At 50.0% G+C, this 144179-nt stretch overlaps 1 protein-coding gene across 1 annotated transcript; it reads left to right on the forward strand.

Moving 5' to 3' along the window:
- The first annotated feature begins 20443 nt into the window (after window positions 1-20443).
- LOC148137374 (putative G protein-coupled receptor 139) lies at window positions 20444-93211 on the forward strand. The gene is made up of 2 exons (XM_087982705.1): window positions 20444-20660; window positions 92307-93211. Exons 1-2 carry the CDS (start codon window positions 20444-20446, stop codon window positions 93209-93211), a joined length of 1122 nt encoding a protein of 373 aa, XP_087838831.1.
- Window positions 93212-144179: the final 50968 nt, after the last annotated feature.

Below are 144179 nucleotides of genomic sequence, written 5' to 3' on the forward strand. Positions count from 1 at the left end.
CCATTCAGGCTGCATTAAAATAAACCCAAGGCCTCCATCGCTGTTTACTAAAGTGGTCTTAACTAACCAGCTTGGTAACAATCATTCAATCTCTCTCTGAAAAGAAACCAGCACAAAATAAACTCTTAAAGCTGCAGCATCATCACACTCATCAGCACATTGAGCTGTCAAACAGGAACCAGGGGTAACCAGTCAGGCCCTTGGCCTTGCCCAATCGGACGAGGAAGAAGCCATTCAGTCCTTTGAGTCAATTGCAGAGGATCAGAATGAGGCGATTCAGCCTCTTGAGTCAATTACACAGGAATAAGGGGAGCCACTTATACAGGCACAGTAGGAGGCTATTCAGCCAGTTGAGCCACTTATACAGGAACAGAAGGAGGCCATTCCCACCTCAATGCACTTACACAGGGGCAGAATGAGGTAAGTGATGCTGATCCTGATGAATGGCTTATACCCGAAACGTCTACTCTCCTGCTGTGCTTTTCCAGAAAACCACTGTCTTCTCTGATCTCCAGCATGAACAAGTGGAGCAGAGGCTGCACAGACAGACTGCTCCACGTTGTACCTCCAGGATCCGTTGCTCATGATACTCACGTGGGACGTTAACGTGGTTTTCTCGCAGTGAGGAGGGAAGCCATATGTCTTGTGAGAAATCTCAAGAAGGCATCTTCCATCTCCCAGATTACAGACTGGTGTTCTCTATGTAGGGTGGAAGTGGGTAGGAATGGCTACCTGTTTCAGATGGAAGATATTGTGGCAGCTGTTGGGGATTGTGAACACCATAACATTCAGTACGGGTTCACACGCCGACTGCACACTAATTTTGGGGAGAGTTAATTAAGGCATATAAACTATTAGGAAAGTCACGTTAGACTGATGAATGGACTCTCTAAGTTCAAATAATGCTGATCTTATTCATGTTGATCTTGTCTAGTGCACGTCCTGTTCAGTGTAACCTGTATGCCTTACTCTGTCCAAGCCTATTTCCACCCTATGATCTGCCTGGACATTCTTATTATGATCTGCCTCCAATGCTCATAAATAAAGTGTTTCCCTGTACTGAGGTACACGTGACAATAAATCAAACCAATTAATCCTGGGTAAAGAATGGAATTTCTCTCCCTGTCAATGTCTCTTTTGGAAATAAGTGATCGCTGCCACACCTTGTGTTTCAGCATAGCCATCACTTCGTCTCTCACAGCTCGACCGGTTAAGCACTCAGCTTCTTCACTCTATCCTCATGTTACTATCGTCCGTGTCGTGGTAAGGAGATTATTCCTTACAAAGGAGATCAACTCTGTAGTGAGTGCCCCGAATGCTCTCTCAGCAAGGCTCAACAACAGCTGGACGATGGTTTCACTTATGTACTCGAATTATCTTACAATGAAGGACAGCATACCATTGACTGCACCCATTACTTACACAGTGTTTGATTCGGAGCAGTCAGCATAGACTTGCGAATGGGAGATCATGCTTCCCAAATTTGTTGAAGTTCTTTGATGAAGTGACCAGGAAGGTTGATGAAGACAGAGCGGTAGACGTAGTCTATGGATTTCAGTTAGGTCTTTGATAAGTTTCCACATGGCAGGCTGCCCAGGAAGGTTACATCATGTGGAATGCTGGGGGAACTGGCCAATTGGATACACAGTTGTCTTGACGGTAGGAAGCAGAGGGTTTAGTGGAAGGATGCTTGTCAGACTGGAGGCTGGGTCCATGGCTGTTTGTTATCTATTATTTGGTTGAAAATGTACAAGGTATGATTTGCAAGTTTGCAGATGACACTAAAGTAAGTGGGAGCATGATCAGTGAGGAAGTTTATCAGAAATTAAAACAGGACCTTAATCAGGTGGGGAAGTGGGCCGAGAAATGGCAAATGGAATTAATATAGATATGTGAGGTCTTCCATTTTGGAAACTTAAATCAAGGTAGGAGTTTCATGGTGAATGGAAGGGTCTTAAGGGGTGCAGTGGGCATAGAGGCCTTAGTGTTCAGCTGCACGATTCTCTATGAGTGGAGTCAAAGGTAGACAGGGCAGTGAAAAAAGGCATTTGGCACATTGGTCTTCATCACGCAGGATATTGAGTATAGAATTTGGGAATTTATGTTGCAGTTACACAGGATTTGGTAAGGCCGCACTTGGAGTATTGTATTCAGTTTTGTCACCTTTTTATAGGGAGGATGTTATGAAATTAGAAAGAGTGCAGAAGAAATTTACAAGGACATTGCCAGGACCCAATGGTCAGAGTTATATGGAGAGGTTGGACAACCTAGGACCTTTTCTTTAGAGTGTAGGAGACTGAGGGAGTCCTTATAGAGCTGTATAAGATCACGAGGGGTATGGATAGGGTTAATGGTCTGAGTCTTTTTCCAAGGTTTAGAGAATCGAGGACGAGAGGGGATCAGTTTAACGTTAGAGGGGAAGGAATAAAAGGGAACCTGACGGGCTACTTCTTTACACAGAGGGCTAGTACGTGGATGAGCTGTCAGCAGATGTGGTGAAGGGGGTATATTAACAACATTTCAAAAGCATTTGGATAAATATGTGGATAGGAAAGGACTGGAAGGATATGCGCCAACTTCAGGGAATTGGGGTTAGTGTGAATGGACATTTACAAGGTAGAGTCGAACCCCTTTGTTAATTAAATCCAAACACCCAGAAAAGCTCGCCTCACATCGTAATCTGTTAAAATATGAGCGACACAGATCTCCTATATTCCACTATTTAAACAAAAATTAACAAGTTTATTTCTGAACTTTAATAGTGAACACTAAACAACGACTATTCACAAATAGAAGCCCCTCTTTTCTCAGCTACTTAGTATCTGACTCCATCTCTATTAAATATGCTGTTCCAACAACCCACATATTAAACATTACATGCTCAAGACCACACAGAATCCATCTTCCCCGCTGTCTTCACTCTTCCAGCTGCTGATCTCCCTGGGTCATGTATTTTTTTACTGCAAGTAGCTTTTACATGGACATGTATCTTTGATAGAGAGTGTTTGAGATGACCAGTTAGCACCCCATTTTTTCTTAGTAAGGTTTATCTACAGAAGCAAATTCTTTATAGAGATCAGGCACTGACTCGATACACAGCCCCTGCCAAGGCTATGCACTCTCCTGCAGCTCCTCGGCTCTACTTGGGGTCTCCTTTACTAGGTTCCCTAATGCCAATGGGTTAAACTCTTTTACCACATCTTTTCCCAAAGTGTCTTCCTTCAATGCCCAGCACTTCGTGTCCCAGCTTACTGCAGTGAAAACATCTTTTCCCTGTGCTGTTCTTAAACCATCGGCACTGCATTTTTATGTGTTCCACTACGTTATATTGAGAACACCTGAGGCCTTTCACTTCCTTTCAACCCCTTTGAGCTTTTTTTTCACCTGTGGTAAACTATTGCCTGTGTGCTTTTCTGTATGTTTTGTAGTGTAGAATTTCCCCTTCTCCCAATTTCTGTCCCTCACAGGATGAAAATCCTCCCAGAAGCTACATTTCATCTTTTGAACCAATGCATACTTAACTGCCATTTCTGCTGCATTTCTCACTGCTTGAAATTCCTTTTCATTCACATGAATTCTTACCATCTCTGCAAATGAGTCCTTAAACTCGTCCAGCAGAATAATCTCCCATCGGGACTCACAGGTCTTATCCATTTTTAAGGCCTGCACCCATTTATCAAATTGACTATGGTTAATTCTTTCAAACTCAATATAAGTCTGACCTGGTTCCGTCTCTATATTTCTGAACCGCTGTCTATATTCTTCTCGTATCAATTCATAAGCACTCAAAATAGTCTGTTTGACATCTGCATAATCTCTTGCTCCCTCATGTAACATCACTGCACACATCTCTCAAACTGTGCCAACCATCGTAGTCAGAACTAGTATTACCCACAAGTTCACTGGACACGCCATCTGCTGAGCCAATTTTGCAAATGAAATAAATAGGTTTTGGCATTTTTCTCACCGAAATATGGCAATGTATTAACATAGTTGTATACATCCCTATGTTCTCCCTTCATCTTCATGCTGCTAATATAACTTTCTTATCCAGTTCCAAACTTCCGAATTTCAATTTCTCCCTCCCTTCCTTTTTCCTCTCTTTCTCTTTCTCTATCTTCTCTCTCTCTCTCTCTTTCTGTCTCTCTCTTTATCTTCTAACTCCAGTTGCCCCACTTGCAATTTAAGTTTTTTCTAACTCGACTGCAGTTGCCTGCTTCTCTGATACACCAAAGTGCTTGACCAACTCAATTATGGTGATAGCTTTCTTTTTGTCCCTGGTAATACCCAATTCTAATCTACGTGTTAATTCTAAAAGTATATCCTTCCTTTATCTTTCTACACTTTCTTGGCAAATTTGGGAATCATCTTCAAACCTCAGAAACTCTTTCGGAATGTTGAAAGCCATTTTTAAAAAAATTAACCAACCACACGGAAACAAAATTAAATGAATTTTGTCACCCGTTTTATTTGAAGATCTAGGTCACTAACTGCCAAGTGATGGAATCTGTTGGGACCTTTTGTACCCGAAATCTGTTCAAATCTGTCCAAATCCTGTACGATAAACCCTCAAACCGTTATGATGTCGATGTCGAACCCCTCTGTGAATTAGAACCACACACCCAGAAAATCTCACCTCGCCTCGTACTCTGTTAAAACATGAGTGACAGAGAAGTCCCGAATTCCACTATTAAGATAAAAATAACCATTTATAATTATGTAACGTAGCTCGCTGAGCTTGAAGGTTTGTTTTCAGATGTTTTGTCACCATGACTAGGTCACATCATCAGTGAGAGTCTCTGGTGACGCACTGGTGGTAAGTCTCTTCTTTCTAATTATAGGTCTTGGTTTCTTAATGTGTGTGATGTCATTTCCATATTTTTGTTCAAGGTAAGGTAGATGGGATCTAAATTGATGTGTTTATTGATGTACATCTGGCTAGAATGTCATGTTTCTAAGAACTTTCGTGTGTGGCTTTGTCCTAGGAAGTGTGTGTTGTCACAGTCAACGTGGTCTCCTTCTTTGCCTGTATGTATGGAAATTAGTGAAAGTGGGTCATGTCTTTTGGTGGCCAGTTGGTGTTCATATATCCTGCTAGCACGACAACAGGACAGTTTGAAATGCAGTATAAATGATTTTATATACACTGCTTAATCAGTATGTGTTCAGATAAGGAAGATTGTTCATATGTGTACAACACATTTGGAATGAACAACTGAGACACAGTTAACGAAAAATGATGCACATCGTGTATAAAATTTATAAAAGCATTAAAACATTTAATCCTCATCTGAAGTGATACCTTCCCTTTCTCTCAAATTTCCCCCTTTTCTGGGATTCTCAACTGTCGTCTCTCATTCTTATCAGGATGTGTGTTATAGATTCTTGCTTCTAGTGTTCCTGCTTATTTCAATTAAGCGCCTTTCTACCAGAAATTAAATATGTTGGCCTGCTGGGTTCTTTGCAAAACCCAGTGTCTGTCATATTATTGGAGAGAAACGTTATGACATCAGATCCAGCATTTCAACATATTGCTCTGTTGTACATGCACTGTACAAAGGACCATAGCACACAGGAATTGCCAAAACATTGAGGGAAGTACATCTACTTCTTTCGATAATATAGTTTTCTCATTTTCCACATCTCCATATCTATATCCTTGTTCTTGTTCTCTCTTTGTTACTAGTTAAGAAATCCACCAATTATTATTTGTGTCCCATCTCTCAAAACTCCTTCTTTCGGTTTATATCTATTGCTTTCTTCTCTATATAATGTGATTATAATTGAGCAATGTTAGTACAAAGACATGAGAGAGGAGCTGACCAGGGTTAATTAGAAGGGGAGCTGAGCAGGAAAGACAATAAAGCAGCAATGGGAGGAGTTCCTGGGGATAATTCGGAAGATAATATCAGAAATGCAAACCCAAGAAGATGAAACATACTCATGGGAGGACAAGGCAGCTAAGAGTGATACGGCATTCAAAACAAAAGAGAAAACATACAATGTGGTGAAGATGATTGGGAATCCAGAGAATTCATTGGCTCTGAAACTACATCAGGATAGCATCACTGACACTACAGAGCTCTTAATCACGGTCAGGGAGAGACACAGAGGGGAACACATTCACTTCAAACTCAGATATTGGTATTACTCAAGGAAAAAGATTCAGGTGAATTAAACATTTGAATTAAGATCAGTTAAATGCTTTTGCGGCATGTGTCAGATTGGAAGCAACACCCGGGGAGACAGACCTTCAGCAGAATGAGCGTTTGAAAATTGAAGTATTACCACATTAGAAACCAGGTTAGGTCACTGAGTGCTGGGCTGATGGGTGAATGGGTCTCAGTGAGATTTGGGGAACAGACAGCAGAATTGCATTGCAGATATTGCAGCTCAAAACTGCGTATTCATGTAGTGCTGTAGACCACAGCAGCGGGAGTAGCAGACATGCATTCAACCACAACCTGTAACTTTTTGCCAGGGTGACACCTCAGTCTGTCATTACCATCAACACCATCTATGGCTCGGTGACGAGTGTGGGTGAACATGTCAGAGTCAGAATCACATGAACCTTAACCTGATGCTAACTCATTAAAGCTACCGGACTTGACCAACAGATCTGAACGAAGCCCTGCAGACCTGTCACTTTCAGATATAAATGGTGATGGACGATTCAACAATTAACTGGAGGAGAGGGCTCCACAAACATCCCTTTCCTAAATAATGGAACAGACCTGCACATCCGTGTAAAAGAGAAGGATGTTTTATCTGCACCATCCTCTGCCAGAGGTGTTGAGTCGATGATACACATCAACTTCATCATGATGCCCACAAAATCACAGATGCCAGTTTTCAATTAATTCGATTTGCTGCATGTGAGATGAAGAAACAACTGAACACAGTAGATACGATAAAGGCATTGGACCCTTACCCCATTCTTGCAATACGACTGAAGGCTTGTGCTGCACAACAAGCCGTGTCCCTGGGGAAGCTGTTTCATTCCAGCTCCAACTATAACATCTCCCTGGCAATGTGGAAAATTACTCAGCTATGTCCCGTCCCCTAACAGGGGAATAATTACAATCTGACCAATTACCACCCCCTCAATCCCATCATGGTAGTCAAATTGGTGGGAGTTCTTTTTGACAGAGCTGACAAGGAGCACAGAAATAGCCGACTCAGTGTGGTTTCCGATAGATCCACATGTGGAGATGGTGTTGTGAAAATGTCACTGGATGACTAATCCAGACCAGACTAATGCTCTGGCAGCTGGTGGAAGTTTAAAACAATTAATAAAATATCGAGATTTAAAATTTGGTGTCAGCAACAGTGACCTTGAAGTCAATATCGATTGTAAACAGAACTTCCTTCTCCAATATATTTTTGGGAAGTGAATCTACCGTGAAACAGATATGGAGAAACTTGGAGAATGGAGTCAGCCTCCGCTGATCATGTGTTCAGCCACAGGCAGAAGTTCCCCCTGAATGATTGAAAAGAACCAGGCATCCAAATTGAGGATTTCTGCCTCACATCTGGTCTGAATCAGAATGTTAAAATAGACCCAGAGCAAGGTCGGTGTGGAGACATGAGCAGACATTCAAACAGATATCCCAAACCGCTCAGTAATTATTGTTTCTGTTCAAAAAGATGAACTCGATAAGCAGGTGAACCACCCATGGTTGACAAAAGCTCTCAAGGATACTATTGATGAGCATTAGTGGAGGGCCAGATTTATAATGTTTATTTCAGGGACCATAAGCTAATGTTATGCATGAATTTCAGCTGTGCTTCCTGATTTACCCCTGCCATTGCTGCTCCATCCTCTTCCCTGCTCGTCTCCCCTTCCTGATTCCAGGTTCTTTCTCTCAAATTACAGAGTACATTCTCTCACATTATGGTCCCTATCCACTTCACCTGAAATTCTTTAATCAAGTCCACCTACTCTGCTGTAGCGTCAAGCTGCGTTTTGTAATGCCACTTTGCCTCTGGTCTCAGTATGGTTCGGCCTCTCCATTCATGCAGTTTTACACCTCCCACTCACATCTCATTCTGGAAAGTTTCCTTCTTGGAGTAAACCTTATTGAAAACACCTCTCCCCCTTTGCACTGAATTCACACTGTGATCCAAATTTCAAAACGTATCCTCAGCCTTCACCTCACTCTGCTAAAGGCCAACGCTGACCGTGTGGTACAAGAATTCCCCTTCTTGTATGGTTCAGGCCAGAGATGCGCTTTCACTGTGGAGATCATCTCACGATTTGTACAAAGCAATTCAGGTGTTTGACATCTTATTGGTACTTATTGGTAAGAGTTTCCTGCTGCCTTAGTATTAAAACATGAAGAAAAACAAATCACAGTAGGAAGCTTGGGCTGAGTGTTATTTAACTGTCATTTGAATACTGTTTCAAATTTGCAGTGCTTATCTTTAAATGTTTGTTCGTGAAGTTAGTGTCAGATAGCGTGTAGGAGGTTGAGGGATGACATTGCAGAAGTTTATAAAATCATGATAGGTTTGAATTGAGTGACCAGCTAAGGTCTTTTCCACGGGATGGGGGAGTTCAACCATAGAAGGCATAGGTTTAAGGTGAAAGAGGGAAGATTTGAAATGGACGAAGGGTCAATGTTTTCACACAGGTGATGATGTGTGTATATGGAATGAGCTGTCAGAGGAAGAGTGGGAGGTGCAAGTACAGCTACAACATTTAAAACTCATTAGGACAAACATATGAATGGGAAAAGCTTAGAGGCATATGGACAAAATGCAATCAGATGGGACTAGTTTAGTTTGGAAAACCTGGTCAGCATGGACAAGCTGGACCAAAGGGTCTGTTTGTGCACGATATGACTGTATGAATCTAGAAACCGAGGAAAAGGGGAGAAAATACATGATGCAGTAAATTGGCAAGAAATACAAAAACAAGCAGCATGAGCTTTTCAGCGCATATAAAAAAAAGTTCAAGAAGAGTGTGCAACCTTAGGTGAAATTAATTAGGAAAGTATACTGAGGATAATTGGAGGGTGTGACTGAAGAATTGGCGACAGGGAGCAGACAGATAATTTACACCCATGTTTTACATCTTTCCTCACAGGGGAAGGCACAGTAAGTATTTCAATGATGTAAACAAAATGGTAATAGGAGGGAAGTTCTTGAAACGTCTCGAACAAAAGGAACAAGGAGTTTTCTAACAGATAAGTCTAAGAGTAGACAGGCCAGCAGTAATTCATAGCTGGTTTTAAAAGAAATGGTCACAGTCTTGGGATCATGGCGCCCTCTCTATTAGATGTTAGTTCTGTTGTTTATTAATGTAAGCAGTAAGTGCGGTAGCTTGAATCAGGTTTAGATACACACGGTTCTGACTGTGGCATGTTCATCCACACTCATCACTGAACCGGAGATCGACTTTATGGTAATGGTAGACTGAGAGATTATATGGTGATTGAATATAATTCTGCTGCTCCTACAGCTGCTATGATTTGCAGCATCACATGAATGCCCAGTTTGAGCTGCAATATCTGCAATACAATACTGCTGCATGTCCTCAATTCGCACGGGGACCCGGTCACCCTTCTCCCCTGTACGCAGTGCCCTATCCCAGTTTCTGATGTAGGAACGCTTCCTTTTTATAAAAATTCTCATCCTGTTTGGGTATCTTCATGATGCCATGCCTCCAATTTGTCGCATTCCTCAAAAGCATTTAACGTTTTCACCTGAATCTCTTCCCCTCCGGTAATGCCATCTTCTGTTTAAAGCGAATGTGTTTCCCTGTTTCTCTCCATGACCATGATTAAGAGCTCTGTAGTGTCAGTGATGACAGCCGTACGTAATTTCAGAACAAATGAAATTGTATACATTGCATTACCATTCACTTCCTGGTGTATGACGCTCCATGTTGGACAGGGCGTGTGAGCAGCTTTGACGCACATGTTTGAAACTTACTCAAAAACAGAAATTGCTGAAGACACTGACAAGTCTGACAACATCTGTGGAGTGACAGCAGAGTTAATCTATCGGGTTCTGTGACTGTTCGTCAAAGCACAGATTAAGTCCAACAATTTTTGTTTTTGTTTCAGATTTCCTGTATCCAATGATCTTTGCTATATTGAAAATGTGTTCTGTAACTTTTCATTTTTGAAGGAATTCAGAGGTCTGGCAACATCTGCAGAGACAGAGAAACAATGTTAATGTTTCAAGTCCAGTGTAAATCTTCTTCAGACGTGTAAAGGATTGGAAAGTGAGCGCTTCAGTATCTTGGCAGAGGTGGGAAAGAGTGTTTGGAGGCCCAGTGTGGAAAACAAATGGGCTTGAAATTGTGGTGAAAGAGACACAGATATATAGTGGGTGTAAATTAATGTGTAAATATTAGAAATTGATTTTCTCTGTTGAATGCAACATAAACAAGACACGAACTTAGGGAGCCCAGGAGGGAGAATGCACGGAAAATGAAGAACAGCCATAATGGGGTCAGGTTGTGAATTTATGGAATTGAATATTAACTCCTACAGACTGTAACGCACCAAAATGTAAAGTGAGGTGTTACTCGAACTTGGGTTGTGCTTCATTGGAACATTGCAGCAGCCTGCATTTTCTTAGAATCCCTACAGTGTGAAAACAGGCCCTTCAGCCCAACAGGTTTATACTGACCCTCCAAAGAGTATGCGAACCAATCCCAATCTCTACCCTAATACTATACATAGACCCTTGACTATTGCACCTAGTATCAACATCCCTGAACACAATCGGCAATTCAGCATGGCCACTTCACCTAACCTGCACAACATTGAACTGTGACAGGAAACGAGAGCACCCAGAGGAAATTGAACCCAGTTCCCTGATGCTGTGAGGCAGCAGTGCAAACCACTGAGACACCGTGCCATCCAGGACCGAAATATTATAAGGCCACAACTCTATACGAGCAGCATTTGGACCATCAAGTCTGCTCCGACATTCGATCACGAATGATAAATTTTCAATCCCATTTCCCTGCTTCCAGTCAGTTATCTTTGATCCCCTTGTCAATCAAGAACTTATCTGGGTCTGTTTTAAATATACGAAATAGAACATAAACCAGTACAGAACAGAACACGCCCTTTGGGCCACGATGTTGTCCTGAGATTTAATCCTAATGTAAAATGTAGTAATTTAACCTACGCACTCCTCAACTCACTGCTCTCCATGTGCATGTCCAGCAGTCGCTTAAATGTCCCCAATGACTCTGCTTCCACCATCAGAGCTGGCAATGCATTCCATGCATTCACAACTCTCTGTATAAAGAACCTACCTCTGACATCTCCCTTTTACCTTCCTCCTAATATCTTCAAACTATGACTTCTCATAATAGTTAATCCTACCGTGGGGAAAAGTCTCTGGGTATTGACTCTATCTATTCCTCTCATTATTTTGTACATCTCGATCAGATCTCCCTCTCTCCTCCTTGTCTCCAGAGAGAAAGGTACAAGCTTGTTCAACCTTTCTTCATAAAGCAAGCCGTCCAGTCCAGTCAGCATCCTGGTAAACTTTCTTTGCACCCTCTCCAAAACCTCTGTATCTTTCCGATGGTAGGGTGTCCACAACTGGACACAATATTCCAAGTGTGGTCTCACCAGGGACTTGTAGAGCTGCAGCAAAACTTTGCGGCTCTTAAACTCCATCCCCCTGCTAATGAAAGACAAAACACCATATGCTTTCTTGACACCCTATCCACTTGGGTGGCAACTTTGAGGGATCTAGACACTTGTGCACCCAGATCCCTCTGTTCCTCCATACTGCCAAGAATCCTGCGTTTAATGCTATATTCAGGATTCGAATTTGACCTTCCAAAATACATCACTTCGCATTACCCAGGTTGAACTCCATCTGCCATTTCTCAGCCGAGCTCTGCATCCTGTCTATGTCGCGGTGCAGCTTACACAAGCCCTCCATACTATCGACGACACCTCCAACCTTTGTGTCATCAACAGATTTACTAATCCACCCCATAACCTCCTCATCCAAGTCATTTATAAAAACTACAAAAACCAGAGGCACAAGGACATAGCCCTGTGGGATCCCTCTCAACACTGTCCTCCAAGCAGAATACTTTCCATCTACAACCACTGTCTGCCTTCTGCAAGCCAGCCAATCCTGAATCCAGACAGCCAAATCTCCCTGTATCCCATATTTCCTGACTTTACGAATGAGCCTTCCATGGGGAACCCGATCAAATACCTTGCTGAAGTCCACATGCACCACGTCCACGGATCGACCGTCGTCGACCTGTCTTGACACCTCCTCAAAGAAATCAATAAGATTTGTGAGGCATGACCTACCCCTCACAAAACCATGCTGACTGCTTTAATCACACAATGCTTTGCCAAATAGTCATAAATCCTATCCCTCAGGATTTTTTCCAAACTTTGCTGACCACAGACGGAAGACTGACTGGTCTCTAATTGCCAGGGATTTCTCTATTACCCTTCTTGAAATAAGGAACAACATTTGCCTTCTTCCAATCCTCTGGTACGACTCCTGTGGAGAGTGAGGAGGCAAATATCCTCACCAGCAGCTTAGCAACTGCCTTTCTCGCTTCCCGGAGTAGTTTAGGATAAATGTGGCTCTGGGGACGTATCCATCTTAATGTTTTCCAAAATTTCTAGCACATCAACTTCATCAATCTTGACCTGGTCAAGACTGATCTGGCCCAGCTTCTGTAAGTTTTCTTTTACAACAAGTTCCCATTGCTTGGTGAAAATCGAAGCAAAAAACTCATTTAGGACTTCCCCTATCTGCTCAGACTCCACGCATACGTTCCCTACGTTATCCCTGATCAGCCCTACCTACTCCCTGATTATTCTCTTATTCCTCATGTATGAGAAAAATGCCTTTGGATTCTCCCTAATCCTTCTTGCAAAGCCTTTTTCGTGCCCCATCATGGCTCGCCTCAGTCCATTTCTGAGCTCCTTTCTAGGAAGCCTGTAATCCTCTAAAGCTGTGCTATATCCTTGCGTCCCCCATCTTACGTAAGCTGCCTGATTCCTTTTGACGAGATGTTCCTCTGTTCTCGTCATCCAAGGTTCCTTAATCTTACCCCTTCTTACCTGTCTCAGAGGAACAAATTTGTGTATCACTCGCAACAACTGCTCCTTAAACAGTCTCCACATATCTGCTGTGCCCTTTCTGTGGAACAATTGCTCCCAGTCTGTACTTCCCAACTCCTGTCTGATAGCATCATAATTTATTTTTCCCTAATTAAATACCTTCTCTCAGAAACTGCTCCTTTCACTCTCCCAGACTATGCTTCATGTGAGGTATTTGTGATCACTTTCACCAAAGTGCTCTTCCACCGTGAGTTCTGACACCTGTCCTGGCACGTTGCCGAGAACCAAATCCAAAATAGCCTCTCCCCTTGTCAGTCTGTCGACATACTGAGTATGAAAACCCTCTTGAACACACCTGACAAAAACGACTTCATCCACACCATCTGCACCTTAGGAGGTTCCAGTCGATATTGGAAAAGTTGAAATCACCCCGAACAATAATCCTGCTACTTTTGCATTTTTTCCAGAATCTGCCCGCCGATGAGATCTTCAATCTCTCGACTGCTATTACGTGGTCTATAGGAAACCCACAAATGCTGTGACTGTTCCCTTGCTGTTCCTAACTTCCATCCATACTAACTCAGTAGACAAATTTTCCTCAACAACCTTCATTTCTGTAGCTGTGAGGCACTCTCTGAAAAGCAATGCTACACTGTCTCCTCGTTTTACACCCACCCTGTTGCTTTTTTAAATTAGATTACTTACAGTGTGGAAACACGTCCTTCGACCCAAAAGGCCACAGCAAGCCTCCATAGAGCAACCCGCCCAGAACAATTCCCCTGCCTTTACCCCTTCATCTAACACTACATCTTCACCCAATCTGCACATTTTTGGATTATGGGAGGAAACAGGAGCGCCCAGAGGAAACCCATGGGGAAAATGGCAAACTCCACGCAGACAGTTCCCTGAGATGGGAATTGAACCCGCTTTTCTGGCACTGTGAGGCAGCAGTGCTACCCACTGCGCAACAGAGCCGCCCCTGAAGATCATTAAACGTTCTCAACCCCGGAACATCAAGCAACCATCCCTGTCCCTGTGAAACCTATGTCTCTGTTATGGACACGACAGCATAGCCCCAAGTACTGATCCATGCTCTAAGTTCTTCACTCTTATTTCGGACATTTCTTGCATTAAAGCAGACGCATTTTACCTGATCGCTTTGTTTAATCGCGTGAGAAACTTTCCTGATAGATTCAATATATCCTGTCACTGTCTTGTCTGCAACTAACCCCCTCTCAGACATGTGGTCTGATTTCTACCCCCCTGACAAACTAGTTTAAACCCGCCAGAATCACACGAGCAAACCTCCCAAACAGGACATTTGGGCCCCTCCAGTTTAGGTGCAACCGTCCTTCATGTACAGGTCCCACCTTACCCAGAAGATATCCCGATGGTCTAGGTATCTGAAGCCCTCCCTCCTGCACCAGCCTCCCAGCCACGTGTAAAGCTACATTCGCTGACTGTTCCTCATCTCACTAGCTCGTGGCGCTGGTAGCAAACCTGAGATCACTACTCTACTCGTCCTGCTCTTCAGCTTCCAAACTAACTCTCTGTAGTCACTTTTCAGATCCTCAGTCCCTTTCCTGGCTATATCGTTGGTGCCAAATGATCTGGTTTCCACAGCCTTCTGTGGTAAGGAATTCCACAATTTCACCACTCTCTGGCTAAAGACGTTTCATCTTATCTCCGTTCTAATGAGTTTTCCCTTTGCTCTAAGCCTGTGCCCTCCTACCAGTGTAAACATTCTCCGAATTTTGTCAGTATCCAGGTCATTCCGTATTCTGTAAGTTTCAATTGAATTCCCCCTCATCCTTCTAATCTCCATCGAGTATAAACCCAGAGTCTTCAAACGTTCCTCATGTGTTAAGATTTTCATTTCTGCTGAACCGTCTCTTGACACACACCAAGGCTAATACATCCTTCCTGAGGTATGAGGCACAAAATACTGGAAATTGGTCTGACCAGAGCCTTAGAAAGCCTCAGAATCCCCAGCATTATATCCTACTCCTCTCGAGACGAATGACAACATTGTATCTGCCTTCTTAACTACTGACTCAACCTGCAAGTTACCTTAGAAAGCCTCAGAATCCCCAGCATTATATCCTACTCCTCTCGAGACGAATGACAACATTGTATCTGCCTTCTTAACTACTGACTCAACCTGCAAGTTTATCTTAGGCGAATCCTGTGCTTGGAATCCAAGTCCCTTTGTTACTCAGATTTCTGATTTTTTTTCCCATTTAGTAAATAGTCCATGCCTGTATTCTTCATACCAAAGCGCATTACCTCACACTCTCCCACATTGTATTCCATCTGCTACTCCTTTTCCCATTCTCCTAAACTGTCGAAATCTTTCTGCAGGCTCCCTGCCTCCTCAATACTACATGCCCCTCCACCAATCTTTGCATCATCTGCAAACGTAGCCAGAATGCCTTCTGCCCCGCCACTCAGGTCATTAACCTATAAAGTGAAATGCTGTGGTCCCAACATTGGCTCTTGTGGAACACTGGTAGTCACCGGCTGCTGTCCTGAGAGGGACAATTTTATCCTCACTCTGCACCCTGCCAGAGAACCAACTTTTTATCCATCCTAGTACCTGGCCTCTGACGCCATGGGTCCTTATCTTACTCTGCAGCCTCCTGTGTGGTTCCATATCAGAGGCCTTCTGGAAGTTCAGATAGGTAACACTCTCTGGTCCAACCCGTCATTAACTCCTCAAAGAATTCTCATAATCGTGAGAGCAATGTTGGTTATTGAAATGGGGAGCAATCAGACTGCCAGGGTCATTTCTACAGACAGAGTGGAGATATTCCTGAAAACAGTTTCTCTTTGGCTCACTAGTGTAAAGGAGACTGCATTGTGAGTAGCAATGACAGGAGATTGGTTGGAAGTGTACAAGTGAAATGCTGCTTTACCTGGAAGGTGTGTTTAGGACCTTGGACAGTGAGGAGGGAAGAGGGGAATGGGCAAATGTTGCAGCTTTTGCATTTCCATGGGAAGGTGCCATGGGGGTGTGGGGAAGTGTTCGGGATGATGGAGGGTGCCACAGAAGGAGTGGTCCCTGTGAAATACTGACAGAGGACGGGAGGGGAAGATGTGTTTGATGGTACTGTCCTGCTGGAGGTGGTAGAAGTGGGGAAGGATGATTCAGTGAATGTAGATTCTAGTGCAGTAGGAAGTGAGGACAACAGGAGGTCTATCATTGTTCTGGGAAGGAGGGGACTAAGTGAGGACAGAAGTGAGGGAGACGGAACAGATACAGCTGAAAGCTCAGTCCATCAGAGTGAAGGGATTTCTCGTTTGAGTGAAAAGGATGACATGTAGGAAGTTTCCCAAAGGAATGTGGCATCATCTTACAGAAATGACAGAGGCAGGGAAACTGGGAGAATGGAGGCATCCTCAGCTGATCATGTGTTCAGCCACATACGTAGGATCCCCCTCAATGATTGAAAAGAGCCAGGCATTTCAAATGCAGATTTATGTCATATATCTGGGCAAATACGGAGTGTGAAAAAAGACACAGGTGAAGGTCAGCAGATGTTAGTGTGTGGGGGTGGGGTTGGGGAACATTTAAGCAGGTACTGCTTAATAACGCTCAGTAATGATTGACTCTGGTCAAAAGGAAGATTAAATGAAGATGTGAAGATGAACCACCCATGATGCACAAAGGCTGTGAATGATACTAATCAATCACAAACTAAAGAATTCAGATTGGGACGCTCTGGTATCGGCCACTTTCGGGAAGTTTACTTTTGGAACCAGAAACAGATTGTATAAAACAAAATACAAAGAAAAATATTCCAAACTGGAAAGAAAAATGAAAAGAAACTAGCCGCAAGAGTTTTCCCATATCAAATAAAAAACGTTCATGATGTATGTGTGACCCTTGGAAGAAAGGCAGGAAAGAATATGTGGGACACCTGGAGGATGTGACTGGGGAACTGGTTTCAGGGAACAGGCAGAGGATTTAAAACAGTATTTTACATCGTTCCTCACAGGGGAAGACACAAAGTGTCCCAATGTTATAAACAAAATTGTAGTCAGATGAAAGTTTTGCACTGTCTCGAACAAAACGAACAAGGCCTTTCTCAAACAGAAAAGACCAAGGGTAAACAGCTCATCAGCAACTTATAGCTTGCATTAATAGAAGTGGTTACAGAGTGACTGGTGGCACTGTGTGAAATGTTCCATAACTCTCGGGATTACAGGCGTGTTCCAGTGAAACTGGCGAAACTCCAATGTGGCGCCTGTCTTCAAGAAGAGAGCGAGTCTTCAAGTGTTTAGGTTCTCCCTTTGTCTGAATAGCGGAGCATATTTGAGAGGCTTAATGGCCTCATGATGCACTTTCATCCTGAGTGATTTTTTAAAAAATAAAACTCTGCTCCTTCCTCTGATGCGTTACATACAGGAGGATGAACATTTTGCTGAAGTTGAATTATTTTGAAAATTATCTGGAACATTGTACAAACGACATCAGCCCGAGAATTCTAGAAATAGCAGTCATAAGAACATTTTATAACCATGTGGGGGTATTGCGTAGGTGAGAGAGAGAGAGAGAGAAGGTGCTGCATTGCAGTGGTGAGACTGCTGGAGTCTTATTCTGGGGAAGGCGCTAACAGATATAAAGTGAGTGTGAGACAGTAGAGAGAATATGGTGACCCTTATCCTGACAGAGCGGGGAAGGTTATTGGTGCTTTTCCTGTATTGCTGGACTTTTCTTCGGACCGCAGATACTGCACTGAGCTGAGTGGTGTGCTCAGATCATGCTCGATGAGTCTGGTGGTGCGGCTCCCTCTGGGTAGAGAATGGTCCCACTCTATACTGTGGGCGGCACGGTGGCACAGTGGTTAGCACTGCTGCCTCACAGCGCCGGAGACCCGGGTTCAATTCCCGCCTCAGGCGACTGACTGTGTGGAGTTTGCACGTTCTCCCCGTGTCTGCGTGGGTTTCCTCCGGGTGCTCCGGTTTCCTCCCACAGTCCAAAGATGTGCAGGTCAGGTGAATTGGCCATGCTAAATTGCCTGTAGTGTTAGGTAAAGGGTATATGTAGGGGTATGGGTAGTTGCGCTTCGGCGGGTCGGTGTGGATTTGTTGGGCCGAAGGGCCTGTTTCCACACTGTAATGTAATCTATACTAGACCATTCACCAGGACCTCCGTGCCCCTGCCGACAAGCTGTGGTGTAATTTCCCGAATTTGCCAAACTGAGCAAGCTCAACCGTGTACCCATTGGCCTTTTAACGATGGCAGCAGTGCCAGGGATCACTGAATATCCAGGGGTACCCGGGCGATGGTGTATACCTCCAGCCATGATGGGTGGGAGAGTCGGGATGGTATTGAATGAGAGGGACACCATGGAGTGGGGTGGATAGTTAATGAAGTGAGTTCGATAAGATAACACCAAGAAATTAGCTCTGCCTCGTGCAGACATTCCTTCTGTCACACTCAATGAAAATGACACTGAGACAAATTATTGTTCGATTTCGGCGAATGAGTCGAAAAATCTGCTGATTCTACTTCCAGTTAAAAAGCTGCAGAACAAGTGCTTTTCCAAAACTCTCCATCATCTTAACTTACACCAATATCCTGCTCACCCATCATTCCTGGAAACAGTGACCTATATTGCAAGATGCTATCGAAATGCTTTCATTTCACAATTTTTAAACCTACCGTCAGATCCTTCTGTGAAAGTCTCTCTCAATCTCCCTCTCGCTTTTAACCAAGCTCCTCCTATTTGTTGGTATTTAAACTGATTCCCCCGCCATCTGTCTCTGGAAGTGAGTTTCACATCCACAGCACCCCCGTGTCATGCCACAATGTAGATATGGAGCTGTAAATGGAGGGAGCTGCACGTCCTGTCATTTGCAGCATGAGCTGCAAGTTTCCCCACGCTGGCCAGTGATCTAACACAGTGTTGCTCAGCAATGCAGTGATTGGTGTACATAGCTGTGTATACTGGGAAGGTAACTGCTACACATTAATAGATAAATTCACTGCTATTAACTGCACAGCTCCCCATGCTGCACAGATATCCAGTCCGTGTGCATAGAACATTGCCTTTGTGTGTTCTGCACAGCGCCCTGTGCTGAAAAGATTATCTAGTCCAAGTTTATAGATCAGTGCACTGTTGGACAGGTAAGTAGTGAACTGGTGAATTCTAAACAGCGTTCGATCCTGGGAGGATTGCTGAGCAGTACACCAGCCTGGTCCACGCAGTGCTTCATGTTGAGCAGGTATCTCATCAGGGCTAATACGTCTCCGGGCTGGATCTGAGAGGTGGATTCAGCATCCGATATAATTCCTGACATGATTATCACTCCTCCAGCTTGGCCCATTCCGCCGTTAAATGTGAAGTGACTTGTTTCAGATCGAATTGACTTGGTCAAAATATTCGACATTAAGCAAAACACAATTTACTCGAATACTGTTGAAAAAAGACAACAAAAGGAAGACGAACTTGCAATAACTTAATTCTGTTGGAAAACCTAGCAGAATAATAGTTTACTTAACAGCTATATAGTAACTGATCCGATATGGCATCGTCAAATTAGCACACAAATGTCAAAAAAAAAATGCAGGAAACAGATTGTCTCACATGCAATTCTCCAATCCAGGAGGAAAGGACATCAAACGACAGTTCCGAAAGAAATCACAGAGAGAGTGTGTAGCACCCTGGAGAGATTTCCTGCCTTCCAACTCTGCTGAGACCCCAGCAATAACTACCGAAAGGTAAAACTAAGAATCCTGGTTCTGTGAGAGTTTGACCATCACTTCACAGGACCAGGCCGCGGTTGCAAGAACACAAGGAATGGACTGTATCTACATCGTCTATGGCTCTGTAGGTGTCTCTCAAAAATGCCTAAACCCACCTAAGCCATTAAATGCTGGACAGACAAAAGTCAAAGTTAAACATAAATAAATAAAACAAAAAGATACAGCAGGCCTGGTGATCAGACACAGACGGCCTCGGGAGCCCAGCAATTGCTACGCTGCCAAAACACAGCACAATCATCGAGCTTGTGAAGAGAAAGAATTATCTCGCTCCCTCGCCTCTATGTTCACAACTGGAGATATGCCATTAGACCAATAATCAGTGATATCAAAATCCCACCCACACCAAGTATTATTGTGATATATTAGAGTTGCCATGAAATGGGTTAACTGGAGCTGTTTGTTCAGTGACTGTGATTAATAGCAGTCTCCCTGGACCTAACTGGGTCACTGCAGGCTTTCCCTCTTCCATAATTAGGGACTTCTTTCAACTTGTTATGCCGTAGTATTCGGCGCAGAGACAACCTCAACAAGATTGGGATCAGCAGCTACAGAAAAAGAGAGAGAAATCAGAATCTGAGAACATTAGAATGTTCCAACAATGGATTTGAATTTGAGAATATTAGGCTGGAATGTTCTAACAATGGATCAGAATCTGAGAACATTAGACTGGAATGTTCCAACAATGGACAGGAGTTTATCCTGGGGTCTTTACTTGCTTTCTCAGAATTGCCCACCGTTAGAGTTGCGGATACGATCTCTACTGATGATTATTCAAGCTGGGTACTATCCCACCCTCGCTATTATTGGTGTTCCGGGTAAGCCTATCTCTGTCGATTCTATAAATGATGCTGCATGTTACTGATATTCTGGTTGATTATATTTAACAAATACATAAACTTTCAGTCACAAACGCCACTTCCTTCTCATGCATTTCCAAACTACTTACTCATAAACACCTGAGAAGGAACAAGTCTGTTCGGAACGTTGAGTCCCTTTTTACCGTGAACTGTTTTATGTCTCCATATTCTCTCTGTCATCAGACCTGCTGACACCCCCTTCATAATATCCACAATTTCCAGCTCTGCCTGAGTTCTGTTGCTGACTTCGCCATCACCTACACCTTCGTTAACGACAGATTTTATGGCTCCAGTTCTTTTCTGACCTCTCTTCCAGTTACTAATAGTTTGACCATTGTTCTTGTCTCTACAGTTACTTCACAACAGGGACTCTTAAACAGAGTAATAATGTCACTGGCTCTGTAATTCAGAGGTACGGATTATGACTCTAAAAGCATTGTCTGAAATCCTCCCACATTCGATGACTAAATTTAAATTCCAATGACAAAAATTGGAATGAAACCTAATTTCACTCTTGGCAACCATAAACCATCAGGATTTCTTTTCTTATTTTATTAATAACCTTTGGTAAAGAAACCTAACATTTTTGCCCTGCCTGAACTAAGTGTCATCTCAGACCCATAACACTATGTCTTTAATGCTATATTCAGGATTCGAGTTTGACCTTCCAAAATGCATCACTTTGCATTTATCCAGGATAAACTCCATCTGCCATTTATTAGCCCAGCTCTGCATCCTGTCTATGTCGCGCTGCAGCCTACAGTAGCCCTCTGTACTATCGACGTCACCTCCAACCTTTGTGTCATCAGCAAAGTTACGAACCCACACCATAGCCTCCTCATCCAAGTCATTTATAAAAACTCCAAAGAGCAGAGGCCCAAGAACACAGCCCTGTGTGATCTCTCTCAATACTGTCCTGCAAGCAGAATACTTTCCATCTACAACCACTGTCTGCCTTCTGCCAACCAGCCAATTCTAAATCCAGATAACCAAATCTCCCTGTATCCCATACTTCCTGACTTTATGAATGAGCCTTCCATGGGGAAGCCTATCAAATACCTTGCTGAAGTCCACATGCATCACATCCACTGCTCGACTGTCGTTGACTTGTCTTGACACCTCCTCAACGAAATCAATAAGATTTGTGAGGCATTACCTGCCTTCATGAAGCCATGCTGACTGCCTTTAATCACCCAATGCTTTGCCAAATAGTCATAAATCCTATCCCTCAGAATTTGTTCCAAACTTTGCTGACCGCAGACGTAAGACTGACAGGTCTCTAATTGCCAGGGAATTCCTTATTACCCTTCTTGAAATAAGGAACAACATTTGCCTCCTTCCAATCCTCTGGTACGACTCCTGTGAAGAGTGAGAAGGCAAATATCCTCACCAGCGGCTTAGCAACCTCCTTTCTTGCTTCCTGGAGCAGTCTCGGATAAATCTGGTCTGGCCCTGGGGACGTATCCTGCTTAATATTTTCCAAAATTGCGAGCACATCAACTTCATCAATCTTGGTCAAGATTGAGCTGGGCCAGCTCCTCTAAGTTTCATTTACAACAAGTTCACTTTTCTTGGTGAAAATCGAAGCAAAAACACTCATTGAGGGCTTTCCCTATCTGCTCTGACTCCACGCATAAGTTCCCTACGCTAATCCTGGTCGGCCCTACCTTCTCTCTGATTATTCTCTTATTCCTCACGTATGAGAAAAATGCCTTTGGATTCTCCCTAATCCTTCCTGCCAAGCCTTTTTCGTTCCTCATCATGGCTCGCCTCAGTCCTTTTCTGAACTCCTTTCTAGCAAGCCTGTAATCCTCTAAAGCTGTGCTAGATCCTTGCTTCCTTCATCTTACGTAAGCTACCTGCTTCTTTTTTCGAGACGTTCCTCTGTTCTCGTCATCCAAGGTTCCTTAATCTTACCCCTTCTTACCTGTCTCAGAGGAGCAAATTTGTGTATCACTCGCAACAACTGCTCCTTAAACAGTCCCCACATGTCTGCTATGCCCTTTCTGTGGAACAATTGCTCCCAGTCTGTACTTCCCAACTCCTGACTGATATCATTATAATTTCTTTTTCCACAATTAAATATCTTCCCTCAGAAACTGCTCCTTTCACTCTCCTAGACCATGCTGCATGTGAGGCAGTTGCGATCACTTTCACAAAAGTGGTCTCCCACCGTGAGTTCTGACACCTGTCCCGGCTCGTTGCTGAGCACCAAATCCAAAATAGCCTCTCCCCTCGACGGTCCGTCCACATACTGAGCAAGGAATCCCTCTTGAACACACCTGACAAAACCGGCTTCATCCACACCATCTACACTTAGGAGGTTCCAGTCGATATTGGAAAAGTAGAAATCACCCATAACTATAATCCTGCTACTTTTGCATTTTTCCAGAATCTGCCCGCCTATGAGATCTTCAGTCTCTCTACTGCTATTAGGTGGTCTGTATAAAATCCCCAAATGCGGTGACTGTTCCCTTGCTGTTCCTAACTTCCACCCATACTGACTCAATAGACTAACCTTCCTCAACAATCTTCATTGCTGTAGCTGTGACACACTCTTTGATTAGCAATGCTACACCCCCTCCTCATTTTCCACCCACCCTATTCTTTTCTGGAGTATATTAGATTACTTACAGTGTGGAAACAGGCCCTTCGGCCCAACAAGTCCACACCAACACTCCACAGAGCAACCCAACGAAAACTATTCCCCTACATTTACCCCTTCATCTAACACTACGGGCAATTTAGCATGGCTAATTCGCCTAATCTGCACATCTTTAGATTTTTGGAGGAAACCGGAGCACCCGGAGGAAATCCACTGGGAAAGTTTGCAAAATCCACTGACAGTTCCCTGACGTGCGAATTGAACCCGGGTCTCTGGCGCTGTGAGGTAGCAGTGCTAGCCGTTGTGCCACCGTGCTACCCCAAAGCATTTTTAAACGTTCTAAACCCTGGAACATCAAGCAGCCATCCCTGCCCCTGTGAAACCTACGTCTCCATTATGGCCACGACATCGTTACCCCAAGTACTGATCCATGCTCTAGCTTCATCACTCTTATTTCGGACAGTCCTTGCATTAAAGCAGACACACTTTAACCGATCCCTTTGTTTCATCGCGTGAGAAACCTTCCTGATATGTTCAATATGCCCTGTCATTGTCCCGTCTGCAACTAACCCCCTCTCAGTCATGTGGTCTGATTCCTACCCCTCCCTGCCAAACTAGTTTAAACCCGCCAGAATCACACAAGCAAACCTCCCAAACAGGCCATTAGTGCCCCACCAGTTCAGGTGCAATCCGTCCTTCGTGTACAGGTCCCACCTTACCCAGAAGGTATTCCGATGATCTAGTATCTGAAGTCCTCCCTCCTGCACCAGCCTCGCAGCCACGTGTAAAGCTGCATTCGCTGACTGTTCCTCATCGAACGAGCCCATGCCACTGGTAGCAAACCTGAGATCACTACTCTACTCGTCCTACTCGTCAGCTTCCAAATTAACTCTCTGTAGTCAATTTTCAGATCCTCAGTTCCTTTCCAGGCCATATCGTTGGTGCCAAATGATTTGGTTTCCACAGCCTTCTGTGATAAGGAATTCCACAATTTCACCGTTCTCTGACTAAAGACGTTTCATCTTATCTCCGTTCTCATGGGTTTTCCCTTTGCTCTCAGTCTGTGTCCTACCAGTGCAAACGTCCTTCCAGTTTTGTCTGTCTCCAGGTCATTCAGTATTCTGTATGTTTCAATTGGATCCGAACCTCATCCTTCTAATCTCCATCGAGTATAAACCCAGAGTCCTCAAACATTCCTCATGTGTTAAGTTTTTCATTTCTGCTGAACCTTCTCTTGACACACACCAAGGATAATGCATACTTTCTGAGGTATGAGGCACAAAGTACTGGAAATGTGGTCTGACCAGAGCCTTAGAAAGCCTCAGAATCCCCACCATTATATTCTACTCCTCTCGAGATGAATGACAACATTGTATCTGCCTTCTTAACTAGAGACTCAACCTGCATGTTTATCTAAGGTGAATCCGGCGCTTGGAATCCCAAGTCACTTTGTTACTCAGATTTCTGAATTTTTTCCCCATTTAGTAAATAGTCCATGCCTGTATTCTTCATACCAAAGTGCATGACCTCACACTCTCCCATATTGGATTCCATCTGCTACTCCTTTTCTCACTCTGTTAATCTGTCAAAATCTTTCTGCAGGCTCCCTGACTGCTCAATACTACATGCCCCTCCAACTATCTTTGTATCGTCTGCAAACGTAGTCATAACGTCTTCTGTCCCACCACTCAGATCATTAACCTAGAAAGTGAAATGTTGTGGTCACAACACAGACTCTTGTGGAACACTGCTAATCACCGGCTGCTATCCTGAGAGGGACAATTTTATCCTCACTATGCCTCCTGCCAGAGAGCCAACCTTTTATCCATCCTAGTACCTGGCCTCTGACACCATGGGTCCTTATCTTACTCTGCAGCCTCCTGTGCGGTACCATATCAGAGGCATTCTGGAAGTTCAGATAGGTAACGCTCTCTGGTTCAACGCGTCGTTAACTCCTCAAAGAATTCTCATTATTCTGAGAGCAATGTAGGTTATTGAAATGGGGAGCAATCGGAAGGAAAAGGTCATTCCTACAGACAAAGTGTAGATGTTCCTCAAAGCAGTTTCTGTTTGGCTCACTAATGTAAAGGAGACTGCATTGTGAGCAACAATGACAGGATACTGGATTGAAAGAGTACAACTAAAATGCTGATTCACCTTAACGGTGTGTTTAGGGCTTGGAAAGTGAGGAGGGAAGAGGTCAAATGTTGCAGCTTCTGCATTTACATGGGAAGGTGCCATGGGGTTGTGAGGAAATGTTCGGGGTGATGGAGCGTGCCACAAAAACATCAGTCTCTGTGAAATACTGAAAGTGGACGGGAGTGGAAAATATGTTTGATAGTGCTGTCCTGCTGGAGGTGGTGGAAGTGGCGGGGGATGATACAGTGAATGTGGATTCTAGTGCAGTAGGAAGGAGAGGGTAAGGGGAGATCTATCGTTGTTCTACGAAAAAAAAGGATGGAGTGGGGGCAGAAGTGAGGGAGACGGGACAGTCACAGCTGAAGGCTCAGTCCATCAGAGTGAGGGGATTTCTCGTTTGAGAGAAAAGGATGTCAAGTCGGAAGCTTCCCACTGGAATGTGACATCATTGAACAGAAATCAGAGAGCCAGAAAAAACTGAGAGAATGGAGTTACTCTCCATGTGTTCAGCCACATACGTAGATTCCCCCTGAATGACTGAAAAGAGCCAGGCATTTCAAATGCAGATTTATGTAATATATCTGATCAAATACGGAGTGTGAAAATAGACACAGGTGAAGGTCAGCAGATGTTAGTGTGTGGGGGTGGGGTTGGGGAACATTTAAGCAGGTACTGCTTAATAAAGCTCAGCTATTATTGACGCTGGTCAAAAAGAATATGATATAAAGATGTGAAGATGAACCACCCATGATGCACAAAGGCTGTGATAGATACTAATCAATCACAAACTAAAGAATTCAAATTGGTGAATTCTAGCGTCGGCCACATTTGGGAAGTTTGCTTTTGGAACCAGAAGTAGATTGTACAAAACAAAATACAAAGAAAAATATTCCAAGACTGGCAAGAAATATAAAAAAAAACTAACCACAAGAGTTTTCCCATATCGAATAAAAAAATGTTCATGATGTGTGTGTGAGACCCTTGGAAGAAAGGCAGGAAAGAATATGTGGGACACCTGGAGGATGTGATTGGGGAACTGGTTTCAGGGAACACGCAGAGAATTTAAAACAGTATTTTACATCGTTCCTCACAGGGGAAGGCACAAAGTGTTTCAATATTATAAACAAAATTGTAGTCAGATGAAAGTTTTGCACTGTCTCTATCAAAACGAACAAGACTTTTCTCAAACAGAAAAGACCAAGGGTAAACGGCTCATCAGCAATTCATAGCTTGTTTTAATAGTTATGGTTACAGACTGACTGGTGGCACTGTGTGAAATATTCCACAACTCTTGGGATTACAGGCGTGTTCCAGTGAAAATGGCGAAACTCCAAAGTGGCGCCTGTCTTCAAGAAGAGAGTGAGTCTTCAAGTGTTTAGGTTCTCCATTTGTCTGAATAGCGGAGCATATTTGAGCGGCTTAATGGCCTCATGATGCACTTTCACCCTGAGTGATTGTAAAAAAAAGTAAAACTCTGTTGCTTCCTCTGATGTGTCACATACTGGGGAATTTTTTTTTAAATGATATGGAACATTGTACAAATGATATCATCCAGAGAATTCTAGAAACTGTACTCATAAGAACATTTTATAATCATGTGGGGGTATTGCGTAGGATTGAGAGAGAGAGAGAGAGAGAAGGTGCTGCATTGCAGTGGTGAGAGTCATGGAGCCTGATTCTGGTGAAGGCGCTAACAGATATACAGTGTGTGTGAAAGAGTAGAGAGAATACGGTGACCCGTATCCTGACAGAGCGGGGAAGGTCCTTTTCCAGTATTACTGGACTTTTCTTCGGACCGCAGATACTGCACTGAGCTGGTTGGTGTGCTCAGACCATACTCGGTGGGTCTGGTGGTGCGGCTCTCTCTGGGAAGAGAATTGTCCCCCTCTGTACTAGACTATTCACCAGGACCTCCGTGCCCCTGTCGATAAGCTGTGCTGTAATTTCCCCTTATCTGCCTGGCTCGGTAAACTATGCAGGGTAACTCCAAACTGAGAAACCTCAACCGTGTGCCCATTGGCCTTTTAATGATGGCAGCAGTACCAGGGATCACTGAATATCCAGGAGCATCCGGGAGATGGTGTGTACCTCCAGCCATGATGCGAGGGAGAATCGGGCTGGCATTGAATGAGAGGGACACCATGGAGTGGGGTGGATAGTTAATGAGGTGAGTTCGATAAGATAACACGAGGAAACTAGCTCGGCCTCGTGCAGACAACCCCTCTGTCACACTCAATGAAAATGGCACTGAGACAAATTATTGTCAGATTCAGAACAATGAGTCGAAGACTCTTCTGACCCTACTCCTAATTACAAAGCTGCAGGACAATTGATATCCAAAACTCTCCATCATCTTAACGTACACCAATATCCTGCTCACCCACCATTCCTGTAAACAGTGGCCTATATTGCAAGCTGCTATCGAAATGTTTTCCTTTCACAATTTTTAAACCTACCATTAGATGCTTCTCTGAAATTCTCTCTCAATCTCCCCCTCTCTTTTAGCCAAGCTCCTCTAACTGATTCCCCCGCCATCTCTCTCTGGCAGTGAGTTTCACATCCACAGCACCCCCGTGTGATGCCACAATGTAGATATGGAGCTGTAAATGGAGGGAGCTGCACATCCTGTCATTTCCAGCATGAGCTGCAAGTTTCCCCACACTGGGCAGTGATCTACCACAATGTTACTCAGCAATGCAGTAATTGGTGTACACAGCTGTGTATGGTGGGAAGGTAACTGCTCCAGATTAATAGATAAATTCACTGCTATTCACTGCACAGCTCTCCATACTGCACAGATATCCAGTACGGTTGTCTAGAACAATGCCTTTGTGTGTTCTGCACAGCGCCCTGTGCTGAACAGATCATCTAGTACAAGTTTATAGATCAGTGCACTGTTAGAACGATAAGTCGTGAACTGGTGAGCTCTAAATAGTGTTCGATCCTCGACGGATTGCTGAGCAGTACACTAGCCTGGTCTACGCAGTGCTTCCTGCCGAGCAGGTATCTCATCTGGGCTTATATGTGTCCGGGCTGGATCTGAGAGGTGGATTGAGTATCCGATATAATTCCTGACATGATTATCACTCCTCCAGCTCGGCCTATTCCGCTGGTAGATGTGAGGTGCTGTGTTTGAAATAGAATTTACTTGGTCAAAATATTCGACATTAAGCAAAACAAATTACGCGAAAACTGTTGATAAAAGACAACAACAAAAGGAAAAAGGAAGTTGCAATAACATAATTCTGTTGGAAAACGTAGCAGAATAATAGTATATTTAACAGCTATACAGTAACTGCTCCAATATGGTATCATCCAATAAGCACACAAATGTCAAAAAACAAATGCAGGAAACAGTTGTCCAATCCAGGAGGAAAGAAGATCAAAAGACAGTTCCGAGAGAAATCACAGAGACAGTGAGTAGCACCCGGGAGAGATTTCCTGCCTTCCAATAACTGGCAAAAGGTAATACTAAGAATCCTGGTTCTGTGAGAGTTTGAGGATCACTCCACAGGATCAGGCCGCGGCTGCAAGAGCACAAGGAATGGACTGTATCTGCATCGTCTAGGCCCTGTACGTGTCTCTCTAAAATGCCTAAACCCACCTAATCCGTTTCATGCTGGACAGACAAAAGTCAAAGTTAAACATAAATAAATAAAACGATATATCAGAGTTGCCGTGAAATGGGTTAACTGGAGCTGTTTGTTCAGTGACTGTGATTAATGTCAGTCTTCCTGGATCTAACTGGGTCACTGGAGGATTTCCCTCTTCCATAATTAGGGACTTACTTCACCTTGTTATGTCATAATATTTGGCGCAGAGTCAACCCCAACAAGATTGGGATCAGCAGCTACAGAGAAAGATAGAGAGATCAGAATCTGAGAACATTAGAATGGTCCAACAATGGATCAGAATCTGAGAATATTAGACTGGAACGTTTCAACAATGGACAGAAGTTTATCCTTGGGTCTTTACTATCTTTCTCAGGATTGGGCATGATTAGAGTTGCGGATACAAGCCGTACTGATTATTATTCAAGCTGGGTACTATCCCATCCTCGCTATTATTGGTGTTCCGGGTAAGTCTATCTCTGTCAATTCTATAAATGATGCTGAATGTTACTGCTATTCTGTGTGATTATATTTAACAAATACATAAACATTCAGCCACAAACGCTACTTCCTTCTCATGCATTTCCAAACTACTTACTCATAAACATCTGAGAAGGAATAAGACTGTTCGGAACTTTGAGTCTCCTTTTTACTGTGAACTGTTTTATACCTCCATATTCTCTCTGTGATCAAACCTGTCGACACCCACCTTCATAATATCCCCAATCTCCAGCTCTGCTGTCTTCGCCATCATCTACCCCTTCGTTAATGACAGATTTTATGGCTCCAGTTCTCTACTGACCTCTCTTCCAGTTACAAATAGTTTGACCACAAACTTATTCTTGTCTCTACAGTTACTTCACAACAGGGACTCTTAAACTGATTAATAATGTCACTGACTGTGTAACTCAGAGGCACAGGTTATAACTCCAAAAGCATTGTCTGAAATCCTACCATAGTCGATGACTAAATTTAAATTCCAATGGCAAAAATTGGAATGAAACCTAATTTCACTCATGGTAACCATAAAACATCAGGACTGCTTTTCTTATTTTATTGATAACCTTTGATAAAGAAACCTAACATTTTTGCCCTGTCTGAACTAAGTGTCACCTCAGATCCACAACAAAGAGGTTGCCTCCATATTGCCTTGACAAATAGCCCCGTGGTCAAGGGCAATTAGGATGGACAACAAATGCTGCCCTTGCTAGTGATGCTGGCATCCCTCGAAACAATAGCATTAAAGGTGAAATAACCAAGGAAATGCGGATGCTGGCGATCTGAAATAAAATTCTCCACCGTCTGAAAGAATGTTGGATAATCTCAGCAGGTATGCCAGTCTGTCGCAAGAAACACAAATAGCGTTTCGAGTTCAGTGAACATATCAAAACTGAATGCAACTGAGAAATAATATTATTATATCCGGGATGGTTGGAAGGGTGAGCGGGAGGTTTGTGTTGATTGGATCATGTCCAGCAAGAGAGAAAGAATGAGAGAGAGACAGACATAGAGAGAAGGGAAAAGCAAGCAAAAGGATTGCTGATGATGGACTGGAAGGAAGACAAAATGGGAAGTTATTCTAACAATTCCCCTTTTCACATATTCCTGAATATCATATTTATTATGGGACACCCCTGCTTACCGTGAGTTATGTTCTCGTCTCTGAGTGTGGTGATCAACTCCATCAGCAATATGTATAGTCGCTGAGATAGAGAGAAACGTAATGTTCCATTGTCAACTGCTTCTCTGGAGAGAGGAACTTTTACTGTGCGACTGTGTGGAGATGTAACGGATTTCTCAGCCAGGAAGAGAAACTGAGGAGACCGAGGCATTTTCAACACTGAATGGATGCACTATGGGTGTGGGGAATTGACTTGCTGCTGTCATCTAGAAAGTCAGTGGAGGCTCTGTGGATGGTGTTCTCAGGATTTAAACAGGATGGAGAGGGAAAACAGAAAACTAAATAGCTTGATGTCAGCTGTGATAAAAAATATTGGAACGTTTTATAAGGGACGTGACAGCAAGATAGTTGGAGAATAATGATATGATTTGGTATATTCGGCCTAGATTCAGGAAAGGGAAATGATCTTTCATAAACCTGTGTGTGGAGATTATCCGTTGTGACATCGACAGTTGAGAACCAATGGGAGTGGAGTGTTTGTAATTTTAGAAGACGCTTGACATGTTTGAATACAGGTGAATGGGGAATGTTAGAGTCCATGGGTAGGTAGGGGTGGAATAAGTACCACATGGATTAAATTTTGGGTCATGGAGAAACGAGAAGAATACTGTTTTTCTCGGGGATAATGATTGATGGGTGGCAGCAGGATCAGTGTTTGGACAATAGCTGTTCAATGGGTATAAAAGTGATTTAGATGTAAACAAGAAATATCATCATGTACATTTATATTTATTAAATGGTAGAGAGGTTGGCGAATGCTTTTGTTGAAAAATACCTGGATGTCCTTGGTCATAAGTCACTGACACAATTCATACGGGGGTAGGAAGTAAATGATATGTGGTTCTTCATGCAAAATGATTGAAGTACAAAATTTAGAATATCTTTCCCACTGATCGTGTTTTTTTTTCAGAGAGTATTTGGTGCATTGTGTAAAGATTTGGTCAGCTTTATACACAATGATCCAGTTGTCACTGAGAAAGTGCAAAGTAGTTTGACCAGACTAAACACTGGCATGATGTTACCATGAGGAGAGAGTGCACTAACTATGTTTAATCTGTAGCGCTGTGAGAGAATAAGAAGTTGAAGTTTGATGGGTATGGACAGAAACACATTATGTCCCAAACAGCTGAATAGGGTGAAAAGTTCATGCTTTCCATTGGATGTTTGATTCACGACAGTTTATGTGCATCTGCAGAGCCCCCATGTCGAGTGACAGAAAGGCTCTGAATGAACTCTGAACACTTTAATGCACAGTTACTGAGTGACACTGCATTGAATGTCACTTTGTACACAACACTGTCAGCAGCCAAAGTGCCTTCATTCTGAAACAGTTAGTTATTCCCCACCGGTTTCTGACTTCCACGGAGACCTTGGGTATGCCTTCTTGGAGATGGAAGATAACTTGGAAAATGGCTAAAAAACGTTGGCTTCATTCCGACTGCCAGAAAACCATGTTAAAGTAACACATACGGACCATGAGTAATTAAGGCATTTGGATCAACGTGGAGCACTCTGTCTGTGTAGCCCCTGATCCATTTGTTTGTGATGTTGGAGCATCTCTGACACTTCCCTGTTCCTGCGTTAGTGGCTTGACAAGCTGAATAACCTCTTCCTGTTCCTTTGTAAGTGACTCCGGGTGTGAAATGGTTCTTTCTGTTCCCATGTACGTTACATGTGGGAGAGAGCAGACTCCCTGACTTCCTGTGCAACAGGCAGGAGGGACTGAATGGTCTATCCTAATTTTGCCCAGTAGATTTGATGGGATGAATGGCTTCACCACATTCTTGGGAAACCAGATTGAGGTGCTGAATGAGCTCCTCCTTTTACTGTGGAAATGTACTGCGCTGTCACATAAATGTTACCCAAACTTTAACAGCACGATCTTGAATGTTGTCCAAGTCTTCCTGTACATGGTCACAGGCTGTTTCAAGAGCTGAAGAGGGACAACTTATCATGAAAATTTTGTAAACTTCAGTGAATGCCCCCTCTTCTGCTGGCTCGGAGGCTCAGTAGCTAGCACTGCTGCCTCACAGCACCAGGGTCCCAGGTTCGATTCGAACCTTTGGGCAACTGTCTATGTGGAGTTTGCACATTCCCCACTTGTCTGCATGAGTTTCCTCCGGGTGCTCCGGTTTCCTCCCACAGTCCGAAGATGTGCACGACTGGTGAATTGGCCATACTAAATTGTCCATTATGTTAGGTGCATTAGTCAGACGGAAATGTGTCTGGGTGGGTTACTCTTCAGAGGATCGGTGTGAACTGGTAGGGCCGAAGGGCCTGTTTCCACATTGTCGGGAATCTAATCTGCTCAGTGTAGATACAATGGGCTGAATAGCCTCCTTCCACATTGTAGGGATTCTATGATGGCAAACTGGAGATGCCTGGGCTGAGGAAGCTACGCTGAGGATCTCCTGCAGATGTGTCCCACGGCTGAGATGATTGATGTCCACCAATGATAATCATCTTCCCTTGTGCCATGAATGACTCCAAGTAGTGTAGAGGTCATAATTAATTCTCATTAAGTGTGATTTTGTTCAGGCTCCTTGATGTCATCCTCAGTCAAATACTGTATTGAGTTCAGGGTCAGTCTCTCTTACTTGAGTCATTGCGTTACCTCTTTTGTTCATATCAATAGGTCATGGTGCAGAATCAGAGAATGTTTTCTTCAAACACTTCAAAAGGTAGTGAATGTCAGAAATTCTCTTACACAGAGTGTTAGGGGAGCTGAATCACTGAAAGGGACCAGTGGTGTCCCGCTAGGATCAGTTCAGTAACGTCTGCTCTCTGTTTTTTTCAAAAATGACTTGGATATGGGTGTTGAAGAGTGAGCTAATAAGTTTGACGATGACACAAATGTGGTTGATGTGGTACGGAATGTGGAGGGCTATTGTAGGTTGCAATGGGACATCGACAGGATACAGAGCTGGGCTGAGAAGTGGCACATGGAGTTCAAACTGAAGTGATTCACCTTGCAAGTTCGAATGTGAATGCAGAATACATGGTTAAAGGCAGGATTCTTGGCGGTGTGGAGGAACAGAGGGATCCTGGTGTCCATGTCCACAGATCCCTCAATGTTGCCACCCAAGTTGATCGGGTTGTTAAGAAGGCGTATGGTGTGTTGGCTTTCAGTTGCAGGGGGATTGAGTTTACGAGCCGCGAGGTTATGCTGCAGCTCGATAGAGCCCTGCTCAGACTGCACAGGGAATATTGTGTTCAGTTCTGGTCTCTTCATTATAGGAAGGATAATGAAGCTTTAAAGAAGAGATTTACCAGGATGCTGCCTGGACTGGAGGGCAGGGCTTAAGAAGAAACCGTGAGGGAGCGAGGGCTTTTCTCATTGGAGGAAAAATAGATGAGAGGTGACTTGATAGAGGTGTACAAGGTGATGAGAGGCATAGACAGAATGAATAGCCAGAGACATTTTCCCATGGCAGAAGTGTCTATCACTAGATGGCATAATTTTAAGGTAATTGGAGAAAGTTTTAGGGGAGATATCAGAGGTAGATTCTTTACACAGAGAGTGGTGGGTGTGTAGAATGCACTACCATCAGTGCAAGTAGAGTAAAATACGTGAGGGAAACTTAAGAGACTCTTAGATAGGCAAATGGAACAAAGTGAACCGAAGCATGTAGGTTAGAGTAGGACAAACGGCACAATGTCAAGTGCTGAAGGCCCTAACTGCATGCATTCATGTAGAACTTTGAGCTCAAAATCTGCATGAATTCATGAAAACCTCCGTTATTTCACTTTTTATATTAGAATCAATCTAAACATTATGGCATAGTCAGAGAACAGAGGGGGCCAACAGCTTCAACATTTTGTCTAGCTATCATCATTGTTCACAGCTCACATGAGAATGCAACTTTTTTTAAAAGAAGGTTTTGTGATTTACACATGAAAGAAGTGAAACTATCACTGTACTCTAACAGATGAAAAGCTTAACAGACAATCATTTTTTCCATGTATAATTTCAGTTACATCACACTGTAAATTTTTGCTGTTAATTCTGTGTTACGATCGAGCCCTCCACGATCACCTGATGAAGGAGCGACGCTCCGAAAGCTACTGGGCTTCCATTTAAACGTGTGGGACTATAACCTGGTGTTATGTGATTTCAAACTTTATACACCCCAGTCGAACACCGACATCTCTGATCTTTGTTCTGTGTTCTATGGAAGTGCTCAAGAAGACTTGGACATTGAGGAAGATTTGAGACTTGGAGCAGGTCAGCTTTGATCTTAGTGAAGGGTAAGGCAGGCTTTGGATGTGAATGACCTGCCCCTGTTTCTGATGTTCTCCCATTCTGTTATTGGAAAGTTAGTAAGTGCTATTTTCCTGGAAGGTCTTTTATGGAATGTTGCAATCAGGGACACCCGCGGATTTTGTGAGCCATCGCTGGGTGAGATTTGGGGGCTGTATTCACAGTGAATTCTGGGTCTACAACATGATCAACAAATGAAGCATAAGATACAGAAAGCAGAAGCTCTGTAAAGAGAAATGAGCAACCTCTTCCATATCCAGCCTGGATCTTCCAATTACATTTTCCAAATCTCCTAAACCGTGTGGGACAGTCTTGACGGTCCGAATTGTTTCCTCTATTTCTGTGCACCACGATGCTATAACAATAAGTGGACGACAACTGCTCCTGTTTAGCAGGTTAGAGGTGTTGAATGGAACACAGAAACATGGGACTGAGGAGCAGCAGTGTGTCATTAGAGAATTTGAGCCTTGTCCACCAGGCATTAAGATTGTGGCTGATCAGGTTGTGGTCTCAGCCTCATCGTCCTGTCTGTCCCATTATCCGTGACTCACTTCTCTGTCAAATCTTTAACTAACTCAGCTGTGAATATTTGTAATCAGTGAGGCAACCCAACTTCCGGGGAAGAGAATTCCCATTCGTATGGCCCTTTTAAAATTCTTCCTCATCCCACTGTGAGAATAAGAGAATCATACAGCGTGGAAACAAGTCCTTTTGTCCACTTTGTCCATGCCAATCAGGCATCTTAATCAGACCTCGTACCACTTGCCAGCATTTGGCCCACATCACATGATCCATTCCTATTCATGTACCAATTTTAAACGTGTAATTGTACCCGCTTTCACCACTTCCTCTGACAATACACCCACCAGACTCTGTATGAAAATGTTTCCCCTCAGGTCCCTTCTAAGTCTTTGCCCTGTCACCTTCACCGTATGCCGTCTCGATCTGGACGCCCCGAAACTGGGAAAAAGATCTTGCCCATTCAGAATATCCATGCCCCTCAGGACTTTTTAAAACCTCTGTCATGTCACCATTCAGCCTCTGACAGTCCAAGGGAAAAAGCCTCAACCAGTTCTTCATCTCCCTTCAGCTCAAACTCTCAGGTTCCAGAAAATCCTTGTAAATCTTTTCTGCACACTTTCAAGCTTAACAACATCCATCCTTTAACAGAGTCAACTGATATATACGCAGTTTTCTTAAAGTGGCATCACCTACGTCCTGTACAAGCGAAACAGGCGACTGCAACTCCGATACTCAATGTTCTGACCGATTAAGGCAAGCATGTCAACCACGTTCCTCACCACTTTCCCGACCTAAACTCCACTTACAAGGAACTATGAATTTTCACCCGTAGTTCTCTTTGTTAAGCAACATTCCCCAGGACACTACCCCACTTTAACTTACCAAAATGCAAAACCTCACAAATATCTAAACTAAACTCCATCTGCCAGTCCTTGGCTCATTGATGGTCAAGGATCACGTTATATTCTGAGATAATCTTCTTCACTGTCCACTGCACCAATTTGGTGATGTTATCTGTAAACTTACTAACCATGCCTCCGATAATCACATCAAAGTTGCTTATATCCGTGATGAAAAGCAGTGAGCTCAGCACTGATTCTTTCAGCACATCGCTGGCCACAGGTCTTCAGTCTCGAAAACAATCCATTCCCTTCAGTCCAATTTTGTACCCAATTGGTTAGCTTTTCCTCGATTACATATAACCTAATTTTAGTAATTTGTCTACAATGGGGAATCTTATTAAATGCCTTGTTGAAGTCTCTGTAAAAATTGTAAACCACAGTGTCTTCTTCATTCTTCTTTTTCACCTCTTCATAATACTCAATCACATTAATTGGACATGATTTCCATCATACAAATCCACATAGTTTATCCCTAATCATTTCTTGTCTTTCTAAATAAACGTAAATTCTATCCCTCAGTCACTGACGTTGGCTGATTGAGTCGATAATTCCCCTGTTTTGGCTTACTGTTCCCTTTTCTAGCCCCACTCCTCCACTGGTCACAAAAGATAATTATAACTAGGTTGGTGATATGGCCAATGATATAGTTCTCAGAGTGTGTCAGGGTCAGTGTTACGAACAAGTTAGGCAGATTTCTTTAATCTGCTCAAACAATACGTCTATGACCAAAACAAACTATGATAGAAAGAGGAATGACGAGAGGATATTGCAAATATGTACAGTGATATTTCCCTTTGAAAAATACTGAGAAACACACACACAAACAGAGACACACACACACGCCCACACATACGTATTGTCGATAACAAATTGAAAAGCAAAATATCTGCAAAGTTAACTTGAAAGAACATTGTCCAAATATGATTCGAACTTATGACCTAAGGAAAAATGAGGGTTTGACCCAAATGCTGTTCTATTTGTAGAGTCATCAAGTCCTACAGCATGGAGAGAGGCAGAGAGGCCCTTTGGCCCAAACACGTCCATGCTGACCCAAATATCCAATCACACTAAACCCATTTCCCAACACTTGGCCCAAAACATTCTCGTCCTTTCCTGTCCATGTACTTGTCCAAATGCCGTTCAAATATCGTTAATACAAATGCTTCAACCACTTCCATTGGCAGCTCATTCCCTTTGTGTACCACTGTGTGTGTAAAACAGTTTCCCTTTTATTCTTACCTCTCTGACCTTAAACTGATGCCCTCTCATCCTACTCTAGGAAAAAAAGGTTGGGTCCATTCATCCTATCCATGTAAACTTCTATAAGACCCCTCTCCTATGCTCTAAAGAAAAATGTCCTCATTTGTCCAACCTCTCCCTATAATTAATACTGTTGGGTCCTGGCAACATTTTTGTAAATACTGTCTACACACATTCCAAATTAAAAACATCGTTCAGATCGCAAAGTGATTAAAGCTGAACCCATCACTACAAGTGCAGCCTCACCAACATCCTGTATAACTGCATCATAACTTTCCAACTGCTCTCCTCCATGTCCTGACCGATGCTTGCTAGTGTGGAAAAAGCCTTCTTCACTGCCGTGTCTAACTATGACCCCACTTTCAGAGAACGGTGGACCTAAACTCCATGGTCCCTCTGCTCAACTACACTCCTTAAGGTCCTACCAATCACCATGAAACCCCTATCTTGATCTAACTTTGCCAAAATATTCCTCGGTCCACTTCTCCAGTTTGATCAAGGTCCTGCTGCAATTTCTGACATACTTCCTCACTGTCCACGATACCACCTATTTTAGTGTTATCTTCAAGTTTCCTAACTATGCTTTGTACATTGGCAAGAATATCATTGAAACAGATAACAAACAGCAACGGGCCCAGCAGCGACCCCTGAGGCACCTCATGTGTCACAGGCCTCCAGTCCGTGAGCATCCTTCCACTATTCCCCTCTGCTTACTACCATCAAGCCAATTGTGTGTCCAAATTTCCAGCTCCCTCTGGATTCCATGTGATTCTAACCTTCCAGAACAGCCTATCAATGGTAACCTTGTCAAAGGCCTTACTGAAAACCATACAGACTCCATCTCCTGCCCTGCCTTCATCAACATTCCTGGTCCATTCATCAATTAACTCAAACAAATTTGAGAGGCATGATCTCCCACTCACAAACCCACGCATTATTTCCAGTCGAAATACAACTATTAATAATAATTACTAAAATTAATAATAACAAACTAATAAATAATAATATGACACTTTCAGTGGAGAATAAATTATCCATGGTATGTGATATTGGAACGTGCATCATTGGTGAGGGGCAGAATAGATTTTGTACCTGTGTCATTGAACCGTGTTGAAAATAAGCAAGGGTGGCATGGTGGTTCAGTGGCTAGTACTGCTGCCTCATTGAGCCATGGAACCGGGTTTGGTTCCAACTTCGGGTGACTCTCTGTGTGGAGTTTTCACATTCTCACTGTGTTTGTGTGTGTTTCCTCTGGGTGCTCCATTTTCATTCCACAATCCAAAGATGTATAGGTCAGGTGAATTGGCCAGGCTAAGTTACCCATAGTGTTATGTGCATTCGTCAGGGGTCAATATAGGGTAGGGGAATCGGACTGGGTGGGTTACTGTTTGGGGGGGTCGGTGTGGTCTTGTTGGGGCAAACGGCCTGTTTCCATACTGTAGAGAATCTGTCATAAAAAACTATTTTTAATCAAAACTTATCTTTCCAAATGCATGCATATCTCATCCCTCAGAGTCTTCTCAAGTAACCAACGTACCACAGATGTTAGACTTCCTTGTCTATCGATCCCAGATTATTCTTTGCTTTCCTTGTTGAATGGCACAACATTTGCTAATCTCCAGTATTCTGGAACCTAAACTGTAGCTAACGATGATGCAAAAATATCAACCAGGGTCCCCGTAGTTGTTTCTGTCGCCTCTTGCAGTGTTCTTGGATGCATTTGTTTAGGACCAGGAGATTTATACACCTTCATACATTCTAATGCATCCAACAGGTCCTCTCCTGTGATATTGACTCACCCCAAGATAACACTACGACTTTTGTTAACCTCCCAAGTTTCATCTATTTCTCTACGGTAGAGACAGAGGAGAAATATTTATTGAGAATCTCGCAAATCTCCTACTCTTCGAGACATGCATGTCCATTTTGGACTTTGAGGGGTCTTATTCTCATTTAGCTATTCTTTTTAATTTAATATACTGAAAGATCCTCTTTGGATTCACCCTAATCTTCTCAGCCAAAGCTATCTTGTGCCCCCTTTTCGCCCTCCTGATTTCCTTCTTCAGTAAACTACTGTATCCCCTGTACACCTCCAAGGATTCCCTCGATCCCAGCTGCCTGGACCTGAGCCAGCCTCCTTTTTGCTGGTCAAAGCCTCAATATCTCCTGACATCCGAGGTTCCCTCTTCCTACCAACCTTGTCTTTTACCCTCACAGGAACATATAGACCTTGAACTGTAGACATTTCAGTTTTAAAGTCCTCCCACTTGCAGGAGGTCCCTTCACCTGAAAGCAAACTCCTCCAACCAACCCCTACAAGCTCCTGTCTAATTCCATAAAAATTCACCTTGCCGTAAGTTTGAACTTGAACATGTGGAGCAGTTTTGTCCTTCTCCGTAACTATTTAAAAATTATAGAATTATGGTCACTGGTCCCAGAGTGCTCCCCCGCTGTCATCTCAGTCACCTGTCCTGCCCTAGATCTTAGAGTAGGTCAAGTTTCGTCCCTTCCCGAGTTGCACCCTCTACTTACTGCTTGAGGAAACTATTCTGAACACACTTAATAAATACACCCCATCTCAGTCCTTAATTCTCTGTCATTCCCAGTCTATGTTAGGAAAATTAAAATCTCCTACTAATGCAGTCCTATTGGCCCTGCAAGTCTCCCCAGTCTGTCTACATATTTTTGTTCCCCTAATTTCTCCTTTATTATTTGGGGGCCTATATTACAATCCAAATCCTATCACTATTCCCTTCTTATTTATTACCTCCCCAGACAAATCCTCACAGGATGATCCATCTGTTATTTTATCTCTGTTTACTGCTGTGATACTCGCCTTAATCAAAAATGAAACTCCCCGTCCCCTCTTTCCACCATCTCTGTCCCGCACAAAGCACCTGTACCCTGGTACTTTAAGCTGCTAGTGCTGTCTCTCCCTTAGCCATGTTTCAGTAATGGCTATAATATCCCAGTCCCATGCACCGTTCCATGCCCTGAGTTCATCGGCCTTACCTGTCAGCCATCTGGCATTAAAACAGTTGCAATTTAATCCAACAGTCATTCCTTGCTCCCTGTCATTGTCTAGCCTGACCTGTCTCTTAATTTTACTGTTTCTGATTACTGTATCTCCTTCCAGCCTCGCACTTGCCTCCCTGCTGTTGAGGATCCCACCCCTCCCCAACCCCAGCCAATCTCGTTGAAACCCTCCCTTGCAGCAGTTGCAAACCTGCCTGCCAGGATATTGGTCCCCTTCCAGTTCAGGTACAACTCTACCTTCCTGAACACCTCATCTTTCCCCACAAAATATCCCAGTAATCCAAAAATCTCTGCCCCCTGCACCAACTCTTTAGCCACCACTTCATCTGCCATATCCTCCTGTTCTTACCCTCACTAGCACGGAAAACTGGAAGTAAAGTGGATATTACCTCTGTCATAGTCCTGTGTTTTATCATTTTCCCTAGTACTCTACAATCACTCTGCAGGATGTCATCACTATTTCTAACTGTGTCACTCTGTCCTTTGCACCAATGTGCACAATGACTTCTGGCTGCTTCCCGCCAAACCCCCCCACAACCCCCCCCCACCCCCGGTGTGAACGTTCTGCATCCGCTCTGAGACATCCTGGACCCTGGCATGTGGGAGGCTACACACCATTCCGGATTCCCATTTGCAGCCACAGAATCTCCTGTCTGTTCCCCTCACTATCGAGTCGGATAATTACTTCTGTAATTATTCAGCTTGCACAGCCTTCTGACAATGGGATTTCTTCATAAAATAGTTGAATTTGGCTGAATTGTTTTGCTTCAGGCAATGGGGAGATTCTAATGAATCCTCATCAGGAATCCTCCATTAGTGGGAAAGACGACTGGGCTTTTTTTTTCACTCCCACGCATTGCTGTGATGAGTGAGAGGGAAACAGAACGTGAGCAATAGAATTTCTCCATAGATAGGCTACATTTTCCATCCGTAAGTTAAATCAGTCACGTTATCAGTCCCACACTGGACTCTGTGAGCTCTTCTTGAACATTGTCCGAACTATATGACTCCATCACATTCTCGACCCCAGGTCAGTGCGTTATTGCAGAATCAATTCATTAACAATAAATGGCCCTACTTGTTTTGAAGATGTGTTAATATGTACTTGCATTATGTAAAAATAAGCGTTTCATGTCTTCGCAATATCTGTGTTAAAAGGAATATTCTTAAACATATGCAGTAATTGCTGGAAAAGCTCAGCCTGTCTGTCAGCATGTAGGAAGAGAACTCACAGTTCAATTTTTCTGTCCAATGACCTTTCCTTTGAAATTGACTTATTCACAAAGCATTTCCCCAGTTTTATTCTCCCACACAAGGAGAAATATCCATCCGGTATTCACCAACTACACTCTTCTCAAGATCTTATATGGTCAATAAAACATCCCTCATTCTCAGGCCGAACTGTTAATTCTTCATAACATAATGCCTTCATCACAAGAATGAGTAAAGAGAAACATCTTTGAAATGTTGCGAAAGAAATTTTGTGTTTTTTTTTTCGGATTAGACATTTATAACTACACATAATACAACAGATGTAATCTCAGCAATGCCCTGTACTGATGCAGAAAACATCGCTAAGATCATACCCAACCTCCCTTGCACGAAACAGAATCACTACATTTACATTCCAAATCACTTGCTACATCTTCAGGTTAATTTGATGTGATTCATGTACTAAGACGCACAAATCCCTCTGTAACACTGAGTTCTGCATTCTCCTTGCATTTAAATAAATTTCTGCTGTTTAGTCTTTTCCCCAAAACAGAACATTTCCATCACATATATATTGTACTGGCTTTTTTCTGTTGAAGATTTGCTCACAGCCATCCTCTGTCTGTATGCCATTGCTTGTTGCTGCGCTATTCCCCAGTCTGTGTCCCATTGCAGACGTTCTGCACTCCCATTGTCTGTATTACATAGCAGACGCTCTGTCTTCCGTGTCGGTATCCCATTGCAGAAGCACTGCCCTCCTCTGTCTGCATTCCATTGCCGATGCCCTGCCTCCCCATCTGTATCCAATAGCAAACGCACTGCCCTCACCCATCAGTATCCCATTGCAGACGTTCTGCCCTTCCCCTGTCTGTATCCCATTGTAGACGCACTGCCCCGTCTCTGCCCTCCCCCTTTCTGTATCTCATTGCAGACGCTCTGCCCTCCCCTGTCTGTACCCCATTGCAGACGCTCTGCCCTCCCCCTGTCTGTATCCCACTGCAAACACTCAGCCTCCCCCTGTCTGTATCCCATTACAGACGCTCTGCCTCCCCGTCTGTTTCCCATTGCAGACGCTCTGCCCTCCTCCTGTCCGTATCCCATTGCAGACGCTCTGCACTCTCCCTGTCTGTATCCCATTGCAGACGATCTGCCCTTCCCCGTCTGTGTCCCATTATAGACGCACTGCCCTCAGTCTGCCCTCCTCCATCTGTATCGCACTGCAGACAGTCTTCCCTTCACTGTATATATCTCATTGCAGATGCTCGGCCCTCCTTCATCTGTATCCATTGCAGATGATCTGTCCTCTCCTAGTATGTGTCCCATTGCAGACCCTCTGCCCGCTCCCTGCCTGTCCCCTATTGCAGATGCTCCGTCCTCCCCCTGTCTGTATCCCATTGCAGACGCTCTGTGTCTCCCTGTCTGTATCTCACCGCAGATGTTCTGCCCTCCCCTGTCTGTATCGCATTGCAGATGCTCTCCCCTCCCCCTGTCTGCATCTCATTGCAGACACTCTTCTCTCACCCTGTCCTTATCCCATTGCAGACGCTCTGCCCTCCCACTGTCTGTATCCCATTGAAGACGCACTGCCCTCCTCCTGTCTGTATCACATTGTAGATGCTAGCCCCTTCCCTGTCTGTATCCCATTGCAGAAGCACTGCCCTCCACCGTGTGTATCACATTGCAGATGCTCTGCCTCCTCGTCTGCATCCCATAGCAGATGCTTTGCCCTCACCCATCAGTGTCCCATTGCAGACACTCTGCCCTTCCCCTGTATGGATCCCATTGCAGATGCTCTGCCCTCCCCGTCTGTATCCCACTGCAGACGCTATGCCTCTCCTGCCTGTATTCGATTGAAGATGCACTGCCCTCAGCCGTTTGTATCCCATTGCAGACGCTCTGTCCTCCTCCTGTCTGTATCCCATTGCAGACGCTCTGCCCTAACCCGTCTGTAACCCATTGCAGATGTTACGTCCTCTCCCAGTCTGTGTCCCATTACAGAACCTCTATCCCTCCGGCCTGTCTCCTATTGTAGATAGTCTGCCCTCCCCCTGTCTGTATCCCATTGCAGACGCTCTGCCCTCCCCGGTCTGTAACCCATTGCTCATACTCTGCCGTCTCCCATCTGTATCCCATTGCAGACTCTCTGCCATCCCCTGTCTGCATCCCATTGCAGACTCTCTGCACTGCCACGTCTGTATCCCACCACAAATGCTCTGCGCATCCCCTGTCCGTATCCCATTGCAGAGGCTCTGCCCTCCCCCTGTCCATATCCCATTGCAGACGCTCTGCCCTCCCCCGTCCATAGCCCATTGCAGACGCTCTGACCTCCCCCTGTCTGTATCCCACTGCAGACGCTCAGCCCTCCCCCGTCTGTATCCCAGTGCAGATGATCTGTTCTCTCCTCCTGTCTGTATCCCATTGCAGACGCTCTGCCCTCCCCCTGTCTGTATCCATTGCAGATGATCTGTCCTCTCTCAGTCTGTATCCCATTGCAGACGCTCTGCCTCCATTTGGCATCTTATTGAATGACTATCCTGGTGCATGAGCAAACTGAGTTCCATCTCGTTCATCCGGTTCATTAGTATAGATTGTAATTTGTTGATGACCTCACACAGATCCCTGAAGAATTCCACTCTTTACAGCTTTCCAAACACAAAATGAATAATGATCTCTTCTCTGCATTTCCTGACAGCTACCCAGGGCGCCCCTGCTTCTGCATAACAGCCTGGGATGGTTATATGGCGTCCTCCTGTACTGTGTAATTTACTGAGTACTTCATTCTGTTTGGTGCGGCCTGTTTGGTGCAGCCCATTTTGCCGCAGACCCATTTGGCGCAGAACTATTTCAGTGCAGCTCATATTTATTCCTTTTCAGGCTTCGATAAAAGCATTAATCAAAGCAATAAAAATAAAAATAATGTTTATTCCCTTTAGTAAAAATGTTAAAAAGACACTTGAGTGAGTATAACATTGACTCAGAGTTTTCTTTCAGAGCTAAAATGATAATTGGTCTTGCATTTATTCCGATTGAATACATTCCTGAAGCTATTGATCATTTGTCTGATGTGCTTCCAGATGAACTGCAACCGCTGCTGGACTGGTTCGAGGATAACTATATGGGTTGAAGATTCCGCAGAGGATATGGTCGGCGTTCACCGCTTTTTTCCAGTTGGAATGTGGAATTAATATGAAAGAACTTTAAACAATGAGGACAGAATAAACAATAATGCAGAAGCTGCCCACAGGAGATGACAGTGCCAACTTGATGTGGAACATCCAGTTATTTGGAAATTTATTGACAGTTTACGAAAAGTTCAAAGAGGAAGGGACATTTACTATGAGCATATGATAGCAGGGCACGATATTCCGTTGAAATTAAAGAAGCAGATGCTAGAATACAAACACTCGTAAGAAGACTTAGTGAGAGAAATGATGTCGAGTATTTATGAGGATTGCCCATAATTTTGAATGAACGTAATATTTTAGAGTTTTCGTAATGAACTTATTTCGTTTTCTTTTCTTTTTAACATTTTTACTGAAGAGAATAAACATTATTTTTATTTTTAGTGCTATCATTAATGCTTTTAACTCAGCCCGAAAAGGAATAAATATGAGCTGCGCCAAAATAGTTCTGTATCTAAATGTGTCTGCGGCTTAATGGGCTGCACCAAACAGGCCGCGCCAAATTGGACGCGCCAAAATGGCTGCGCCGAATGGTCCCACTCCAGGAATCCTGCATGAGTGGTAAAGATGACTCAGGGATTTTCTGCTCTTACACCTTGTCTTCAAGCAAAATAAAGTAAGAGAGAGAGACCGATTGGCTGCTGCTTCTGATGCAAGTAATATTTTTCTCCCTCTCTGTGTAGAAAAATACAATAATGTTAACAGAACACCAAACTGGACAATGTGAGTTCTCCATGACCATTCTCTGGAATGGATAATAATGAGCTATATGCAGCTGCATCATTGCTGTTGTTGTGCACAGTGCCTTTCATTAGCAAAACAAAAATGTGCCCGCTTTATAATTTGATAACATCTTTATATGTGTCTGCGTAACTTTTTTAAAAAATAGGTTGATGTCTTCATAATATTTGTGTTAATATCAACACATCTCATTCATAAAAAAATATTCTCTAGTTTTCGTCTCCTTAACAAGATTAAATATGTATCCAGCTGATATACTTTTTCTGAAAATCGTGGTTCAATAAGATTTCTCATCTAAGACCTAAACAGATAATTCCAATAAGAAAACGCCTTCATTTCAGGAAATTAAAATCTTCGAAAGGAGTTATATTTTTTTTTATTAATTTAGAGGATCAAAACTGTATGCAGTGTATCAGATGTGGTCTTAGCAATGTCCGTACAGATAGAGTAAAACATTCCTGATTAAACCCAATACCCGTTTCCACAAACAGCATCATTCCACTTACCTTCCAAATCACTTGCTGCATCTGCAGACAGACATCATATAATTCATGTACCAGGAATATGAAAAACATCTGCATCACAGAGTTCTGTGATCTCTCTCCACTTAAATTGTTTCCTGCTGTTCTATCTTCCCTACCACAATAGACAACTCACATTATATTATTTCTGATTTGGAGATGCCGGTGTTGGACTGGGGTGTACAAAGTTAAAAATCACACAGCACCAGGTTATAGTTCAACTGGTTTAATTGGAAGCAGTTTTCGGAGCGCCGCTCCTTCATCAGGTGATAGTGGAGGGCTCGATCGTAACACGGACTTTAAAGCAATGATTTACAGTGTGATTTAACTGAAATTATACATTGAAACATTGATTGTCTGTTCAGCCTTTCATCTGTTCGAATACAGTAATAGTTTCACTTCTCTCATGTGTAAATCACAAAACCTTGTTTTTAAAGTTGCATTCCCGGGTTTGCTGTTAACAGTGGTGATAGCTAGACAACATGTTGAAGGTGTTGGCACCTTGTGTTCTCTGACTATACCATGACGTTTAGATTGATTCTAATCTAAAAAGTGAGATAGCAGAGTTTTACATAAATTCATGCAGTTTTTGAGCTCAAAGTACTACATGAATGCATGCAGTTTCTGAGCAAAGTACAATGTAACTCTCAGGTATCCTAACAGATCAAAGGCTTAACAGACAATCAATTTTTCAATGTATAATTTCAGTTACATCACACTGTAAATCTTAGCTATAAATTCTGTGTTACGATAGTGCCCTCCACTATCACCTGATCAAGGAGCGTCACTCCGAAAGCTAGTGTGCTTCCAATTAAACCTATTGGACTATAATCTGGTTTTATGTGATTTTTAACTTTATATTATTTCTGTTGAAGGTTTGCTCACTAACCTTCCCAGTCTACATCGCAATACAGATTCACTACCTCCATTTGAAGATATATTGGATGTTCATCTTTGTGTACAAAGCAATTCAGTTTTGATTCATTTAGTACCATCAACCATATATTTGATACAGATTATTGATCATTGATGACCCCACGGTGGTCTCCGAGGCAGAACTAGCTACAATTTTGTAAAAAAAATAATTTATCTCTAGTATATATTTCCTGTTAGCGACAGCATCCCCGTTCCTGTGCAGCAGTTCAGGCAATTTTAAATGGCCTCCTCCTGGGCTGTGTAATGTACTCAACGAGCTGAATTAGTTCATTCTATATTCCTGTGTAACTCCTTGAAGGGCCAGAATGGTCTCCCCCAGTCTCATTGTAACGATCCAGTCTGGCTGAATGGGATGGGCCTATACCCTGTAATCGCATTGAGGGGTGGATTGAGGGAACAAAACATGGGGTAGGGACGGCAGTATATCTTTATAACAGCCTTGAGGGGTGGGCTGAGGCTACAACACATGGGGTCGAGGCAGCAGTTAGCCATTCGGCGGCACCATTCAGAATGCATTCATCCTCTTGTGTCTGACCATCCATTCCCTGTCTGCTCCCAATAAACACTGACCCTTCTGTCCAGTAAAGATGAGTCGAGCTCAGTCTTGAATATCTTCAATAACTGAGTCTTCACTGCTCCCTGAGGATGAGAATACCACAGATAGCGCAACACTAAAGGGAAAGGGACATTCTTATTTCATTGTGGGACCCATTATTTAATAACTGTGTTAACCTCACATCAAATTACTGCCCCTTTTTATGTATAAGGATAAAATAACTAGGAATAGACATAAACCATTCCATCCTCCAACTCAGTCCCACAATTCCATTCAGCCTTGTCAATCAAATAAGTATCAAACCCAGCCTGTGCTGCTGTCAAAGGAAGAGAATACTTGATAGCATAACACCACACGAACATTATTACAAGGAGCAGAATTAGGCCATTCGGCCCATCGAGTCTGATATGTCATTCTATAATTTATGTGTTCCTCAAAATCACTCTCCTACCTTCTCCCTAGAATCCTTGAACTCATTATAAATCAAAAACGTATGCATTTGTATCTTAATGACTCTAGTGTCTGTGTCTCTGTGTGTAGATATGTGTGTGTGTGTCCATTTGCTTGTTATCTGTGTATTTGTGTGACTATGTCTGTCTGTCTGTGTATCACACTTTCTAACTGTGTTTCTATTTGTGTTTGTGTCTTTTTTGTGTCACTGTATATGTCTTTGTGTGCTTCTATGTGTGTATGTCTATCCCCTTGTATGCATTGTGATAGTTAGTATATTGGGGTGCTTACCAATACTCCTGTGTAATTTAATGCCTGCATCTCTGTAAATGGAGTGTCTGTTCTTTTTCAAGTGAGAGAGATGTGATTGAAACTGCTAGCAAGTTAAATTGAGAATTGCTCTTTACTGAAAATTGCTGCTTATTTGGTTGGTGGGATGTGGATGTTTCAGAATCTCCACACAAGGTGTCCTGGTCCTCTCTGGCTCGTTCCAGGATCCTCCCCACATGTCGATGTAGAGGGTGTGGGAACGGATATCGGGCACTCTCATACCTGGCATGGCCCTTTATGACCTATTCAAGGCTGTTTATCCTGGAATGGGAGAAGAGGAGGGACGGAGTGAGGGTGAGTGTAGGTTTCACTGCTGTTAATGCTGGTATAGGGGAAGGGGGAAGGGGGAAGGGTGAAGTGTAGGGAGGGAGTCTGACCACAGTTTTATATCTGCGCAGTGGTATTTATGTGCGGGGCTATTGCGTCAGTGGCAGAAAAAGTGGGGGAGGGAAGGTGCTGAATTAAACAGTGAGTGTGGTTGTGCTTGAGCCTTATTTGGAGACAGAGTGAGCCTTGTTCTGGGTAGGTGCTAGAACAGATATACAGTGAGTGTGAGGGAGCAGAATAATATGGTGACACTTATCCTGACAGAACGGGCAGGATATTGATCCTTGTCCACTGTTGCTGACCAGTTCTTCAGATCATCTCCGCATCGAGGCGAGTTTCCCTGTTTGTCTTGTACAAGTCTGTCGCTAACAACGCCACAGACCCTGTCCCTCAGATTCCACAGAACCAGTTTGGGTGGATCTTACAAATGGCAAGGAGAAGCAAACATTGGTGTGCTATATATCGAGACCAAAAGGGTGGCGCAAATATTTTGCATCATATGCTCTGGAAATTGAATATGCAAGTATATGCAAGGGGAAGCAATGGCCTCGTGATACTATCGCTGGGGTCTTAACCTCGAGACACAGGGAATGTTCTGAGTACCCAAGTATGAATTCTGTCATGGCGGATGGTTGAATTTGAATTCAATAAGTATCTGGAATCAAGGGTTAATGATGACCAGGAATCCATTGTTGGAAATATTCATTTGTTTCACTGATTTCTTTCAGTGAAGAAAACTGCTGTTCTTGCCAGGTCTGGCCTGTATGTGATCCAGACCCAAGGCAGGGCTGTTGACTCCTAACCGCCCTCTGGCATGGGCAATAAATGCTGGATATCCAGCGACACTCTCATCCTGTGAATGAGTAACAAATAATCGTTGGTGCTGCAGTAATAATAGATAGCATAAAGTTGCATTGAAACTGCGTTAACGAAATGACAGCTAGTGTTGTGGCAAATAAATTCCATAATTGTGTATCATGTAGGTTGAAGAGTATGCTGTGTAACCAACTACTGAGCAGGTTATTTCGTTTTGGTGTTGTGTGGTCAGAAAGACTAATTACTAACCTTGCTCTGAAGCAGCTTTTGATGAATTGTGACATTAACATGTTGCATTTTACATACCGTTCTTTCCTTCGAGAGTAGTAAGGGTATGGAATGCTTTGCGTGCAACAGTAGTAGATTTGCCAAGTTTAAGTGCATTTAAGTCGTCATTACACAAGCATATGGACGTACGTGGAATAGTGTAGGTGGGATGGGCTTCAGATTAGTATGACAGGGCGGCGCAACACCGAGGGCCGGAGGGCCTGTACTGCGCTGTAATGTTCAATTTCTATGTCTGCATGCAATATAGAAATTTTGAACATTATAGTCAAACATCGTAGAAGCCTGGAGGCTGGAGGGTCAAGTTCCCTCCAGTGAATTGGAAAAATACAATACAACATTCAGTAAGAGATAAGCAATAGTTGTTCGAGTCAAAGAGTGCTACAGCACGGAGATATTTCCTTCGGCCCAAAGTGGTCCATTCCGAACAAAATGTCCATTCACACTAACACAATTTCCCTGCTATTGCCCGGTATCCTTCTAATCATTGCATATCCATGTATTTGCCCAAATACCTGTCAAATGTGGATAATGTACCCGCCTCAACCATTTCCACTGGCAGCTCATTCTATATGCATGCCACCCTCTGTGTAAAAAAGTTGTCCCTCAGATTCCCTTTTATTCTTTCTCCTCTGACCTTAAATTGATGTCCTGTCGTCCGGGATTGCTGAACCCTGGGGAAAAAGACTGAGTGCATTCATGCCTCCCATGATCTTATACACTTCCATCAGATCCCCCATCAGTCACATACACTCTAAAGTAAAATGTCCTAGCTTGTCGAACCTCTCCTTAAAATCCAGAAATACCAAGTTCTTGGCAACAACCTTGTAAATTTCCTTTGCACTCTTTCCAGTTTAATAACATCCTTCCCTTAACAAAGTGAACAACACTGAACATAATGCTACAAGTATGGCCTCACCAGCATGCTGTATAACTGCAACGTAACTCCGCAACTTCGATATTCAATGCACTGACTGATGAAGGTCAGTGTGCCAAAAGCCTTCTTCACTGTCCTGACTATCTCTGAATCAACTTTCAGGAAACCGTGCACCTGAAATCCAGGGTCCGTCTGTTCCACTACAACCCTTAAAGCCCAACCATTCACCATTAAACTCCGATCTTGAACTGACTTTGCAAAATGCAAGAACTCGCATTAATCCACATTCAACTCCACTTGCCGTTTCTTGGCCCATTTTCCCAGCTGATCAAGATCCTGCTGCAATGTCTGACAACCTTCCTTACTGTCCAAGATAACAAATTATTTATTATCATCTACAATCTTATTAATCATACCTTGTACATTCTAAACTAAATCATTATACATAATGTAAAACAGTAATGTCCCAGCACCGAACACTGAGGCACTCCACTAGTGACAGGCCTCCAGTCCGACAAGCATCCTTCCACTATTACTCTCTGCTTCCTTCCATCAAGACAATTTTGTATCTAATTTGCCCTGTTCCCACTCAATTCCATGCAAACTAACATTCCAGAGCAGCGTACCATGGGAACCTCACTAAAATCAATTGGACTATGTATATCACCCTGCCCTCATCAACGTTGCTGGACACTTTTTCATCAAAAAACTCTTAATAAATTTGTCAGCCATGATCTCCCATACACAAATCCATGCTGACTGCTCCTAATCACATCCTGTCTTTCCAAATGTATGTTTATCTTATCTCTCAGAATCTTACCTACTAGATGTCCAGTTTACTGGTATATAATTTCCAGGATTTTCTTTGTAGCCTTTCTTGAATAAGGGCACAGCATTCCGTGACCTCCGGTCATCTGGGATCTCACCCATTGTCAGCAATGATGTAAAATTATCACCCCCCCCACCCCCCTCCCCCCCCCCTCCCCCGCAATCTCTTCTCTGTCCTCTTGCAATGTTCTTGGATATATCTGGTTTATAGAAATACTGCAAAGTCTGAAACAAAAGTCTATTTCTTGAAGAAAATACACCCAAGGTGAGAAACTGACTTAATGATGATTAACATAATAAAATAAAGATTATATTAATCATAAGAAGTGACTTCAGAAGAAATCCAGACATTGTGGAAACCTGAGAAATGTTAGAAATTTACAATCCAGAAAAGGAGGGCCATGAAACTGATAAGGAAATCAAATAGCGAACATGCATGCTAACTAACAGGGACAAAGACTGCATAAATCTACCATGTATATTTCAATGGAAACAAAATAAAAGCATGGTCAAATGTGGAAATTTGTAATCGGAAGAGGATTGCTTATTGTGGAGAGCAGGGAAATGGCCGAGAAAATAACCAGTTACTTTGCATCTGCCTTCATGGAGGAAGACCCAGAAAATCACCCAGAAATACCAAGTGATCATATGGGGCTTGTGGAACGAAAGGCACAAAGTCAATTCATATCAGTAATAAGGTATCACTTGAACGTGGAGCTGTATGGAGCATTGCCATGTCTAACGAAACAGATGGAATTCATTTCAAAATGTCAGAAAAAAATCAGCAATAGAAGTATTAATTGCACTGCCAATGACTATGTTTTATTTTCCTCTGGATTCCAAGAGGTTGGAAAGCCATTGTAGATAAATGGAAGTTAATAAACGTGATTCAAGCATGGTAGGTGGATGAATGGAATGGGTACAGGCATCTGGAAAGGGGAAAAGTGATAGTATGACGAAATGCAGATCAATTAACTTGACATCTGTGGAGAAACATTTGGAATCTATGAGACAGGATGCGATATTGGATATTTCGAAATTAACATTGGAGAGAATCAGTATGCATTTTAGAAAGGAAATCATACTTGATAACTTTGGAATTTTTGAAGGGTATTTGGAAGTATATATGTAAGTGGAAAGTTAAAGTTGGGTTTACCTTCAATTAAAGAAATCAGAATATCGATGCAATAAAATGTTGAAGTAGTTTCATAGTGTATTGGTGAGACTGTACCTGGGTGATTGTGTACAGGGTTGGTGAGACTGTACCTGGAGTATTGTGTACAGAGTTGGTGAGACTGTACCTGGGATATTGTGTACAATTTTGGTGATCTAAACTAAGAAAGAATATGCTGACCACAGAGGAAGTGCAATGGACATTCTCCAGATTCGTCCCTCAGATGGCGAGATTGTCTGATGCAGAAAATCGGCCTGTGTTCTCTAGGATTTCAAAGAACGAGAGGTGATCACAGTGAAATTTAGAAAATTTACTAAACACGTGACAAGGTGGAAATAAACAGGTTGTTTCTCTGGCTGTCTACTCTACATTTAAGGCAAATAATGGCAGGATAAGGGACAGGCCATTTAAGACTGCAAGAAGGAGGACATTTTTCACTCGGAGAGGACTGACTAATAAAGGGGCATAGAAATCTGCTGGAAGGCAAGTTTAGGGAGAATCCCCAGGTATTCAGCAAGTGTGTCAAGTAGAACAGAATAACTAGGCAACAGTAGGAGTCATTCGTGACTTGCGAAGTTGCATCTAAATCAACTTTCGTGGTACAAGTCATAGAGTGGTGGTAGAAGCCTGTTTGTGCGACTGGAGGCCGGTAGCGAATGGTGTACGGGGAGCAGTGTTGTGTCCCTTAGTATTTGTGATTCAAAGTTGCCAGTGTTGGACTGGGGTGGCCAAAGTTAAAAATCACACAACACCAGGTTTATTCGGAGCCACGAACTTTCAAAGCGCAAACCACCTGATGAAGAAGCAGCGCAGCGAAAGCTATTGCCTCCAAATAATCCTGTTGGGCCTGGGTAAACCTGGTGTTCTGTGATCTGTAACTTCATTATTTGTGGTATTCGTAAATGGTGTATCTGTGAATATGGACGAGGGTTGGGGAGAGTTTGATAACTCAGTTTGTGTTTGATACAATGAAGGACCGGGTGATTGGCAGTGATAAGGAAGGTTTTATGTTACAGGAAGGTACAGATGGAATGGTCAGATGGACAGATCAATGGCAGATGGAATTTAACCCTGATAAATATGAGGTGATGCACTTTGGAAGAAGAATCCAGACAGCGGAGTACTCAGTGAATGGCAGCACACTAGGGAGCTGAGAGGGAGCTTCTCCACACATCAGTGAATATGACTGGACAGGTTGATATACAAGTTGAGAAAACAAAGGGAAGCGTAAGAATAGCCTTTTTTCATCGAGGCAAAGATTATAAGAGCTATACAGAGCATTGGTGATGCCAAGATGGAATACTGTGTGTAGTTCTGGGAACCACATTACAGGAAGGATGTGATTGCACTGGAGGGGATGCAGAGGAGATTCACCAGGATGTTTCCTGGGGTGGAACATATCAGCTATGGAGGGAGGCTGGATAAGCTCGGGTTATTTAGTTTGGAGCAGAGAAGGGTGAGGGGGATGTGATCCCGAAGATAAGATTATGAGAGACAGGGACAGTGTGGATAGACAGCAGCTGTTCCTTTAAGTCAGAGGGAGACGAACAAGGGGGAGCACACTCATAAATTGAAGGCTTTGAGATTTAGAAAGGACTTTGAGGATCGCTTTTTACCCACAGGCTTTTGGGATCTGGAATGCAATACCGGAGAGGGAGTTATCACGGGTAACCTCACAACTGTTACAAAGTACTTGGACGACCTCTTGAACTGTCATAATCTTCCCAGCTATGGGGCTCATGTAGAAAAGTGGACGAATGTAGACCGTGCTATATTTCTGGCGGTGCAGAGTCTATGCTTCTATGAGTGCATGGTTGTGCAAGGTCAATCATTGAGAAACTTATGGCAGGAATCGATAGGTTTCAGTACATTCTCTATGCACAAGGGTAATAAGAATTAACTTGTAATAGCTTCAAAAAGTACGGCAATGGCAAAATTAAGGGAGAAAAAGTGCAGCTTCGTTCCAGTATGAATCCAGAGAATGGAGAATGGAGAAGAGGGAAATGGCAGAACAAAAGAAAACAAAACAAAAAAAAACAATCTTCCCAGCAATACTAGGAAAGTTTAATCTGGGAAGAGAGAAAATGGGAATAGAATAAAATTAGCAAATAAACGCTACGGAGAAAGTATTTTAAGTGAAAGTAATGAGCTGAGACAAAGGCACCAGAGATTTATCAAATGGGAATCATATTTGTGAAACTGACATTTAGCAAAACTGTGGAGAAGCAATCAATGCAATTTGAGTGAATTTTCAGAAAGATTTTTTGATAAAGCCCCAAGCCTACTATGCAAATTCGAATCCCATGGTCCTGGGGCTGGGAGAAGGCATGGCTTGAGAATGGGAGAGCTAACAGAGAACAGTCAGTAGGAATAAATCGATGCTGTTTAGAGCAGAGGACTCGGGGGTATAGCAGGATTCAGTGCTTGGGCTCTAGCTATTTCAAATACACAACAAACTTTTGTTAGAGGGAATCAAATGCAATACTTCTCATCCTGCTGACAGCACTAATCAATGTCAGATTGTGAGTAGGTGAGGATGATGTAGAAAAGCTCCAAGGTGACTGAGGCAAGTGGAGTGTCTGTGAAAATACGGGGCAATGAATAACAATGTGAGTACATGTAACGTTGTGCCCTTTGATGGGAAAAAGAGAACGGCAGCCTACCATTTGAAAAGTTTGAAAAAGGTTACTCTATAAATGAACTTATGCTTCTCTTTGTTTCATTGTTCACCAACCTCCGCCATCCATACAGGGTCGTGTGTTCTGAAGCCAGAAGAAAATACTGGGAATGGCACTGGGACACTTACCAATGTACATAGATCCACCAGTTGGTTAGCTGTAACATTGGAAAGCATCTGGATCTCCCTGTAAACTAGACATTGAAAGTATTTTTTGCAGGAACAGAAAGCAGTTAGGAAGGTAAATGGTGTGTTGACCTTCATTTCAGGGGGATTTGAGTCCAGGAGTAAGGATGGTTTACTGCAGCTGTACAGGGCCTTGGTGAGACCTAATCTCGAATATTGTGCAGTGTTGTGTGCGTTTTGGTCTCCTTACCTAATAAAGGACAAACCTGACATTGTGGGAGAGCAGCAAAAGATAATCAGACTTGTCTCTGGGATGACAGGTTTGTTGTGGGAGCAGATTTGGGGAAATTGTGCCTTTATTCCATGGGTATTAGGAAAACGAGTGGAGATCTCAGTGAAACGTATAAAACTCTGACAGGGCGAAACTGAATAGAAGCAGGGATGATAATTTTGAGCCATTTCAGAGACCATTGAAGGGTTTATCACATGTCGGTGTGTCTGGAGTCACTTTTCCGTGAAACCAGGAAACCACAGGAGATTCACTTCCTGAAAGTACATTGGGGAAGCAAACAGCTGTTTACAATCGACATTGGCTTCAGGGTAACTATAACAGCTACTAGATTTTAAATCTCGATATTGTATTAATTGTTTTTAACTTACACCAGCTGCCAGAGCATTAGCCTGGTATGGATTAGTAATCCAATGACATTTCCAGCATCATCTCCACAGGGGGACCTATCTGAAACCACTCTATACAGGTTATTTGTGTACTGTTTGACAGCTCTGTCGAAAAGAACTCCTACAAATTTGACTGTCGCATGGAACTGAGGGGGAGATAATTGGTCAGATTGTAATTATACCCGTCTTAGGGGACTGGACAAAACTGAGTAATTTTCCACATTGCCACGGATATGGAGCTGGAACAAAACAGCTTCCCCAGGGACAACGCTTGATATGCTGCACAAGTCTTCAGTCCTATTGCAGGAATGGGGTCAGGGCACATTGCCTTTGTCGGATCTACCGTGTTCAGCTGTTTCTTCCTGTCACGTGCAGTGAATCAAATTGGTTCAAGGCTGGTATCTGTGATGCTGCGGGCATCATGGCGAGGGTGAGGTGGATCATTGACTCAACATTTCTGGCTGAGAATGGTGTAGGTACTACGTCCTTGACTTTTACACTGATATGCAGGACTGTTCATTATTTAGGATGGGGATGTTTGTGCAGCCCTTTCCTCCGTTAAATGTTTCATCATCCATCACCATTTATGACTGAATGTGGCAGGACTGCAGGGCTTCAATCAGATCTCTTGGTCAAGTACGGGAGCTTTAATGTGTTAGCATGAGGTTTACGTTCACGTGGTTCTGACACGTTCACCCACACTCGTCACTGGACCATAGATCGTGTTGATGGTAATGGCAGACTGAGGAGATTATCCCGGGCAAAATGTTACAGGTTTGGTTGAATGCAGGCCTGCTTCTCCTGCTGCTGTGGTTTACAGCACTACACGAATACACAGTTTTGAGCTTCAATATCTGCAATGCAATTCTGCTGTCTGTCCCCTAGCTCACATCGAGACGCATTCACCCATCAGTCCTCTACACAGTGACCTACTCTGGTTTCGGATGTGCTCATACTTTCATTTTCAAAATCCTCGTTCTGCTGAGGGTCTCTCCCCGGGTACTGCTTTCAATCTGATACATTCCACAAAAGCATTTAACTGATTTTATTCAATTATCTAATTCATCTGCAGTTTTCCTTCAGTCATGCCATCTTCTGTGTTTAAGATGAATGTGTTTCCCTGTGTTTCTCACTCTGACTATGATTAAGAGCTCTGTAGTGTCAGTGATGCCAGCCTTACGTAATTTCAGAGCCACTGAATTCTTTGGATTCCCAACCATCTTCACCACATTGTATGTTTCCTCTTTTGCTTTGATACCTCATCGCTCATGGCTGCTCTGTCCTCCCATGAGTATGTTGCATCTCCTTTGGAATGAATTTCGTATATCCTCCAAATTATCCCCAGAAACTCCTGCCATTGCTGCTCCATCGTCTTTCCTGTTCGGCTCCTCTTCCAATTAAGTCTGGACAACTCATCCCACTGCTTACGTTACTCACTTACAATCACATTACATCGAGATGAGAGCAATAGATATAAACCGAAAGAAGGAGTTTTGAGAGATGGGACACGAAGAATAATTGGGGAATTTCTTAACTAGATAAAAAGAGAGAACGAGAGACAGAATGTAGATTTGGAGATAAGAAAAATGAGAAAACTAGAATATCGAAAGAAGTGCTTGTACATCCCGCAATGTTTTGGCAATTCCTGTGCGCTCTGGTCCTTTGTACAGTGCATGTACAACAAAGTAATATGTTCAAATGCTGGGTCTGATACCAGAATTTTTCTCTCCAATAATATGACAGACGCGAGTTTTGAAAAGAACCCAACAGGCCAATATATTGAATTCCCGGTAGAAAGCGGATTAACTGAAATAAGTTGGGATACTATAAGCAAGATTTATAACACACATTCTGAAAAGAATGAGAGACAAGAGTAGGAAATCCCAAAAAAGAGGGAACGTTGAGAGAAGGGGAACATATCACTTCAGATGAGGTTCAAATAATGTATTAATGCTTTATAAATGTTATACATCATGTGCACCATTTTTCGTTAACTGTGTCTCCGTTGTTCATTCAGAATGTGTTGTACACATTTGAACAATCTTCCTTATCTGAACACACACTGATTAAACAGTGTATATAAAATCCTTTTTCCTCCATTTCAAACTGTCCTATTGTCATGTTACCATGATACATGAGCATCAACGGGCCACCAAAGGACATGACCCATTATCACTGGTTTCCGTACATACAGACAAGGAAGAACATCACTTTGACTGGGACTATATACACATCCTCGGAAAGGCGAAACAAAGACACGCACGAAAGTTCTGAGAGGCATGTCCTTCCAACCAGAAGCACATTAATAAACGCATCAATTTAGATCCTATCGACCTTCCCTTGAGAAAAAAGAACTGGAAATGACATCACCCAACTTAAGAAACCAAAACCTATAAATAACGAGGTGGGACATGCCACCAGTGTGGCACTGAAGACTCTTACTGATGATGTTGCCTAGTCATGGTGACGAAACATCTGAAAACAAACCTTCCAGCTCAGCGAGTTAACTTAGATACTGGTAAATTGTTATTTTTATTTTAATAGTGGAATTTGGGACTTCTCTGTCACTGATGTTTCATCAGATTATGAGGCGCGGTGAGCTTTTCTGGGTGTGTGGTTTTAATTAACAGAGGGGTTCAACATTGACATCATAAAAGTTTGAGGGCTTTTCGTATGGGATTTGAACAGATTTAGGGTACAAAATGACCCAGCAGATTCCATCACTTGGCAGTTAGTGACCTAGACCTTCAAATAAAACAGGTGAGAAAATTCATTTAATTTTGTTTCCTTGTGGTTGGTTAAATTAAAAGAAATGGTTTTTAACATTACTAAAGAGGTTCTGGGCTTTGAAGATGATTCCCAAATTTGCCAGAAAGGCGTAGAAAGACAAAAGGAAGGACATACTTTGAAAATTACCAAGTAGATTAGAATTGGGTTTAACCAGGGACAAAAGGAAAGCTGGAATTGTAATGGAGTTGGTCAAGTACTTTGGTGTCTCAGAGAAACAGGCAACTGCAGGCGAGTTAGAAAAACTTAAATTGCAAATATGGCACCTGGAGTTAGAAGATAAAGAGAGAGACCGAAAGAGAGAGAAAAAAGAGAAAGAGAAAGAGAGGAAAAGGAGAGGGAGAATTTGAAATTCAGAAGTTTGCAATTAGGTAAGAAAGTTAAATTAGCAGGATGAAGATGAAGGGAGAATGTAGAGATGTATACAACTATGTTAATATATTGCCATATTTTGGTGAGGAAAATGTCGAAACCTATTTTTATTATGTTTACAAAATTGGCTGGACAGATGGCGTGTCTAGTGAACTTGTGGGTAATGCTAGTTCAGACTAAGCTGGTGGGCACAGCTTGAAAGCTATGTGCAGTGCTGTCCCATGAGGGAGAAAGAGATTATTTAGATGTCAAACAGGCTATTTTGAGTGCTTATGAATTGGTACTAGAAGCAAATAGACAGCTGTTTAGAAATATAGAGACGGACCTAGTCAGCCTGATGTTGAGTTTGAAAGACGTAATCACAGTTTTTTTTGAGAAATGGGTGCAGGCCTTAGAAATGGACAAGATCTGAGAGGCTTGAAGGGAGATTATTCTGCTGGAGGAGTTTAGAGACTCACTTCCAGAGATGGTAAGAAATCATGTGAATGAAATTCAAGAAATGAGAAGCACAGCAGAAATGGCAGGTAAATGTGCATTGGTACATGAGATGAAATTTAGCTTCTGGGAGAATTTTCATCCTGTGAGGGTTAGAAATTGGGAGAACGGGAGATCCTCCACTGCAAAACATAGAATAAAGCTCACTGGCAATACTTTACCACAAGTGAATAAAAAAAGCTCAAGAGGGTTGAAAGTGGTGAAAGGCTTCAGGTGTTCTCACTATAAGGGAGTGGAACACAAAATTACAGTGCGGATGGTTTAAGAAGGGTACTGGGAATAGGTGTTTTCACTGCAGTAAAGTGGGACACACGGTGCTGAGCATTGAAGGAAGGCACTTTGGGAAAAGATGTGGTAAAAGAGGCTAAGCCAGTGGCATTTGTGAATCTGGAAAATGAGATTCCAAGTGGAGCTGAGGAACTGCAGACGAGTGCACAGCCGAGACAGTGGTTGGGTATGGAGTCAGTGTCTGATCTCCATAAAGAATTCGCCTCTGTGGATAAAGTTTACTAAGAAAGAAAAACGGAGTTGGGGGAGGAGGACAAGAAGTTATAATTTTGTGAGTTACGGGATCTGTTCAGTGTCTAATATTTGAGAAGTGAGGAGCCGGAAAAGCACAACTGACCAGTCAGCACCCGAAGAGCAGTACAATCGACATATCAGGCATAAACCCATTGTCAGGAATGTGGAGGGGGGACAAGGGGGCTGAAAGATAAATAAGTGGTTAGGAGCTGGGCAGGCAGGAGGGTCATTGGGAAGGCGATAATAAGATGTAGGTGGGAGTGATAGTGATATGTCGTAGGGGAGGGTGGAGTCGGTACTTGGGAAGGAAGATGAATAATTAAGATAGTTCAAGAGAGCGGTGTTAATTTGAATGGTTGGATCTGGGATGAGGTTGGGGGAGGTGAGATTTGGAAATTGGTGAAGCCAAGTTTGATGCGGTAAAGTTTGAGGGTTCCAGCTGTCCCACCACCTATCCAATTCACCCTCTTCTCCGACCAATCACCATCACCCCCACCTGCATCTACCTATCGCCTTCCAAGCTCCCTTCCACACAGCTCCACCTCCACCCTCCTATGTAATTCACAACCCCCTTCTCCCTCACGTAACCCCACTTTCCTGATGAAGGATTTATGCCTGAAACGTCAACTCTTCTGTCCCTCGATGCTGCCAACCTGCTGTGCTTTTCCAGCCGCATACTTTCCAACTCGGATCTCCAGCATCTGCAGTCGTCACTTTTCCTCGGCATCTAATAGTAAGAGATGGAAGTATTTTCACTCTTTCTGACATGTTACTCAAGAGCGTGATAATTTGTGGATTGGGGCAGAAACCAAGCGTTCCCTTGTGTAACATCAGGTTGGAGTGCCAAGTCAAGATTGGGAAAGTAACCGTGTGAATGAGTGACGGGGTGTCAGTTCCAGGAATACAGTTTGTTCTTGGGAACGATTTAGCAGGATTCAAGGTGGAAGAGGCAGCCCTTGTGTTGGAGAAGTCAAAGGAAGACTAGGGAACTGGGGAATTAAAATAAAAAGACCCAGAGATTTTTCCACACTGTGTCGTAACAAGATCCCACTGTCATAAGTTACAGCAGGAAGGAAAAACGAAAATAAAATACAAAGGAGTTGATGTTCAGTGAACTCACACCCTGTTTGATGAAACGATGCAGGAAATTTGTATACACACACACACAAAAAAAAGGAATCAGAATATATTGTCGAACGTTATTAAAGATAGAACCCTAAAATTTAAATGCAACCACGACAGGTTATTGGAGAAGGGAAATGGACTGAGGTGCACTAGATTGTGTTACCGGTAGCATACAATACTTTGGGTACTACATAAACTAACTGCAGGCGGTCACGCAGGTGTACAGACTTAGGCTAAGGTACAGAACATTTCTAGTGGCCTGAAATGCACAAGGACATGGTTAATTTTTGTTATACATCATGCATGCCAAATGGTAGGTACGTCATAGGCAGTATTAAAACCAGCACCTTTGTTGCCACTTCCTGTATTCGAAGAACCTTTCACTTGGGTTATGATTAATTGTGGAGCTCTTCTTCCTAAAATAAAAGTGGAAACAAATATCTGCTGACCATGATGGATGTATCTATCGGATTTCCAGGGATAATTCCATTATGGAGTGTTAAGGCAAAAGGGGAGGTGGAGGAGTTGGTAGCTTTCTTTACTCGCTGTGGGCTACGTAGTGTGATTCAGTCAGACCAAGGGTCTCATTTTGCAGATGAACTGTTTAAGGACGTCATGGATAGATTCAGCATACAGCAGTTTAAATCAGGTACGTCCCATACCAAATTACAGGGAACCTTTGAATGTTGGCATGAGACACTGAAGACAGTATTAACAACGTACTGTCAGAATTACCCAAATGATTGGAATAAAGGCGTCCCATTATATTGTTTGCCATTAGAGATTCCCCAAATAAATCTACTCACTTTACTTCGAGTAAATATTCATACATGTAATGAGAGGTTATTTGAAATTAATTAAATATAAAGTGACAAGACCGAAGTCAGAGGTCTCACACTTGGATTATGTATCTGAGGTCAGGGAGAAATTAGATGGAGTAGGTGAGTTAGCTAAACAGCACCTGAAGAGGATACAGCATAGAATAAAGCAGGTGGCAGATAAAAACTCTGAAACTTTAACGATTTCCCGTGGCGTGACGAATTAGTATTGTCACCAGTGGTAGGAAATCCCTTCAAAGCAAGTTTCATTGGACCCTTTCAAGTTAAAAAAATGTTGAGTTAGTTAAACTATCTGATAAAGTTACCAGATATGACAAAAAATTAGAGAATGTCATGTGAATGAATAATGCTCCAGACACATTTAAGACTTAGGAACAGAGTTGTGACCAGATAAACAAATTGTGCAGGTTATCTGAATGATGTAGTGATCTTTAGCAAGTGATTGAAAGCTCACATGTTACAGCTGGCAGAGCATGTTGAACAATTACAAGAAGCAAACTTGCAAAAAAAAAACTTTAAAGAAAGCAGAATTCGCAAAGGCAGAGGTGACGTTCTTGGGACATTGCATTGGCCATGGAAGGTTGACCCCATGGAACAGAAAGACGAAGAACTTTGAGGAATTTCCACGATCATCTTCGAAGAAAGAGATGCTTCGATTTTTGGAACTGAGTGGATTCTATCGGAAGTTTGGTTCCAAATTTCAACAGTCTATTTGCACCACTGCTGGATTTATTAAAGACAAAGATAGAATTGTGGTGGACAGAACAATGCCAGGAGGATTTTGAGAATTTTAAAGCAGGATTAGTCACTGCACCAGTTTTAGCTGCACCAAATATTTTCAAAACATTTGAAAATTTCATTTGATGCTAGTGATATAGGGCTTGGAGACGTATTGATACAGTAAGATGATAATGTAATTGAATGGCCAGTTGGCTACTTGTCAAAAAAACTCAATATCCACCAGAAAAAATACAACATCTCCATTATTGAAAAAAAAATACATTTCGCTCTGGACTGACAATATTTTAATGTTTATATGACAAGCAAATTGTCAGAGATGATTGTGGACAACGACAAACGTCTGGCATTTTTTGGAATATTGCAAGACCGGGATATGAGGCTATTTCATTGGAGTGTTATGTTACCGGCTTTAAACTTGGAAAATGTGCATGCTGTGGATCCTAAAATGTGATAGCAGATATGTTATCGCAGATTTAAACGAAAACGTATAGATAAGATTTGACTTATTACAGTGTTATATAGGTGTGCAGAATAAATATGAATGGTAAAACTGAGATTAATACTTTTGTATTTCATAATAATTGGATTAAGAATTAGAGGAAAAGGAAAGATGCCACATTTTCAATTCTGATGGTTCATTTTCTTTTCTGAAGGAGGGAGGTGTTATGAAGCCGAAAATATGTCTGGTCACTTTAAGACAGAACGGGTTTTGCTGAATAGAAAGTACCGCCACAGATGCCAGCTAAAGGGCAGACTGTTCCACATGTTACCATTAGCTGGGAAATGGATACCTGAGTTTTGGTTGCTGTTTTGACAGCAATTCAAATGCAAACAAAGAGTTTGAATGACGCTCAGGATACCAGAAACGAATGGAATTTGAATATTACCTGGAAAGCAATCAAAGAATGAGAATTTCTGTAAAATGGGGAGTATATATACCCAGCATTTTGAACACTAGATGGAGAGCCACTGCGGTAGAGCAGGAGTGCTAACTGGCCATCTCAGTGGTTATTTTTGTCCTTGTTTCTTTTCAGAGAGGGATTGAATGATCGTTTCCAAGCTGGTTAGTTAAGGCCACTTGAGTAAAAAGTTAGGGAGACCTTGGGTTAATTTTAATGCAGCCTGAATGGGTGTGGCCAGCTCTCACAGATTACGATCTCTGGATTTTGGTGTCTCAGTAACATCAGAAACTATTGGGGTCTCAAGAGAGTTGGAAGCTTCAGTGAATGTCTCCTGGTTGCTACTCTCCCTATATGCAGTTTTTAATTCCTGGATTGGAGAAATGTTTGTGACATTCTATGTCTGAATTTTCCTTTCTGCCAGGGGCTGTGTTTATGGGATTCTCCTGTATTGGAACAGTTCATTAGTAATAACTCCTAGATCTATTATCCTGTTAACTTGTCCAATAGAATTACCTTATTCTAAATTCCTCTTCCTTTGGTTTCATTTTATCTGTCGTGTTTAAATAAATGGTGTTTTGCTTCACAGTGAGTAGTTTGACTAGTCACATTGCATCTTTAAACTTACTAACTATGGCCCCAATATTCAAATCCAAATTCTTAATATAAATGATGAAATGTAATGAACTCAGAACTGATTCTTACAGCACATTGCTTCTTAAAAGCGTCCAGTCTGAAAAATACCCCTCTTCCTTCAAAGCAATTGTGACTAGCTTCCTCTGTATCCCATCTGACCGAAACTTCCTAATCTATCTACCAATCGGAATGTTGTGAACACCTTACTGAGGTCCATGTAGACAATGTCTACCAAATTGCCTTCATCAGTCTTCTTTGTCACCTCTTCATAAAATGAGAAAGTGAGGTCTGCAGATGCTGGAGATCAGAGATGGAAATGTGTTGCTGGAAAAGCGCAGCAGGTCAGGCAGCATCTAGGGAACAGGAGAATCGACGTTTCGGGCATAAGCCCTTCTTCAGGAATGGCTTATGCCCGAATGGCTTGATTCCTGAAGAAGGGCTTATGCCCGAAACGTCGATTCTCCTGTTCCCTAGATGCTGCCTGACCTGCTGCGCTTTTCCAGCAACACATTTCCACCTCTTCATAAAATCCAACCAAATTAATGAGACATGTTTTCCCACGCAGAAAACGACGTTGACTACCCCGATCAGCCCTTGCCTTCCCAAATGTATGTAAATCCTGTCCCTGAGAATCCCCTCCAACAACTCACCCACCACTGACATCAGGTTCACCGGGCTATAGTTACCCTGCTTTTTGGGTCATTGTTTCGTTTTCTAGTCCCACACTTCCATTGCTCACAACAAATATTAAATGTAACCAGGTTGGTGAGATGGCCGATGATATTGGTCTCAGACTGGGTCAGTGTCAGTTTTAGGAACAATTCAGGCTAGTTTCTTTAATCAGCTGAAACAGCACGTTTACGAGCCAGAGCAATGTTACTCAAACTATGATAGAAAGATGAATGGCTAATGGTTTGAATATTGCAAATAAAGAATCGATATTTTCCTTCATAAAAACACTGGCGTGCATGCATACAAACACACACACAATCACACACACACACACACACACACACACACACACACACACACACACACACACACACACACACACACACACACACACACACACACACACACACACACACACACACACACACACACACACACACACACACACACACACACACACACGTGTTCCCCATGATAGACGAATGGAGAAATTGAAGTCATATGGTGTGCAGGGTGTTCTTGCGAGGTGCATAAAGAACTCGTTGATAAACGAGAGAGTAGTAGTTAAAGGGAGTTTCTCGAAATGTTAAAAGGTGACTTGTGATGTTCCACAAGGATCAGTGCTGGGGCCTGTGTTGTTTGTAATATATAGAAATGATCTGGAAGAGGGTACTGTTGGTATGATTAGCAAGTTTGCAAATGACAAGAAGATTGGTGGAGTAGCAGTAAGCACAAGGGACTGTCAGAGAATACAGCAGGATATAGATAGACTGGAGAGTTGGGCAGAAAAGTGGCAGATGGTTTTTAATCCAGACAAATGTGAGGTGAGATGAGGCAAGACTAATTCTAGAGCGAATAATACAATGAACGGAAGAGCCTTGGGAAAAGTTGATGGGAAGAGAGGTCTAGGAGTGCAGTTCCATTTTATCCTGAAGGTTGCTGCACAGGTGGATAGAGTGGTCAAGAAGGCATATGGCATGCTTGCCTTCATTGGACGGATATTGAGTATAAGAAGTGGCAAGTCATGTTAACATTGTACAAGACCTTGGTTCGGACGTATTTCGAATATTGTGTACAGTTCTGATCGCCACATTATCAAAATGATGTGGACGCTTTGGAGAGGGTGCAAAGAAGGTTTATGAGGATGTTGAAAAATGTGTTGCTGGAAAAGCGCAGCATCCAAAGATCAGGAGAATGGAATTTTCGGGCATGCTCCCTTCTTCAGGAATGAGGGACGTGTGCCAGGCAGGCTAAGATAAAAGGTAGGGAGGAGGGGCTTGGGGAAGGGGCGTTGGAAATGCGATAAAATAAGGAGGTTAAGGTGAGGGTGATAGGCCGGAGAGGGGGTGGGGCGGAGAGGTCAGGAAGAAGATTGCAGGTCAAGAAGGTGGTGCTGAGTCCGAGGGTTGGGAATGAGACAAGGTGGGGGGAGGGGAAATGAGGAAGCTGGAGAAATCTGCATTCATCCCTTGTGGTTGGAGGGTGATAACGCGCTCTTCCTCCAGCCGTCGTGTTGCCATGGTCTGGCGATGGAGGAGGCCAAGGACCTGCATGTCCTTGGTGGAGTTGGAGGGGGAGTTAAAGTGTTGAGCCACGGGGTGGTTGGGTTGGTTGGTCCGGGTGTCCCAGAGGTGTTCTCTGAAATGTTCCACAAGTAGGCGGCCTATCTCCCCAATGTAGAGGAGGCCACATCGGGTGCAGCAGATGCAGAAAATGATGTGTGTGGACGTGCACGTGAATTTGTGGCGGATATGGAAGGATCCCTTGTGGCCTTGGAGGGAAGTGAGGGGGGAGGTGTTGGTGCAAGTTTTGCATTTCTTACGGCTGCAGGGGAAGGTGCCGGGAGTGGGGTGTGTGGACGTGACGAGGAAGTCGCAGAGGGAGTGGTCTTTTTGGAATGCTGATAGGGGAGTGTAGGGAATTATATCCTTGGTGGTGGGGTCCGTTTGGAGGTGGCGAAAATGATGACGGATGACACGATGTATATGGAGGTTGGTGGGGTGGTAAGTGTGGACCAGTGGGGTTCTGAGCTGGTCGCGATTGGAGTGGCGTGGTTCAAGGGTGGAGGAGATGTGGTGGAAGGCATCGTCGACCACGTCTGAGGGGAAATTGCGGTGTTTGAAGAAGGAGGCCATCTGGGATGTTCGGTATTGGAACTGGTCCTCCTGGGACACATTTTTGAGCTCTGATTTCCAGCATCTGCAGTCATCCCTTTCTCCTTACGAGGATGTTGCCTGGTATTTAAGATTACTAGCTATGAAGAAAGGTTGAGTAGATTAGAAAAAAGGCGATTGAGGGGGAAACTAATTGAGCTTTACAATATCATGAAGGGTACAGACAGGGAGGATAGAGACAAGCTTTTTTCCCAGGGTGAAGAATTCAATAATTTGAGGTCACGGTTTCAAGGTGAGAGGTGGAACGTTTATGGGAAATACACACGGCAAGTTCTTCACACGGAGGTTTGGACAATTGGAACGCATTGCCAGCAGAAGTGGTAGAGCCAGGCTTGGTAGATTAATTTAAGATGCATCTGGCTAAATGCATGAGTAGGTGGGGAGCAGAGGGATACAGATGATTAGGAATTGACCGGCAGTTTTCGATAGTAGATTTGGATTGGCTCAGGCTTGGAGGACTGAAGGACCTGTTGCTGGGCTGTAAATTTTCTTTGTTTTTGTACTCACACACACTCACATACACACACACACAAACACGTGCGCGCGCACACACACAGAGATGAACAAAATATCTGCAATTTCAAGTTGAAAGAACTTTGCCCAGATATTAGTGTAACTCATGACAAAAGGAAAAATTGAGAGATTGTCCAAAATATTATTCTGCTTCTGAAGACATTCTACTCACACAAGCTCCTTGCAATGGGATTTCATCCTGGAACAGTCAGATTGGGCTGAATTCCCTTTGCAATAGACAGTGAGGAGGTCCCAATGAATTCTGGTCAGGATTAAACAAAGGTTGGCACAGTGCCTCTGTGGTTAGCACTGCTGCTTCGCAGCACCAGGGATTTGGGTTCGAATCCAGCCTCAGGTGACTTACTGTGTGGCGTTTGCACTTTCTCCCCTTGGCTTTGTGAGCTTCTAACGGGTGCTCCAGTCTCTCCCCCAGCCCAAAGCTGTGCAGGTTAGGTGGATTGGTCATGCTAAATTGTCCATGGTGTTCAAGGATTTTTAGGTTAGTTGCATTAGTCAGGGGCACATGTAAGGGAACGGGACTGGGAAGGTTACTCTTTGGATGGTTAGTATGGACTTGTTGGGCCGAAGGGTCTGTTTCCACACTGCAGGAATTCTATAAAAATAAGAACGGTAACGATGACTGTAGAGTTTTTTTTTAGCTCGCCCACATTGCTGTGATGAGGAACAATGAAGGAGAGAGCGTGGATTAGACAATTCCTTCATGGGCTGATTACTTTTTTTCCCTCTCTGAGTTGAATCAAACAGTAATGCCATCCTCTCCCAAACTGTACCATGTTAGGTTTCCTTGCACTTTGTCCAAACTATGTCTCCATCACATTCCCTGTTCCATGTAGGTGCATCATTGCTACTGTCATACACAGAGCAATACTCTTAGCAGCAAATGGTCTTGGTCAATTTGAAGATATGTTCGTATAATCCTGCGTCATTAAGAAAAAATAAAATGATGAATGTATTGAGAATATCCGTGTTAAAATTAATGCATTTTTTAACAAATACAGAAATTGCTGGAAAAGCTCACCATGTCTGTCAGCATCCAGATGCCCTTTACATGTTGTCGTTGTATCAGCCTCCACCACCTCCTCTGGCAGGTCATTCCATAAGCACACCACCCTCTGCGTGAAAAGGTGCCCCTTAGGCCTCTTCAAAACCTTTCCCCTCTCACTTTCAACGAATGCACTCTCGTTTTGGACGCCCCTAACATAGGGAAAACCCCTGACTACTCACCTTATCCGTGACCATTTCGACTTAATAAACTGTACTGCCGCGAAATGCGACTTCAATCAACATGAATAGCTGTATTTTCAGTCATCCCGGGCCTACATTCTGAAAGTCAATACTGACACCTCTTCCTTCTCCACCAAGTCACAATTCTAAATATATTTTAATCAATTTGTTCATGACATACTTCTGTGGGATTCACACTGAGACTTTGGTACCCAGAGGTGTGTTTGCTCATTAGCATGTTATGACATGCTGTGACAAACCTCTTCAACACAAAGGAATTGCATACAGAACTTCTAGTCCAGAGCTAGGAACACTAATGTACAAGTTCAGGAATTGGAATCAAATCCAGAGTTCTGGCTCAGAGGCAGGGACACTACCCACTACACTACCATACCCAGATTTGGGGTCATATATTAAGTGCCAACATTCAGCTCGGTATGGATTTATTATTATCAGGTTCCCATTACTGAACTGCACAAAACACTTTGTATTGTTGAACAAATGCAAGATATTTGTCTCAACTGTAGGATGTTGAGTGCACGTGCTTTTTCATTGAAATTAACTATGAACATAGCGAGTTTTGAGAAGATTTGTAGCTCAGGTTTAGGTTTTAAATGTAGGTTTGCTGGCTGAGCTGAAAGATTCATATCCAGACAATAGACAATAGGTGCAGGAGTAGGCCACTCTGCCCTTCGAGCCTGCATCACCATTCAATATGATCATGACTGATCATCCCTAATCAGTATCCTGTTCTTGCCTTATCTCCATAATCTTTGATTCCACTACCCTTGAGAGCTCTATTCAACTCTTTCTTAAATGAATCCAGAGACTGGGTCTCCACTGCCCTCTGGGGCAGAGCATTCCACACAGCCACCACTCTCTGGGTGAAGACGTTTCTCTTCATCTCTGTCCTGAATGGTCTACACTGTATTTTTAAGCTGTGTCCTCTGGTGTGGCACTCACCCATCAGCGGAACATGTTTCCTGCCTCCAGAGTGTCCAATCCTTTCATAATCTTATATGTCTCAATCAGATCCCCTCTCAGTCTTCTAAATTCAAGGGTATACAAGGCCAGTCGCTCCAGTCTTTCAGCGTAAGGTAATCCCGCCATTCCAGGAATTGACCTTGTGAACCTGCGCTGCACTACCTCAATAGCCAGAATGTCTTTCCTCAAATTTGGAGACCAGAACTGCACACAATACTCTAGGTGTGGTTTCACCAGGGCCCTGTACAGCTGCAGAAGAACCTCTTTGCTTCTGTACTCATTCCCTCTTGTTATGAAGGCCAGCATGCTGTTATACTTCTTCATTACCTGCTGCACCTGCATGCTTACCTTCATTGACAGGTGTACAAGAACACCCAGATCTCTTTGCACTGCCCCTTTAAATAATTGATTCCATTTAGGTCGTAATCTGCCTTCCTGTTCTTGCCACCAAAGTGGATAACCATGCATTTATCCACATTAAACTGCATCTCCCGTGCATCTGACCACTCACCTAACCTGTCTCGGTCACCCTGCAATCTCCTAACATCCTCCTCACACTTCACCCTGCCACGCAGCTTAGTATCATCAGCAAATGCTAATGTTATTACTAATACCATCTTCTATATCATTAATATATACTTAAAAAGCTGCGGTCCCAGCACTGATCCCTGTGGTACCCCACAGGTCACTGCCTGCCATTCCGAAATGGAGCCATTTATCACTACTCTTTTTTCCTGTCAGCCAACCAACCTTCAATCCAAGTTAGTACTTTGCCCCCAAAACCATGCGCCCTAATTTTGCTCACTAACCTCCTATGTGGGACTTTATCAAAAGCTTTTTGAAAGTCCAGGTATACTACATCTACTGGATCTCCCTCATCCAACTTCAGAGTTACATCCTCAAAAAATTCCAGAGAATTAGTCAAGCATGATTTCCCCTTCATAAATCCATGCTGACTCTGACCAATCCTGTTACTACTATCCAGATGTGTCGTAATTTCATCCTTTATAACAGATTCCAGCATCTTTCCCACCACTGAGGTCAGACAAACTGGTCTATAATTGCCTGCTTTCTCTCTCCCACCTTTCTTAAAAAGTGGTACAAAATTCGCTACCCTCCAATCCGTAGGAATTGATCCCGAATCTATTGAACTCTAGAAAATAATCACCAACGCATCCACGATTTCGCGAGCCACCTCCTTCAGTACCCTGGGATGTAGACCATCAGGCCCCGGGGACTTATCAACCTTCAGACCTAACAGTCTCTCCAACACCAATTCCTGGCAATTATAAATTCCCTTCAGTTCAGGTCCTTCAGCCACTGTTACCTCAGGGAGATTGCTTGTGTCTTCCCCAGTGAACACAGATCTGAAGTACCAATTCAGTTCTTCTGCCATTTCTTTGTTCCCCGTACTATATTCCACTGTTTCTGTCTTCGAGGGCACAATTTTCGTCCTAACCATTTTTTTTGCCTTTCACATACATAAAAAAAGCTTCTACTATCCTCCTTTATGTTTTTGGCCATTTTAACTTAGTACCTCATTTTTTCTCTGCGTATTTCCTTCTTAGTAATCCTCTGTTGTTCGTTAAAAGCTACCCAGTCCTCAATTTTCCCACTTATCTTTGCTATGTAGTACATTTTCTCTTTTAATTTTATATGTTTCTTAACTTCACTCGTCAGCCACGGCCACCTATGCCTCCTCCTAGGATCTTTCTTCCTTTTTGGAATGAACTGATCCTACATCTTCTGCATTATACACAGAAATATCTGCCATTGTTCCTCCACTGTCATCCCTGCTAAGGTATTGCACCATTGAACTTTGGCCAGCTCATCCCTCATAGCTCCATAGTTCCTTTTATTATACTGAAATATTGTCACTTCCGATTATACCCTCTCCCTCTCAAATTGCAGATTGAAGCTTATTATATTACGGTCACTTCTTCCCAATGGCAGCTTCCTTTCGAGGTCCCTGATCAATTCTGGTACATTGCACTATACCAGATCCAGAATTGCCTTCTCCCTGGTAGGCTCCAGCACCAGATGTTCTAAGAATCTAACCCGGAGGCACTCCACAAAGTCTCTTTCTTGATGTCCAATTCCATCCTGATTCTCACAGTCTACCTGCATGTTGAAATCCCCCATAATAACTGTCGTAACATCTTTGCTACAGGCCAATTTCAGCTCCTGATTTAACTTACATCCGACATCCAAACTATTGATTGGGGGCCTGTAGATATCTTCCAAGAGGGTCTTTTTACCCTTAGAATTTCTAAGCTCTATCCATAATGATTCTACATCCCCTGATTCTAAGTCCCCCCGCGCAATGGACTGAATATCATCCCTTACGAACATGGTCACCCCACCCCCTCTGCCTGTCAGTCTGACCTTACGATAGCATATGTAGCCTGGAATATTCATTTCCCAGGCCCTGTCCACTTGAATCCACGTCTCTGTCATCCCCACAATATCGTATCTGCCAATTTCCAAGAGACTCAAGCTCATCCATCTTATTCCTAATGCTTCGTGCATTCATATATAGTATTTTTAATTTGCTCCTGCCCTCACCCTTCCCATCAACTCCTACTTCACTCAACCTTAAGGCATGATCACTTTTTGAGTTTTCTGCTTCATTGATACAGTTGTCTTTCTTGACTTCCCTTGTTCTAAATTTCTCTTTAATTTCCCTCTTACACATCCAGTTTATCCCCTCCCCAGTAGCTAGTCTACCTCTTGCTGTGGCCTCCCCTGCATCAACTCTCACCACCGGTATACAGCTCAGGTTCCCATCCTCCTGCCATACTAGTTTTAACCCTCTCGAAGTACTCGAGCAAACCTTCCAACCAGGTCATTGGTCCCCTTCCAGTTCAAGTGCAACCTGTCCTTCTTGTACAGGTCAAAGCTTCCCCAGAAGGCATCCCAATTATCTACATATCTGAAGCCCTCCCTCCTGCACCAGCTGCGCAGCCACGTGATAAGCTGCGCCCGCTTCCTGTTCTTCGCCTCGCTATCTCGTGGCACAGGTAGTAAACTGGAGAACACTACTCTGTTCGCTCTGTTTTGCAGACGTTTCATTACCTTACTAGGTATCATTTTCAGTAGACTTTATGCAAAGCAATGCTGAAACTTCCTATTTTCTATTTATATGTTTGTGTTTCTTTGGGTTGGTGATGTCATTTCCTTTGAATGACATCACCAACCCTGTGATGAAGTCACTTCCTGTTCCTTTTCTCCGAGGGTGGTAGATGGGCCTAACTCGATGTGATTGATAAAGTTCAGGTTGTAATGCCATGCTTCGAGGAATTCTCGTGTATGTCTTTGTTTGGCTTGTCCTAGGATGGAAGTATTGTACCAGTCGAAGTGGTGTCCTTCCTCATCCATATGTGATAGCACTAGTAAGAGACGGTCATGTTGGTGTTCATGTATCCGAGGTGTCTGCCTGTTTGTCCAATGTACTATTATTACAGTACTTGTACGGTATTTTGTAATTGACGCTAGTTTTGCTCATTGTCTGTACAGGGTCTTTCACCTTCTTTAGCTGTTGTTTTACTGTGTTTGTGGATGTGAGAAACAGAGCTCACAAAATAATAAATTTCAGACCAAGTCAAATTCTGAAGCAGCGAATTTTATTGAAACGTTCTTACAAGAAGGGATGACTAACAAGTAGCCATACCGATCTAGAAATTCCTCCACAATTTATACAGTTTAATTCTCGGTACTTCTCAATTTACCTCATTGGCCTTCAAACCTATCAATATTCCGTATTGTGTTCTGCCCCTGCCCAGCTGCGCTCCATCCTTGTTTACTTCTCTCCCTTCTCCAAACCGGGCGACCCTCCCCCCATCTGACATGAGGGAAACGCGCTGAGCTTGGCATATCTTGATGTTCTTTTCACCTTATTTGTCAGTCTGTAACATCTTCCATTGTTTGCAGGCATGTTTCATTTCTGTATGCACACTTTAGATAATGAAAAGTAACTATGTTTTTCTTCCTCAGAGTTTTCATTCCTGTGTTAATTTTTATTTTTGCCTTACATAAACAATCATTAATTCAGCTTGTGGCTGATACTGGTGTTAATAAGCAATTATTAATTTGGCTGAAACAATTATATACTGATGTTAATAAACAATTATGGTTGCAGAAGTAACACTGTTTTACCTACATCCCACAATTTCTCCCTTTTTCGTTAATTATCATTTATTATCTTCTGCATTTTGTTTTTATATGTTGCTTCCAAATTGACCAGCATCTTTTCCGAAATTTCATTTATTTTGGAAATCTTCCCGAGGCCACTTATTCACTCATTGTTTGAGAGAATCGAAGCCTTCCCCCCGATTGTTCTTTAGAGGCATTTGTGTGGCCAAAGCTGTTTCAATCAACCTTTGGATAATCCCCCTGGTTCAAGGTATAATACAGCATCCTATTGCAGTTAGTACTCCCACCGCTACGATCAAAGAGGTAAGGACTGAAACCACCACACCCTTTCATTTTCCAAACTACAATTCTAGCCACTCAGTGAATGATATGCTGACTCCTAATTTTCAGCCAGTTCTTCGGCTAGTGTTATTAGATCTTTGCAGGACTCGAGTAATAGACTTGGGCTTTGTTATTCGGAATAAAGGTGCAACAGCTCCCTCCTAACATTACACACTGCATTTTTCTACGAGGGCCATATCTAGGGCCATTCTATCCTCCCATGCCATTTTGCTGGGTGCATCAAGTTGTTCGGCTATATCTTTAATTGCGTCCCTAGTGTAATTGATGCCGATTATAAAAAAATATGATTTATCCAATCCACATTTTTGTTGACTGTTACCCATCTGAAGGGAGCTGATTCAAAGCCTGCCATGATCTAGTTACGAGCCTTGAACTCATCAGGTACCCCTCTTGGGACTCCGATAGAGTCTAGATATACCTGATCATCAGACAAAGAACCCAATAGTGACCTCTTACTTTGTCTCCCTTCCTTTACTTTCTCTTTCTTTTCAAATGCCAGGGTGAACGGAATTACCAATTGAACAATCGAACACATGCCCTTCCAATCTGGAGGTAGGATGGGTATCAATATTTTCCCTCCGCAGTCCCACCACAGATCCGCTCGGGGAATTCTTAATGCTGAGTAGTTCCCTCCCTTTTCAGGCATGTACTCAATCTTGGTACATGATATCAGCTCCCCCAAATGTCTGGACCGATAGCTTCCTCGCCTGTTTACACTCGATGTGTGATTTGCGACCACGGCAGAAAACATGGGGGCGTCTTTAAGCCTTCCTTCTTTAAAGGAGGGAACTTTAATAGAAGGGACATACAATCTTCCATGCAGTCTCATCCAGATACCGGGCTATCATGAATGTCATGCCCTCCAATCTCGCTCACCCCCCCCCCCCCGAGTGGAAAGGGGACTACTTGGGCCATTGGTCTCCCAGAGGCACATGCATAACAATTGTTTTTATTCAAACTTTTCACAGTGTACTTTACCCATTCAACCCAGGCATTTGTATCCCCAAATTCTGTTTCTACTTCAATGGACTGCTTTAAATCCTTTGCCTCTACAATTTTAATCACTTTAGGATCAGAGTAAGGAGCTTTACAATTCCTATCTCCTACTCGCATTCTGTCTTTTCCCTGTAATTTAAAACAACATCCAAGGAAATAGTTCCCGCCTGCTTTCATCTGTATTTCAAATATTTGAACTCACTGGACCTGATAGGTTTCTGCTCCTAAAATTTCTTCATACCGTGAGGTTTTCGTTATTGTGAAATATGTTAGATTAGATTAGATTACTTACAGTGTGGAAACAGGCCCTTCGGTCCAAAACGTCCACACCGCCCCACCGAAGCGCAACCCACCCATACCCCCTATATTTACCCTTTACCTAACACCACAGGCAATTTAGCATGGCCAATTCACCTGACCTGCACATCTTTGGACTGTGGGAGGAAACCGGAGCACCCGGAGGAAACCCACGCAGACACGGGGAGAACGTGCAAACTCCACACAGTCAGTCGCCTGAGGCGGGAATTGAAGCCAGGTCTCTGGAACTGTGAGGCAGCAGTGCTAACCACTGTGCCACCGTGCCACCCTGAAAATTGTTCCAGCAGGAAAGCTTTCATAACGTAGTCAGCAGGATTCGAACCTACGTGGGGAAACCCCAATGGATTTCGAATATTGTTTTACACTTTTTATCGGGACAGTCCAGAGCTGGCCAGAAGGGGTCTCGGTGTACTGTGACCAGTGGATTAATCAAGAGATCACCTCTGAGGTCTTCTTGCCTCCGCCATTCTTTACATTCTTTATTGTAAATATATCCCTTCCACTTCTCTATCCAGGACTTTTTCTTCCCGTAAGTCTTATCACATGGCCACCTTTTGGGATCTTTTTCATACAACCTTTGATGTATCTCTGAGTTACTGTATTGCCTTTGATCTCTTAAATCTCCACAATCCACCAGGCTGCAGGCATCTGTTTCTATGACTTGTGGATTTGTAATTTCAGGAACCATTACCACGAAGTAAGATGAATGATTACAATCTAATGTTGAACTGAACCTTCAACTGTCCTCCATAAATCGCTTTTATGTCAGGATAAATGAGATTAGTTAGAAACTGATAGTAAGGCAGTCATGACCTGTAAACAGAATAGGAGTTTACATTTTATATCATATCCCTGTAAAATTCTTAACATTAAAAGAAATCATGTTAAATTTCCTTAATAGAAATCAGATTCAAAATAATCTCGGATCTCAAGCTCCAGGGGAAAAAAAGCACAAACTTTCAATCACAAACAAACAAATGTGCATTCAAACCGAATTACAGAGGGTTAAAATTCCTATTAGCTCTGCAGCTCTTTCTCTCTCTCTTTCTCTCTCTCTCTCTCCCTTTCTCTCTCTCTCTCTCTCTCTCTCACACACACACACACACACAAACACACACACACACACAAACACACACCATATCTTACAGACACTTTCTGAGCTTCCCGCAATAACTCCTCCAGAGGCTTCTCATTTAACCCTCTATCTTTTGAATCTGTTTCTGCATGTCTGTCCATAATTTAGTTACGAAATGGACCTTCAGTCGCACTTCAGCTACCTAGCCATTCCAACACGAAGCATAATCTGATTCCTCCTGACTGACATGTTGTTTTCCATTAACATATAAATTCAAATATTTACAAACCCAGTCTTCATCTGACCCGTACTTTGGCCAGAAGATGGCAGAACGAAGAATGGAATCCTTAGTCCATACAAAGCAACAATATTTAATCATCTTTTTTCTATCTTTTTCCCTTGTACAGGTATTATTTTTCCAATTCCACAACATCCTGCCCAACGGAATATCTGGACATATGTTGTCAGGGACCCCGCTTCCATTTCTTTTCTTATTCCGGAGGCATTTTCCTTTCCCTCAGCACAACCCACATTGCGTTCCTTCGTTACTCCCTTATTAACTACTAGATCTCAAACCCAGCCACCAAGGCAGTACTTAAAAGTCAATTTTCCTACCTTGGTCTCTGCACAGAGTTGCCTGGCTCAATATCTCCCTGTGCCTACTTAAATTTCCTCTTACCAACCTTTTAGCCTGGTTCGGATGGACTCTCATTGGATCTCGATCAGTCAACCAGAAGGGGGAACTCACCACCGAGGAACACGGTACCGTTCTAAAAGGAATGGGATGCATCATCCCAGCCATTGATGGTGCCTACCCTGCTATCGCTGATGGACACCCAGGACGAGTGCCCAAACTGTAAGAAACAGAGCTCACAATAAAATAACTTTCAGTCGGAGTCAAATTCTGAAGCAGCGAATTTTATTGAGACGTTCTTGCAAGATAGGTGTCTTAGAAGTAGGCACCCCGATCCAAAACTTACCTCACAATTTATACACATTAACTGAGTCTCTTTCGGTACGTCCCCATTTACGTCATTGGCCTAACATATTATGTGTCAAACCTATCACTATTCCTAATTGTGCTCTGCCCTTGTTTCCTTCTCCCCCTACGCCATGCAAGGCGACCCTTACTCTTATTCACCTTATCCTTTATTTGCAGCTGACTTGTCTCCTTTTAGTGCCTACATGGGAACAATATGCCGAGTTGGCATAACTCAGTGTTCTTTTTACTCCTTATCTATTTGTCCGTAACATCTTCCATTGTTTGCAGGCACGTTCTAGCTAACTCAGCTCTTGGCTGAAACAATTATACAATTGTGTAACTTAGTTCATTTACCTTACCGAAGCAATTATGTATTTCCTTCATATAGTTTCATTCTTGTATGCACATTTTAGCTAACTCAAGTCTTGGCTGAAACAATTATACAAAGCTGTAGGTTAGTTCATCACCTTTCATAAGCAATTATCGTTCCAGCAGATACACTGCTTTACCTGTATCCCACACAAGGCAGATGAATGATTTGGATGTAGGCAACAAATAGCTCAGATCTCATTGTTTAGTCATTAAATGTTGCAAGGTTGGGAAATGCCGTTGTCCGAGGGGATGTGCATGTCCTTGATTATGAGTCACCAACAACAGTCCATCCAGGGGTCACAAAGCCATGGAGTCTTACATCACGGAGACAGGCCACTTGGCCCAAACTGTTCCATGCCGGCCTGTTCCGAGGTCGAAAGCATGTCTGGTTACTTTAAGATAGGAAGTGTGTTTCTGGATTTAATGTACAGCCGCACCTGCCACCTAATGTTCAGGCTGTTCCAAATGTAACAATTTGCTGTTAAATAGGTACCTGAGTATTTGGTGCTGCTTTGACAGCGATTCGAATGGAAGAAATTACTTTAAATTATGGCCAGAAGATCAAAAGCCAATGGAATTTTAATTTTATTGTATTGTCACCTGGAAACGAATGAAGTATTTAAGAACTTAATGTGCCATAGGGGTAAATAAACCCGGTATTTTTCAAAATTAGAGGGAGAGCAATTGCCATCGAACAGCAGTGCAACTGCTGTGGAGCACGAGGGCTGACGACTCATCAATATCTTGTTCTCAAAGTTATTAGAAAACACTCTCTATCAAAGGTACATTTTCATGTAAAGGCTACTCGCAGTTAAAACAAAAATGGAGACAACCCACTGAGATCAGCAGATGGACGATTGAAAACAGCGGAGAAGACAAAGACTGTGGTCTTGAGATTATGTTAATGTAATGTTCAATAAGTGGATCAGAATATTTTTATAGAAGTATAATCAGATAGTAAGTTGTTATAAAGGGGGCTTGAATTTTATGAACAGCTGCTGTTTAGTATTCAACGTTAGATTTAAGAAAATAAATTGTTCGGTTTCTTTAAGTAATGGCACTGAGGAATCTCTGTCACTCATAGTTTGACAGACTACAAGGCAAGCCGAGATTTTCTGGGTGTTTGATTTAATAAACAGAGGGGTTCGACTCTCCTTCTTAAATGCCCATCCACACTAAAGCTATTTCCCTGCACTTGGTCCATGTCCTTCTCATCCTTCCCTGTCCAAATATTCATCTAAATAGCCTTTAAATGTTGATAATGTACTCACCTCAACGACGTCTGCTGTTAGCTCATTCCATATGCGTACCACCCCCTGTGTAAAAAAAAACTTGCCCCGAAGGTTCCCTTTTATTCCGTTCTCTCTATTCCCCGATTCTCCAACCCTTAGAAAAATAAGTGAACGCATTCACCTTATCCATGCCTCTCATGGTCTTATAAACTTATAGAGTCATAGACTCATAGAGATGTACAGCATGGAAAAAGACACTTCGGTCCAACCTGTCCATGCTAGATATCCCAAACCAATGTAGTTCCACTTGCCAACAATAGCCCATACCCCTCCAAACCCTTCATATTCATATACACATCCAAATGCCTCTTAAATGTTGCAATTGTACCAACCTCCACCACATTCCATCTGGCAGCTCATTCCATGAAAGCACCACCTTCTGCGTGAAAACGTTGCCCCTTAGGTCTCTTTTATATCTTTCCCCTCTCACCTAAACCTTATGTCCTCTAGTTCTGGATTCCCCGACCCCAGGAAAAAGACTTTGTCTTATTTATCCTATCCATGCCCCTCATATGACCCCGCTCTGTCTCCTCTGCTCACAAGAAAATGTCCTAGCCTGTCCAACCTCCCCCTATAACTTAGACCACTGAGGCCTGGAAACAGCCTTGCAAATTCCTTATGCACTCTTTCCAGGTTAACAACATCCTTCCGATAACAAGGTGACCAAAGCTGATCAAAATTCTGCAAGTACGGCCTCGCCAAAGACTTGTACCACCAAAACATAACTTCCCAACTTCTATATGCAATGCCCTGACTGATGAAAGCTAGTGTGCCAAAAGCCTTCTGTCTACTGTCTACCTGTGACTCCACTTTCAGAGAACCATGCATCTTCTGTTCCACTTCACTCCTCGAGGCCCTAATATTCGCCATGATTTGATGTTCCAAAATTCAAGACCTCACTCATATCTAACTTAAGCTCCATTTGCCATTTCTCAGTCCTATTCCCCAGCTGATCAAGGTCCGGCTGCAATTTCAAATAACCTTCCTCACTGTCCACGATGCCACCTATTTTGATGTCATTTGAAAACTTACTAATCGTGCCTTATACATTTTCACCCAAATCATTGAGAAAGATAACAATCAGCAATGAGACCAGCATTGACCCCTGAGGCACTCTACTAGTCACACGCCTCCAGTCCAACAAGCATCCTTCCGCTCTTCCCCTCTGCTTGCGACCATCAAGCCGATTGTGTATCCAAATTGCCAGCTTGTCCTGGATTCCATGCGATGTAACTTCCAGAGCAGCGAAACATGTTGAACCTTATCACAGGCCTCACTAAAATCTGGACCAATTATGTCTACCACACTGCCCTCGTCAACCTTCCTGGTCACGTTATCAAAGAATGCTCACAAATTTACAAGGCATGATCTCCCACTCTCAACGCCATGCTGAGTACTCCTAATCATCCCTGATGAAGGGCTTCTGCCCGAAACATCGATTCTCCTGCTCCTCGGATGCTGTCTGACCTGCTGTGCTTTCCCATCAACACACCCTGTCATCGTAATCAAACCCTAACTAAGTTAAGAGGGCAGAAAATGATGTGTTTTCCTTCATTGTGAGATTATTGAAGTACCTAAGTAAAGCTAGCTTTCTGTAATTGTAGAGCCTTGATGAGAGTCTATTTGTGGCACAGTGCACAGGTTTGATCTCCTTTGTAAGGAATGATGCCCTTACCACATTCACAGATGATGTTATCATGAGGAGAGAGCGAAGAAACTGGGTGTTTAGTCTGTAGAGCAGTGAGAAACGAAGAAATTTTTGCATTGAAACTTGAGGGTTAGCGATGATCACTTGTTTCCAAGACAGACATTGATAGAATGATACATTGCATATTTCACTCAGGATTGATTGATATGATTAATTGTCACGTGTATCTCAGTACAGTGAAAGGGTTTATTTGTGATTGGCACAGGCAGATCGTAGTAAGCAAAGACATACAGAGGAGAAGGTGACCATAAACATAGATAGAGTAATGCATCCAGATTATACAGCGCAAGACGTGCACGAGACAAGATCAACAAAAGCAACATCAGCATCAGTTGACAGTCAATTCATCATTCTAATTGGGCATTCCGAATAATTTATATGCCTCAATAAGCTCTCCCCACATTAATGTGAAGTCGGTGTGTGACCGTGTACTGAACATCATGTTGTTCACAATCCCCGACAGCAGCCACAATACCTTCCTTTTGACACAGCTAGCCATTCCCAGCAGCCTCTGCCCTCCATAGAAACTCCAGGCTGCCTTCTCGGAGATGGAAGGTGCCTCGTTGAGATTTCATACAAAATATTTGCCTTCCCCCTCAATGCTAGAACACCACGTTGAAGTTCCATGTGTGTAACAAGAGCAATGGAGGCACAAGGAACACCATGGTGCTGTCTGTCTTACAGTCTCTGCTCCATTTGCTTGTCATGTTGGAATATCAATTACCTCCTTCTGTCTCTGTGTAAGTGACTCGAGGAGCTGAATTGACTCCTTCTATTTCTGTGTCAGTGACCCAAATTACTGAATGGCTTCTTCCTAGTCCAATTGGACAAGTTCAAGAGCCTGATTGGGTTAACCCCGGTTCCTGTCGAACAGCTCGATGTGTTGACGGGTGTGATGATGCTGTAACTTGTTATTTTCTCCTGATTTCTTTTAAGAGACAAATGGAACGATAGAAACCAGGCTGGCTAGTTAGGACTCTAAAGTAAACAGCTTTGGAAGTGTTGGGTTTATTTCACTGCAGCCTGAAAGGGTGTGACCAGCTCTGACAGATTAGAATTTCTGAGTTTTGTTTTCTGAGTAACATCAAAGGCTATTGGGGATTCAACAGAGTTGGAAGGTCCAGTGAATGACTCCTGCTTGCTACTCTCTGAATTTTTCTGGATTGTTTTTAAAATTTCCTCCTGGAGAACATACGTGGGAATTTGTATCTGTAATTGCCTTTTTGCCAACTAGTTGTCTTTCCGGGAGCTTACTTTATTAGTACAGTTAGTTAGTAATAGGTACTGTATCTATTATTCTGTTAAGTTTTCCAATCGACTCAAGTTATTCTAAGTTCCTCTTTCGTTGATTGTATTTTAATGACAGCATTTAAATAAACTGTATTGTGCTTAACATCAAGTAGTTTCACCAATCACATTACATCTGAAACAGTTGTGTTACATTTACCTTTAGAATAACAAAATTATGGATTTACACTACTACCTACAATTTTTAAAGGGGCTCTGGCCTGGTCCATAACACTAGATTCCTTGTCTTCCTGTGTAATAGGCAGCAGAGTCTGAATGGTCTTTACCTCTTCGTCTGCAGTAGTTTCAATGGGCTGAATGGCTTCTTCCTATTCCAGTGATGTGAGCTTGAGGTGCTGAATGAGTTCCTCCTTCCCCTGTGAAATTAAACAGCATCTCGCAGTACTGTTACATGAATGCTACAAACACTTTAACAGCACAAGCCCGAATGTTGTCCAGGTCTTGCTGCATATGGACACAGACTGCTTCAGCAGCTGAGAGGTGACACATTGTTCTAAACATTGTGTAATCTTCAACAAATATCCATACTTCTGATCTTATTTTGAGGAAAGACATTAATGAGGCAGCTGAAGATGTTTGTGATGAGGAAGCTACACTGTGGATCTTCTGCAGAGACGTTCCTGGCCTGAGATGATGGACATCTGCGAACCACGAACATCATCCGTTTTCTGACGATTGGCTCCAACCATTAGGGAAGTTACACTGATTGCTAAATAAATCCAGATTTGTTTCGCTCCTTGACAGCCTCCTCAGCGAAACACTTCTTTGAAATCAGGCCCAGTCACTCTTTTCTGAGATCATGTGTTCACCTCTTTTATTCGTAGCGACAGGTAGAAGAGAGAGTTCTGATATCAACAATTGTCTTTTGCACAGTGGTAAGGGAGCTAAATACTTAAATAGGAAGAAGATGGCTTTTTACCTATCAGATAGTTGAGGACTATGAAAACTTTGGCATTACAGAGGATTTGAGACATAGAGCAGATCAGCCATGATCTTCGTGAAGGGCAGTGCAGGCTTGGAGGGTGAACGGCCTGCTCCTGTTTCTGATGTTCTCCCATTCTGTTATTGGAAAGTTTGCAGGTGTTTTTTTTTCTGGAAGGTCTGTTATTGAATGTTGCAGTCAGGGAGACAAGAGAATTTCGTGAGCCATCTCTGGGTGAGGTATGGGGGTTGTATTCACAGTGAATCTGGGTCTATTATATAACCAACAAACGGAGCACAAGTTGCAGAGAGGTAGAGAGAAATGAGGGGTATCTTTCATACTCAGCCTGTGTTTTTCCAATTACATTTCGCAAACTACACCAAACTGTGTGTGACAGGCTTGAGGGACTGAATAGTCTCCTTGGATTCTGTGCACCAGGTGATAGCAATAAGTGGCCTCCAACAGCTCCAATCTGACAGGTTTGCGGGGTGAAAACTAACTTAGGAACATGGGACTGAGGAGCTGGAGTGGGTCATTAGTCACTCTGAGCATTTTCCACCAGACACTAAGATTGCAGCTGATCAGGTTGTGCTCTCAGCCCCACTTTCCTGTCTGTATCCCATTATCCGTGACTCACTTCTCTGTCAATATTTAACTAACTCAGCTTTCAATCAATGCAAACATAGAGGCACGATAAACTTCCGGCGAAAAGAATTTCCTCACCAAAGGACGTTTCAGAATTTCTCCTCATCCCTCTTATGCAATCAGAGTCATGCAGCATGGATACAGACCCGTTAGTCCAATCTGTCCACTCCAATCAGATAACCAAATCTGATCTCGTCCCATTTGCCAGCATTTGGCCAATAACCCTCCTCTCTCTGACATTTTTTAAATGTGTGATTGTAACCGCCTTCAACACTTCCTCTGACAGCATTTTCCATATACACACCACTCTCTGTGTGAAACATTGTGCCCCTCAGGGGTCTGCTCTAAATCGTTCCCCTCGCCTTCAACCAATGCCCTTTTGGTTTGGACTCCACTATCCTGGGAAACAGACCGTGGATATTCAGAATATCCATGCTCCTGATTATTTGTAAACTTCTACAATGTCACCCGCCAGCCAGTGACACTCCAGGGGGAAACATCTCAATCTATGCAGCCTCTTTCTAAAGCTGAATCCCTCCAGTCCTGGAATATCCCTGTCAATCTTTTCTCCAGCCAACTGAATTGTACGCAGTATTCTTAAAGTGACCTCACCAACATCCTGTACAGATGCAACATGCCACTCCAACTCCTCGACTCAATGTTCTGACTGCTTAAGGCAAGTGTGCCAAATGTGTCCTGCACCACACTACCTGCCTGCAATTCCAATTTCAAGGATCTATGCCCCCGCAGCCCTAGGTCCCTTTGTTCTGGAACACTCCCCAGGACCTTACCAATAAGCGTATAATTCCTGCCCTGATTTGCTTTCCCAAAATGCAAAACCTCATATTTATCTAAATTAAACATCATCTGTCACTCCTTGCCCTTTTCCCCATGTAATTGTGGTCTTCTTGTACTCTGAGATAATTCACTGCACCATCGTCATCTATAAACTTATTAACAATGTCTCCGATATTCATATCCAAATATCTTATATAAGTGACGCAATGCAGTGAACTCAGTACTGATTCTCGCAGCATAGTGCTGGTCACAAGCCTTCAGTAGGAAAAAGAACCCTCGCTCTTCAAGCCAATTTTGAATCCAACTGACCAGCGTCCGCTGCATCCCATGTGACCTAACCTTACTATTCTGTCGACCAATTGAAATGTTATGAACACCTTGCTTAAGTCCATACTGACAATGTCTGTCAAACTGCCTTCATCAATTTTCTTTGTTACCTCTTCATAAAACTCAATCAAATTAATGACCCATGATTGCCCATGCAGAAAGCCACGTTGACTAACTCTGTTCAGCCCTTGCCTTCCCAAATGTACTTAAATCCTATCCCTTAGAATCCCTTCCAACAACTTACTCATGACAGAAGTCAGGCTCACTGTCAATTGTTCCCCAACTTTTTGTGTCACTTTTTCCTTTTCCCATCCTACTCCTCGACAGCTCACAATAAATGTTAAGTGTAACCAGGTTGGTGATATGGCCGATGATATAGGTCTCGAACTAGTTCAGGGTCAGTTTTAGGAGCAAGTCAGGCTGGTTCCTTTTAATCTGCTAAAATCTGTGGGTTTATGACCCACAGCAATGTTAGTCAAAATCTGAAGAAATGATGAATGGCAAACTGTTTGAATATTGCAAATATATAACCGATATTTCTTTTTTTAAAAACACTGACACTCACACACACACAAAACCGATACACAAAATCTCTGCAATTTTAAGTTGAAAAAACTTAGTGTAATTCATGACAAAAGGAAAAGTTGAGAAAATGTCCAGAATGTTCTTCTTCTCAAGTGATTCTGTTCACACAAAGTACTTGTGATGGGATTTCATTCTGGAAGAGTTCGATTTGACTGAATTCACATTGCCTTAGGCAGTCAGGAGATTCGAACAATTTCTGGTCAGGAATCCTGCATGAAGGTGACACGGTCGCTCAGTGGTTAGCACTGCTGCCTCACAATGCCAGGGACTTGGGTTCTAGTTCCAGCCTTGGATGACTGTGTGAATTGCACTTTGCACATTCTCCCCGTGTCTTCGTGGGATTGTAACGTGTGTTCAAGGTTCCTCTGACAGTCCAAAAATATGTGGGGTGGTCATATTATATTACCCAGAGTGTTCTGGAATTTCTAGATTAGGTGCATTCGCCAGGGTCCTATATATATAGGGTGGGCGAATCGGTCTGGGTCGGCCATAGGCCTTGTTTTCACACTGTGGGGATTTTATGAAAATTAGAGCGGCAAAGATGACTGATGTTCTTTATCTAACATTGCTGTGATGAGTCAGAGAGAGTTAAACAGGCCGTTCCTCCTTAGGCAGATTACATTTTCTTCCTCTCTGAGTTGAATTACACAATAATTCATCCTTTTCCAAACTGTATCATGTGAGATATCCTTGCACATTGTCCGAACTATGATTCCATCACATTCTCTGTTCCATAGAGGTGCAGCATTGCTACTGTCATACACAGAGCCATACCCTGAGCAGAAAATGGGCCGATTTGATTTGGGGATGTGTTAACATGTCGCTGCGTGATTTATAAATAAAATGTTTAATGTATTCAGAACACCGGAGTTAAAATGAATGCATCTTATTAACAAAAACAGAAGTTGCTGGAAAAGCTCAGCAGATCTGACAGCATCCAGATGTCTTTTAAACGTTGTAGTCATACCAGTCTCCATCATTTCCTCTGATACCTCATTGCATAATGCTCTGCACTCTGCATGAAAGGGTGCACCTGAGCCGTCTTCAAAATTGTTGCCCTCTCACTTCTTACCAATGACTTCTAGTTTTGGACGCCCCTACCCTGGGGAAAAACCCTGACTGCTCACCCATCCATGACTGTTATGATTGTATAAACCTCCACTGCTACGAAATGTAACTCCATTCAACACGAATGGCTACACTTTCAGTCATCCTGGGCCTAAATTCTGAAATTCAATATCGACACCCCTTCAGCAATTGGAATCAAATCCAGAATTCTGGCTCAGAGGCAGGGGCATTGCCCATTCTGCAAGATCTAAACCATTCCCAGAATTTGGGTCACATTTTAACTGCCAGCTTTCAGTCGGTGTGGATTTATTAAATTCTATTTAATATTGCTGTACTATACAAATATATTTTTCATTGTTAAACAATGCAAGATATTTGTCTCAACTGTAACTTGCTGAGTGCATGTGCTGTGCCATTGAGATAAACCATGTCGTTGGGAATGGAGGCAGTGAGCTATAAGAAGGGGCTGAATAGTCTGGGACCTTTTTCACTGGAGAGTAAGAGATTAAGTGGTAACTTTACAGAGGTTTATAAAATCATGATGGGTACAGATAAGCTTTAATTGCTTGGCTATGATTTGCATTTTAAATCGCTATTATCTGTAGTCTGCAATATAAAGGACATAAATCCAGCAGACACACTCTGCCCAATGATGTGCCTCGAATCAATATTTATTACTGAACACCAGAGACAAAGAAAGGTCATAATTTCTGGTCCCAAAACAGAGATCACTATTACCCACCTCGAACGTGTTACTGCACTCTTCCTAAGACAACGAAATAATACCAGGCCGCTGATTACTGCCCAGCCTCTCCTCCTCACTGACTATGCCTGCAATCTATCCCTCATCCCCCTAACTGCACAAGGCAAACCAAGCACAGGGTCTTGTGAAAATCAAGGCCCAAATGTGCAGGCCTCCTGGAGAGGGGGAGTGAATTGTAAAATTAAACGGGGAAGGTGAGGAGGTGGTAATATCACTCACTGGGCTGAGGGGTGGCAGGTGGAGTTTAGTTTGCATTAATGCATGGTATTGGATTTGGTAAATCAAAGAAGAGCAGGGCCTATATAATTAAAAGTAGGGCCTTTGGTAGTGTTGTAGGACAGAGACTTAGGCCGTCAGGTATAATTCTTTAAAATTTGCATCTCATATGGATAGTGTGGTTAAGAAGATGTTTAACACACTTGCCTTCATTGGTCAGATGTTTGAGTATTGGAATTGGGATGTCATGTTGAGGTTGTACAGGACATTGGTCCAGCCCCTTCTGGAATACTGTGATCAGTTTAATCTCCCTGCCCGCTCATTCCATAGGCACACCGCCCTCTGGGTGAAATAAACTGCCCCTTAGGTTACTTTCAAATGTTTCCCCTCGCACCTTAAACCTATGCCCTCTAGTTTGCATCTCCCCGTACCCTTAGAAAACACCTTGACTATTCACTTTGATATTATTGACCTTGATATTATTAAGCTGGAGAGGGTTCAGAAGAGATTAACCTGGATGACGTTGGGAATGGAGGCAGTGAACTATAAGAAGGGGCTGAATAGTCTGGGACTTCTTTCACTGGAGAGTAAGAGATTAAGCGGCAACTTTACAGAGGTTTATAAAATCATGAGGGGTACAGATAAGCTGAAGGGCTGATATCTTTTCCAGAGGGTTGGGGATTCAAAACTGAAGTATACTTTAAAGTGCGAGGAAAAAGATTTACAAAAGTCATGAGAGGAGGGTAATTATTTTAGCCAGAATCTGGCTTGTGTGTGGAATGAACTTCTAGAGGAAGTGGTGACAGCAGGGACAGTTACACCGTTTAAATTACATTTAGATCAGTACATGGATAAGGGGGTGCAGGAATCCGGGGTGTATATGAGCACAGACTGTGGAAGATATCAGGACAAGTGGGGAGAGCAGTAACTATCACAGATTAGTTTCAGTATCTGAGCTGTTTAAAGGAGGTGGTGTAGGAGGGAGTCTCGGTGCTCCTTTCCTGGGAAGTGGTGGTGACGATCTGTTGTGAGCCCACCCTCCTGCCCACCGAGACAGGGGATTCTATTTGTACCAGCTCGACACAAAAGGGAGATGGCATCAGGGCCATGGCTTCCAAGTTGTGCCGGGGAGAAACGGAACTGCCAGTGGGTTTAAAGTGAGAATTGCCCTTCACTGAACATTGCTCCTTACTCGGTAGGTGGGACGTGGATGTTTTAGAGTCTCCACACGAGGCGTCCTGATCATCTCTGGCTCGTACCAGGGTCCTCCCCACATGGCGGGGGAAGGAGGGGTGAGGGAACGGATATCGGGCACTCCACAAACAGGCTTAGTACTTTCTGTCCTATTCCAGGCTGTTTCTCCTCAAATGGGAGGAAAGGAGGGTGGTAGTGAGTCAGAGTGGGAGTGGTTGGCCCTACTGTTAGTGCTGGTGTAGGTGGGGGTGGGGAGAGATATGGTGAGGTGTCCAGTGGGAGTCAGTCCACAGTGTTGTATCCATAAAGTGTTATTCGTGAGGGGGATAAAGTGGAGGGAGGGAGGGAGGGAGAGATAGAGCCTTGTTCGGTGGGCGGCCCGATAACAGATGTACGGTGAGTGTGAGGGAGCAGAGAGAATACGTTGACACTTATACTGACAGAGGGGGAAAGGTTATTGATGCTTGTCCTGTATTGGTGGACATTTCTTCAAACAGCAGATACTGCACTGAGCTGGGTGCTGGGCTCAGACAATGCTCGATGGATCCAGTGGTGTGACCCCTTCACGGAAGAGAATGGTCCCCCTCCTAGCCCATCCACCACGACCTCTGTGCCCCTGTCGACAAACCGTGGTGCAATTGCCCTTTGTCTGCCATCCTTGGAATATCCAGGGCTACTCTGGCGATAGTGAGTACCTCCAGCCATGACGGGTGGGAGAATCGGGCTGGTATTGAATGAGAGGGACACCATGGGGTGGGGTGGGTAGTTAATGAGGTGAGTTCAAAAAGATAGCACCAGAAATCTAGCTCAGCCTCATGCACATAATCACTCTGTCACACTCAAGGAAAATCAAACATAGATAACATACTGTTAGAATCTGCCCAATGAGTCATAGATTCTTTTGAAACCAATTCCAGTTACAAAGATGCAGAACTAATGCTCATCTGACCTCACACCAATCTCCCTTTTTCTTATCTTTCCTGGGAAAACTGGCTCATGTTACACGATGCTATCGAAGTGTCTACATTTCACCATTCTGAAACCTGGGAACACATCCTTCCATGACACTGTCTCTCAGTCTCTCCCTCTCTGTCTACTTCCCAAACCCCTCCCATGTGGTGATATTTAAACTGATTCCCTCACCATCTCTCTTTGGTAGTGATGTCCACACCCACAGCACCCACTTGTCATAGCAGGTTGGAGATATGGAGCTGTAAATGGATGGGAGCTGCACGTCCTGTCACTCCCAGCCCGGGCTGCAAGTTTCCCCGCGCTGGGCAGTGATCTAATACAGTGTTACTGAGCAATGCACTGGGGTGGTGTACACAGCTCTACATTCTGGGAGGGTAACTGATCCTGGGTTACAGATCAATGCACTGGGATGGTTTACACAGTCCTACATGCTGGGACGGTAACTGCTCCTGGTTTACAGATCAATGCACTGGTGGTGGGTTATACATCTCATATGCTGGGAGGGTAATTGCTCCTTCTTTGCAGATCAATGCATTGCGGGTGGTCTATACAGCTCACATGTTGGGAGGGTAACTGCTGCTGATTTACAGATCAATGCACTGAGGTGGTGTACGCAGTCCTACATGCTGGGAGGGTAACTGCTCCTGCTTTACAGATTAATTCACTGCAAAGGTCGCTGTGCTGATCAGATTATCTGGTTGAGGTTTATAGATAATGCAATGATGTGGTTTGTGTAGCTCGATATGCTGGATGCATATTTGTTTCAGGTTTACACGTCAGTGCCCTGCTGTGATTTGCACAGCTCCCGGTGCTGGGCAGATATCTAGTCTGAGTTTATAGATCAATGCACTGCTGTGGTCTGTACAGCTCAACGCGCTGGACAGATATATGGTCTGGGTTAAAAGATCAATGACCTGATCTGATCTGTGCAGTGTTCCACTCTGGACAGATTGCTGGGTTTTACTGAGCAGTACACAGGCCGGGTCCATACAGTGTTCCAAGGTGAACAGATATCTCCACTGGGTTTATGGTGTCTGGGCTGGGTCTGTGAGGTGGATTGAGAATGTGGTATTTATAATCATTCAGCAATGCCTTTAGTTCCAATTCCAGTGATTGTGGCCCCTGTCTCTAACTCCATTAATGTTACAGTGTGCCCATGCACAGTACAAGATATTTGTGAAGTGGATAGGGGGAATGTTGATGGACAGGTCATGAGTTCCCTGGAACGTTCTGTCCCTGACATTCTATAACTGACCTTTCCCGGAACGTTCTGTCCCCGACATTGTTTGTGAACGGCCGGACGTCAGTGAATTGAACAAACGATAAGATCCAGAGAGAAGAGATCCCGTTCCAGGGAGAAGTAGACACTGTTCCGAAGGGCCGTCAGGCAGTTAAAGGGGTGAATACGTTTTCTCTACATTTCGTCACGTTTCAGCATCGACCAATTTAAACCAAAACACAGAAATTCCCAAACTCAGTCCGTCTTCAGGAAACTGAGAATCCTTCAGGACAGCAACGTTTCCACCCTCCGTATTAGGAACTGGGAAGGAGTGACCTGTGTCTGCTCTCGAGTGATCGAGTGTGTGGGAATGTTCTTGAAACCATCTGTCCTTATGGATGTGTCTCTGTGTGTTTGGGGAGGGAGGGTTTCTTGTGGTTTATGTCACATTTTTGTCAGTAATTCAGACCTTCCTATTTGTTTTTCCAGCTCCAATTATTTTAATAAATCCCTGAATACAGGGACACATTTGAAAATCTCACTGGGCCCCCGATCAAACGGGTCCCTTTGCCTCCAGGTTGATGGATAATGGGTTTGTTTTCCTTCCTCATAGTTAACGTAGTGACCATCTACGTCCTGCTTTATAAAGATTGTGGATTGTCTCCATGTGTCAGACGTTACCTGGGGGCCATGGCAGCGGCGGATCTCACGGTCATTATCCTCGACCTGACACTGAGACACATTCCCATTGTTTATCGGGAACAGTTTTATTTCCTGAGGGACTCCGTGTGCAACATCCACGCCGTCCTGCTTTATGCAGCCACTGACTGCTCTGTCTGGTTCACCGTCACTTTCACCTTTGATCGGTTTGTGGCCATTTGTTGCCAGAAGCTGAAAAGTAAATATTGCAGTGAGAAAACGGCGGCTGTGGTTCTGGGAGCAGTGACTGTGCTGAGCTGTTCAAAGAACATTTCCTGGTATTTTATGCTCACGGCTCGGTATTGGCTGATGAACCACCCCTGGTTTTGTGAGATTACAGACGCTGTTCGTTACTCCAGTGTCTGGGTCACAATCGAGTTCCTCCACCACATTCTAACCCGGTGTGTCCCATTTCTCCTGATTCTGCTGCTCAATGTTCTCACCGTCAGACACATTTTAGTGACCAGCAGAGCCCGCAGGAGACTCCGCGCTCACACTAATGGGGACGCTCAGTCTGACAGTGAAATGAGAAACCGAAAAAAATCCATTATTTTACTGTTTGTGATCTCGGCCAATTTCATCCTGTTATGGTCAACGTTCATGCTGTATTCTATATGGGCCCGGATGTATGATTTGGGGTATTACTCTGTGTATCTGCATGACTTTGTGCAGGAATTGGGCTTCATGCTGCAGCTCCTCAGTTGCTGCACAAACACCGCGATTTATGCCGTGACCCAGACTAAGTTCAGGCAGCAGCTGAAGAATGTGCTGAAATATCCCTTCACCCAAATCCATCCATCAATCAAATTCCCTCATTAATCAATCCATCCGGGATTTTCTCATTTCAGTTCGGTGTTTCAGCGATGGAGCAGCCTGTCACTATGGTAAGAGACTGAGGGTAGCGTTGGGTTGTCCATCCTTATCCCACAGGGGGGTTACAGGGAAACATTTCAAAGTTTCTCACAACTCAGGGGCCAGTGAGAAAAGGCACCATCCCACTGACTGTATCCATCACTTCCATTTGTAAACAATAAAAATGTTGATTAAAGCGTGCCGAGCAGCAGAGTGACCGATGTTGTTGTGTGTCTTTGTGTTGGAGAAGCTGAGCTGGAGAGAGACAGACTCAGCCCCAAGTCCTGGTCCTCAGGGAAGTGAAGGGCACCGCGCCCTGAGCTCAGGAGCTGGGTTTAACTCCCTCTGACACACCCCTACTCCAACCTGGCCTCCCCATTTCCTCTCCCCCACTCTTCCTCCTCAATTCTCTCCCTCTCTCTCTCTTTCTGCACACTGTGTCTCTCTCACCTCCTCTCCCTTTCACTCTCTCTGGTCCCCTCTCAGACACCCCCCACCCCAACCCCGGTTTTTCCACCTGCCTCCACTATTCTTTCTGCCTCACTCTCCCTCTCTCTCTCTCAGACCCCCAACATGAGTTTCTCCACCTGCCTCCATTCTTCTCTCTCCCCCTCACCCTCACTCTCTCTCTCCTGCCGTCTCTGTCTCCCTCCCGCAATTCCGTCTCTACCACAATTTCCCCACTTCCCACATCTCTCAATCATCTCACCCCCACCCCCCACACGCAGCTTCACCACAAACACGCAGTCTCTAGGTTAGAGGGAGAGGGAAGGACCAGGGAGACAGAGTGTGTCAGAGAGAGAGGAAGGGCAGGACAGGAGGGAGAGAGATTGAGTCAGAGAGAAATGGAGGGAGGTGGGGAGAGAGAGAGACACTGAGGGAGGGGGATCGAGAGTGAGAGAAGATGGAGAGAGAGCGAAGGAGCAGGGAGAGACAGAGAGAGAGAGAGAGGGAAGGGAGAGATAAGGTGAGGGAGGGAGAGAGAGAAATAGGGGAGGACATAATGAGAGAGGGGTCAGAGAGAGGGGGGACAGAGAGGGGGGGAGATAGAGGGTGTCAGAGAGAGGGGGACAGAGAGAGGGACACCGAGAGTGGAGGAGATAGAGGGGGGTCAGGGAGAGAGGGGGTCAGAGAGAGAGGAGGACAGAGAGAGAGGGACAGAGAGATGGCGACAGAGAGAGGGTGACAGAGAGAGAGGGGGACAGAGACAGAGGAGGGCAGAGAGAGAGGGGGCAGAGTGTGGGGAAGATAGAGGGTGACAGAGAGAGGGGGACAGTGAGATGGGAGAAAGAGAGAGGCGGGTGGGAGGGTGAAGGGGCAGAGAGAGGGGCACAGAGAGTGGGGGAGATAGAGGGTGTCAGAGAGAGGGGGGCAGAGAGAGGGACACCGAGAGTGGGGGAGATAAAGGGGGGTCAGGGAGAGAGGGGGTCAGAGAGAGAGGGGGACAGAGAGAGGGGGACAGAGAGATGGCGACAGAGAGAGTGTGACAGAGAGAGAGGGGGACAGAGACAGAGGAGGGCAGAGAGAGAGGGGGACAGTGAGATGGGGGAAAGAGAGAGGCGGGTGAGAGGGTGAAGGGGCAGAGAGAGGGTGACAGAGAGAGGGGCAGAGAGAGAGGGGGATATAGAGGGAGACAGAGAGAGGGGAACAGAGAGAGGGGTACAGAGTGTGGGGGAAAAGAGGGGGTCAGAGAGAGGGGGACAGAGAGTGGGGGATGGAGAGAGTGGGGGACAGAGAGAGTGGGGGGACAGAGAGAGAGGGGGCAGAGAGAGAGGGAGCAGGGAGAGGGCGACAGAGGGGGGCAGAGAGCGAGGGAGAGATCGACAGGACAGAGAGAGGGGGACAGAGAGAGTGGGGGAGAGAGAGAGAGGGGGACAGAGAGAGGGGGAACAGAGAGAAGGGGATTGACAGAGATGAGGACAGAGAGAAGGGGGGACAGAGAGATGGTGACAGAGAGATGGTGACAGAGAGAAGGGGACAAAGAGAGGGGTACAGAGTGGGAGAGAGAGAGGGGGACAGAGAGTGGGGGGATGGAGAGAGTGGGGGACAGAGAGAGGGGGACAGAGAGAGGGGGCAGAGAGAGGGCGACAGAGTGGGGGTCAGACAGCGGGGGGGAGAGAGAGAGGGGACAGAGAGAGGGGGACAGAGAGAGAGAGGGGGAGATAGAGGGGACAGAGAGAGGGGGACAGAGAGAGGGGAAGATAGAGGGGACAGAGTGAGGGGGACAGAGAGTGGGGGACAGAGAGGGTACAGAGTGGGGGGGAGAGAGGGGGTCAGAGAGAGGGGGACAGAGAGAGGGGCAGAGAGAGAGGGGGATATAGAGGGAGACAGAGAGAGGGGAACAGAGAGAGGGGTACAGAGTGTGGGGGAAAAGAGGGGGTCAGAGAGAGGGGGACAGAGAGTGCGGGATGGAGAGAGTGGGGAACAGAGAGAGAGGGGGACAGAGAGAGGGGGACAGAGAGGGCGGGCAGAGAGAAAGGGGAACAGAGAGAGAGGGTGGCAGAGAGGGGCCAGAGAGAAAGGGGAACAGAGAGAGGGGGGCAGAGAGAGGGGTACAGAGAGAGAGGCCCAGAGAAAGAGGGGGACAGAGAGAGAGGCGGGTGGGAGAGAGAGGGGGTCAGAGAGAGGCGGATGGCAGAGAGGCGGACAGAGAGAGAGGGAACAGAGAGAGGGTTACAGAGAGAGAGTGGGACAAAGAGGGGGGATAGAGAGAGGCGGGTAGGAGACAGAGGGGGACAGAGAGAGGGCGACAGAGAGACGGGGCAGAGAGCGGGGCAGAGGGAGAGGCAGGTGGGAGAGAGAGGGGTCAGAGAGAGGGTGACAGACAGAGGGGGACAGAGAGTGGAGGACAGAGAGTGGAGTAGATAGAGGGGGGCAGAGAGAGGGGGACAGAGAGTGAGGGGGACAGAGAGAGAGGGGGCAGAGAGAGGGTGACAGAGAGAGGGGGACAGAGTGGGGGAGACAGAGAGCGAGGGAGACAGAGAGAGGGGAGACAGAGAGAGGGGAGACAGAGAGAGGCGACAGAGAGAGACGGGACAGAGAGAGTGAGGTGTAGAGAGAGAGGGACAGAGAGAGAGAGAGGGGGACAGAGAGAGTGGGACAGAGAGAGGGGGGGTCAGAGAGAGGGCGACAGAGAGGGGTGGAACAGAGAGAGCGGGACAAAGAGAGAGGGGGACAGAGAGAGAGGGTACAGAGAGAGGGGGGACAGAGAGAGGGTACAGAGAGAGAGGGGGACAGAAATAGAGGGTACCGAAAGAGAGGGAGGCAGAGAGAGAGGGTCAGAGACAGAGGGGGTTAGAGAGAGAGGGGCAGAGAGAGAGGGGACAGAGAGAGAGGGGCAGAGAGAGAGGGGGGCAGAGGGGGAGACAGAGAGAGTGGGGGACAGAGAGAGAGGGGCAGAGAGAGGGGGGGGCAGAGGGGGGGACAGAGAGAGAGGGGGACAGAGTGAGAGGGGGCAGAAAGAGGCAACAGTGAGAGAGGGGACAGAGAGAGAGGGGACAGAGAGAGAGGTGTAGAGAGAGAGGGACAGAGAGAGAGAGGGGGACAGAGAGAGTGGGACAGAGAGAGGGGGGTCAGAGAGAGGGCGACAGAGAGGGGTGGAACAGAGAGAGCGGGACAAAGAGAGAGGGGGACAGAAAGAGGGTACAGAGAGAGAGGGGGACAGAAAGAGAGGGTAACGAGAGAGAGGGGGGCAGAGAGAGAGGGAGTCAGAGACAGAGGGGGTCAGAGACAGAGGGGGTCAGAGAGAGAGGGACAGAGAGAGAGGGGGACAGAGAGAGAGGGGGACAGAGAGAGAGGGGCAGAGAGAGGGGGGGGGGCAGAGGGGGGGCAGAGAGAGTGGGGGTCAGAGAGAGAGAGGTGCAGAGAGAGAGGGGGCAGAGGGGGGGACAGAGAGAGAGGGTGACAGAGAGAGAGGGGGCAGAAAGAGGCAACAGAGAGAGGGGGACAGAGAGAGAGCGGGACAGAGGGAGGGGGCAGAGAGAGGGGGAACAGAGAAAGGAGGAAGAGAGAGAAGGGGGGATAGAGAGACGGTGACAGAGAGGGGGGATAGAGAGAGGGAGACAGAGAGAGGGGGACAGAGAGAGAGGGGGGGACAGAGAGAGGGGTCAGGGGGCAGAGAGAGTGGGGGCAGAGAGAGGGCAACAGAGAGGGGGTCAGAGAGCGGGGGAGAGAGAGAGGGGACAGAGAGAGGGACACAGAGAGAGAGGGGACAGAGAGAGGGGGGACAGAGAGAGAGAGGGGGACAGAGAGAGGGGTCGGGGGCAGAGAGAGGGGGCAGAGAGAGGCCAACAGAGAGGGGGTCAGAGAGCGGGGGAGAGAGAGGGCACAGAGAGATGGGGAGAGAGAGAGAGCAGAGAGAGAGGGGGACAGAGAGAGGGGGGGCAGAGAGAGAGGGGGACAGAGAAGGGGGGGAGCAGAGAGACGGCGACAGAGAGAGGGACGACAGCGAGAGAGGGGGACAGTGAGGAGGTACAGGGAGAGGCGAGTGTGAGAGGAGGGTTCAGAGAGAGGGCGACAGCGAGAGAGGACAACAGAGAGAGGGGGAACAGGGAGCGGGGGAGATAGAGGGGTTCAGAGAGAGAGGGGGTAAGAGAGAGGGGGACAGAGAGTGGGGGGGCAGAGAGAGTGGGGGCAGAGAGAGAGAGGGCAGAGAGAAAGGGTGACGGAGAGCGGGAGAGAGAGAGAGGGCAGTGAGAGGGGGATAGAGAGAGGGGGACAGAGAGAGGGGGCAGAGAGAGAGGGGGCAGAGAGAGAGGGCGACAGAGAGGGGGTCAAAGAGTGGGAGAGAGAGAGAGGGGACAGAGTGATGGGGACAGGAGTGAGGGGGACAGAGAGATGGGTCTGACAGAGGAGAACAGAGAGAGGGAAACAGAGAGAGGGGGACAGAGAGAGGGGTCGGGGGCAGAGAGAGCGGGGGCAGAGAGAGGGCAACGGAGAGGGGGTCAGAGAGCGGGGGAGAGAGGGGGTCAGAGAGCGTGAGAGAGAGAGGGGACAGATAGAGGGGGTCAGAGAGAGAGGGGACAGAGAGAGAGGGGGACAGAGAGACGACGACAGAGAGTGGGGGAGATAGAGGGGGTCAGAGAGAGAGGGGGTCAGTGAGAGAGAGGGGGACAGAGAGAGAAGGGGGCAGAAAGAGGAGACAGAGAGAGTGGGACAGAGAGAGAGGAGGACAGAGACAGAAGGGGTCAGAGAGGGGGGAGACAGAGAGAGGGGGACAGAGAGAGGGGGGCAAAGAGAGAGGGAACAGAGAAAGGTGGGACAGAGAGAAGGGGGGATAGAGAGACGGTGACAGAGAGAGGGGGCAGAGGGAGAGAGAGAGAGGGGTACAGTGTGGGGGAGAGAGGGGGTTCAGAGAGAGGGACGACAGAGAGAGCGGGCGACAGAGAGGGGGTCAGAGAGCGGGGAGAGAGAGACTACACAGAGAGAGGGGGACAGAGAGAGGGGGGACAGAGAGGAGGGGCAGAGAGAGGGGGGACAGAGAGAAGGGGAACAGAGAGACGGGGGCAGAGAGAGGGAGGACAGAGAGAGGGGGAACAGAGAGAGGGGGAACAGAGAGAGGGGGGACAGAGAGAGAGGGTACAGAGAAAGGAGGACAGAGAGAGGGGGACAGAGAGCGGGAGAGAGGGAGGGGACAGTGAGAAGGGGATAGAGAGAGGGGGACAGAGAGAGGGGGGACAGAGAGAGAGGGGACAGAGAGGGGGGCAGAGAGCGCGGGAGAGAGACAGGGGACAGAGAGAAGGGGACAGAGAGAGAGGGGCAGAGAGGGGGTGACAGAGAGGTGGTCAGAGAGCGGGAGAGAGAGGGGACTGTGAGAGGGGGACAGAGAGAGGGGGCAGTGAGAGAGGGGGCAGAGAGAGAGAGGGCGACAGAGATGGGGTCAAGGAGCGGGGGAGAAAGAGAGGGGACAGAGAGAGGGGGGTAGAGAGAGGGAGACAGAGAGAAGGGGACAGAGCGATGGCGACAGAGTGAGGGGGGACAGAGTGAGGGGGACAGAGAGAGGGGAACAGAGCGAGGGGAACAGAGAGAGGGGGACAGAGAGAGAGGGGGACAGAGACGGGGATGGGGTTCAGACAGAGGGGGGCAGAGAGAGAGGGGGGGCAGAGAGAGGGGGCAGAGAGAGGGGGCAGAAAGAGAGGATGACAGAGAAGGGGTTAGAAAGCGGAAGATAGAGGGGGGGCAGTGAGATGGGGATAGAAAGAGGGGGACAGAGAGAGAGGGGGCAGGGAGAGAGGGTGACAGAGAGGGAGTCAAAGAGCGGGGGAGAGAGAGAGGAGACAGAGAGAGGGGGGTAGAGAGAGGGGAACAGAGAGAGAGAAGGGACAGAGAGAGGGGTCGGGGGGGCAAAGAGAGTGGGACAGAGAGAGTGGGACAGAGAGAGGGGCGACAGCGAGAGAGGGGGACAGTGAGGTGGTACAGGGAGAGCCGGGTGTGAGAGAGGGGATCAGAGAGAGGGCGACAGAGAGAGGGCGACAGCGAGAGAGGGCTACAGAGAGAGGGGGGACAGGGAGCGGGGGAGATAGAGGATGTCAGAGAGAGAGGGGGACAGAGAGAGTGGGGGTCAGAGAGAGGGCGACAGAGAGCAGGGGACAGAGAGTGGGAGAGATAGAGGGGGTCAGAGAGAGAGGGGGGACAGAGAGAGGGGAGACAGAGAGAGGGGGGACAGAGATAGGGGGACAGAGAGAGGGGGACAGAGAGAGAGGAGGACAGAGAGAGAAGGGGTCAGAGAGGGGGGGACAGAGAGAGGGGTGACAGAAAGAGGGGGGGCAAAGAGAGGGGGAACAGAGAAAGGTGGGACAGAGAGAAGGGGGGATAGAGAGACGGTGACAGAGAGAGGGGGCAGAGGGAGAGAGAGAGGGGTACAGTGTGGGGGAGAGAGGGGGACAGAGAGAGAGGGGGACAGAGAGGGGGGCAGAGAGAGAGGGGGCAGAGAGAGGGCGACAGAGAGGGGTTCAGAGAGCGGGGGAGAGAGAGGGGACAGAGAGATATGGACAGAGAGAGGGCGACAGAGAGAGAGGTGGCAGAGAGATGTGGGGCAGAGAGAGAGGGGGCAGAGAGAGAGGGGGCAGAGAGAGAGAGGGGGCAGAGAGAGGGGGACAGAGAGACGGCAACAGAGAGAGGAGCGACAGAGAGAGCGGGCGACAGAGAGGGGGTCAGAGAGCGGGGAGAGAGAGAGTACACAGAGAGAGGGGGACAGAGAGAGGGGGACAGAGAGGAGGGGCAGAGAGAGGGGGTCAGAGAGAGGGGGAACAGAGAGTGGGGGCAGAGAGAGGGGGGAAAGAGAGAGGGGGAACAGAGAGAGGGGGGAACAGAGAGAGGGGCGTCAGAGAGAGGGGGACAGAGAGCGGGAGAGAGAGCGGGGACAGTGAGAAGGGGATAGAGAGAGGGGTACAAAGAGAGGGGGGAAAGGGAGAGGGGGGACAGAGAGAGGGGGTCAAAGAGAGGGGGACAGAGAGGGGGCAGAGAGCGGGGGACATTGAGGGGGGCAGAGAGAGGGAGACAGAGAGAGGAGTACAGAGTGGGGGAGAGAGAGGGGGTCAGAGAGAGGGGGACAGAGAGTGGGGGGGCAGAGCGAGTGGGGGCAGAGAGAGAGGGCGCAGAGAGAAAGGGTGACAGAGAGGGGGTCAGAGAGCGGGAGAGGGAAAGAGGGCAGTGAGAGGGGGATAGAGAGAGGGGACAGAGAGAGGGGGCAGAGAGAGAGGGGGCAGAGAGAGAGGGCGACAGAGAGGGTGTCAAAGAGCGGGGGAGAGAGAGAGGGGACAGAGTGAGGGGGACAGGAGTGAGGGGGACAGAGAGGGGGGACAGAGAGAGGAGAACAGAGAGAGGGAAACAGAGAGAGGGGGACAGAGAGAGGGGTCGGGGGCAGAGAGCGCGGGGGCAGAGAGGGGGCAACAGAGAGGGGGTCAGAGAGCGGGGGAGAGAGGGGGTCAGAAAGCGCGGGAGAGAGAGGAGCCAGATAGAGGGGGCAGAGAGACAGGGGACAGAGAGAGAAGGGGGAAAGAGAGACGGCGACAGAGAGAGGGGGCAGAGAGTGGGGGAGATAGAGGGGGTCAGAGAGAGGGGGGTCAGTGAGAGATAAGGGGACAGAGAGAGAAGGGGGCAGAAAGAGGAGACAGAGAGAGGGGGGCAGAGAGAGAGGAGGACAGAGACAGAAGGGGTTCAGAGAGCGGAGGAGAGAGAGGGGACAGAGAGATGGGGACAGAGAGAGGGCGACAGAGAGAGAGGGGGCAGAGAGAGGGACGTCAGAGAGAAGGGGACAGAGAGCGGGAGAGAGAGAGGGGACAGTGAGAGAGAGGGGGACAGAGGGAGAGGGGGGACAGAGAGAGAGGGGGGACAGAGAGAAAGGGGGTCAGAGAGAGGGGGACAGAGAGGGGGGCAGAGAGCGGGAGACAGAGAGGGGGGCAGAGAGAGGGAGACAGAGAGAGGGGTACAGAGAGTGGGGGGGAGAGAGTGGGGGCAGAGAGAGAGGGGACAGAGAGAAAGGGTGACAGAGAGGGGGTCAGAGAGCGGGAGAGAGAGAGAGGGCAGTGACAGGGGGATAGAGAGAGGGGGACAGAGAGAGGGGACAGAGAGAGAGGGGGCAGAGAGAGAGAGCGACAGAGAGGGTGTCAAAGAGCGGGGAGAGAGAGAGGGGACAGAGTGAGGGGGACAGGAGTGAAGGGGACAGAGAGAGGGAGACAGAGAGAGGAGAACTGAGAGAGGGAAACAGAGAGAGTGGTCGGGGGCAGAGAGAGCGGGGGCAGAGAGAGGGCAACAGAGAGGGGGTCAGAGAGCGGGGGAGAGAGGGGGTCAGAGAGCGTGGGAGAGAGAGGGGACAGATCGAGGGGCACAGAGAGAGAAGGGACAGAGAGAGAGGGGGACAGAGAGACGGCGACAGAGAGAGGGGGACAGAGAGTGGGGGAGATAGACGGGGTCAGAGAGAGAGGGGGTCAGTGAGAGAGAGGGTGGCAGAGAGAGAAGGGGGCAGAAAGTGGAGACAGAGAAAGGGGGACAGAGAGAGAGGAGGACAGAGTGAGAAGGGTCAGAGAGGGGGGGACAGAGAGAGGGGGGACAGAGAGAGGAGGGGCAAAGAGAGGGGGAACAGAGAAAGGTGCGACAGAGAGAAGGGGGGATAGAGAGACGGTGACAGAGAGAGGCGGCAGAGGGAGAGAGAGGGGTACAGTGTGGGGGAGAGAGGGGGACAGAGAGAGAGGGGGACAGAGAGGGGGGCAGTTAGAGAGAGGGGGCAGAGAGAGGGCGACAGAGAAGGGGTCAGAGTGCGGGGGAGAGAGAGGGGACAGAGAGGTGGGGACAGAGAGAGGGCGACAGAGAGAGAGACGGGGCAGAGAGATGTGTGGCAGGAGAGAGGGGGCAGAGAGAGAGGGGGCAGAGAGAGAGAGCGGGCAGAGAGAGGGGGACAGAGAGACGGCAACAGAGAGAGGGGCGACAGAGAGAGCGGGCGACAGAGAGGGGTTCAGAGAGCGGGGAGAGAGAGAGTACACAGAGAGAGGGGGACGGGGGTGACAGAGAGGAGGGGCAGAGAGAGGGTGGACAGAGAGAGGGGGAACAGAGAGAGGGGACAGAGAGAGCGGGGACAGAGAGAGGGGGAACAGAGAGAGGGGGGAACAGAGAGTTGGGGGACAGAGAGAGGGGGTACAGAGAGAGGAGGACAGAGAGAGGGGGACAGAGAGCGGGAGAGAGGGAGGGGACAGTGAGAAGGGGATAGAGAGAGGGGGACAGAGAAAGAGAGGGGGACAGAGTGAGGGGTGTCAGAGAGGGGGGCAGAGAGCGGGGCAGAGAGAGAGGGGGCAGAGAGAGAGGGGGTGACAGAGAGGTGGTCAGAGAGCGGGAGAGAGAGGGGACTGTGAGAGGGGGACAGAGTGAGGGGGCAGTGAGAGAGGGGGCAGAGAGAGAGAGAGGGCGACAGAGAGGGGGTCAAGGAGTGGGGGAATAAGAGAGGGGACAGAGAGAGGGGGATAGAGAGAGGGAGACAGAGAGAAGGGGACAGAGAGATGGCGACAGAGTGAGGGGGGACAGAGTGAGGGGGACAGAGAGGGGGGAACAGAGAGAGGAGAACAGAGAGAGTGGGACAGAGAGATAGGGGGACAGAGACGGGGATGGGGTTCAGACAGAGGTGCTGAGAGAGAGGGGGCAGAGAGAGAGGGGGCAGAGAGAGGGGGCAGAAAGAGAGGATGACAGAGAAGGGGTTAGAGAGCGGAAGGTAGAGAGAGGGGGCAGTGAGAGGGGAGAGAGAGAAGGACAGAGAGCGAGGGGGCAGGGAGAGAGGGTGACAGAGAGGGGGTCAAAGAGCGGGGGAGAGAGAGAGGGGACAGAGAGAGGGGGATAGAGAGAGGGGAACAGAGAGAGAGAAGGGACAGAGAGAGGGGTCGGGGGGGCAGAGAGAGTGGGACAGAGAGAGTGGGACAGAGAGAGGGGCGACAGCGAGAGAGGGGGACAGTGAGGTGGTACAGGGAGAGGCGGTTGCGAGAGGGGGGTCAGAGAGAGGGCGACAGAGAGAAGGCGACAGCGAGAGATGGCAACAGAGAGAGGGGGACAGGGAGCGGGGGAGATAGAGGGTGTCAGAGAGAGAGGGGGTCAGAGAGAAAGAGGGGGACAGAGAGAGTGGGGGTCAGAGAGAGGGCGACAGAGAGCAGGGGACAGAGAGTGGGGGAGATAGAGGGGGTCAGAGAGAGAGGGGGGACAGAGAGAGGGGAGACAGAGAGAGGGGGGACAGAGATAGGGGGACAGAGAGAGGGGGACAGAGAGAGGGGGAACAGAGAAAGGGGGAACCGAGAGAAGGGGGATAGAAAGACGGTGACAGAGAGGGGGGCAGAGAGAGGGAGACAGAGAGAGGGGTACAGAGTGGGGGAGAGAGAGGGGGTCAGAGAGAGGGGGGCAGAGAGAGGGGCAGAGAGCGGGGGACAGAGAGGGGGGCAGAGAGAGGGAGACAGAGAGAGGGGTACAGAGTGTGTGAGAGAGAGGGGGTCAGAGAGAGGGGGACAGAGAGTGGGGGGTGGGGGGACAGAGAGGGGGCAGAGAGAGTGGGGGCAGTGAGAGAGAGGGCAGAGAGAAAGGGTGGCAGAGAGGGGAGAGAGAGAGAGAGGGGCAGTGAGAGGGGGATAGAGAGAGGGGGACAGAGAGAGGGGTGCAGAGAGAGAGGGGGCAGAGAGAGAGGGCGACAGAGAGGGGGTCAAAGAGCAGGGGGGAGAGGCGGGACAGAGTGAGGGGGACAGGAGTGAGGGGAAAAGAGAGTGGGGGACCGAGAGAGGGGAACAGAGAGAGGGGAACAGAGAGAGGGAAACAGAGAGAGGGGGACAGAGAGAGGGGTCGGGGGCGAGCAGAGAGAGCGGGTGCAGAGGGAGGGCAACAGAGAGGGGGTCAGAGAGCGGAGGAGAGAGGGGGTCAGAGAGGGTGCGAGAGAGAGGGGACAGATAGAGGGGGACAGAGAGAGAGGGGACAGAGAGAGAGGGGGACAGAGAGAGAGGGGGCAGAGAGAGAGGGGGCAGAGAGAGTGGGACAGAGAATGGCGGAGATGGAGGGGGTCAGAGAGAGAGGGGGTCAGTGAGAGAGAGGGGGACAGAGAGAGAAGGGGGCAGAAAGAGGAGACAGAGAGAGGGGGACAGAGAGAGGGGAGGACAGAGAGAGAAGGGGTCAGAGCGAGGGGGGAACAGAGAGAGGGGGGACAGAGAGAAGGGGGGATGGAGAGACGGTGACAGAGAGAGGGGGCAGAGGGAGAGAGAGAGGGGTACCGTGTGGGGGAGAGAGGGGGTGTCAGAGAGAGGGGGACAGAGAGTGGGCGGATGGAGAGCGCGGGGGATAGAGAGAGAGAGAGGGGGACAGAGAGAGAGGGGGACAGAGAGGGGTGCAGAGAGAGAGGGGGCAGAGAGAGGGCGTCAGAGAGGGGGACAGAGAGTGGGCGGATGGAGAGAGTGGGGGATAGAGAGAGAGGGAGTCAGAGAGAGGGCGACAGAGAGGGGGTCAGAGAGAGAGAGGGGGCAGAGAGAGGGCGACAGAGAGGGGGTCAGAGAGGGGGGGAGAGAGATGGGGACAGGGAGAGGGCGACAGAGAGAGAGGGGACAGAGAGAGTGGGGGCACAGAGAGAGGGGGCAGAGAGAGAGGGGGCAGAGAGAGTGGGACAGAGAGACGGCGACAGAGAGAGGGGCGACAGAGAGAGGAGGGCAGTGAGGTGGTACAGGGAGAGGCGGATGTGAGTGAGTGGGGGTCAGAGAGAGGGCGACAGAGAGAGGGGGACAGAGAGTGGGGGAGAGAGGGGGTCACAGAGAGAGGGGGCAGAAAGAGGCGAGAGAGAGAGGGGGGCAGATAGGAGGACAGAGAAAGGGGTGGCAGAGAGAGGTGGCCAGTGAGAGAGGAGGCCAGAGACAGGGGGGTGCAGAAAGAGAGGGGGAACAGAGAGTGGGGGAGATAGAGAGTGGGGCAGAGAGAGATGGGGACAGAGAGAGGGGAAACAGAGAGAGTGGGGGACAGAGAGAGGGGGAACAGAGAGGGGCTACAGAGAGACAGAGGGGGACAGAGAGAGAGGGGGACAGAGTGGGGGGCAGAGAGAGGGGACAGAGAGATGGTGACTGGGAGGGGGCAGAGAGAGGGAGACAGAGAGTGGGGGACAGAGATAGAGAGGGGGACAGAGGGAGGGGGACAGACCGAGGGAGGACAGAGAGGGGTGGACGGGGGGGAACAAAGAGATGGTGACTGAGAGGGGGCAGAGAGAGGGCTACAGAGAGGGGGGGACAGAGAGGGGGAGACAGAGAGGGGGGACAGAGAGAGGGGAGACAGAGAGACTGTGACAGAGAGGGGGCAGAGAGCGGGCGACAGAGAGGGGTGGACAGGGGGGAACAGAGAGATGGTGACTGAGAGGGGGCAGAGAGAGGGCGACAGAGAGGGGGGACAGAGGTTTGGGACAGAGAGAGGGTGGACTGAGAGAGGGGGCAGAGTGACGGGGACAGAGAGAGGGGGGACAGAGAGACAGTGACAGAGAGGGGACAGTGACGGGGGGACAGAGAGAGGGGAGGACGAGGGGGGCACAGAGAGGGGGCACAGAGAGGGGACAGTGAGGGGGGGACAGAGAGAGGGGGGGACGAGGGGGACAGAGAGAGGGGGGACAGAGAGACAGTGACAGAGAGGGGACAGTGACGGGGGGACAGAGAGAGGGGAGGGCGAGGGGGGCACAGAGAGGGGGCACAGAGAGGCGACAGTGAGGGGGGGACAGAGAGAGGGGGGGACGAGGGGGACAGAGAGAGGGGGGACAGAGAAACTGTGACAGAGAGGGGGCAAAGAGCGGGCGACAGAGAGGGGTGGACGGGGGGCGAACAGAGAGACGGTGACTGAGAGGGGGCAGAGAGACGGGGACAGAGAGAGCGGGACAGAGAGACGGTGACTGAGAGGAGGCAGAGGGAGCGCGATAGAGATGGGGGAACAGAGAGCGGGGAACAGAGCGAGGGTGCAGAGAGAGGCGGTCAGAGAGAGAGAGACGGATAGAGAGAGACGGTGGCAGAGAGAGGGGGACAGAGCGAGAGGGAACAGAGGGAGAGGGGACAGAGAGATGGTAACAGAGTGGGGGCAGAGAGAGGAGGGACAGAGAGAGGGGGACAGAGAGAGAGGGGGACAGAGAGAGGGAGAACAGAGAAAGGGGGACAGAGAGACGGTGACAGAGAGAGGGGGGACAGAGAGAGGGGGACAGAGAGAGAGGGGGCAGAGAGAGGGGGACAGAGAGATGAGGGACAGAGAGAGGGAAACAGAGAGAGGGGGACAGAGAGAGGGGGGGACAGAGAGAGGGGGACAGAGAGAGGGGGGGACAGAGAGAGGGGGACAGAGAGAGAGGGGGACAGAGAGAGGGGGACAGGGAGAGAGGGGGACAGAGAGGGGGGGCAGAGAGAAAAGTGAAGGAGAGAGGGGGGCAGAGAGAGGGGGCAGAGAGAGGGGTACAGAGAGAGGGTGACAGAGAGAGGGGGACAGAGAGAGAGGGGGGCAGAGAGAGAGGGGAACAGAGAGAGGGGGACAGAGAGAGAGGGGCAGAGAGGGATAGGGGCAGACAGAGGGGGACAGAGTGAGGGGGTTGGGAGAGAGGGAGAGAGAGAGGGGGACAGAGAGAGGGGGCAGAGAGAGAGGGGAAAGAGAGAGGGGCAGAGAGAGGGTGACAGAGAGTTGGGGAGATAGAGTGGGTCAGAGAGTGAGAACAGAGAGAGGGGTACAGAGTGAGGGAGACGGGGGGGTCAGAGAGGGGGTGTCAGAGAGAGGGGGGCAGAGAGTGTGTGGATGGAGAGACTGGGGGACAGAGAGAGAGAGGGGGACAGAGAGGGGGAAGAGAGAGAGAGGGAGAGATAGAGGAGACAGAGAGAGGGGGACAGAGAGAGGGGGCAGAGAGAGGGGGACAGAGAGAGAGGGGGATAGAGAGAGAGAGGGGTACAGAAAGAGGGGGGACAGGGAGAGAGGGGGCAGAAAGAGGCGACAGAGAGAGGGGGCCAAAGAGAGAGGAGGCCAGAGACAGGGGGGAAGAGAGAGAGGGGCAGAGAGAGAGGGGGAACAGAGAGTGGGGGAGATAGAGAGAGAGGGGCAGAGAGCGATGGGGGCAGACAGAGGGGGGCAGACAGAGGGGGACAGAGTGAGGGGGCAGAGAGAGAGGGACAGAGAGAGGAGGACAGAGAGAGGGGGCAGAGAGAGAGGGGAAAGAGAGAGGGGCAGAGAGAGGGTGACAGGGAGTTGGGGAGATAGAGGGGGTCAGAGAGTGGGAACAGAGAGAGGGGTACAGAGAGTGGGGGGATGGAGAGAGTGGGGGACAGAGAGAGGGCAGAGAGACAAGGAGAGATAGAGGGGACAGAGAGAGGGGGACAGAGAGAGAGGGGGACAGAGAGAGTGGGGAATGGAGAGAGAGGTGGACAGAGGGGGGGACAGAGAGAGGGGGGACAGAGAGGGGGGGCAGAGAGAGAGGGGGACAAAGAGGAGGGATAGAGAGATGCGGGTGGGAGTGAGAGGGGACAGAGAGTGGGGAGATGGAGAGAGTGGGGGACAGAGAGAGGGGGGCAGAGAGAGGGGGACAGAGAGAAGGGGGACAGAGGGGGAGAACAGAGGGGGGGACAGAGAGAGAGGGGGAACAGAGAGAGCGGGCGACAGAGAGGGGGTCAGAGAGCGGGGAGAGAGAGAGGACACAGATAGAGGGGGACGGGGGTCAGAGAGAGGGGGGCAGAGAGAGAGGAGGGCAGAGAGAGAGGGGACAGAGAGAGGGGGCAAAAAGAGAGGATGACAGAGAGGAGGTCAGAGAGCGGGAGATAGAGAGAGGGGACAGTGAGATGGGGATAGAGAGAGGGGGACAGAGAGAGGGGACAGAGAGAGGGAAACAGAGAGAGGGGGACAGAGAGAGGGGTCGGGGGGGGAAGAGAGAGCGGGTGCAGAGGGAGGGCAACAGAGAGGGGGTCAGAGAGCGGGGGAGAGAGGGGGTCAGAGAGGGTGCGAGAGAGAGGGGACAGATAGAGGGGGACAGAGAGAGAGGGGACAGAGAGAGAGGGGGACAGAGAGACGGTGACAGAGAGAGGGGGACAGAGAATGGGGGAGATAGAGGGGGTCAGAGAGAGAGGGGGTCAGTGAGAGAGAGGGGGACAGAGAGAGAAGGGGGCAGAAAGAGGAGACAGAGAGAGGGGGACAGAGAGAGGGGAGGACAGAGAGAGAAGGGGTCAGAGCGAGGGGGGAACAGAGAGAGGGGGGACAGAGAGAAGGGGGGATGGAGAGACGGTGACAGAGAGAGGGGGCAGAGGGAGAGAGAGAGGGGTACCGTGTGGGGGAGAGAGGGGGTGTCAGAGAGAGGGGGACAGAGAGTGGGCGGATGGAGAGCGCGGGGGATAGAGAGAGAGAGGGGGACAGAGAGAGAGGGGGACAGAGAGGGGTGCAGAGAGAGAGGGGGCAGAGAGAGGGCGTCAGAGAGGGGGACAGAGAGTGGGCGGATGGAGAGAGTGGGGGATAGAGAGAGAGGGAGTCAGAGAGAGGGCGACAGAGAGGGGGTCAGAGAGAGAGAGGGTGCAGAGAGAGGGCGACAGAGAGGGGGTCAGAGAGCGGGGGAGAGAGATGGGACAGAGAGATGGGGACAGGGAGAGGGCGACAGAGAGAGAGGGGACAGAGAGAGTGGGGGCAGAGAGAGAGGGGGCAGAGAGAGAGGGGGCAGAGAGTGGGGGACAGAGAGAGGAGGGCACTGAGGTGGTACAGGGAGAGGCGGATGTGAGTGAGTGGGGGTCAGAGAGAGGGCGACAGAGAGAGGGGGACAGAGAGTGGGGGAGAGAGGGGGTCACAGAGAGAGGGGGCAGAAAGAGGCGACAGAGAGAGGGGGGCAGATAGGAGGATAGAGAGAGGGGTGGCAGAGAGAGGTGGCCAGTGAGAGAGGAGGCCAGAGACAGGGGGGGCAGAGAGAGAGGGGGAACAGAGAGTGGGGGAGATAGAGAGAGGGGCAGAGAGAGATGGGGACAGAGAGAGGGGAAACAGAGAGAGTGGGGGACAGAGAGAGGGGGAACAGAGAGGGGCTACAGAGAGACAGAGGGGGACAGAGAGAGAGGGGGACAGAGTGGGGGGCAGAGAGAGGGGACAGAGAGATGGTGACTGGGAGGGGACAGAGAGTGGGAGACAGAGAGTGGGGAACAGAGATAGAGAGGGTGACAGAGAGAGTTGGAGAGAGAGAGGGGGACAGAGGGAGGGGGACAGACCGAGGGAGGACAGAGAGAGGGGGACAGAGGGAGGGGGACAGACCGAGGGAGGACAGAGAGGGGTGGACGTGGGGGAACAAAGAGATGGTGACTGAGAGGGGGCAGAGAGAGGGCTACAGAGAGGGGGGGACAGAGAGGGGGAGACAGAGAGGGGACAGAGAGGGGGAGACAGAGAGGGGGGACAGAGAGAGGGAGACAGAGAGAGGGGTACAGAGTGGGGGAGAGAGAGGGAGTCAGAGAGACGGGGACACAGAGTGGGGGGGCAGAGCGAGTGGGGGCAGAGAGAGAGGGCGCAGAGAGAAAGGGTGACAGAGAGGGGGTCAGAGAGCGGGAGAGGGAAAGAGGGCAGTGAGAGGGGGATAGAGAGAGGGGACAGAGAGAGGGGGCAGAGAGAGAGGGAGCAGAGAGAGAGGGCGACAGAGAGGGTGTCAAAGAGCGGGGGAGAGAGAGAGTGGACAGAGTGAGGGGGACAGGAGTGAGGGGGACAGAGAGGGGGGACAGAGAGATGAGAACAGAGAGAGGGAAACAGAGAGAGGGGGACAGAGAGAGGGGTCGGGGGCAGAGAGCGCGGGGGCAGAGAGAGGGCAACAGAGAGGGGGTCAGAGAGCGGGGGAGAGAGGGGGTCAGAAAGCGCGGGAGAGAGACGAGCCAGATAGAGGGGGACAGAGAGACAGGGGACAGAGAGAGAGGGGGGAAAGAGAGACGGCGACAGAGAGAGGGGGCAGAGAGTGGGGGAGATAGAGGGGGTCAGAGAGAGAGGGGGTCAGTGAGAGATAAGGGGACAGAGAGAGAAGGGGGCAGAAAGAGGAGACAGAGAGAGGGGGACAGAGAGAGAGGAGGACAGAGACAGAAGGGGTTCAGAGAGCGGAGGAGAGAGAGGGGACAGAGAGATGGGGACAGAGAGAGGGCGACAGAGAGAGAGGGGGCAGAGAGAGGGACGTCAGAGAGAAGGGGACAGAGAGAGGGGGGACAGAGAGAGAGGGGGGACAGAGAGAAAGGGGGTCAGAGAGAGGGGGACAGAGAGGGGGGGCAGAGAGCGGGAGACAGAGAGGGTGGCAGAGAGAGGGAGACAGAGAGAGGGGTACAGAGAGTGAAGGGGGAGAGAGAGTGGGGGCAGAGAGAGAGGGGACAGAGAGAAAAGGTGACAGAGAGTGGGTCAGAGAGCGGGAGAGAGAGAGAGGGCAGTGAGAGGGGGATAGAGAGAGGGGGACAGAGAGAGGGGACAGAGAGAGAGGGGGCAGAGAGAGAGAGCGACAGAGAGGGTGTCAACGAGCGGGGGAGAGAGAGAGGGGACAGAGTGAGGGGGACAGGAGTGAAGGGGACAGAGAGAGGGAGACAGAGAGAGGAGAACGGAGAGAGGGAAACAGAGAGAGTGGTCGGGGGCAGAGAGAGCGGGTGCAGAGAGAGGGCAACAGAGAGGGGGTCAGAGAGCGGGGGAGAGAGGGGGTCAGAGAGCGTGGGAGAGAGAGGGGACAGATCGAGGGGCACAGAGAGAGAAGGGACAGAGAGAGAGGGGGACAGAGAGACGGCGACAGAGAGAGGGGGACAGAGAGTGGGGGAGATAGACGGGGTCAGAGAGAGAGGGGGTCAGTGAGAGAGAGGGTGGCTGAGAGAGAAGGGGGCAGAAAGTGGAGACAGAGAGAGGGGGACAGAGAGAGAGGAGGACAGAGTGAGAAGGGTCAGAGACGGGGGGACAGAGAGAGGGGGGACAGAGAGAGGAGGGGCAAAGAGAGGGGGAACAGAGAAAGGTGCGACAGAGAGAAGGGGGGATAGAGAGACGGTGACAGAGAGAGGCGGCAGAGGGAGAGAGAGGGGTACAGTGTGGGGGAGAGAGGGGGACAGAGAGAGAGGGGGACAGAGAGGGGGGCAGTTAGAGAGAGGGGGCAGAGAGAGGGCGACAGAGAGGGGGTCAGAGTGCGGGGGAGAGAGAGGGGACAGAGAGGTGGGGACAGAGAGAGGGCGACAGAGAGAGAGAGGGGGCAGAGAGATGTGGGGCAGAGAGAGAGGGGGCAGAGAGAGAGGGGGCAGAGAGAGAGAGCGGGCAGAGAGAGGGGGACAGAGAGACGGCAACAGAGAGAGGGGCGACAGAGAGAGCGGGCGACAGAGAGGGGTTCAGAGAGCGGGGAGAGAGAGAGTACACAGAGAGAGGGGGACGGGGGTGACAGAGAGGAGGGGCAGAGAGAGGGGGCACAGAGAGAGGGGGAACAGAGAGAGGGGACAGAGATAGCGGGGACAGAGAGAGGGGGAACAGAGAGGGGGGAACAGAGAGATGGGGGACAGAGAGAGGGGGTACAGAGAGAGGAGGACAGAGAGAGGGGGACAGAGAGCGGGAGAGAGGGAGGGGACAGTGAGAAGGGGATAGAGAGAGGGGGACAGAGAAAGAGAGGGGGACAGAGTGAGGGGTGTCAGAGAGGGGGGCAGAGAGCGGGGCAGAGAGAGAGGGGGCAGAGAGAGAGGGGGTGACAGAGAGGTGGTCAGAGAGCGGGAGAGAGAGGGGACTGTGAGAGGGGGACAGAGTGAGGGGGCAGTGGGAGAGGGGGCAGAGAGAGAGAGAGGGCGACAGAGAGGGGGTCAAGGAGTGGGGGAATAAGAGAAGGGACAGAGAGAGGGGGATAGAGAGAGGGAGACAGAGAGAAGGCGACAGAGAGATGGCGACAGAGTGAGGGGGGCAGAGTGAGGGGGACAGAGAGGGGGGAACAGAGAGAGGGGAACAGAGAGAGTGGGACAGAGAGATAGGGGGACAGAGACGGGGATGGGGTTCAGACAGAGGGGCTGAGAGAGAGGGGGCAGAGAGAGAGGGGGCAGAGAGAGAGGGGGCAGAAAGAGAGGATGACAGAGAAGGGGTTAGAGAGCGGAAGGTAGAGAGAGGGGGCAGTGCGAGGGGAGAGAGAGAAGGACAGAGAGCGAGGGGGCAGGGAGAGAGGGTGACAGAGAGGGGGTCAAAGAGCGGGGGAGAGAGAGAGGGGACAGAGAGAGGGGGATAGAGAGAGGGGAACAGAGAGAGAGAAGGGACAGAGAGAGGGGTCGGGGGGGCAGAGAGAGTGGGACAGAGAGAGTGGGACAGAGAGAGGGGCGACAGCGAGAGAGGGGGACAGTGAGGTGGTACAGGGAGAGGCGGTTGCGAGAGGGGGGTCAGAGAGAGGGCGACAGAGAGAGGGCGACAGCGAGAGATGGCAACAGAGAAAGGGGGACAGGGAGCGGGGGAGATAGAGGGTGTCAGAGAGAGAGGGGGTCAGAGAGAGAGAGGGGGACAGAGAGAGTGGGGGTCAGAGAGAGGGCGACAGAGAGCAGGGGACAGAGAGTGGGGGAGATAGAGGGGGTCAGAGAGAGAGGGGGGACAGAGAGAAGGGAGACAGAGAGAGGGGGGACAGAGATAGGGGGACAGAGAGAGGGGGACAGAGAGAGGGGGAACAGAGAAAGGGGGAACCGAGAGAAGGGGGATAGAAAGACGGTGACAGAGAGGGGGGCAGAGAGAGGGAGACAGAGAGAGGGGTACAGAGTGGGGGAGAGAGAGGGGGTCAGAGAGAGGGGGGCAGAGAGAGGGGCAGAGAGCGGGGGACAGAGAGGGGGGCAGAGAGAGGGAGACAGAGAGAGGGGTACAGAGTGGGGGAGATAGAGGGGGTCAGAGAGAGGGGGACAGAGAGTGGGGGGTGGGGGGACAGAGAGGGGGCAGAGAGAGTGGGGGCAGTGAGAGAGAGGGCAGAGAGAAAGGGTGACAGAGAGGGGAGAGAGAGAGAGAGGGGCAGTGAGAGGGGGATAGAGAGAGGGGGACAGAGAGAGGGGTGCAGAGAGAGAGGGGGCAGAGAGAGAGGGCGACAGAGAGGGGGTCAAAGAGCAGGGGGGAGAGGCGGGACAGAGTGAGGGGGACAGGAGTGAGGGGAAAAGAGAGTGGGGGACCGAGAGAGGGGAACAGAGAGAGGGGAACAGAGAGAGGGAAACAGAGAGAGGGGGACAGAGAGAGGGGTCGGGGGGGGGCAGAGAGAGCGGGTGCAGAGGGAGGGCAACAGAGAGGGGGTCAGAGAGCGGGGGAGAGAGGGGGTCAGAGAGGGTGCGAGAGAGAGGGGACAGATAGAGGGGGACAGAGAGAGAGGGGACAGAGAGAGAGAGGGGGACAGAGAGAGAGGGGGCAGAGAGAGAGGGGGCAGAGAGAGTGGGACAGAGAATGGCGGAGATAGAGGGTGTCAGAGAGAGAGGGGGTCAGTGAGAGAGAGGGGGACAGAGAGAGAAGGGGGCAGAAAGAGGAGACAGAGAGAGGGGGACAGAGAGAGGGGAGGACAGAGAGAGAAGGGGTCAGAGCGAGGGGGGAACAGAGAGAGGGGGGACAGAGAGAAGGGGGGATGGAGAGACGGTGACAGAGAGAGGGGGCAGAGGGAGAGAGAGAGGGGTACCGTGTGGGGGAGAGAGGGGGTGTCAGAGAGAGGGGGACAGAGAGTGGGCGGATGGAGAGCGCGGGGGATAGAGAGAGAGAGAGGGGGACAGAGAGAGAGGGGGACAGAGAGGGGTGCAGAGAGAGAGGGGGCAGAGAGAGGGCGTCAGAGAGGGGGACAGAGAGTGGGCGGATGGAGAGAGTGGGGGATAGAGAGAGAGGGAGTCAGAGAGAGGGCGACAGAGAGGGGGTCAGAGAGAGAGAGGGGGCAGAGAGAGGGCGACAGAGAGGGGGTCAGAGAGCGGGGGAGAGAGATGGGGACAGGGAGAGGGCGACAGAGAGAGAGGGGACAGAGAGAGTGGGGGCACAGAGAGAGGGGGCAGAGAGAGAGGGGGCAGAGAGAGTGGGACAGAGAGACGGCGACAGAGAGAGGGGCGACAGAGAGAGGAGGGCAGTGAGGTGGTACAGGGAGAGGCGGATGTGAGTGAGTGGGGGTCAGAGAGAGGGCGACAGAGAGAGGGGGACAGAGAGTGGGGGAGAGAGGGGGTCACAGAGAGAGGGGGCAGAAAGAGGCGAGAGAGAGAAGGGGGCAGATAGGAGGACAGAGAGAGGGGTGGCAGAGAGAGGTGGCCAGTGAGAGAGGAGGCCAGAGACAGTGGGGTGCAGAAAGAGAGGGGGAACAGAGAGTGGGGGAGATAGAGAGAGGGGCAGAGAGAGATGTGGACAGAGAGAGGGGAAACAGAGAGAGTGGGGGACAGAGAGAGGGGGAACAGAGAGGGGCTACAGAGAGACAGAGGGGGACAGAGAGAGAGGGGGACAGAGTGGGGGGCAGAGAGAGGGGACAGAGAGATGGTGACTGGGAGGGGGCAGAGAGAGGGAGACAGAGAGTGGGGGACAGAGATAGAGAGGGGGACAGAGAGAGTTGGAGAGAGAGAGGGGGACAGAGGGAGGGGGACAGACCGAGGGAGGACAGAGAGAGGGGGACAGAGGGAGGGGGACAGACCGAGGGAGGACAGAGAGGGGTGGACGGGGGGGAACAAAGAGATGGTGACTGAGAGGGGGCAGAGAGAGGGTTACAGAGAGGGGGGGACAGAGAGGGGGAGACAGAGAGGGGGGACAGAGAGAGGGGGGACAGAGAGACTGTGACAGAGAGGGGGCAGAGAGCGGGCGACAGAGAGGGGTGGACAGGGGGGAACAGAGAGATGGTGACTGAGAGGGGGCAGAGAGAGGGCGACAGAGAGGGGGGACAGAGGTTTGGGACAGAGAGAGGGTGGACTGAGAGAGGGGGCAGAGAGACAGGGACAGAGAGAGGGGGGACAGAGAGACAGTGACAGAGAGGGGACAGTGACGGGGGGACAGAGAGAGGGGAGGACGAGGGGGGCAGAGAGAGGGGGCACATAGAGGGGACAGTGAGGGGGGGACAGAGAGAGGGGGGACGAGGGGGACAGAGAGAGGGGGGCAGAGAAACTGTAACAGAGAGGGGGCAAAGAGCGGGCGACAGAGAGGGGTGGACGGGGGGCGAACAGAGAGACGATGACTGAGAGGGGGCAGAGAGACGGGGACAGAGAGAGCGGGACAGAGAGACGGTGACTGAGAGGAGGCACAGGGAGCGCGATAGAGATGGGGGAACAGAGAGCGGGGAACAGAGCGAGGGTGCAGAGAGAGGCGGTCAGAGAGAGAGACGGATAGAGAGAGACGGTGGCAGAGAGAAGGGGACAAAGAGAGAGAGGACGGTGGGGGGAGGGTGGGACCAGAGTGGGGGGGGGGGCAGAGAGAGGGGGACAGAGCGAGAGGGAACAGAGGGAGAGGGGACAGAGAGATGGTGACAGAGTGGGGGCAGAGAGAGGAGGGACAGAGAGAGGGGGACAGAGAGAGAGGGGGACAGAGAGAGGGAGAACAGAGAAAGGGGGACAGAGAGGGGGGACAGAGAGAGGGGGACAGAGAGAGAGGGGACAGAGAGAGGGGGACAGAGAGATGAGGGACAGAGAGAGGGAAACAGAGAGAGGGGGACAGAGAGAGGGGGGACAGAGAGAGGGGGACAGAGAGAGAGGGGACAGAGAGAGGGGGACAGAGAGAGAGGGGGACAGAGAGAGGGGGACAGGGAGAGAGGGGGACAGAGAGGGGGGGACAGAGAGAAAAGGGAAGGAGAGAGGGGGGCAGAGAGAGGGGGCAGAGAGAGGGGTACAGAGAGAGGGTGACAGAGAGAGGGGGACAGAGAGAGAGGGGGGCAGAGAGAGAGGGGAACAGAGAGAGGGGGACAGAGAGAGAGGGGCAGAGAGGGATAGGGGCAGACAGAGGGGGACAGAGTGAGGGGGTTGGGAGAGAGGGAGAGAGAGAGGGGGACAGAGAGAGGGGGCAGAGAGAGAGGGGAAAGAGAGAGGGGCAGAGAGAGGGTGACAGAGAGTTGGGGAGATAGAGTGGGTCAGAGAGTGAGAACAGAGAGAGGGGTACAGAGTGAGGGAGACGGGGGGGTCAGAGAGGGGGTGTCAGAGAGAGGGGGGCAGAGAGTGGGTGGATGGAGAGAGTGGGGGACAGAGAGAGAGGGGGACAGAGAGGGGGAAGAGAGAGAGAGGGAGAGATAGAGGAGACAGAGAGAGGGGGACAGAGAGAGGGGGCAGAGAGAGGGGGACAGAGAGACAGGGGGATAGAGAGAGAGAGGGGTACAGAAAGAGGGGGTACAGGGAGAGAGGGGGCAGAAAGAGGCGACAGAGAGAGGGGGCCAAAGAGAGAGGAGGCCAGAGACAGGGGGGAAGAGAGAGAGGGGCAGAGAGAGAGGGGGAACAGAGAGTGGGGGAGATAGAGAGAGAGGGGCAGAGAGCGATGGGGGCAGACAGAGGGGGGCAGACAGAGGGGGACAGAGTGAGGGGGGCAGAGAGAGAGGGACAGAGAGAGGAGGACAGAGAGAGGGGGCAGAGAGAGAGGGGAAAGAGAGAGGGGCAGAGAGAGGGTGACAGGGAGTTGGGGAGATAGAGGGGGTCAGAGAGTGGGAACAGAGAGAGGGGTACAGAGAGTGGGGGGATGGAGAGAGTGGGGGACAGAGAGAGGGCAGAGAGACAGGGAGAGATAGAGGGGACAGAGAGAGGGGGACAGAGAGAGAGGGGGACAGAGAGAGTGGGGAATGGAGAGAGAGGTGGACAGAGGGGGGGGACAGAGAGAGGGGGGACAGAGAGGGGGGGGGCAGAGAGAGAGGGGGACAAAGAGGAGGGATAGAGAGATGCGGGTGGGAGAGAGAGGGGACAGAGAGTGGGGAGATGGAGAGAGTGGGGGACAGAGAGAGGGGAGCAGAGAGAGGGGGACAGAGAGAGGGGGGACAGAGGGGGAGAACAGAGGGGGGGACAGAGAGAGAGGAGGAACAGAGAGAGCGGGCGACAGAGAGGGGGTCAGAGAGCGGGGAGAGAGAGAGGACACAGATAGAGGGGGACGGGGGTCAGAGAGAGGGGGGCAGAGAGAGAGGGGGGCAGAGAGAGAGGGGGCAGAGAGAGGGGGCAAAAAGAGAGGATGACAGAGAGGAGGTCAGAGAGCGGGAGATAGAGAGAGGGGACAGTGAGATGGGGATAGAGAGAGGGGGACAGAGAGAGGGGACAGAGAGAGGGAAACAGAGAGAGGGGGACAGAGAGAGGGGTCGGGGGGGGCAGAGAGAGCGGGTGCAGAGGGAGGGCAACAGAGAGTGGGTCAGAGAGCGGGGGAGAGAGGGGGTCAGAGAGGGTGCGAGAGAGAGGGGACAGATAGAGGGGGACAGAGAGAGAGGGGACAGAGAGAGAGGGGGACAGAGAGACGGCGACAGAGAGAGGGGGACAGAGAATGGGGGAGATAGAGGGGGTCAGAGAGAGAGGGGGTCAGTGAGAGAGAGGGGGACAGAGAGAGAAGGGGACAGAAAGAGGAGACAGAGAGAGGGGGACAGAGAGAGGGGAGGACAGAGAGAGAAGGGGTCAGAGCGAGGGGGGAACAGAGAGAGGGGGGACAGAGAGAAGGGGGGATGGAGAGACGGTGACAGAGAGAGGGGGCAGAGGGAGAGAGAGAGGGGTACCGTGTGGGGGAGAGAGGGGGTGTGAGAGAGAGGGGGACAGAGAGAGAGGGGGACAGAGAGGGGTGCAGAGAGAGAGGGGGCAGAGAGAGGGCGTCAGAGAGGGGGACAGAGAGTGGGCGGATGGAGAGAGTGGGGGATAGAGAGAGAGGGAGTCAGAGAGAGGGCGACAGAGAGGGGGTCAGAGAGAGAGAGGGGGCAGAGAGAGGGCGCCAGAGAGGGGGTCAGAGAGCGGGGGAGAGAGATGGGACAGAGAGATGGGGACAGGGAGAGGGCGACAGAGAGAGAGGGGACAGAGAGAGTGGGGGCAGAGAGAGAGGGGGCAGAGAGAGAGGGGGCAGAGAGAGGGGGACAGAGAGAGGAGGGCAGTGAGGTGGTACAGGGAGAGGCGGATGTGAGTGAGTGGGGGTCAGAGAGAGGGCGACAGAGAGAGGGGGACAGAGAGTGGGGGAGAGAGGGGGTCACAGAGAGAGGGGGCAGAAAGAGGCGACAGAGAGAGGGGGCAGATAGGAGGACAGAGAGAGGGGTGGCAGAGAGAGGTGGCCAGTGAGAGAGGAGGCCAGAGACAGGGGGGGCAGAGAGAGAGGGGGAACAGAGAGTGGGGGAGATAGAGAGAGGGGCAGAGAGAGATGGGGACAGAGAGAGGGGAAACAGAGAGAGTGGGGGACAGAGAGAGGGGGAACAGAGAGGGGCTACAGAGAGACAGAGGGGGACAGAGAGAGAGGGGGACAGAGTGGGGAGCAGAGAGAGGGGACAGAGAGATGGTGACTGGGAGGGGACAGAGAGTGGGAGACAGAGAGTGGGGGACAGAGATAGAGAGGGGGACAGAGAGAGTTGGAGAGAGAGAGGGGGACAGAGGGAGGGGGACAGACCGAGGGAGGACAGAGAGAGGGGGACAGAGGGAGGGGGACAGACCGAGGGAGGACAGAGAGGGGTGGACGGGGGGGAACAAAGAGATGGTGACTGAGAGGGGGCAGAGAGAGGGCTACAGAGAGGGGGGGACAGAGAGGGGGAGACAGAGAGGGGACAGAGAGGGGGAGACAGAGAGGGGGGACAGAGAGAGGGGGGACAGAGAGACTGTGACAGAGAGGGGGCAGAGAGCGGGCGACAGAGAGGGGTGGACAGGGGGGAACAGAGAGATGGTGACTGAGAGGGGGCAGAGAGAGGGCGACAGAGAGGGGGGACAGAGGTTTGGGACAGAGAGAGGGTGGACTGAGAGAGGGGGCAGAGAGACGGGGACAGAGAGAGGGGGGACAGATAGACAGTGACAGAGAGGGGACAGTGACGGGGGGACAGAGAGAGGGGAGGACGAGGGGGGCAGAGAGAGTGGGGACAGAGAGGGGACAGTGAGGGGGGGACAGAGAGAGGGGGGGACGAGGGGGACAGTGAGAGGGGGGACAGAGAAACTGTGACAGAGAGGGGGCAGAGAGCGGGCGACAGAGAGGGGTGGACGTGGGGCGAACAGAGAGTCGGTGACTGAGAGGGGGCAGAGAGACGGGGACAGAGAGAGCGGGACAGAGAGACGGTGACTGAGAGGAGGCACAGAGAGCGCGATAGAGATGGGGGAACAGAGAGCGGGGAACAGAGCGAGGGTGCAGAGAGAGGCGGTCAGAGAGAGAGAGGGATAGAGAGAGACGGTGGCAGAGAGAGGGGGACAGAGAGAGAGAGGACGGAGGGGGGAGGGTGGGACCAGAGTGGGGTGGGGGGGCAGAGAGAGGGGGACAGAGCGAGAGGGAACAGAGGGAGAGGGGACAGAGAGATGGTGACAGAGTGGGGGCAGAGAGAGGAGGGACAGAGAGAGGGAGAACAGAGAAAGGGGGACAGAGAGACGGTGACAGAGAGAGGGGGGACAGAGAGAGGGGGACAGAGAGAGAGGGGACAGAGAGAGGGGGACAGAGAGAGGGCGACAGAGAGAGGGAAACAGAGAGGGGGGGACAGAGAGAGGGGGGACAGAGAGAGGGGGACAGAGAGAGAGGGGGACAGAGAGAGGAGGACAGAGAGAGAGGGGGACAGAGAGAGGGGGACAGGGAGAGAGGGGGACAGAGAGAGGGGGACAGAGAGAGGAGGGGACGGAGAGAGGGGGGCAGAGAGAGGGGGCAGAGAGAGGGGTACAGAGAGAGGGGACAGAGAGAGGGGGACAGAGAGAGAGGGGGGCAGAGAGAGAGGGGGACAGAGAGAGGGGGACAGAGAGAGAGGGGCAGAGAGGGATAGGGGCAGACAGAGGGGGACAGAGTGAGGGGGTTGGGAGAGAGGAGGACAGAGAGAGGGGGACAGAGAGCGGGAGAGAGGGAGGGGACAGTGAGAAGGGGATAGAGAGAGGGGGACAGAGAAAGAGAGGGGGACAGAGTGAGGGGTGTCAGAGAGGGGGGCAGAGAGCGGGGCAGAGCGAGAGGGGGCAGAGAGAGAGGGGGTGACAGAGAGGTGGTCAGAGAGCGGGAGAGAGAGGGGACTGTGAGAGGGGGACAGAGTGAGGGGGCAGTGAGAGAGGGGGCAGAGAGAGAGAGAGGGCGACAGAGAGGGGGTCAAGGAGTGGGGGAATAAGAGAGGGGACAGAGAGAGGGGGATAGAGAGAGGGAGACAGAGAGAAGGCGACAGAGAGATGGCGACAGAGTGAGGGGGGACAGAGTGAGGGGGACAGAGAGGGGGGAACAGAGAGAGGGGAACAGAGAGAGTGGGACAGAGAGATAGGGGGACAGAGACGGGGATAGGGTTCAGACAGAGGGGCTGAGAGAGAGGGGGCAGAGAGAGAGGGGGCAGAGAGAGAGGGGGCAGAAAGAGAGGATGACAGAGAAGGGGTTAGAGAGCGGAAGGTAGAGAGAGGGGGCAGTGAGAGGGGAGAGAGAGAAGGACAGAGAGCGAGGGGGCAGGGAGAGAGGGTGACAGAGAGGGGGTCAAAGAGCGGGGGAGAGAGAGAGGGGACAGAGAGAGGGGGATAGAGAGAGGGGAACAGAGAGAGAGAAGGGACAGAGAGAGGGGTCGGGGGGGCAGAGAGAGTGCGACAGAGAGAGTGGGACAGAGAGAGGGGCGACAGCGAGAGAGGGGGACAGTGAGGTGGTACAGGGAGAGGCGGTTGCGAGAGGGGGGTCAGAGAGAGGGCGACAGAGAGAGGGCGACAGCGAGAGATGGCAACAGAGAGAGGGGGACAGGGAGCGGGGGAGATAGAGGGTGTCAGAGAGAGAGGGGGTCAGAGAGAGAGAGGGGGACAGAGAGAGTGGGGGTCAGAGAGAGGGCGACAGAGAGCAGGGGACAGAGAGTGGGGGAGATAGAGGGGGTCAGAGAGAGAGGGGGGACAGAGAGAAGGGAGACAGAGAGAGGGGGGACAGAGATAGGGGGACAGAGAGAGGGGGACAGAGAGAGGGGGAACAGAGAAAGGGGGAACCGAGAGAAGGGGGATAGAAAGACGGTGACAGAGAGGGGGGCAGAGAGAGGGAGACAGAGAGAGGGGTACAGAGTGGGGGAGAGAGAGGGGGTCAGAGAGAGGGGGGCAGAGAGAGGGGCAGAGAGCGGGGGACAGAGAGGGGGGCAGAGAGAGGGAGACAGAGAGAGGGGTACAGAGTGGGGGAGATAGAGGGGGTCAGAGAGAGGGGGACAGAGAGTGGGGGGTGGGGGGACAGAGAGGGGGCAGAGAGAGTGGGGGCAGTGAGAGAGAGGGCAGAGAGAAAGGGTGACAGAGAGGGGAGAGAGAGAGAGAGGGGCAGTGAGAGGGGGATAGAGAGAGGGGGACAGAGAGAGGGGTGCAGAGAGAGAGGGGGCAGAGAGAGAGGGCGACAGAGAGGGGGTCAAAGAGCAGGGGGGAGAGGCGGGACAGAGTGAGGGGGACAGGAGTGAGGGGAAAAGAGAGTGGGGGACCGAGAGAGGGGAACAGAGAGAGGGGAACAGAGAGAGGGAAACAGAGAGAGGGGGACAGAGAGAGGGGTCGGGGGGGGGGGCAGAGAGAGCGGGTGCAGAGGGAGGGTAACAGAGAGGGGGTCAGAGAGCGGGGGAGAGAGGGGGTCAGAGAGGGTGCGAGAGAGAGGGGACAGATAGAGGGGGACAGAGAGAGAGGGGACAGAGAGAGAGAGGGGGACAGAGAGAGAGGGGGCAGAGAGAGAGGGGGCAGAGAGAGTGGGACAGAGAATGGCGGAGATAGAGGGTGTCAGAGAGAGAGGGGGTCAGTGAGAGAGAGGGGGACAGAGAGAGAAGGGGGCAGAAAGAGGAGACAGAGAGAGGGGGACAGAGAGAGGGGAGGACAGAGAGAGAAGGGGTCAGAGCGAGGGGGGAACAGAGAGAGGGGGGACAGAGAGAAGGGGGGATGGAGAGACGGTGACAGAGAGAGGGGGCAGAGGGAGAGAGAGAGGGGTACCGTGTGGGGGAGAGAGGGGGTGTCAGAGAGAGGGGGACAGAGAGTGGGCGGATGGAGAGCGCGGGGGATAGAGAGAGAGAGAGGGGGACAGAGAGAGAGGGGGACAGAGAGGGGTGCAGAGAGAGAGGGGGCAGAGAGAGGGCGTCAGAGAGGGGGACAGAGAGTGGGCGGATGGAGAGAGTTGGGGATAGAGAGAGAGGGAGTCAGAGAGAGGGCGACAGAGAGGGGGTCAGAGAGAGAGAGGGGGCAGAGAGAGGGCGACAGAGAGGGGGTCAGAGAGCGGGGGAGAGAGATGGGGACAGGGAGAGGGCGACAGAGAGAGAGGGGACAGAGAGAGTGGGGGCACAGAGAGAGGGGGCAGAGAGAGAGGGGGCAGAGAGAGTGGGACAGAGAGACGGCGACAGAGAGAGGGGCGACAGAGAGAGGAGGGCAGTGAGGTGGTACAGGGAGAGGCGGATGTGAGTGAGTGGGGGTCAGAGAGAGGGCGACAGAGAGAGGGGGGCAGAGAGTGGGGGAGAGAGGGGGTCACAGAGAGAGGGGGCAGAAAGAGGCGAGAGAGAGAGGGGGGCAGATAGGAGGACAGAGAAAGGGGTGGCAGAGAGAGGTGGCCAGTGAGAGAGGAGGCCAGAGACAGGGGGGTGCAGAAAGAGAGGGGGAACAGAGAGTGGGGGAGATAGAGAGAGGGGCAGAGAGAGATGTGGACAGAGAGAGGGGAAACAGAGAGAGTGGGGGACAGAGATAGAGAGGGGGACAGAGAGAGTTGGAGAGAGAGAGGGGGACAGAGGGAGGGGGGCAGACCGAGGGAGGACAGAGAGGGGTGGACGGGGGGGGAACAAAGAGATGGTGACTGAGAGGGGGCAGAGAGAGGGTTACAGAGAGGGGGGGACAGAGAGGGGGAGACAGAGAGGGGGGACAGAGAGAGGGGGGACAGAGAGACTGTGACAGAGAGGGGGCAGAGAGCGGGCGACAGAGAGGGGTGGACAGGGGGGAACAGAGAGATGGTGATTGAGAGGGGGCAGAGAGAGGGCGACAGAGAGGGGGGACAGAGGTTTGGGACAGAGAGAGGGTGGACTGAGAGAGGGGGCAGAGAGACGGGGACAGAGAGAGGGGGGACAGAGAGACAGTGACAGAGAGGGGACAGTGACGGGGGGACAGAGAGAGGGGAGGACGAGGGGGGCAGAGAGAGGGGGCACAGAGAGGGGACAGTGAGGGGGGGACAGAGAGAGGGGGGACGAGGGGGACAGAGAGAGGGGGGACAGAGAAACTGTAACAGAGAGGGGGCAAAGAGCGGGCGACAGAGAGGGGTGGACGGGGGGCGAACAGAGAGACGATGACTGAGAGGGGGCAGAGAGACGGGGACAGAGAGAGCGGGACAGAGAGACGGTGACTGAGAGGAGGCACAGGGAGCGCGATAGAGATGGGGGAACAGAGAGCGGGGAACAGAGCGAGGGTGCAGAGAGAGGCGGTCAGAGAGAGAGACGGATAGAGAGAGACGGTGGCAGAGAGAAGGGGACAAAGAGAGAGAGGACGGAGGGGGGAGGGTGGGACCAGAGTGGGGGGGGGGCAGAGAGAGGGGGACAGAGCGAGAGGGAACAGAGGGAGAGGGGACAGAGAGATGGTGACAGAGTGGGGGCAGAGAGAGGAGGGACAGAAAGAGGGGGACAGAGAGAGAGGGGGACAGAGAGAGGGAGAACAGAGAAAGGGGGACAGAGAGACGGTGACAGAGAGAGGGGGGACAGAGAGAGGGGGACAGAGAGAGAGGGGACAGAGAGAGGGGGACAGAGAGATGAGGGACAGAGAGAGGGAAACAGAGAGAGGGGGACAGAGAGAGGGGGGACAGAGAGAGGGGGACAGAGAGAGAGGGGACAGAGAGAGGGGGACAGAGAGAGAGGGGGACAGAGAGAGGGGGACAGGGAGAGAGGGGGACAGAGAGGGGGGGACAGAGAGAAAAGGGAAGGAGAGAGGGGGGCAGAGAGAGGGGGCAGAGAGAGGGGTACAGAGAGAGGGTGACAGAGAGAGGGGGACAGAGAGAGAGGGGGGCAGAGAGAGAGGGGAACAGAGAGAGGGGGACAGAGAGAGAGGGGCAGAGAGGGATAGGGGCAGACAGAGGGGGACAGAGTGAGGGGGTTGGGAGAGAGGGAGAGAGAGAGGGGGACAGAGAGAGGGGGCAGAGAGAGAGGGGAAAGAGAGAGGGGCAGAGAGAGGGTGACAGAGAGTTGGGGAGATAGAGTGGGTCAGAGAGTGAGAACAGAGAGAGGGGTACAGAGTGAGGGAGACGGGGGGGTCAGAGAGGGGGTGTCAGAGAGAGGGGGGCAGAGAGTGGGTGGATGGAGAGAGTGGGGGACAGAGAGAGAGAGGGGGACAGAGAGGGGGAAGAGAGAGAGAGGGAGAGATAGAGGAGACAGAGAGAGGGGGACAGAGAGAGGGGGCAGAGAGAGGGGGACAGAGAGAGAGGGGGATAGAGAGAGAGAGGGGTACAGAAAGAGGGGGGACAGGGAGAGAGGGGGCAGAAAGAGGCGACAGAGAGAGGGGGCCAAAGAGAGAGGAGGCCAGAGACAGGGGGGAAGAGAGAGAGGGGCAGAGAGAGAGGGGGAACAGAGAGTGGGGAAGATAGAGAGAGAGGGGCAGAGAGCGATGGGGGCAGACAGAGGGGGGCAGACAGAGGGGGACAGAGTGAGGGGGGCAGAGAGAGAGGGACAGAGAGAGGAGGACAGAGAGAGGGGGCAGAGAGAGAGGGGAAAGAGAGAGGGGCAGAGAGAGGGTGACAGGGAGTTGGGGAGATAGAGGGGGTCAGAGAGTGGGAACAGAGAGAGGGGTACAGAGAGTGGGGGGATGGAGAGAGTGGGGGACAGAGAGAGGGCAGAGAGACAGGGAGAGATAGAGGGGACAGAGAGAGGGGGACAGAGAGAGAGGGGGACAGAGAGAGTGGGGAATGGAGAGAGAGGTGGACAGAGGGGGGGGGACAGAGAGAGGGGGGACAGAGGGGGGGGCAGAGAGAGAGGGGGACAAAGAGGAGGGATAGAGAGATGCGGGTGGGAGAGAGAGGGGACAGAGAGTGGGGAGATGGAGAGAGTGGGGGACAGAGAGAGGGGGGCAGAGAGAGGGGGACAGAGAGAGGGGGGACAGAGGGGGAGAACAGAGGGGGGGACAGAGAGAGAGGAGGAACAGAGAGAGCGGGCGACAGAGAGGGGGTCAGAGAGCGGGGAGAGAGAGAGGACACAGATAGAGGGGGACGGGCGTCAGAGAGAGGGGGGCAGAGAGAGAGGGGGGCAGAGAGAGAGGGGGCAGAGAGAGGGGGCAAAAAGAGAGGATGACAGAGAGGAGGTCAGAGAGCGGGAGATAGAAAGAGGGGACAGTGAGATGGGGATTGAGAGAGGGGGACAGAGAGAGGGGACAGAGAGAGGGAAACAGAGAGAGGGGGACAGAGAGAGGGGTCGGGGGGGGCAGAGAGAGCGGGTGCAGAGGGAGGGCAACAGAGAGGGGGTCAGAGAGCGGGGGAGAGAGGGGGTCAGAGAGGGTGCGAGAGAGAGGGGACAGATAGAGGGGGACAGAGAGAGAGGGGACAGAGAGAGAGGGGGACAGAGAGACGGCGACAGAGAGAGGGGGACAGAGAATGGGGGAGATAGAGGGGGTCAGAGAGAGAGGGGGTCAGTGAGAGAGAGGGGGACAGAGAGAGAAGGGGACAGAAAGAGGAGACAGAGAGAGGGGGACAGAGAGAGGGGAGGACAGAGAGAGAAGGGGTCAGAGCGAGGGGGGAACAGAGAGAGGGGGGACAGAGAGAAGGGGGGATGGAGAGACGGTGACAGAGAGAGGGGGCAGAGGGAGAGAGAGAGGGGTACCGTGTGGGGGAGAGAGGGGGTGTGAGAGAGAGGGGGACAGAGAGAGAGGGGTACAGAGAGGGGTGCAGAGAGAGAGGGGGCAGAGAGAGGGCGTCAGAGAGGGGGACAGAGAGTGGGCGGATGGAGAGAGTGGGGGATAGAGAGAGAGGGAGTCAGAGAGAGGGCGACAGAGAGGGGGTCAGAGAGAGAGAGGGGGCAGAGAGAGGGCGCCAGAGAGGGGGTCAGAGAGCGGGGGAGAGAGATGGGACAGAGAGATGGGGACAGGGAGAGGGCGACAGAGAGAGAGGGGACAGAGAGAGTGGGGGCAGAGAGAGAGGGGGCAGAGAGAGAGGGGGCAGAGAGAGGGGGACAGAGAGAGGAGGGCAGTGAGGTGGTACAGGGAGAGGCGGATGTGAGTGAGTGGGGGTCAGAGAGAGGGCGACAGAGAGAGGGGGACAGAGAGTGGGGGAGAGAGGGGGTCACAGAGAGAGGGGGCAGAAAGAGGCGACAGAGAGAGGGGGGCAGATAGGAGGACAGAGAGAGGGGTGGCAGAGAGAGGTGGCCAGTGAGAGAGGAGGCCAGAGACAGGGGGGGCAGAGAGAGAGGGGGAACAGAGAGTGGGGGAGATAGAGAGAGGGGCAGAGAGAGATGGGGACAGAGAGAGGGGAAACAGAGAGAGTGGGGGACAGAGAGAGGGGGAACAGAGAGGGGCTACAGAGAGACAGAGGGGGACAGAGAGAGAGGGGGACAGAGTGGGGGGCAGAGAGAGGGGACAGAGAGATGGTGACTGGGAGGGGACAGAGAGTGGGAGACAGAGAGTGGGGGACAGAGATAGAGAGGGGGACAGAGAGAGTTGGAGAGAGAGAGGGGGACAGAGGGAGGGGGACAGACCGAGGGAGGACAGAGAGAGGGGGACAGAGGGAGGGGGACAGACCGAGGGAGGACAGAGAGGGGTGGACGGGGGGGAACAAAGAGATGGTGACTGAGAGGGGGCAGAGAGAGGGCTACAGAGAGGGGGGGACAGAGAGGGGGAGACAGAGAGGGGACAGAGAGGGGGAGACAGAGAGGGGGACAGAGAGAGGGGGGACAGAGAGACTGTGACAGAGAGGGGGCAGAGAGCGGGCGACAGAGAGGGGTGGACAGGGGGGAACAGAGAGATGGTGACTGAGAGGGGGCAGAGAGAGGGCGACAGAGAGGGGGGACAGAGGTTTGGGACAGAGAGAGGGTGGACTGAGAGAGGGGGCAGAGAGACGGGGACAGAGAGAGGGGGGACAGATAGACAGTGACAGAGAGGGGACAGTGACGGGGGGACAGAGAGAGGGGAGGACGAGGGGGGCAGAGAGAGTGGGGACAGAGAGGGGACAGTGAGGGGGGGACAGAGAGAGGGGGGGACGAGGGGGACAGAGAGAGGGGGGACAGAGAAACTGTGACAGAGAGGGGGCAGAGAGCGGGCGACAGAGAGGGGTGGACGTGGGGCGAACAGAGAGTCGGTGACCGAGAGGGGGCAGAGAGACGGGGACAGAGAGAGCGGGACAGAGAGACGGTGACTGAGAGGAGGCACAGAGAGCGCGATAGAGATGGGGGAACAGAGAGCGGGGAACAGAGCGAGGGTGCAGAGAGAGGCGGTCAGAGAGAGAGACGGATAGAGAGAGACGGTGGCAGAGAGAGGGGGACAGAGAGAGAGAGGACGGAGGGGGGAGGGTGGGACCAGAGTGGGGTGGGGGGGCAGAGAGAGGGGGACAGAGCGAGAGGGAACAGAGGGAGAGGGGACAGAGAGATGGTGACAGAGTGGGGGCAGAGAGAGGAGGGACAGAGAGAGGGAGAACAGAGAAAGGGGGACAGAGAGACGGTGACAGAGAGAGGGGGGACAGAGAGAGGGGGACAGAGAGAGAGGGGACAGAGAGAGGGGGACAGAGAGAGGGCGACAGAGAGAGGGAAACAGAGAGAGGGGGACAGAGAGAGGGGGGGACAGAGAGAGGGGGACAGAGAGAGAGGGGGACAGAGAGAGGGGGACAGAGAGAGAGGGGGACAGAGAGAGGGGGACAGGGAGAGAGGGGGACAGAGAGAGGGGGACAGAGAGAGGAGGGGACGGAGAGAGGGGGGCAGAGAGAGGGGGCAGAGAGAGGGGTACAGAGAGAGGGGACAGAGAGAGGGGGACAGAGAGAGAGGGGGGCAGAGAGAGAGGGGGACAGAGAGAGGGGGACAGAGAGAGAGGGGCAGAGAGGGATAGGGGCAGACAGAGGGGGACAGAGTGAGGGGGTTGGGAGAGAGGAGGACAGAGAGAGGGGGACAGAGAGCGGGAGAGAGGGAGGGGACAGTGAGAAGGGGATAGAGAGAGGGGGACAGAGAAAGAGAGGGGGACAGAGTGAGGGGTGTCAGAGAGGGGGGCAGAGAGCGGGGCAGAGCGAGAGGGGGCAGAGAGAGAGGGGGTGACAGAGAGGTGGTCAGAGAGCGGGAGAGAGAGGGGACTGTGAGAGGGGGACAGAGTGAGGGGGCAGTGAGAGAGGGGGCAGAGAGAGAGAGAGGGCGACAGAGAGGGGGTCAAGGAGTGGGGGAATAAGAGAGGGGACAGAGAGAGGGGGATAGAGAGAGGGAGACAGAGAGAAGGCGACAGAGAGATGGCGACAGAGTGAGGGGGGACAGAGTGAGGGGGACAGAGAGGGGGGAACAGAGAGAGGGAAACAGAGAGAGTGGGACAGTGAGATAGCGGGACAGAGACGGGGATGGGGTTCAGACAGAGGGGCTGAGAGAGAGGGGGCAGAGAGAGAGGGGGCAGAGAGAGAGGGGGCAGAAAGAGAGGATGACAGAGAAGGGGTTAGAGAGCGGAAGGTAGAGAGAGGGGGCAGTGAGAGGGGAGAGAGAGAAGGACAGAGAGCGAGGGGGCAGGGAGAGAGGGTGACAGAGAGGGGGTCAAAGAGCGGGGGAGAGAGAGAGGGGACAGAGAGAGGGGGATAGAGAGAGGGGAACAGAGAGAGAGAAGGGACAGAGAGAGGGGTCGGGGGGGCAGAGAGAGTGGGACAGAGAGAGTGGGACAGAGAGAGGGGCGACAGCGAGAGAGGGGGACAGTGAGGTGGTACAGGGAGAGGCGGTTGCGAGAGGGGGGTCAGAGAGAGGGCGACAGAGAGAGGGCGACAGCGAGAGATGGCAACAGAGAGAGGGGGACAGGGCGCGGGGGAGATAGAGGGTGTCAGAGAGAGAGGGGGTCAGAGAGAGAGAGGGGGACAGAGAGAGTGGGGGTCAGAGAGAGGGCGACAGAGAGCAGGGGACAGAGAGTGGGGGAGATAGAGGGGGTCAGAGAGAGAGGGGGGACAGAGAGAAGGGAGACAGAGAGAGGGGGGACAGAGATAGGGGGACAGAGAGAGGGGGACAGAGAGAGGGGGAACAGAGAAAGGGGGAACCGAGAGAAGGGGGATAGAAAGACGGTGACAGAGAGGGGGGCAGAGAGAGGGAGACAGAGAGAGGGGTACAGAGTGGGGGAGAGAGAGGGGGTCAGAGAGAGGGGGGCAGAGAGAGGGGCAGAGAGCGGGGGACAGAGAGGGGGGCAGAGAGAGGGAGACAGAGAGAGGGGTACAGAGTGGGGGAGATAGAGGGGGTCAGAGAGAGGGGGACAGAGAGTGGGGGGTGGGGGGACAGAGAGGGGGCAGAGAGAGTGGGGGCAGTGAGAGAGAGGGCAGAGAGAAAGGGTGACAGAGAGGGGAGAGAGAGAGAGAGGGGCAGTGAGAGGGGGATAGAGAGAGGGGGACAGAGAGAGGGGTGCAGAGAGAGAGGGGGCAGAGAGAGAGGGCGACAGAGAGGGGGTCAAAGAGCAGGGGGGAGAGGCGGGACAGAGTGAGGGGGACAGGAGTGAGGGGAAAAGAGAGTGGGGGACCGAGAGAGGGGAACAGAGAGAGGGGAACAGAGAGAGGGAAACAGAGAGAGGGGGACAGAGAGAGGGGTCGGGGGGGGGGGGCAGAGAGAGCGGGTGCAGAGGGAGGGCAACAGAGAGGGGGTAAGAGAGCGGGGGAGAGAGGGGGTCAGAGAGGGTGCGAGAGAGAGGGGACAGATAGAGGGGGACAGAGAGAGAGGGGACAGAGAGAGAGAGGGGGACAGAGAGAGAGGGGGCAGAGAGAGAGGGGGCAGAGAGAGTGGGACAGAGAATGGCGGAGATAGAGGGTGTCAGAGAGAGAGGGGGTCAGTGAGAGAGAGGGGGACAGAGAGAGAAGGGGGCAGAAAGAGGAGACAGAGAGAGGGGGACAGAGAGAGGGGAGGACAGAGAGAGAAGGGGTCAGAGCGAGGGGGGAACAGAGAGAGGGGGGACAGAGAGAAGGGGGGATGGAGAGACGGTGACAGAGAGAGGGGGCAGAGGGAGAGAGAGAGGGGTACCGTGTGGGGGAGAGAGGGGGTGTCAGAGAGAGGGGGACAGAGAGTGGGCGGATGGAGAGCGCGGGGGATAGAGAGAGAGAGGGGGACAGAGAGAGAGGGGGACAGAGAGGGGTGCAGAGAGAGAGGGGGCAGAGAGAGGGCGTCAGAGAGGGGGACAGAGAGTGGGCGGATGGAGAGAGTGGGGGATAGAGAGAGAGGGAGTCAGAGAGAGGGCGACAGAGAGGGGGTCAGAGAGAGAGAGGGGGCAGAGAGAGGGCGACAGAGAGGGGGTCAGAGAGCGGGGGAGAGAGATGGGGACAGGGAGAGGGCGACAGAGAGAGAGGGGACAGAGAGAGTGGGGGCACAGAGAGAGGGGGCAGAGAGAGAGGGGGCAGAGAGAGTGGGACAGAGAGACGGCGACAGAGAGAGGGGCGACAGAGAGAGGAGGGCAGTGAGGTGGTACAGGGAGAGGCGGATGTGAGTGAGTGGGGGTCAGAGAGAGGGCGACAGAGAGAGGGGGACAGAGAGTGGGGGAGAGAGGGGGTCACAGAGAGAGGGGGCAGAAAGAGGCGAGAGAGAGAGGGGGGCAGATAGGAGGACAGAGAGAGGGGTGGCAGAGAGAGGTGGCCAGTGAGAGAGGAGGCCAGAGACAGGGGGGTGCAGAAAGAGAGGGGGAACAGAGAGTGGGGGAGATAGAGAGAGGGGCAGAGAGAGATGTGGACAGAGAGAGGGGAAACAGAGAGAGTGGGGGACAGAGAGAGGGGGAACAGAGAGGGGCTACAGAGAGACAGAGGGGGACAGAGAGAGAGGGGGACAGAGTGGGGGGCAGAGAGAGGGGACAGAGAGATGGTGACTGGGAGGGGCAGAGAGAGGGAGACAGAGAGTGGGGGACAGAGATAGAGAGGGGGACAGAGAGAGTTGGAGAGAGAGAGGGGGACAGAGGGAGGGGGGCAGACCGAGGGAGGACAGAGAGGGGTGGACGGGGGGGAACAAAGAGATGGTGACTGAGAGGGGGCAGAGAGAGGGTTACAGAGAGGGGGGGACAGAGAGGGGGAGACAGAGAGGGGGGACAGAGAGAGGGGGGGCCGGAGAGACTGTGACAGAGAGGGGGCAGAGAGCGGGCGACAGAGAGGGGTGGACAGGGGGGAACAGAGAGATGGTGACTGAGAGGGGGCAGAGAGAGGGCGACAGAGAGGGGGGACAGAGGTTTGGGACAGAGAGAGGGTGGACTGAGAGAGGGGGCAGAGAGACGGGGACAGAGAGAGGGGGGACAGAGAGACAGTGACAGAGAGGGGACAGTGACGGGGGGACAGAGAGAGGGGAGGACGAGGGGGGCAGAGAGAGGGGGCACAGAGAGGGGACAGTGAGGGGGGGACAGAGAGAGGGGGGACGAGGGGGACAGAAAGAGGGGGGACAGAGAAACTGTAACAGAGAGGGGGCAAAGAGCGGGCGACAGAGAGGGGTGGACGGGGGGCGAACAGAGAGACGATGACTGAGAGGGGGCAGAGAGACGGGGACAGAGAGAGCGGGACAGAGAGACGGTGACTGAGAGAAGGCACAGGGAGCGCGATAGAGATGGGGGAACAGAGAGCGGGGAACAGAGCGAGGGTGCAGAGAGAGGCGGTCAGAGAGAGAGACGGATAGAGAGAGACGGTGGCAGAGAGAAGGGGACAAAGAGAGAGAGGACGGAGGGGGGAGGGTGGGACCAGAGTGGGGTGGGGGGGCAGAGAGAGGGGGACAGAGCGAGAGGGAACAGAGGGAGAGGGGACAGAGAGATGGTGACAGAGTGGGGGCAGAGAGAGGAGGGACAGAGAGAGGGGGACAGAGAGAGAGGGGGACAGAGAGAGGGAGAACAGAGAAAGGGGGACAGAGAGACGGTGACAGAGAGAGGGGGGACAGAGAGAGGGGGACAGAGAGAGAGGGGACAGAGAGAGGGGGACAGAGAGATGAGGGACAGAGAGAGGGAAACAGAGAGAGGGGGACAGAGAGAGGGGGGACAGAGAGAGGGGGACAGAGAGAGAGGGGACAGAGAGAGGGGGACAGAGAGAGAGGGGGACAGAGAGAGGGGGACAGGGAGAGAGGGGGACAGAGAGGGGGGGACAGAGAGAAAAGGGAAGGAGAGAGGGGGCAGAGAGAGGGGGCAGAGAGAGGGGTACAGAGAGAGGGTGACAGAGAGAGGGGGACAGAGAGAGAGGGGGGCAGAGAGAGAGGGGAACAGAGAGAGGGGGACAGAGAGAGAGGGGCAGAGAGGGATAGGGGCAGACAGAGGGGGACAGAGTGAGGGGGTTGGGAGAGAGGGAGAGAGAGAGGGGGACAGAGAGAGGGGGCAGAGAGAGAGGGGAAAGAGAGAGGGGCAGAGAGAGGGTGACAGAGAGTTGGGGAGATAGAGTGGGTCAGAGAGTGAGAACAGAGAGAGGGGTACAGAGTGAGGGAGACGGGGGGGTCAGAGAGGGGGTGTCAGAGAGAGGGGGGCAGAGAGTGGGTGGATGGAGAGAGTGGGGGACAGAGAGAGAGAGGGGGACAGAGAGGGGGAAGAGAGAGAGAGGGAGAGATAGAGGAGACAGAGAGAGGGGGACAGAGAGAGGGGGCAGAGAGAGGGGGACAGAGAGAGAGGGGGATAGAGAGAGAGAGGGGTACAGAAAGAGGGGGGACAGGGAGAGAGGGGGCAGAAAGAGGCGACAGAGAGAGGGGGCCAAAGAGAGAGGAGGCCAGAGACAGGGGGGAAGAGAGAGAGGGGCAGAGAGAGAGGGGGAACAGAGAGTGGGGGAGATAGAGAGAGAGGGGCAGAGAGCGATGGGGGCAGACAGAGGGGGGCAGACAGAGGGGGACAGAGTGAGGGGAGCAGAGAGAGAGGGACAGAGAGAGGAGGACAGAGAGAGGGGGCAGAGAGAGAGGGGAAAGAGAGAGGGGCAGAGAGAGGGTGACAGGGGGTTGGGGAGATAGAGGGGGTCAGAGAGTGGGAACAGAGAGAGGGGTACAGAGAGTGGGGGGATGGAGAGAGTGGGGGACAGAGAGAGGGCAGAGAGACAAGGAGAGATAGAGGGGACAGAGAGAGGGGGACAGAGAGAGAGGGGGACAGAGAGAGTGGGGAATGGAGAGAGAGGTGGACAGAGGGGGGGGACAGAGAGAGGGGGGACAGAGGGGGGGGGGCAGAGAGAGAGGGGGACAAAGAGGAGGGATAGAGAGATGCGGGTGGGAGAGAGAGGGGACAGAGAGTGGGGAGATGGAGAGAGTGGGGGACAGAGAGAGGGGGGCAGAGAGAGGGGGACAGAGAGAGGGGTGACAGAGGGGGAGAACAGAGGGGGGGACAGAGAGAGAGGAGGAACAGAGAGAGCGGGCGACAGAGAGGCGGTCAGAGAGCGGGGAGAGAGAGAGGACACAGATAGAGGGGACGGGGGTCAGAGAGAGGGGGGCAGAGAGAGAGGGGGCAGAGAGAGGGGGCAAAAAGAGAGGATGACAGAGAGGAGGTCAGAGAGCGGGAGATAGAGAGAGGGGACAGTGAGATGGGGATAGAGAGAGGGGGACAGAGAGAGGGGACAGAGAGAGGGAAACAGAGAGAGGGGGACAGAGAGAGGGGTCGGGGGGGGCAGAGAGAGCGGGTGCAGAGGGAGGGCAACAGAGAGGGGGTCAGAGAGCGGGGGAGAGAGGGGGTCAGAGAGGGTGCGAGAGAGAGGGGACAGATAGAGGGGGACAGAGAGAGAGGGGACAGCGAGAGAGGGGGACAGAGAGACGGCGACAGAGAGAGGGGGACAGAGAATGGGGGAGATAGAGGGGGTCAGAGAGAGAGGGGGTCAGTGAGAGAGAGGGGGACAGAGAGAGAAGGGGGCAGAAAGAGGAGACAGAGAGAGGGGGACAGAGAGAGGGAAGGACAGAGAGAGAAGGGGTCAGAGCGAGGGGGGACCAGAGAGAGGGGGGACAGAGAGAAGGGGGGATGGAGAGACGGTGACAGAGAGAGGGGGCAGAGGGAGAGAGAGAGGGGTACCGTGTGGGGGAGAGAGGCGGTGTGAGAGAGAGGGGGACAGAGAGAGAGGGGGACAGAGAGGGGTGCAGAGAGAGAGGGGGCAGAGAGAGGGCGTCAGAGAGGGGGACAGAGAGTGGGCGGATGGAGAGAGTGGGGGATAGAGAGAGAGGGAGTCAGAGAGAGGGCGACAGAGAGGGGGTCAGAGAGAGAGAGGGGGCAGAGAGAGGGCGCCAGAGAGGGGGTCAGAGAGCGGGGGAGAGAGATGGGACAGAGAGATGGGGACAGGGAGAGGGCGACAGAGAGAGAGGGGACAGAGAGAGTGGGGGCAGAGAGAGAGGGGGCAGAGAGAGAGGGGGCAGAGAGAGGGGGACAGAGAGAGGAGGGCAGTGAGGTGGTACAGGGAGAGGCGGATGTGAGTGAGTGGGGGTCAGAGAGAGGGCGACAGAGAGAGGGGGACAGAGAGTGGGGGAGAGAGGGAGTCACAGAGAGAGGGGGCAGAAAGAGGCGACAGAGAGAGGGGGGCAGATAGGAGGACAGAGAGAGGGGTGGCAGAGAGAGGTGGCCAGTGAGAGAGGAGGCCAGAGACAGGGGGGGCAGAGAGAGAGGGGGGACAGAGAGTGGGGGAGATAGAGAGAGGGGCAGAGAGAGATGGGGACAGAGAGAGGGGAAACAGAGAGAGTGGGGGACAGAGAGAGGGGGAACAGAGAGGGGCTACAGAGAGACAGAGGGGGACAGAGAGAGAGGGGGACAGAGTGGGGGGCAGAGAGAGGGGACAGAGAGATGGTGACTGGGAGGGGACAGAGAGTGGGAGACAGAGAGTGGGGGACAGAGATAGAGAGGGGGACAGAGAGAGTTGGAGAGAGAGAGGGGGACAGAGGGAGGGGGACAGACCGAGGGAGGACAGAGAGAGGGGGACAGAGGGAGGGGGACAGACCGAGGGAGGACAGAGAGGGGTGGACGGGGGGGAACAAAGAGATGGTGACTGAGAGGGGGCAGAGAGAGGGCTACAGAGAGGGGGGGACAGAGAGGGGGAGACAGAGAGGGGACAGAGAGGGGGAGACAGAGAGGGGGGACAGAGAGAGGGGGGACAGAGAGACTGTGACAGAGAGGGGGCAGTGACGGGGGGACAGAGAGAGGGGAGGACGAGGGGGGCAGAGAGAGTGGGGACAGAGAGGGGACAGTGAGGGGGGGACAGAGAGAGGGGGGGACGATGGGGACAGAGAGAGGGGGGACAGAGAAACTGTGACAGAGAGGGGGCAGAGAGCGGGCGACAGAGAGGGGTGGACGTGGGGCGAACAGAGAGTCGGTGACTGAGAGGGGGCAGAGAGACGGGGACAGAGAGAGCGGGACAGAGAGACGGTGACTGAGAGGAGGCACAGAGAGCGCGATAGAGATGGGGGAACAGAGAGCGGGGAACAGAGCGAGGGTGCAGAGAGAGGCGGTCAGAGAGAGAGACGGATAGAGAGAGATGGTGGCAGAGAGAGGGGGAAAGAGAGAGAGAGGACGGAGGGGGGAGGGTGGGACCAGAGTGGGGTGGGGGGGCAGAGAGAGGGGGACAGAGCGAGAGGGAACAGAGGGAGAGGGGACAGAGAGATGGTGACAGAGTGGGGGCAGAGAGAGGAGGGACAGAGAGAGGGAGAACAGAGAAAGGGGGACAGAGAGACGGTGACAGAGAGAGGGGGGACAGAGAGAGGGGGACAGAGAGATGAGGGACAGAGAGAGGGAAACAGAGAGAGGGGGACAGAGAGAGGGGGGGACAGAGAGAGGGGGACAGAGAGAGAGGGGGACAGAGAGAGGGGGACAGAGAGAGAGGGGGACAGAGAGAGGGGGACAGGGAGAGAGGGGGACAGAGAGAGGGGGACAGAGAGAGGAGGGGACGGAGAGAGAGGGGCAGAGAGAGGGGGCAGAGAGAGGGGTACAGAGAGAGGGGACAGAGAGAGGGGGACAGAGAGAGAGGGGGGCAGAGAGAGAGGGGGACAGAGAGAGGGGGACAGAGAGAGAGGGGCAGAGAGGGATAGGGGCAGACAGAGGGGGACAGAGTGAGGGGGTTGGGAGAGAGGGACAGAGAGAGGGGGACAGAGAGGGGGGCAGAGAGAGAGGAGAAAGAGAGAGGGGCAGAGAGAGGGTGACAGAGAGTTGGGGAGATAGAGTGGGTCAGAGAGTGAGAACAGAGAGAGTGGTACAGAGTGAGGGAGACGGGGGGGTCAGAGAGGAGGTGTCAGAGAGAGGGGGGCAGAGAGTGGGTGGATGGAGAGAGTGGGGGACAGAGAGAGAGGGGGACAGAGGGGGGTCAAAGAGCAGGGGAAAGAGAGAGGGGACAGAGAGAGCGGGATAGAGAGAGGGGAACAGAGAGAGAGGGGACTGAGAGAGGGGTCGGGGGGCAGAAAGAGTGGGACAGAGAGAGGGGCGACAGCGAGAGAGGGCAACAGAGAGAGTAGGACAGAGAGCGGGGGAGATAGAGGGGGTCAGAGAGAGAGTGGGGACAGAGAGAGAGGGGGCAGAAAGAGGAAGCAGAGAGAGGGGGACGGAGAGAGAGGGAGACAGAGAGGGGTGGACAGGGGGGGGGACAGAGAGAGAGGGGAACAGAGAGAGGGAGGGACAAAGAGAGGGGGAACAGAGAAAGGTGCGACAGAGAGAAGGGGGATAGAGAGACGGTGACAGAGAGTGGGGGCAGAGAGGGAGAAAGAGAGGGGGGACAGAGAGGGGGTGACAGAGGGGGTTACAGAGAGAGGGGGGGTCAGAGAGAGGGGGTACAGAGAGAGCGGGTGGTCAGAGAGAGAGTGGGTCAGAGAGAGAGGGGTCAGAGAGAGAGGGGGTTCAGAGAGAGAGGGGAACAGAGAGGGGGGCAGAGAGGGGGACCAGAGAGGGAACAGAGAGAGGGGGACAGAGAGAGGGGGCAGAAAGAGTGGGGCCAGAGAGAGGGGGACAGAGAGAGGGGGTACAGAGAGAGAGGGGACAGAGAGAAGGGACAGAGAGATGGGGACAGAGAGAGAGGGGGACAGATAGAGAGGGGGTCAGAGAGAGGGGGACAGAGAGAGGGGGGGACAGAGCGAGGGGGACAGAGAGAGGGGGGACAGAGGGGGGGACAGAGAGAGGGGGACAGAGATTGAGGGGGTCAGAGAGAGGAGGACAGACAGAGAGGAACAGAGAGAGGAGGGACAGAGAGAGGGACAGAGAGAGAGGGGGGCAGAGAGAGAGGGGGACAGAGAGAGGGGGACAGAGAGAGGAGGGACAGAGAGAGGGACAGAGAGAGAGGGGGACAGAGAGAGAGGGCAACAGAGAGAGGGGGACAGAGAGAGGGGGAGAGAGAGAGTGGAACAGAGGGAGGAGGGACAGAGAGAGGGACAGAGAGAGAGTGGGTCAGAGAGAGGGGAACAGAGAGAGGGGGACAGAGAGAGGAGGGACAGAGAGAGGGACAGAGCGAGAGGGGGACAGAGAGAGGGGGGCAGAGAGAGGGGGACAGAGGGGGGGGAAGAAAGGGGGACAGAGAGAGAGGGGGACAGACAGTGGGGGAAGAGAGGGGGCGCAGAGAGACTGGAGACAGAGAGGGGGGACAGAGAGAGGGGGACAGAGAGTGAGGGGGACAGAGAGAGGGGGACAGAGAGAGGAACAGAGAGAGGAGGGACAGAGAGAGGGACAGAGAGAGAGGGGGACAGAGAGAGAGGGGAACAGAGAGAGGGGGACAGAGAGAGGAGGGACAGAGAGAGAGGGGGACAGAGAGAGAGGGGAACAGAGAGAGGGGGACAGAGAGGGGGAGAGAGAGAGAGAGGAACAGAGAGAGGAGGGACAGAGAGAGGGACAGAGAGAGAGAGTGGGTCAGAGCGAGAGGGGAACAGAGAGAGGGGGACAGAGAGAGGGGGGACAGAGAGGGGAACAGAGAGAGGGGGACAGAGAGAGGAGGGACAGAGAGAGGGACAGAGCGAGAGGGGGACAGAGAGAGGGGGCAGAGAGAGGGGGACAGGGGGGGGAAGAGAGGGGGACAGAGAGAGAGGGGGACAGAGAGAGAGGGGAAGAGAGGAGGCGCAGAGAGACTGGGGACAGAGAGAGAGGGGTACAGAGAGAGGGGGACAGAGAGTGGGGGACAGAGAGAGGGGTACAGAGTGGGAGAGAGTGAGGGGGGCAGAGAGAGGGGGACAGAGAGTGGGCAGAGAGAAGACAACAGAGGGGGACAGAGACCGGGGCAGAGAGAGGGGGCAGAGAGAGGGGGACAGAGAGAGAGAGGGGGAAAGTGAGTGGGGGAGAGAGACAACTGGGGGACATAGAGAGGGGGAAATAGAGAGAGGGGGCAGAGAGGGAGAGGGGGACAGAGAGGGGGGACAGAGAGCGAGGGGGACAGAGAGAGCGGGACAGAGAGAGAGCGGGACAGAGAGAGAGGGGGAAAGAGAGGGGGGTCACAGAGAGGGCGGGAAAGAGAGAGAGAGAGGGGACAGAGAGCGGGGGAGACAGAGAGCTGGCGGACAGAGAGAGGGGGACAGAGATTGGGAGACAGAGAGGGGGGACAGAGAGCGAGGGGGACAGAGAGAGGGGGACAGAGAAAGAGCGGGACAGAGAGAGAGGGGGAAAGAGAGGGTTGTGAGAGAGGGGGCCGGAAAGAGAGAGAGAGAGAGGGGACAGAGAGTGGGGGAGACAGACAGCTGGGGGACAGAGAGAGGGGGAAATAGGAGAGGGGGCAAAGGGAGAGGGGTATAGAGAGAGAGGGGGTCAGAGAGAGAGAGGGGACAGAGAGGGGGGACAGAGAGCGAGGGGGACAGAGAGAGGGGGACAGAGAGAGAGCGGGACAGAGAGAGGGGAAAAGAGAGGGGGGTCAGAGAGTGGGCGGGAAAGAGAGAGAGAGAGGGGACAGAGAGCGGGGGAGACAGAGAGCTGGGGGACAGACAGAGGGGGACAGAGAGTGGGGGACAGAGAGCGAGGGACAGAGAGCGCGGGACAGAGAGAGGGGGACAGAGAGTGGGGCACAGAGAGTGGGGAAGATAGAGGGGTCAGAGGGAGTGGGGACAGAGAGAGGTTTACAGAGTGGGGGAAAGAGAGGGTGTCAGAGAAAAGGGGGCAGAGAGAGGAGGACAGAGAGAGGCAGGTGGGAGAGAGAGGGGTTCAGAGAAATGGGGGACAGAGTTGGGGACAGAGAGAGAGGGACAGAGAGGGGGACAGAGAGAGAGGGGGACAGAGAGAGAGGGGGACAGAGAGGGGGGCAGAGAGAGGGGGACAGAGTGGGTGGGACAGAGAGAGAGGGGGACAGAGTGAGATGGGAACAGAGAGAGAGGGGGACAGAGAGGGGGACAGAGAGAGGAGGTGAGGGAGAGGGGGGCAGAGAGTTGGCGACAGAGAGAGGGCCACAGAGAGTGAGGGAGATAGAGGGGGTCAGAGAGAAGGGGGACAGAGAGTGGGGGACAGAGAGACGGTGACAGATATGGCAACAGAGAGAGGGGGACAGAGAGAGGAGGACAGAGAGAGGGCGACGGAGGGGTGGCAGAGAGGGGTGGACAGAGGGAGGGGGACAGAGAAAGGGGGACAGAGAGAGGAGGGCAGAGAGAGGGACAGAGAGAGGGGGACAGAGAGAGTAGGACAGAGAGAGGGGGACGGGGGGGCAGGGAGGGAGGGACAGAGAGAGGGGGAAGAGAGAGGGGGCCAGAGGGAGGGGGACAGAGGGAGGGGGACAGATAGATGGTGACTGGGAGAGGGCATAGAGAGGGGGACAGAGAGAGGAGTACAGAGAAAGGGGGACAGAGAGGGGGGGCAGAGAGGGGGGACAGAGAGGGGGGACAGGAGTGAGAGGGACAGAGAGAGGGGGACAGAGAGAGGAGAACAGAGAGAGGGAAAAAGAGAGAGGGGGACAGAGAGAGGGGTCGGGGGGCAGAGAGAGCGGGGGCTGAGAGAGGGCAACAGAGAGGAGGTCAGAGAGCGGGGGAGAGAGGGGGTCAGAGAGCGTGGGAGAGAAAGGGGACAGATGGAAGGGGACAGAAAGAGAGGGGACAGAGAGAGGGTGGGACAGATAGACGGCGACAGAGAGAGGGGGACAGAGAGTGGGGGAGATAGAGGGGGTCAGAGAGAGAGGGGGTGAGTGAGAGAGGGGGACAGAGAGAGAAGGGGTCAGAGAGATGGGGGGACAGAGAGAGGGGGGGACAGAGAGAGGGGAGCAAAGAGAGGGGGAACAGAGAAAGGTGGGACAGAGAGAAGGGGGGTTAGAGAGACGGTGACAGAGAGAGGGGGCAGAGGGAGAGAGAGAGGGGTACAGTGTGGGGGAGAGAGGGGTGTCAGAGAGAGGAGGACAGAGAGTGGGCGGATGGAGAGAGTGGGGGATAGACAGAGAGAGAGGGGGACAGAGAGAGAGGAGGACAGTGAGAGAAGGGGTCAGAGAGAGGGGCAGAGAGAAAGGGGGCAGAGAGAGGGCGACAGAGAGGGGGTCAGGGAGCGGGGCAGAGGGGGACAGAGGGGGACAGAGTGAGGGGCCTGGGAGAGAGGGACAGAGAGAGGGGGACAGAGAGAGGGGGCAGTGAGAGAGGGGAAAGAGAGAGGGGCAGAGAGAGGGTGACAGAGAGTTGGGGAGATAGAGTTGGTCAGAGAATGAGAACACAGAGAGGGGTACAGAGTGAGGGAGACAGGGGGGGTCAGAAACGGTGTGTCAGAGGGAGGGGGGAATAGTGGGTGGATGGAGAGAGTGGGCGACAGACAGACGGGGCAGAGAAAGGGGGGTCAGAGAGAGAGAGGGGGATAGAGAGAGAGGGAGACAGAGAGAGGGGGGACAGAGAGAGAGGGGGCAGAAAGAGGCGACAGAGAGAGGGGGCCAGAGAGAGAGGGAGGCAAAGAGAGAGGAGGCCAGAGACAGGGGGCAGACAGAGAGGGGCAGAGAGAGGGGGGGAACAGAGAGTGGGGGAGATAGAGAGAGAGGGGCAGAGAGCGATGGGGGTAGACAGAGGGGGGCAGACAGAGGGGGACAGAATGAGGGGGCAGAGAGAGAGGGACAGAGAGAGGAGGACAGAGAGAGGGGGCAGAGAGAGAGGGGAAAGAGAGTGCGGCATAGAGAGGGTAACAGGGAGTTGGGGAGATAGAGGGGGTCAGAGAGTGGGAACAGAGAGAGGGGTACAGAAAGTGGGGGGAATGGAGATAGTGGGGGACAGAGAGACGGCAGAGAGACAGGGAGAGATAGAGGGGACAGAGAGAGGGGGACAGAAAGAGAGGGGGACAGAGAGAGAGTGGGACAGAGAGAGAGGGGGACAGAGAGGGGGGTACAGAGAGAGGGGGGACAGAGAGAGGGGGGGACAGAGAGAGGGGGAGACAGAGAGAGGGGGACAGAGAGAGGGGGGGCAGAGATGGGGGAACAGAGAGAGCGGGACTGAGAGAGTGGGGGACAGAGAGAGGGGGGGACAAAGAGGAGGGATAGAGAGATGCGGGTGGGAGAGAGAGGGGACAGAGGGGGACAGAGAGTGGGGAGATGGAGAGAGTGGGGGACAGAGAGAGAGAGGGGGGGGGACAGAGAGAGTTGGCGACAGAGAGGGGGTCAGAGAGCGGGGAGAGAGAGAGGACACAGAGAGAGGGGGGCAGAGAGAGGGGGACAGAGAGGGGGTCAGAGAGCGGGGAGAGAAAGAGGACACAGAGAGAGGGGGACGGGGGTCAGAGAGAGGGGGGCAGAGAGAGAGGGGGACAGAGAGAGAGGGGGCAGAGAGAGGGTGCAGAAAGAGAGGATGACAGAGAGGGGGTCAGAGAGCGGGAGAGAGAGAGAGGGGACAGTGAGATGGGGATAGAGAGAGGTGGACAGAGAGAGGGGACAGAGATAGAGGGGACAGAGGGGGGTCAAAGAGCAGGGGAGAGAGAGAGGGGACAGAGAGAGAGGAGACAGAGAGAGGGGTCGGGAGGCAGAGAGAGTGGGACAGAGAGAGGGGCGACAGCGAGAGAGGGCAACAGAGAGAGGGGGACAGAGAGCGGGGGAGATAGAGGGGGTCAGAGAGAGAGGGGGGACAGAGAGAGAGGGGGCAGAAAGAGGCAACAGAGAGAGGGGGACAGAGAGAGAAGGGGACAGAGAGAGGGAGGGACAAAGAGAGGGGGAACAGAGAAAGGTGGGACAGAGAGAAGGGGGATAGAGAGACGGTGACAGAGAGAGTGGGCAGAGAGAGGGAGACAGAGAGGGGGGCAGAGCGGGGGACAGAGAGAGGGCGCAGAGAGAGGGAGGGACAAAGAGAGGGAGGGACAAAGAGACGGGGAACAGAGAAAGGTGGGACAGAGAGAAGGGGAATAGAGAGACGGTGACAGAGAGAGGGGGCAGAGAGAGGGAGACAGAGAGGGGGCACAGAGGGGGGGACAGAGGGGGTTACAGAGAGAGGGGGGGTCAGAGAGAGGGGGTAAAGAGAGAGAGGGGGGTCAGAGAGAGAGTGGGTCAGAGAGAGAGGGGTCAGAGAGAGAGGGGGTACAGAGAGAGAGGGGAACAGAGAGGGGAGCAGAGGGGGTGACCAGAGAGGGAACAGAGAGAGGGGGACAGAGAGAGGGAGCAGAAAGAGGGGGGCCAGAGAGAGAAGGGGCAGAGAGACGGGGCAGAGAGAGGCCAACAAAAAGAGGGGACAGTGAAGGGGGGTACAGAGAGAGGGGGGACGGGGGGGCGAACAGAGAGACGGTGACTAAGAGGGGACAGTGAGGGGGGGACAGAGAGAGGGGGCGGACGAGGGGGACAGAGAGAGGGGGGAGACAGAGAAACTGTGACAGAGAGGGGACAGAGAGCGGGCGCCAGAGTGGGGTGGACGGGGTGGGGAACAGAGAGACGGTGACTGAGAGGGGGCAGAGAGACGGTGATAGAGGAGGGGAACAGAGAGAGTGCGATAGAGATGGGGGAACAGAGAGCGGGGAACAGAGCGAGGGGGCAGAGAGAGGGGGTCAGAGAGAGAGAGGGATAGAGAGAGAGGGGGACAGAGAGAGAGGGGACAGAGAGAGATGGTGACAGAGTGGGGAGAGGGGGGACCAGAGTGGGGGTGCAGAGAGAGGGGGACAGAGCGAGAGGGAACAGAGGGAGAGGGGATAGAGAGATGGTGACAGAGTGGGGGCAGAGAGAGGAGGGACAGAGAGAGGAGGGAACAGAGGGAGAGGGGGACAGAGAGAGAGGGGGACAGAGAGAGAGGGGGGACAGAGAGAGGGGGACAGAGAGAGGGGGACAGAGAGAGGGCGACAGAGAGAGAGGCGGACAGAGAGAGGGGGACAGAGAGAGGGGGACAGAGGGGGGACAGAGAGAGAAGGGAAAAAGAAAGAGGGGGTCAGAGAGAGAGAGGGGGACAGAGAGAGGGGGACAGAGAGAGGGGGACAGAGAGAGGGGACAGAGAGAGGGGGGACAGAGAGAGGGAGAACAGAGAGGGGGGACAGAGAGAGAGGGGGACAAAGAGAGGGGGGACAGAGAGAGGGCGACAGAGAGAGAGGGTACAGAGAGAGAG

This window comes from Chiloscyllium plagiosum, unplaced genomic scaffold (assembly GCF_037043375.1).
Source record: "Chiloscyllium plagiosum isolate Xiang-an unplaced genomic scaffold, Cpla_swu_hap1 HiC_scaffold_44, whole genome shotgun sequence".
Taxonomy (NCBI): Eukaryota; Metazoa; Chordata; class Chondrichthyes; order Orectolobiformes; family Hemiscylliidae; genus Chiloscyllium; species Chiloscyllium plagiosum.

Excerpts from the sequence above, each read along its gene's own strand:
- LOC148137374 (XM_087982705.1), top strand. The coding sequence starts at position 20,444 with ATGGATTTGAATTTGAGAATATTAGGCTGGAATGTTCTAACAATGGAT. Across the intron at positions 20,661-92,306 it reads CGCTATTATTGGTGTTCCGG|TTAACGTAGTGACCATCTAC; the intron begins GTAAGCCTATCT and ends CCTTCCTCATAG.